General features: G+C 42.6%; 3 protein-coding genes and 1 non-coding gene across 8 annotated transcripts; 2 read left to right on the forward strand and 2 right to left on the reverse strand.

Annotated features, from left to right (window-relative positions):
* Positions 1-33,629: 33,629 nt before the first annotated feature.
* CDS2 (CDP-diacylglycerol synthase 2) lies at positions 33,630-78,827 on the reverse strand. Its single transcript, XM_040247913.1, has 13 exons — positions 78,523-78,827; positions 50,160-50,296; positions 48,812-48,908; positions 47,974-48,071; positions 45,833-45,972; positions 43,979-44,037; positions 43,258-43,340; positions 40,130-40,217; positions 39,579-39,647; positions 38,544-38,696; positions 36,903-37,022; positions 36,366-36,469; positions 33,630-36,126 (listed from the first exon to the last, which is right to left on the reverse strand). The coding sequence occupies exons 1-13, from the start codon at positions 78,577-78,579 to the stop codon at positions 35,994-35,996; spliced, it is 1,338 nt and encodes a 445-aa protein (XP_040103847.1). The 5' UTR covers positions 78,580-78,827; the 3' UTR covers positions 33,630-35,993.
* On the reverse strand, positions 44,352-44,457 carry LOC120869664. Its single transcript, XR_005722628.1, has one exon. It is a non-coding gene; the product is annotated as a small nucleolar RNA U6-53/MBII-28 (small nucleolar RNA).
* Positions 78,828-83,434: 4,607 nt separating the features above from the next.
* PCNA (proliferating cell nuclear antigen) lies at positions 83,435-98,593 on the forward strand. Of its 3 annotated transcripts, none has more exons than XM_040247918.1 (10): positions 83,435-85,018; positions 86,210-86,307; positions 86,445-86,512; positions 87,237-87,431; positions 88,983-89,106; positions 89,197-91,164; positions 93,035-93,148; positions 93,493-93,590; positions 94,573-94,695; positions 97,406-98,479. In XM_040247918.1, exons 1-6 carry the CDS (start codon positions 84,798-84,800, stop codon positions 89,274-89,276), a joined length of 786 nt encoding a protein of 261 aa, XP_040103852.1. In that variant the 5' UTR covers positions 83,435-84,797; the 3' UTR covers positions 89,277-91,164; positions 93,035-93,148; positions 93,493-93,590; positions 94,573-94,695; positions 97,406-98,479. The 3 variants fall into 3 exon arrangements, with proteins under 3 accessions (XP_040103852.1, XP_040103853.1, XP_040103851.1); XM_040247919.1 differs by having other exon boundaries at positions 93,493-93,571; XM_040247917.1 differs by lacking the exon at positions 93,493-93,590 and having other exon boundaries at positions 97,406-98,593.
* Positions 91,017-99,699, forward strand: TMEM230 (transmembrane protein 230). Of its 3 annotated transcripts, none has more exons than XM_040247927.1 (4): positions 91,017-91,164; positions 93,035-93,148; positions 94,573-94,695; positions 97,406-99,699. In XM_040247927.1, the coding sequence occupies exons 2-4, from the start codon at positions 93,050-93,052 to the stop codon at positions 97,544-97,546; spliced, it is 363 nt and encodes a 120-aa protein (XP_040103861.1). In that variant the 5' UTR covers positions 91,017-91,164; positions 93,035-93,049; the 3' UTR covers positions 97,547-99,699. The 3 variants fall into 3 exon arrangements, with proteins under 3 accessions (XP_040103861.1, XP_040103862.1, XP_040103863.1); XM_040247928.1 differs by having other exon boundaries at positions 91,020-91,339; positions 97,406-98,479; XM_040247929.1 differs by having other exon boundaries at positions 91,130-91,208; positions 97,406-98,473.
* Positions 99,700-144,179: the final 44,480 nt, after the last annotated feature.

The raw sequence follows: 144,179 nt of genomic DNA on the forward strand, positions 1-144,179 counted from the left end.
AGTGCCAAAGAATTGATGCTTTTGAACTGGTGGTGTTGGAAAAGACTCTTGAGAGTCCCGGGGACTGCAAGGAGATCCAACCAATCCATCCTAAAGGAAATCAGTCCTGAATATTCATTGGAAGGACCAATGCTGAAGCTGAAGCTTCAATACTTTGACCACCTTATGTGAAGAACTGACTCACTGGAAAAGACCGTGATGCTGGGAAAGATTGAGGGCAGGAGGAGAAGGGGATGACAGGATGAGATGGTTGGATGGCATCACTGACTCAATGGACATGAGTCTTGTTGGAGATTACGAGTGAAATGACCCAAAACAAGACACAGACAAGAGACAGACGACACGCACACTCCGGCCGGAGGAACAGAACTGCGCAAACTATTTGCAGTTTATTATTATAAAGCCCCCCTAGGCAGAATTCCAGACTGCATGAATAAGCCCTTTCAGTACAGCGCAGGTGCATACATGTTATCGTACAGCAAAGGGGAGTGAAATCCCTGTCTACTGCAAAGTCTGTCCAGAGCCCTTATCACAAGAAGGAAAGGTTCCTTCGTTAGCAAGGGACCATTAATCTCAAGGCTGTGTCCATCTCCTTGGCAGAACATCTTGTTTGTAAGCAGCACATCTCCACTTTCCCTATTGTGGCCGCATTAACCCTTCAAGTCTGAGCAAGCTCCAGGAGTTGGTGACAGACAGGGAAGCCTGGTGTGCTGCAGTCTATGGGGTCACAAAGAGTTGGACATGACTGAGCAATTGAACTGATTTTGTCTAATATGAGTTTTGCTACTCCAGCTTTCTTTTGATTTCTATTTTCATGGAACACCTTTTCCCATCCCCTCACTTTCAATCTGTATGTGTCCCTAATCTGAAATGGGTCTCTTGTAGACAGCATATATATGTTTTTTGTTTTTGTATCCATTCAACCAGTCTATGTCTTTTGACTGGAGCATTTAATCGATTAACATTTATGGTAATTATCAATATGCATGTTCCTGTTGCCCTTTTCTTATTTTTTTTAGATTTGTTTTTGTAAGTCTTTTTTCTTCCCTTCCTATTTGTTTCTCTTCTTTTGTGATTTGATGACGAACTTTAGTGTTGTGTTTGGATTCTTTTTTCCTTTCTTGTGTGTATCCATTGTAGATTTTCAGTTTGTGATTACCATGAAGTTTTGATATAGCAAAAAAAAATTGTTTTAAGTTGCTGGTCTTTTCATTTCAAATCCATTTATAATATGATTTGTGCTCTCCTCTTCTCACAGTTATTGACTTTGATATCTTATTTGTGTGCAGGTAATTTCCTACCTTTTGTGTTTGCTTTTTGTGCTTGCTATGAGCTCAGTTGTGTTCAACTCTTTGCAACCCCATGGGCTATAGCCCACCAGACTCTTCTGTCCATGGAATTTCCCAGGCAAGACTACTGAGTGGGTTGCCATTTCCTCTTCCACAAGATCTTCCCAACCAGGGATCAAACTATGTTTCCTGTGTCTTCTGAATTGGCAGGTGGATTCTTTACCTCTGTGCCACTGGAGAAAGCTGTGCTTGCCTTTACCAGTGAGCTTTTCCATTTGCAATTTTCTTGTTTATAGTAGTGGTCGTTTCTTTTCCACTTAAAGAAGCTGTTAGCATTTGTTGCAAGGAAGATCTGGTGTCACTGAGTTATCTTAACTTGCTTGTTTGCAAAGCTTTTGATTTCTCTGTTGAATCTGAATGAGAGCTTTTCTGGGTAGAAGATTCTTGGTTGTAGGTTCTTTTCTTCCATCACTTTAAATACATTATGCCATTCCCTTCTGGCCTGCAGAGTTTTTGCTGAAAAATCAGATGATAATCTTAGGGGCGTTTCTTTGTATGTTATTTGTTGCTTTTTCCCTTGTTGCCTTTAATATTTTTTCTTTGCCTTTATTTTTTATCATTTTGTTTACTGTGGATCTCAGAATGTTCTTCTTTGGGTTTATCCTGCCTGGCACTCTGCACTACCTGGGTTTGGATGACTGTTTCTTTTCCCATGTTGGAAAAGTTTTCATTTATTATGTCTTCAAATATTTTCTCAGGTCCATTCTCTTTCTCTTCTGTTTCTGGGACCCCTATAATGCAAAAGTTTCATGTATTTAATGTTGTCCCAGAGGTCTCTTAGACTGTCTTCTTTTCATGTTTTTTCCTTTATTCTTTTCCATGGCAACGATTTACATCATTTTGTCTTCCAGCTCACTTATGCATTCCTCTCTCTCAGTTACTCTGCTATTGATTTCTTCTAGTGTATTTTTCATTTCAATTATTGTGTAATTCATCTCTTCTTTTTTTGGTTCTTCTAGATCTTTGTTAAACATTTCTTGCATGTTCTCAATCTCTGCCTCCATTCTTTTCTTTTTCTGAGATATTAGATCATCTTCACTATCATTTCTCTGAATTCTTTTTCTGGTAGATTGCCTATCTCTACTTTATTTACTTGTTCTGGGGTTTTATCTTGTTCCTTCACCTGCCACCTCATTCTGTCTGACTTTCTGCAATTGCGGTTTCCATTTCACAGGCTACAGCATTGTAGCTTTTCTTGCTTCTTCTGTCTGCCCTCTGGTGGATGAGACTATCTAAGAGATTTGCAGGCTTCCTGGTGGGAAAGTCTGAATTCTGTTTCCTCGTGGGTGGAGCTGGGCTTTGGCCCTTTGGTGAACACAGCCTTGCTCAGGAAGAATTCAGGCACCCTGTCTGCTGATGGGTGGGCCTGTGCTCCCACTCTGTTGGTGTTGTTTGACCTGAGGCATCACAGACAGCTTTGAAGTCTACAGGCTGTTGAGCGGGGCTAGGTCTTGGGGAGGGATGGCAGCCTCTCAGGGTGGAGCCCACCAAAAAGAGTACTCACGAGAGCTTCGACTGCTAGTGAATCTGTCACCACCATGTGACCGTCACCCCTGCCTCCACAGGAGACCTTCCAATACAGGCATGGAGATCTGGCTCAGTCTCTTATAAGGTCACTACTTTTTTCACCATGTCCTGGTATGCACAGGACCTTGTGTGTGCCTCCCATGAGTGGAGTTCCTACTTCCCCTAGCCTAGGGAATTCCTGCTATCAAACCCTGCTGGCCTTCAAAGCCAGATTCTCTGGGGGCTTCTCCCATTGCCAGACCCCCAAGCTGGAAACCTGATGTGGGGCTCAGGATTTTGACTCCTGTGGGAGAACTTCTGTGGTATAATTATTTCCCAGTTTGTGGGTCACCCACCAAGTAGGTATGGATTTTATTATGATTGTACCCCTCCTATATTGTGGCTTCTTTGTCTTAGGATGTAGGGTGCTTTTTTGGTAGGTCCAACAATTTTTTTTGCCAACGGTTGTTCAACAGTTAGTTGTCATTTTGACATTTTTGTAAGAAGGGGTAAGGTCACATTCTTTTACTCTGCTATCTTGCTGGGCAATATTCAATTAGACTCCATTTTAGTCTAATTTAATTCAAACTAGTCTCCAGTCTAAATTTCAGGGTATTAGGCTGTCTATTAGCTTAACAAGGTAATGCTCAATGCACCAAGCTAGGCTTCAACAGTATGTGAACCGAGAGTTCCAGATGTACAAGCTGGATTTAGAAAAGGCAGAGGAAACAGAGATCAAACTCCAACATCCATTGGATCATAGAAAAAGCAAGAGAATTCCAGAAAGAAAAAAAAACTACTTCTGTTTCATTGACTATGCTAAAGCCTTTCATTGTGGGGATCACAACAGACTGTGGAAAATTCTTAAAGAGATGGGAATGCCAGACCACCTTACCTCCATCCTGAGAAACCTGTATGCAGGTCTAACAAAGTGGACATGGAAAATAAACTGGTTCCAAACCAGGAAAAGAGTACGTTAAGGCTGTATATTGTCACCCTGCTTATTTAATTTCTATGCAGAGTACATCATGCAAAATGCTGGGCTCGATGAAACACAAGCTGGAATCAAGATTGCTGGGAGAAATATCAGTAACCTCATGTATGCAGATGACACCACCCTAATGGCAGAAGGTGAAGAGAAACTAAAGAGCCTCTTGATGAAAGAGGAAAGTGAAAAAGCTGACTTAAAACTCAACATTCAAAACACTAAGATCATGGTATCTTAGTCAGTCTTGGATCTTGGATCATAGTCATGATGTCACAGTTAGTCATAACTTAGTCATAGTTATGATCATGGCATCTTAGTCAGAGTCCCACCACTTTATGGCAAATAATAGATGGGGAAACAACGGAAACAGTGAGAGACTTTATTTTCTTGGGGTCCAAAACCACTGGCTATGGTCTTTTCAGTAGTCACATATGATTGTGAGAGCTGGACCATAAAGAAGGCAGAGCGCTCTAGAACTGATGCTTTCAAACTGTGGTGTTGGAGAAGACTCTTGAGAGTCCCTTGGACAGCAAGACCGAATCAGTCAATGTTAAAGGAAATCAACCTTGAATACTCATTAGAAGGACTGATGCTGAAGCTGAAACTCCAATACTTTGGCCACCTGATGGAACAGCTGACTCATTTGAAAAGACCCTGATGCTGGGAAAGATTGAAGGCAAAAGGAGAAGAGGGTGACAGAGAATGAAGATGGTTAGATGGCATCACTGATGCAATGGACATGAACTTGGGCAAACTCCAGGAGACGGTGAGGAACAGGGAGGCCTAGCATGCTGCAGTCTATGGAGTCCCGAAGAGTCAAACACAACTGGCAACTGAACAACAACATTAGTGTCAATATTCATGGGAATAGGAGGAAAGACAATATTATTTTTCTTGATATATTTTTCTACTTACAAAAAGTATATGTAAAATACTGTAAGAACACACAAATAGCATATTTCCCCGAAAATAGGGATTTTTTTTTGGTCATTCAGTGGTCAAGATTCCCCTCTTCCCCTGCACAGGGCATGGGTTCCATCTGTGGTGAGGGAACTAAGATTCTACATCCCACATAGTATGGCAAAAAAACAAAATAAATAGAGTTTTAAATATATATATGTATATATTTAAATAAACAAATGTATGATTTATAAATACATTACACAGTATAAATTGTATATTGCAAGCATGTGTCATATGTGTGGAGTAAGTTATAAGTGCATTTATAATTTATATCTGCCTATAAAATAGAACAAAATCAGGACACCTGAACATTCTGCTTTGCAGTCTGCAATCTATTGTGAATATTTCCCCTGTAAGTCAATACTCTTAATCATATTGTCACACCTTGATCATGTAGCTTGATCCCAGGGCTGGATGTTTAGGTGCATAGACTTGCAGTTAGTTGAGTTTGGGGATTTCCCTCCCTTATCTTTGAGGCAAAGAATTGGTCTGGGGTGGCTGAATGAAGATGAGGACCAAGAGGAAGGCAAAAATCTCTGTGGCTTGTGCCTTCCTCCTCAAACCTTCTTCTCCCTCGAGCACTCACAGGGGCCCATGCTCTCGTGATTGTGGAAAATTATATTTCTCAAGGCTCCATGGAACATGAGGTTGCATGGGATTGTACCTTGTCTCTAGGCACACAATTCAGCATTTCCACAGTCTGTCTTGCTGTGGGATTAATTAGAACATGGAGACTAATATTTGTATGCTAGTCAAGGAAAATTATAAATGCAAGTTTATGCTCAAGGCTGATTGGCAATTAGAGGCTATATGACAATTTTTTAAACAATAAGAGTAAGAGTCCTCATTCTTTCTCTTTTAGAAAAATTCCAGGAAGAAGGAACATCAGGTTTTTTGTACAATTTGCCTGTATCTCTGCTTGGCATCATTCATATGGCCAATATTTAGTGTGTCTTACCCCAGATGCTCTGAAGAATGAATAGCACTTTCTAGCTATGACTTTAAGACTTCTTAGTACACCTGGAGCTCACTTTTGCTCATTGTGTCAGAGGAAAATACATTTTTAAACTGCTTGCAGTTTGGGCAACAACTCAAATTTAGAAAACTAAGCAAACTGTGCAGGGTGAGATCTATTTTGTTTAACTAGGTGTCTTGATAGGTGAAGTTGGTAGAGAGGGTAAAGATCCCTGAGGGCACAACTTAAGTGAGAAAGGTGAGGATAAGGAACAGCTAAATCACTCTACATAATAATTTTAAGAGTTGCATACTGGGGTCTGAGAGAAAAAAAGAATGGAGATTGTGAGAGGGTGGGGTCAGTACTGCAATCAATCCCAGAGAAAGAGGGACCTGTGGAGGAAATTCATAAGGTATTCAGTTCCCTGGAGGTCACAGGCATAAAGAGTGACTGACCAGAAGACAGGGAGCAGCATCTTAGGTGGGTCCTTCAGAAGCTGATACTGAAACAAGAATCTGAGTGCAAGCAAATAAACTAGATTTACCACTGTGATAATTCTGTAATATATACAAATAATTATTCTATGCTGTACTCCTAAAACTAATATGCCAATTACAATTCAATTTTTTTTTTATAAAAGAAAATCTTTGGGCATAAAGGCACAAGAACTTGCAGTAGAATGCAGTCAGTATGTCTTGGGATGGTGAGTGCCAAGTAGGGCTGGTCACTGATGGTGTCTGCTACAAGCAGCTGAGCCTGGGACTCACCAAAGGAATTCAGTTATTAATTACCCTGATAATATAGTCTTGCTGAAGACTGGTCACATGAAAACAAAAATGGAAAGAGAAAAAAAAACATTAAGATTTAGGAGATTAGGATTTAAAATCCCCAGATCATCCAGTTCAAAAACCACTATTTTATAGGAAACCACAACCCAGAGGCTTTCATGACATCTTTTGTCCATATAGCCAGATTATTATGCGTACAGTAAGAGACTGGAAGGGGAAATCAAAATAGTTAACCTTCCGTGCACCAGGAAATCCACGAGGGAAGTGATTTCAGTGGCCATTTGGGATGATTGCTGATAAATTCATAGAATGAGGCACTGCTCTAGGTGATGAGGACACAACAGTGAGCAAAGCAGGCAAAACCCTTGCTCTCAGCAATCTTAGCTTCCACAGGGAGAGATGGACAATAAACAAAGAATTAAGTAAAATTTGTAGTGTGTTAGATAGTGACAAGAACTAAGGAAGAATTTAATCAGGTGCGCATACTGTTGGATGGGCAGCTTGATGAAACACTGTAAGTAGACATTTGAATAAAGACCAAAAGGAGGTGAGAGAGTGAGTCATGTGGATACAGGGGTAAGGGCAATCCAAGCAGAGGGAACAGCAAACGCAGACCTTGAGGTGGGATGTGCCCAGCGTAGCATGCTATTCTAGGGGCCAGCATAGTGGGTACGTGGTGAATGAAGGGAATGTGGAAAGGAAATGCAGCCAGGTCACACAAGCATTATAAGGATTCTGGCATTTACTGAGTGAAAAGAGAGTCCCTGTAGAGCTCTGAGAAGAAGAGAGACAGGATCTGAAGGAACTGGGTCACTGGCAGCTATGTCAATAATAGAGTGAAGACAGGGAAAGAGAAGGGAGACCAGTTAGGAGAGTGGCTAATCTAGATATGAGACAAGAGGAGCATGCTCCAAAGTAATACCAAGAGATAAGAGATCAGACGAAAAATGCATCATTTTTAAGAGAAAGTGTAAGTAAAGTGTGCATTTGTGCCAGAAGTGATATTCTAGACATGTGAAAGTCTCTCAGTTGTGTCCGACTCTTTGCAACCCCATGGACTGTAGCCCGCCAGGCTCCTCTGTCCATAGAATTCTCCAGGACAGAATACTGGAGTGGGTAGCCGTTCCCTTCTCCAGGGGATCTTCCCAACTCAGGGATGGAACCCATGTCTCTCACATTGCAGGTGAATTCTTTACTGTCTGAGCCACCAGGGAAGCTGGGTATTCTAGATATTCATACCATAATAACGTAATTGGCAAAAAGAGAGCCATCCATGGACACTGCTTGTGTGTGAGGGAGGAAAGGAACAGGCTGAGCTGACTCCATCTTGAAAAAGAAGGAAACTCCATCTTGCACTTTCAGTGACCTTTGACCATGTGCCTGGTAGCAACGGGCATAACATACCTATGGCCGAACTGGCCTGTTGGACTGACTGATAAATACCAAATTCCATACCAAGATTTCCCATCGCCGAAAAGAATGTAATAATCCCCTATGTAGTCAATCACCTTTGTAATCTTTATGGCACCCACTGGTGTAGGCTACAATGTATAACCAGCTGACCCTTCTGATTATGAATCATGGCTGTAACCTGATTGTATCTCCCTTTAACACTTTCCAGGCTAGGTTTAAGGAATTCGGGGATGTGGGCTTGAGCAATACACTTAAGGTATATAGTTAGTTCGTTCAGTTGCTCAGTCGTGTCTGACTCTTTGAGACCCGATGAATTATAGCATGCCAGGCCTCCCTGTCCATCACCAACTCCGGAGTTCACTCAAACTCACATCCATCAAGTCCGTGATGCCATCCAGCCATCTCGTCCTCTGTTGTCCCCTTCTCCTCCTGCCCCCAATCCCTCTCAGCATCAGACTCTTTTCCAATGAGTCAACTCTTCACATGAGGTGGCCAAAGTACTGGAGTTTCAGTTTTAGGATCAGTCCTTCCAAAGAACACCCAGGACCGATCTCCTTTAGAATGGATTGGCTGGATCTCCTTGCAGTCAAAAGGACTCTCAAGAGTCTTCTCCAACACCACAGTTCAAAAGCATCAATTCTTCGGTGCTCAGTTTTCTTCACAGTCCAACTCTCACATCCATACATGACCACTGGAAAAACCATAGCCTTGACTAGACGGACCTTTGTTGGCAAAGTGATGTCTCTGCTTTTGAATATGCTGTCTAGGTTTGGTCATAACTTTCCTTCCAAGGAGTAAGTGTCTTTTAATTTCATGGCTACAATCACCATCTGCAGTGATTTTGGAGCCCAAGAAATAAAGTCTGATACTGTTTCCACTGTTTCCCCATCTATTTCCCATGACATGATGGGACCAGATGTCATGATCTTCGTTTTCTGAATGTTGAGCTTTAAGCCAACTTTTTCACTCTCTTCTTTCACTTTCATCAAGAGGCTTTTGAGTTCCTCTTCACTTTCTGCCATAAGGGTGGTGTCATCTGCATATCTGAGGTGATTGATATTTTTCCCGGCAATCTTGATTCCAGCTTGTGCTTCTTCCAGTCCAGCATTTCTCATGATGTACTCTGCATAGAAGTTAAATAAGCAGGGTGACAATATACAGCCTTGATATACTCCTTTTCCTATTTGGAACCAGTCTGTTGTTCCATGTACAGTTCTAACAGTTGCTTCCTGACCTGCATACAGGTTTCTCAAGAGGCAGGTCAGGCGGTCTGGTATTCCCATCTCTTTCAGAATTTTCCACAGTTTATTGTGATCCACACAAAGGCTTTGGCATAGTCAATAAAGCAGAAATGGATGTTTTTCTGGAACTCTCTTGCTTTTCTGATGATCCAGCAGATGTTGGCAATTTGATCTCTGGTTCCTCTGCCTTTTCTAAAACCAGCTTGAACATCGGGAAGTTCATGGTTCATGTATTGCTGAAGTCTGGCTTGGAGAATTTTGAGCATTACTTTACTAGCATGTGAGATGAGTGCAATTGTGCAGTAGTTTGAGCATTCTTTGGCATTGCCTTTCTTTGGGTTTGAAATGAAAACTGACCTTTTCCAGTCCTGTGGCTACTGCTGAGTTTTCCAAATTTGCTGGCATATTGAGTGCAGCACTTTCACAGCATCATCTTTCAGGATTTGAAATAGTTCAACTGGAATTCCATCACCTCCACTAGCTTTGTTCATAGTGATGTTTTCTAAGGTTTCAACAAAAGTCGGTTGGGGTCCTTGGCTGAGAGGAAACTCTGCCTTGGGCTCACTGGTATAATAAACTGCACTCCACTATCTGCATTGTTCTTCTGAGTGAGTTTGTTTCCCGGAACACGTGGCTACAACATGTGAAGTGTGGGCTTGGAGAGACGAGGAGTAGTGTCAATTCTTTCCTACTAGTTCCTTTTCTCACTGTAAAGACCCTAATGGATTTTCACTGTTTTCTCCACGAAGGGTCCATTCCCTTAAGGTGCCCAAAGTTGGAGTTCAGATTGCAACTTTCCTATTGCACTATTTCAGGAGACCAAATCATTCATGTCACAGGATATTGAATTGCAAGGGGCTTGGTGTTGGCATGATCTTAATGCTTTCACACACCTTCAGAAGCTGGACAGACTTTCTAGAAGGCTCCTGTGTTTCCTTCTGCTTTTATTTGTAGAATGGGGTGACTGGTTATTTAGTACCTGATATTATGTGTTGAAGTAGAAGGTATTCTTTAAGGCAACTGACATGACTTTCCACTTAGTCCCTCCCAAGTTAACAGCTAAATATTCTCAAAAAGGTCAGGGTGTATTTGGACTGATATGGGAAGAAATATGGCAGCTCCTAGAACTAATTATGACTCATCTTCTTGTCCACACTGAACACTAATGCTATGTCTTTATTATTCAATATATGCAACAGTTGCCCTAAAGACATACCATGGTTATAAATGATTGCTTTCCAAACTCACTTTTCCTATTTGGTGCTTCTGAAGGAGGAAACAGACAGAGCTGGACTCCACCTTAGGCCTGCTCATGCTGATCATGCTCGGCCATCTCTCCAATGGACTCTGAACTCTGTGCTTAGTGCCTATGGAAATTACAATAGAAGGATAAGATTCCTCCTCTGGGAATCTTGAAGATCACATCCAGGTTCCTCATCGCCTAAGAGAAAACATACTCTAATCACCCCTGCCTCCAGGCAGGTCATAAATTCTTTCTGTATCTATCGGATGTAACTGCAGGCTTATTGATTATTAACTGCTTGAACACATAACACATGAATGATGGGATTATTGTGATTGTATTTACCCTTCCTTTGTTTTATGTAAGTCTCAAGGAAATTGGGGTGGTGGGTTTGGACACGTACACATGGGGTATAAAAGATTTTCACAAATCCTGGTCAGGGTCCTTGGCTAAGAGGAGACTCTGCCTTGGGCTCACTGGTGTAATAAACTGCATTCCACTATCTACATTGTCCTTCTGAGTGAGTTTGTTTCTTGGAACACGTGGCTATAACACTTCCGTTAACTGATATGGCAATTTGATGCAAATTAGGAAAAGATACATCCTTCAGACTGGCTGTAGACTTCTTGCAACCAGATGTACCCAGATTGGATACATCTCCTTGCTGAATGTAGGACTAGGTGCTTTAAGCTGTTCTGCATGTTGGGCCCCATCACCCTGCAGTCCCTGTGATGTTGACTGGAGCAAGAAACCCACACAACTTAAAAGCTGAGAATTATGTTTTATTTGGCAGACAAAACTGAGGATTTAAGCCTGGGTCACAGCCTTTTAGCTCTGAAAGACTGCTTCAAAGAGGTAAAGGAGGAGCCTTTATATATCCTATAAGGGATATACAGGAGTTTTTGCAACAAAAGCCAGGCAGTCGGAATTTGAAAAGATTACTGTTAAAGAAAATCAGATATCTCAAGTTAAGGAACTTAGCACTTTTCTATGCATGGGAAGATGCAAGAGTTTGGGCTCATTGAAATCATCGCTTTGATATGCATCTTGACTATATGGGGCCAGGATACCACTTCTCTCCATCCTGAATCCCCTTGGGGTGCACAGTTCGGGGTGACTGCAGTGGCTGAGAGCTTGGCTGTGGGCAGCCCCTGTCTCCATCCTGAGTTTCCTCCAGAGCTCACTGTCTGGGATGGCTGTAGTGACTTGAGAGTTACAATACCCTTTGTTCACTGATAGGGCAGGCAACATTTTTCATTTCACAGTAGTTTTCAATCTGCTCCATACCCAGCAAACCGAGCCCAAATGAGCAGGTACTGGAACTGTGTCCCACAGGATTAACAGAAGCTGGTGACTAACAGAAACCCTTGAGTTTGTCTCACAGAAAAGCAGATAAGGGAAGAGCTGGTTTTTTAAAAAAACAAAAACAAAAACAAAAGCCTCTGCTTGTAACCTGTCTTTACTGATTAAGCTCACTTTAGTTTTTCTAGGGAGGTATGGGTTTGGGGGTGTTTTTGTTTTTTTTCCTTTAACTAAATAACTGCATACACTCCAAGCTTCACATAGTTTAGGTGATATATCACAAAACTCCTCAACCACCCATAAAGATAATACCTTTGATGTATGGGTTACTTTAGTAACAAAGGGCATAAGTTGTTTCCCAGAACTTGGAGTCAGTTCCTAATCAGCTCAAGCCAGCTAAGACTGGTTGGGCCCATTGACCCTAAAACTGGGCCTTGCCCAGGTATCCAATGAATGACCTTTCAATATCAGAGGGCCAAAACCTCCAACCTTAGATCATGCTAAGTGCCTCAATTATTGAATATGCAACCCATGAAGAAGCATGTAGCCCAGATAAGCCTGTGTAGAGCACAGATTACCTCACCTCTTCTCTACCTTCAACCACCTTTTCCCACCCTAAGACCACCCTGCTTATCCCATGAATGCTCCAACTCTCTCACTATCAAAGAGGTGAAGCTGAGACTTCTCCAGGCTTGGCTGCCTTACTCTGCTGCAGACCTCAGGATCTAAGTGTTTGCCTTGCTGTGCATCATGAAAAACAACCTGGTTCAGCAACAGTATCAATAAATTAAAGCCAGTCAATTATCCTGATAACTTATACAATGAATTCCTGGAAAAGACCTGCCACCCCCAGCCCATATCTTCTGCAGATCTTGCATGGGCTAGGTACAAACTGACCATTTAAAAGGACAGACTAGTTGGATGAAATATCAGGAATTAATGGAATATTTTGGAGATGGAATCATCATGGAAATTATTTTGCTACTGTTTATAAGCTGTTGTGAGGATCTCAAGCCATGAAACCACCACAGGTAATAGTGGCACCCTTCATGTCGTGCTCAGAAATCTCATCTGCATGCCCTCCCATTCCTTGGGTTCAGCAACCCATATCTTTCCTAAAAGCTGTTGTAGCAGGTGATGTCTTTTCACCACCCGTCTCTCTCCCTGGCCCTCACCATTCCTATGCATACAATGGCTTCCCAGAGTAAGCAATTGTGACTCCTTGCCTGAGAGCTACCTCTGGCTTCAGGAATGTTCACAGCCCACTAGCACAGCTGGTAGGATGTAATGGAAAATTTGTGCTCCCAGAAGCTCTCCTCAGCCAGTGACAAAGCAGGTTGGAGGAACTCCCCCACCTCTTAGTAGTAACAACTCTGATGAATATGCTTTCCATAATCTCCTAAATTTCTGCAGCAGGATTAAACACTAGTAGCCCCCAGCAGCAATCTGCTCATTAATACACACTTTTCTGTCTCACTTCACTATGCCACTAGAGGTTTGTCCTGAGCTCACTTCCCAAAAACTCGTCTCAGGGTCTCCTTTTGGAGAAAACCCAAACTAAAGCAGCAGCTTAATGGATTGGTTTAGTTCATTCTTCCTTTAAGTCTTCAAGTCTAGTTCTTCAGACTCCAAGGCAGACAGGAAGTAATTTTCACAGAAGAACTTAACATCCACAAATGACATTCATATCAGTCCCACTCAGTGGGCAGAATAAGTAGTAGTTATTTCGGCAAAACTAATTATGTTGACACCCACCTAATGCCAGAAAAAGATGCCGTCAAAACAAAGGTAACAGAAACAAATGCTGCAAAGCAATCAGTCCTGGCTAGTGTAAGCAACTTCCAGAAGAGTAAAAGGAGTTCTGATTTCCAAAGTGGGGAGAGGGAAAGCAAGAGCTGTTTCAGATGTCTGCACTCTGAAACATCCTCCACAACCTTCACCCGGTTACGGTCCCACTCCCTCAAATTTCTCTCCATCTCCGTAACAACCTCTGTCCTAAACTAAACAGTGAGATTCTTACAGAGAAATGATGACACCCTGACCACCTATTATTGGGTCTCACAGCTAAGACTCATTCCTATTCCTCTTTCCCTCACCATCTTGCATCCAACTTGTCAGCAAACCCCACTAGTCCTACCTTTAAAATCTACAGCAAGGGTCCCATGCCTCTCACTATCCAGCCCTACCACCCAAGGCCAGGTTGCCATCAGCACTCCCACTTGGATTACTGCATTAGCCTCTTACCTGGCCATGTCTGCCTCAGGAGTCAGTTTTGGTATTTTTTGTCTTTCTAGGAATTTGTCCATTTTATTTATTTAATTTGCTAGCATAAAGTTATTTATAATTTCCTCTTATAGTCCTTTTTATTTCTATAAAGTTGGTAGTTATATTTTCTGTTCATTCCTGATTTTAGTAATCTGGGTCTTCTTTTTCTTGGTCAGTCAAGATAAAATTTTGTCAATTTTGTTGATTTGAGTTTGTTTATTTTCTCCATTGTTCTTTTATTCTCTGTTTCACTCATTTCCTCTCTAATCTTTATTATTTCCTTCCTTTTATCTGTTTTAGCTTTAGTTTGCTCTTCTTTTTCTAGTATCTTAAGGTGGAGTCCTTTTTAAATGTAGGCATTTACAATTATAAATTTTCCTCTTTGTTGTTGTTGTTCTAGTTGACAAGTCATATCCAATTCTTTGCAACCCCATGGACTGCAGCATGCCAGGCTTCCCTGTCCCTCACCATTTCCCAAAGTCTGCCTAAGTTCATGTCCATTGAATTGGTGATGCCATCCTGTCCAAGCTCACTCTGCTTAGCACAAGATAAGTCAATGAATTCAAGATGAGATATTGGGATCAGGAAGGGACTTTATTTGGGAGCTAGCTGACCAAGAAGATGGCAAGCTAGTGCTTCAAAATAACCATCTTGTTGGGGCCTGGATGTCAGATTCTTTCACAGATCAGAGATGGGGGGAGGTGAGGAAACAAAGTAAAAAAGACCATTTAATTCCTGCAAATATCTCCTAGAATGGCAAGCCTCAGGTAGGGGAAAGTGTTATTTTCACAGCTTTACAGTCATTTCATGGGTGGTGAGAAATGGAATGCTGCTGCTGCTTAGTTGCTTCAGTTGTGTTCAACCATATGGACTGTAGCCTGCCAGGCTCCTCTGTTCATGGGCTTCTCCAGGCAAGAGTACTGGAGTGGGTTGCCATGGCCTCCTCCAGGGGATATTCCTGACTCAGGGACTGAACCTGGGTCTCCTGCATTGCAGGTGGATTCTCTACCACTGGGCCAGCAGGGAAGCCCATGAAATGTAATCTCTCCTGTCATATCAACAAACAAAGATGTCACATCCATCTGTGATTCCAGCCTCCCGAAATGTGAATTTCTGGGCCACCTGGTAGAAGAACTAGGGGTGCTGGGTGCTGTGCCATTTGTCACACAAAGAATTACAATCCTTCACAGGTAGTCAGGGTCAAGTTACCTCCCTGAAGCAAGCCAGTATGTTTATAACAACAAAAAGTGTTAAGGTCACAGAAGCAGACCCAGTGTAAATTTAAAATTAACCCTTTCCAGTTACAATCCAACCATCTCATCCTCTGTCATCCCCTTCTTCTTCTGCCTTCAATCTTTCCCAGCATCAGGGTCTTTTCCAAAGAGTCAATTGTTTGCATCAGGTGGCCAAAGTATTGGAGCTTCAGCATCAGTCCTTCCTGGAGAATTCAGGATTGATTTCCTTTAGGATTAACTGGTTTGATCTTGCTGTCCAGGGGACTCTCAAGTCTTTTCCAGCACCACAGTTCAAAAGCATCAACTCTTCAGCACTCTGCCTTCTTCGTGGTCCAGCTCTCACAACCATATGTGACTACCAAAAAGACCATAGCCTTGATAATATGGACCTTTGTTGGCAAAGTGATGTCTTTGCTTTTTAACACACTGTCTAGGCTTGTCATAGCTTTTCTTCCAAGGAGCAAGTGTCTTCTAATTTCATGGCTACAGTCACCATCCACAGTGATTTTAGAGCCCAAGAAGAGGAAATCTGTCATTGCTTCTACCTTTTTCCCTTCTATTTGCCAAGAAGTGATGGGACCAGATACCATGGTCTTAGTTTTTTTAATATTGAGTTTTAAGCCGGCTTTTTCTCTCTCCTCTTTCATCCTCATCTAGAGGCTCTTTAGCTCTAAGTACTGCTTTACCTTCCCTCAATACATTTTAATTTTCATTTTCATTCATCTCAAACTATTTCTTAGTTTCCTTTGTGATTTCATTTCTAAATAATGCACTGGTTATTTAGGAGTGGTTGTTTAATTTCCACATATTTGTGAAATTCCTAAATTTCCACTATATTGTAGTAGTGAAACTGAGCAGGACCTTGTGGGTCTCATGAGCACAAAAGCCTTTCTGTGTCCTCCATTTATTGTTTGCAGGAAATAGGCATCAGCCTCCATGACCTTCCCTGAGTTTCAAAAGGCTGATTCAAACATTTCCTAATTAGGGAAATGAGAGGATGTGAAGAAAGGAGCAGTCAAAAAACAGCAGTGCAGCCTTGGGGTAGGGTCCTGGGTCCTGCTCAAGGGATATACATAACAATATCTTTGAGCTGTTTTCCAAATACTAAAATCCCTACTAGGAGGAAGAAGTTTAACTCTATGATGCCCACAAGCACATGGACCCCAGACTGGGTGGAACCAGAAGGTTGATGGTGCTGTCTCCCAATTATCACCAACCAGTCAGAAGAATGTCCACAAGTTGATCATGCCCTCCTCTTTGGTAAAACTTCTCACTACCCTCTTCAGGTTGGGACAGACAGTTTGAGGGAATTAATTTACTGGGGCCCCCTTTGCCTGGGAAAGCAATAAATCTTTTCTTTTCCACTTCACCCAAAACTGTCTCTAAGAATCAGTTCAGTACTGGTGTGTAAGAGGATGAATTTCAACTACAGCTGGATAACATATTTTGTATGATTTCAGTTGTTTTACATCTATTGAGGCTTGTTTTATCCCTAGTATATAGTCTGTCCTGGAGCATGTTCCATATGTGCTTGAAAGGAGTATGTATTCTGCTATTGCTGGGTGGATTACAGATGTCTGCTCAGTCTAGTTGGTTTACAGTGTTGCTCAAGTCTTCAGTTTCTTTCTTGATCTTCTGTCTAGTTATATCTGTTGCGGAGAAGCCAGTTCTTACCCTGCTGCAGGGAAGAAGTCAATTCTGACTCCATATTAGAAACTGTTTTTCTAATGCATTGGTTATTTAGGAGTGGTTGTTTAATTTCCACATGTTTGTGAACTTCCTAAATTTCCACTATATTGTAGTTGTGAAACTGAGCAGGACCTTGTGGGTCTCATGAGCATCATACATAATGGCTTGCCTCAAAGGACCCTGCCCCTCTGCCTGACTGTAAACTAAAGTGACTTTGTTCAGCTCATAGAAAGACGATCTGACCCTGCCTACCTTTAATAGATGAGATTAACACATCCCTTTCAAAGGCTGGCCATTCCCTTGGAGATGTTTTGCGAGACTGAAGACACTTTCACTTTACTTCCCCACTGCCTCTACCATTCTGTTCTGCCTTTTGACTTTAGTTTCTCATTGCTTCTTTTTCTCTGACTATACAAAGAAGCTGGCATCCAGATCCTGATAAGATGGTTGCTCTGAAACACTAGTCTGCCATCTTCCGGGTCAGCCAGCTTTCCAAATAAAGTTGTATTCTTTGCTTCAGCACCTCATCTCTTGGATTCACTGGCCTGTCATGCATGAGAGTGGGCTTGGACTTGGTCGGTCAGTCAGTTCAGTCACTCAGTCATATCTCACTCTTTGAGACCCCATGGACTGCAGCACGCCAGGCTTCCCTGTCCATCACCAACTCTCTAGGCTTGCTCAAACTCATGTCCATCGAGTCAGTGGATGCCATCCAGACATCTCATCCTCTGTCATACCCTTCTCCTCCCGCTTTCAATCTTTCCCAGCATCAGGGTCTTTTCCAATGAGTCAGTTCTTCACATAAGTAAGCTGGCCAAAGTAATGAAGCTTCAGGTTCAACATCAGTCCTTCCAATGAATATTCAGGACTGATTTCCTTTAGGGTGGACTGGTTGGATCTCCTTGCTGTTCAAGGAACTCTCAAGAGTCTTCTCCAACATCACAGTTCAAAAGCACCAATTCTTCTGCACTCAGCTTTCTTTACGGTCCAACCCTCACATCCATACTTGACCATTGGAAAAACCATAACTTTGACTATATGGACCTTTGTTGGCAAAGAAATGTCTCTGCTTTCTAATATGCTATCTAGGTTTCTCATAGATTTTCTTCCAAGGAGCAAGCAACTTGTCATTTCATGGCTGCAGTTACCATCAGTAGTGATTTTAGAGCCCAAGAAAATGAAGTCTCTCACTGTTTCCACTGTTTCCCCATCTATTTGCCATGAAATGATGGGACAAAGGCCATGATCTTCTCTTTGAATGTTGAGTTTTAAGCCAGCTTTTTCATGCTTCTCTTTCACTTTTATCAATAGGCTCATTAGTTCCTCTTCACTTTCTGCCATTAGGGTGATGTTATCTGCATATCTGAGGTTATTGATATTTCTCCCTGCAATCTTGGTTCCAGCTTGTGCTTCATCCAACCTGGCATTTCTCATGATGTACTCTGCACAGAAGTTAAATAAGCAAGGTGACAATATACAGCCTTGATGTACTACTCCTTTCACAATTTGGAACCAGTCTATTGTTCCATGTCCAGTTCAAACTGTTGCTTCTAGACCTGTATACAGATTTCTCAGGAGGCAGGTAAGGTGCTCTGGTATTCCCATCTCTTTCAGAATTTTCCACAATTTGTGGTGATCCACACAGTCAAAGGCTTTATTATAGTCAATAAAGCAGATGTTTTTCTGGAATTCTCTTGCTTTTTCTATGATCCAATGGATGTCCACAATTTGATCCCTGGTTCCTCTGCCTTTTCTAAATCCAGCTTGAACATCTGGAAGTTCTCGGTTCATATGCTATTGAAGCCTAGCTTGGAGAATTTGCAGCATTACTTTGCTAGCATGTGAGATGAGTGCAGTTGTCCAGGAGCTTGAACATTCTTTGGCATTGCCTTTCTTTGGGACTAGAATGAACACTGACCTTTTCCAGTCCTGTGGCCACTGCTGTTTTCCAAATTCGCTGGCATATTGAATGCAGCACTTTTACAGCATCGTCTTTTAGGATTTGAAATAGCTCAACTGGAATTCCATCACCTCCACTAACTTTGTTTGTAGTGATGCTTCCTAAGGCCCACTTGACTTCACACCCCAGGATGTATGGCTCTAAGTGAGTGATCATACCATCATGGTTATCTAGGTCATGAAGATCTTCTTTGTATAGTTCTTGTGTATTCCTATATGCAGGTCAGGAAGCAACAGTTAGAACTGGACATGGAACACAGACTGGTTCCAAATAGGAAAAGGGGTACGTCAAGGCTGTATATTGTCACCCTGCTTATTTAATTTCTATGCAGAGTACATCATGAGAAATGCTGGGCTGGAAGAAGCACAAGCTGGAATCAAGATTGCCGGGAAAAATATCAATAACCCCAGATATGCAGATGACACCACCCTTATGGCAGAAAGTGAAGAGGAACTAAAAAGCCTCTTGATGAAAGTGAAAGAGGAGAGTGAAAAAGTTGGCTTAAAGCTCAACATTCAGAAAATGAAGATCATGGCATCTGGTCCCATCACTTCATGGCAAATAGATGGGGAAACAGTGGAAACAGTGTCACTTTATTTTTGGGGGCTCCAAAATCACTGCAGATGGTGATTGCAGCCATGAAATTAAAAGACGCTTACTCCTTAGAAGGAAAGTTAGGACCAACCTAGATAGCATATTAAAAAGCAGAGACATGAATCTGCCACAGGTGTACATGAGCTCCCAAACATGAACCCCCCTCCCACCCCACTTCATCCCTCCAGATACAGTATTGTAAAGTAAAATAAAGTAAACATTAAAAAAAAAAAAAAAAGCAGAGACATTACTTTGCCAACAAAGGTCTGTCTAGTCAAGGCTATGGTTTTTCCAGTGGTCATGTATGGATGTGAGAGTTGGACTGTGAAGAAGGCTGAGTGCCGAAGAATTGATGCTTTTGAACTGTGATGTTGGAGAAGACTCTTGAGAGTCCTGTTGACTGCAAGGAGATCCAACCAGTCCATTCTAAAGGAGAGCAGTCCTGGGTGTCCTTTGGAAGGACTGATGCTAAAGCTGAAACTCCAGTACTTTGGCACCTCATGCGAAGAGTTGACTCACTGGAAAAGACTCTGATGCTGGGAGGGATTGGGGCAGTAGAAGAAGGGGATGACAGAGGATGAGATGGCTGGATGTCATCACTGATGACAGTTTGAGTGAACTCCAGGAATTGGTGATGGACAGGGAGGCCTGGTGTGCTGCAATTCATGGGGTCGCAAAGAGTTGGACACTGAGCGACTGAACTGAACAGAACTGTGTATTCTTGCCACCTTTTCTTAATATCTTCTGTTTCTGTTAGGTCCATACTGTTTCTGTCCTTTATTGTGCCCATCTTTGCACGAAATGTTCATTTGGAATCTCTAATTTTCTTGAGATCTCTAGCCTTTCCATTCTATTGTTTCCCTCTTTTTTTGCATTGATCACTTAGGAAAGCTATCTTCTCTCTTTCCTATTCTTTGGAACTCTGCATTCAGATGGATATATCTTTCCTTTTCTCCTTTGCCCTTCACTTCTCTTCTTAGTTATTTGCAAGGCCTCCTCAGACAACCATTTTACCTTTTTGTATTTCTTCTTGGGGATGGTTTTGATCATTGCCTCTTGTACAGTGTTATGAACCTCCATCCATAGTTCTTCAGGCACTCTATCTATCAGATCTAATCTCTTGAATCTATTTATCACTTCCACTGTATAATCATAAGGGATTTGATTTAGATCATACCTGAATGGTCTAGTGGTTTCCCCTACTTTCTTCAATTTAAGTCTGAATTTTGCAATATGGAGTTCATGATCTGAGCCACAGTCAGCTCTCGCTCTTGTTTTTCCTGACTGTACAGAGCTTCTCCATGTTTGGCTGCAAAGAATATAATCAACCTGATTTTAGTATTGACCATCTGGTGATGTCCATGTGTAGAGTCATCTCTTGTGGTCTTGAACTTGGTAACATATCCATTACTGAAAGTGGAGCACTGACATCTTAAGATATTATTGTTCAATTATTTATTTCTCTTTTCAATTCTAAATGTTTTGCTTCATGTATTTCAAGGCTCTGTTGTTAGGTAAATATGTATTATTGACTTAAAGGCACAGCCAGCAGTGTGCTCAGTGGTCCCTCAGATTGCTTCAACAGTGCTTGGGTGGAACAGACCTAGGGATGCCCCTTGCTCCAGGCTCCAACCACCCTCCAACACTTATTCTACTTTCAACCTTCAGAATCAGCCACTCAGCTGTCTGTGATCACCAGGATCATCCACAATTTTTTTAGCTTAACTCATTACCAACCAATCATGCGCTCCCAGATTTGTCAGAATTATTCCATCAAGATGGAGGCCTCCATCAACCAGCTGGTCCACATGCATCTGAGGGCCTCCAACACTTACCTCTCTCTTGGCTTCTATTTCAACCATGATGATGTGGCTCTGGATGGTATGGGCCACTTTTTGCAAGAACTGGCCAAGGAGAAGTGCAAAGGCATGGAGCATCTCTTGAAAATGCAAAACCAGCATGGTGGCCACACCCTCTTCCTGGATGTGCTGAAGCCATCTTGAGTGGGGTAAAACCCAGGAAGTTATGTAAGCCACCCTTCTCATGGAGAACCTGAACCAGGCCCTTTTGGATCTGCATGGCCTGGGTTCTGCCCATGCAGACCCCCACATCTGTGTCTTTTAGCTCATGCCTTGTCTACCCTGGGTTCAGCAAACAGTGCACACAGTGAAATACAGCTAGACAGTTGGTGGTGTTAGCAGGATCAGCAAGACAGCTGGCTGGCTCCAAATAGAGAAAACTTAACAGTTATCTTTCTTCAGTGGTCTGAGCCACAGGGTAAAAACTTGTCTTAGCCACAACTGTTGCACCTGCTGAGACACACCAGGTGGACTGGTGTGTCCTCCCCCCAGTGATTTAAGGGTCCATTTTAAGTGTCTACCTCTCATACTAACAAAGGCAGAGAATTACTTACTTGCCTTCACATTTTTTTTGGTGGATAAATAAAAGGATAATTCCAAGCAACTCCATTTTCTGACTCCTTTAAGTACTAGAGGTCCAGAGCCCACAGGATAAAAAAAGGAAAGGGAGAGGAGGGAGATAAAGAAAAGGAACTATCTCTGAGTCCAGTGAATGATCAGCTCTCGGAGGCTCTGTACAGCAAATCTTCCATTTCCCTAAATGCCTCTGGTTATATTCTGAAAGCTACCACACCTGCCCTCACAGTGTCTTATCACAATCTTAATTATCACCAATTGCCAATTTCACAATCTGAACACTCTGACAACAGTAATCAGCTGTCAGTGATGCAGAGGAGACCTGTTTTCCTCTCCAATCCTATCCCTCAACCACCACACCACCTCTCCAAATCCAGGTGACATAGGCAAGACAAAGGAAAAATATCATTCAGTGAGGAGACAGGCTTTCTGGGAACACTTAGCCGGGCAGATGAGGGAGGTAGCCCACCACACAGGAAGAGCTTGACACAGAGAGAGAGAAAGGAAGGAAGGAAGGAAATGAAGAAAAAGAAAGGAAGGAAAGAAGGGAAGGAGGAAGAAAGAAAGAAAGGAGGGAGGGAAGAGAAACAGAAAGGAAGAGAAAGGGGAGAGGGAGGGAGAAAGAAGGGAAGGAAGGAAAAAGGGAGAAAGAAAGGAAAAGGGCAAGAAAGTAGGGAGAGAGGGAAGAAATGGAGAAAGAAAGGAAGAAAGAAAAGACTATGGACGGGCTTAATCATAAGCTTTAGGACTAGAACTAGGTCTTGCTGTCACTGCCTCCCTCTAGGTACCTAACACAGTAGTCTTTTAGTCTTTTTTTTTTTTTCTCTTTTATAGTTAGCCCTTTCATATTCTGTTCAAGAAATCTTTTTTTTTTTTTTTCAAGAAATCTTTTCTTCTCCAAGTCATGAGGCTGTCTCCTATGTTTTCCTCAACAGCTTTATTATTTTACCTTCACATTTAGACTTAACAACCCATATGGAACTGATCTACAACCCAACTTGAACAGTGTAATGTGAGGTAATTTTTTCACATGGATATCCAATTGATGTAGCCTATTTATTGAAAAACCACCCTTTTCCCACTGTAACTTTGTCATAAATAAAGTGACCATATATGTGTGTCTATTTCCCAGATTTTAATTCTTTAATTGACCAATTTAAAAATTGCTACCTATGTTGCTAGTTGTTTCATCTTCATGCTGCAGGTCCTTGATACCAGTGGTATGGTTTAGTTTTAAAAGGCAGGGTAAATGCTTGGTTTTTCCTCCTTGTTTACTATTCTTAGAAATAGATTGGGCTTATTAGCATCATTCCTCAGAGAAGGCAATGGCACCCCACTCCGGTACTCTTGCCTGGACTCCCATGGATGGAGGAGCCTGGTAGGCTGTAGTCCAAGGGGTCGCGAAGAGTCGGACATGACTGAGCGACTTCACTTTCACTTTTCACTTTCATGCATTGGAGAAGGAAATGGCAACCCACTCCAGTCCTGCCTGGAGAATCTCAGGGACAGGGGAGCCTGGTGGGCTGCCGTCTATGGGGTTGCACAGAGTCGGACACAACTGAAGCGACATAGCAGCAGCAGCAGCAGCAGCATTCAGTGTGATAAGCTGAAGTTTTAAAATATTGTTATGAATTTATATATTTAAAATGTAATTAATGTTTCAATCAACTGGGGTTATCCTCACTGATGTTCAAAATGTCCCATCTTTGGGAGTATCTTTTTGTTGGCTCTGAGGCATTTTGATATGACCCTGTTGTGGGGGACTGGTTTTTTGTTTTGACTGTGCAGTGGGGTCTTCTGGGGACCAGGGATTGCACCTGGGCCACAGTCCTGAAAGCCCAGAATTGTAATCACTAGACCACCAGGGAACTCCCAGACCTGTTCTTTTTCAATAGCTCCCTTGCTCTCTGGTATGTTTGTGGCAATAGATAATGGACAGGTAGTGACCCTTTGGGTAGGTGAAAATTCTACAAGGTAGACTGGTGGCCTTGGAGAGTTCAGTGTGAGCAGCTGCTTGTGTATAACAGATGTGCTCAGAGCAGGTAGCTCCAGGCCTAGAGTAATGTCCCACCCACAATAGGACCATCTCAGGAGTGATCAGGAAGAGGGAGGAAACACTGAAATAGTAACTAATACTTATGAAAATGTACTATTTACCAGAAGCTAATCTTAACTCTCCAGAAGTGCTAACACATTTTATCCTCATAATCCACGGGGTGGGAAGTATTATTATCCCCACATTACAGATGAGGAAACTAAAGTACAGAAAATAATTTGCCCGGAGCCACAACATCAAACAAATAAATGATAGTCACGAGCTGAACTTGGGTGCTCTCCCAGTCAAGACAGCAAACAAGAAAAACCATTCCTCCTTCATAAGATTTGGTAAGGATGGCTGTGAAGGACAGTTCCAGCAACAGGAGAGTCTGGACAATGCCATGAAATGTTTAGACAGAGTTAATTTTCATTCCAACTGGCCTTAGGGTACTGAGGTCAGTAGACCGTTCCCTCCCCTTCCTTCCCAACAGGGTTCCTTTCCCTGTGCCCCTGCCTTCACTGGAGCGTTTGTACCAGTTTCTTCCCCTGCATCCCCCAGAAATTCATTTACCAAGGTGGCAATTTACAAATAAAAGTTTCTGATGAGTGATTAGTATGTGCTGGGTGCTGGTCAAGTGCTTTGTATATTTTCTCAATTATCTCCGTTATATAAAACTAGACAGCATATTAAAAAGCAGAGACATTACTTTACCAACAAAGGTCCGTATAGTCAAAGTTATGGTTTTTCCAGTAGTCATGTATGGATGTGAGAGTTGGACCATAAAGAAAGCTGAGCACCAAAGAATTGATCCTTTTGAACTGTGATGTTGGAGACTCTCTCCTGTTGTACTGCAAGGTCAAACCAGTGAATCCTAAAGGAAATCAGTCCTGAATACACATTGGAAGGACTGACGTTGAAGCTGAAACTCCAATACTCTGGCCACCTGATGCAAAGAACTGGCTCATTGGAAGAGACTCTGATGCTGGGAAAGATCGAAGGCAGGAGGTGAAGAGAATGACAGAGAATGAGATGGTTGGATGGCATCACCAACTCAATGAACATGAGTTTGAGCAAGCTCCGGCAGTCGGTGATGGACAGGAAAGTCTGGCATGCTACAGTCCGTGAGGTTGCAGAGTCAGACATGACTGAGCGACTGAACTGAACTGATAGAGCGGAGCAGGCTGAGTGGTTGAGTGCTTTGTTCAAGGTCACAGTCAGTGACACCTGAGCCAGGATTCCACCCAAATGTGTCTTACTCCAAAGCCGTGTGTCTCTTGTGACCCACTGCTGCCCTCTGCTTGGCCTGGGACAGCACTGCCCTGCTGGGCTGGGTACCAAGTTTTAACTACAGCACACAGCGTGCTGAGCAGGTTCCATCTAATGAAGGGCACATTGGCAGTGGGGAGGGGGGAAGCAGCCTCTACAGAGCCCCTCAAATTGCATCAGCCAAAACTGTATGTATTATTTTGATATGAAGAACACTATTAGGATAACTGGTAAAATTTGAATAAGGTATGTGTTCTTATTCATTCAGTCATGTCTGACTCTTTGTGATCCCATGGACTGTAATCTGCCAGACTCTTTTGTTCATGGGATTTTCTAGGCAAGAATACTGAAATGAGTAGTCATTCCCTTCTCCGAGGGATCTTCCCAACCCAGGAATCAAACCCAGTCTCCTGCATTGCAGGAGGATTTTTTTTACTGTTTGAGCCACCAGAAAGCCCTTGAATAAGGTTGAAGTGAAGTGAAGTCGCTCAGACATGTCCGACTCTGCGACCCCATGGACTGTAGCCTACCAGGCTCCTCTGTCCATGGGATTTTCCAGGCAACAGTACTGGAGTGGATTGCCATAAGGTTACATAATAGTAAAGGCACATGATGTCTGCAACTTTTGATTTTTAAAAGTGCCTGCATGTGTGTGCATGGAGAGAGAAAAGAGACTAATTAAGCAGACATAGTAAAATGTTAACATTTGGCAAATTTGGGGGAAATACATAGGGATTTCTTTATACTGTCTTATAACATCTCTGTGTATGAAATTACTTCAAATAAAAAGATAAATAATTGTACCTTCAGGAAGCCACCCACCATAGCGCCCTAGGTTCCTAGAACTTTCTCTTATAACTGATATAGTCCATGAAAGTGAAGGTCGCTCAGTCGTGTCTTGTGATCCCATGGACTATACAGTCCATAGAATTCTCCAGGCCAGAATACTGGAGTGGGTAGCCTTTCCCTTCTCCAGGGGATCTTCCCAACCCAGGGATCGAACATAGGTCTCCTACCCTACAGGTGGATTCTATACCAGCTGCACCACAAGGGAAACCCTATAGTCCATAGGAGATTGCAAATTTATTATCCACAGGGCTCCCTCCCTGGTTCCTCTTCAGGATGACAATCATGACCTGGGTAGGCAGGGGAAACTAGAGACAGAAGCCCACACATCAGCCCACAATCATTCTCTGGGGCTTTCCACCCAACTGCCTATCCCCTGAATAACCAAATACAGAAGTCACTCTTGCTTTCCCACCCTCAATTTCCCCTGCAATAAATCAAAAAGATAATGATATACTTCCTCCTCTACAACTGCAGCTCCTTCCCCAGGAGGCTGCAGGTCCGCTGTCAGATGGCATTGGAGCCACCTGAAGACAAGCTCTACCCAGGTCCATATCCTGGCCTGAGAGCTGGATTGGAGTTTCTGAGGAAAGAAAATCTCTGTCAGAGATGGAGGGAGTGGCCCTAGCTGCAAAGAATTGGATCCTCAAGTCAAGAAAAGGTGGCAGGGGGTTGGGGGCTCAGCTGTGGACCTCAACTCTTCAATGATTTCATCCAGTATCCTTGCTCTTACAGAATAATATTCACACTGTGACCACGCCCCTGGCCTGGACATCCTCAAGTGGGTATTTCACTACTGCATCCAAAACCAAAATACCGATCTTCCCTCTGGTCCACCTCACACCCCAATTCTGTCTTCCCACCACAGCCTTCTTCAGCTCAGAAAAACAGTAATTCTATTCTTTAAGTTGCCAAGGTCAACAATGTCACAGCCATCCTTGACTCCCCCTCTACTCTCCCCAGCCACGCAGAATCCTTCAGCACATTGGGAGGATCTGACAATTTCGCACAGCATCACCGGAGCGCGGCACCATCCTCTCTTGCCCAGACTGCTGCTGCTCCCTCCTCCCGCCCTTGCCCGTCTGAAATCTAGTCTGAGCACGGTAGCCAAGTGACCCTTCAAAAACAAACATCAGATCAAGTCATTCCTTGTCTCTAACTCTCCAACAGCTTTTCATGTTACTCAGAGTACAAGCCAGTGGCCTTGGCCCCGCGTAATTACACACACTCATTCCTTGCCACCACTCTCTCCCCATTCACCCTGTTTCATCCACCACTGCTGCTCTTGAGGGCAAATGTGTCTGCAATTTGTTCTGCACCTGCCTGAGACACCCTCCCCGCCCTCCCTCAGGCATGTGTCCATTTGCCCAAACATCACCGTGGTACAGCAAGGCCCTTCCTGAGGGCCCTGTTTACAACTGCAGCCTCTTCTCAGCAGCATTTCCTGGTCTCCTCTCCCAGCTAGTTTCTCCATCTACACGCCTTTTTCACATGCTTGCTACCTTCTCCAAAATGAGCCCCATGAGAACAGTGATTGTGTCAGCTTTATTTTTTGCTGCTTCCCCAAGATCCAGCCAGGGTCTAGCACAGGGAAGGCACCCCACAAATGTTTGCTGAATGCGTGGGGGGCATCAAGATCTGGCTGTGGGGGCCCTCGGGAGGCAGGGTACCAGATGCAGACAGTTACAAAGGTGCCCTGGGAGGTGGAGGCTGACAGCACTGACTCAGGACTGAGTAAGCGGACCTCACAGGCCTGGGCGAGCCGAACCTTCAGTCAATGGACTGAAGACCAGGGACCTCCTTGGCTCCAGCACCACAAGAGCCCATGAGAGCAAGGTAGTAAAGGAAGACTGCTAACGCCGGGGATCTCATCATGGAAACTGGTGGCTTGGAGTCAGCTTTAGTTGGATTTAGGAAAGCAAACGCAGTATCTTTTAAACCTGAGTGTTGGGAAGCAATTCATTGCAGAAATCCCACCATTTAGGGTCCCTATAGGTGAGAAAGACAGAGGTCCCTGTCCAAAAGGCAACCCTGTCCTACTGGCCCAAGGCATTAGTCCCAGGACTAAAGACCCAGGGCAGCCCTTACCCTCCCACCAGGGCCAGCGTCACCAGGAAAGCTGTCCTGGGGTGGGGAGCACATAGACCTCCCAGGTCAGGTGCTGCTGCTGATGGGACAGTAAGATGAGCAGGAGTCAGGCAGCCAAGGGGAGCCAGGGAGGGAGAGACAAGGAATCAGGCAGGGGAATCATCATGTGCAAAGGCTAAGAGACAGAGCAACCGGCACAAAGAGGGGACAGCAGGAGCGTGGCTGTGAGAGGTGAGACCTGAGCATGGGTTCAGATGGGGAGGGGGCGGACTCAGCAGCAAGCCTCTGCTAAGGTCACAGGAAGGCACCAAGCAGATAAATCTCACCCCACTATTGTGTAAGGATGGAGCAATGTCTTTCTCACCTATAGGGACCCTAAATGGTGGGATTTCTGCAATGAATTTCTTCCCAACACTCAAGGTTTAAAGGAGCAAAGGCGACTAGGCAGTAGGGAGCCAGCTGGCAGTCAGGATGAATCTGAAGAATACTTAGAAGGCAGAATGGGCAGGCCTTGGTCACTGACAAGATCACTCCCAGAACAGAACTGATGGTGGTCAAGTAATACTGGACTGGGGCAGGTCCTAGGTTTGGCCATGCAAAGTCCACATGAAGAGACCTCACAGACCCATGAGGTTAGGGATGTAGACTTGGGAACCACAGGACTGTGATGACTAGAGCCCTGAGAGTGGGCAAGAACACTCAGGAGAGCATTCAGTGGGGGCGGGGAGAGAGTCTCTGGCAGAATCTACCATCTCAGGGCAGGATTGGTGGGAGGAGAGATGCCCAGAAAAGCAACTGAAGAGCAGCAGCCAAGGCAGGAGGAGGAAAGGCGGAAAGCTGGAGTGCAAGTGGTGAAGGTCAAGGGCAGAGGATGTCTCTAGAAGCAGGGATTGGTTGGCAGCGTTCTGGAAAGTGACACTGGTTCCATACAAACCCCCATATCTCACAGCAAGTCAGCACTCCCCCCATCAGATACCACAAACGATCTAGAATTTAACAGGTGTTTATTTGTGTAATAGGAAGATCCAGATATATAAATACAAATACTATCCAAGGTACAGTTTATCATGATCCAACACTGCACTGAAAGAGAACCAGTTCAATACTGATCAGACAGTGCACAGAGAAAGGTCAGCTGTGGCAAAAAACACACAGAGTTAGTGAAATGCCAGAGGCAGGACCAGGACAAAAAAAAAAGGGAAAGTGTTCGTCACTCAGTCAGATCCAACTCTACGCGACCCGATGGACTGTATCCCACAGGTTCCTCTGTCCATGGAATTCTCCAGGCAAGGATACTGGAGTGGGTAACCATTCCCTTCTCCAGGGGATCTTCTTGACCCAGGGATTGAACCCAGGTCTCATGGACTGCAGGTGGATTCTTTACTGTCTGAGACACTGCAGTGGGCTTCATTTGACTACAAGGCACTTCCCAGTGGGGCCAGGGAGATCATTTCTATGTTTGGGGAAACCTCATTAATCAGACCTTCAGGGTGAACAGAACTGAGAAAGTGCCTGACTCACCCAACACCACTAGGCTTCCCAACAATCTTCAGTAGAGGGGCCTCTTCTCTCTAACACTTTTGTCTTCCCCTCCTGTTTTTAGAAAGTATTAAACATCAATAAAAATTAAAACTTGGTATCATCATCAACTCCAGAAGAGAATCCACAATCCACAAGCAGTCTCCATGGATGGCCTTCTGAGCTCAGTTGCTGGTCCCCACACCCCCAAGACACATAGGGCTGGCCTCTCCACTACCCGTGCTCTTCTTGCCACCACCCTTGGGGCTTCTCAACAGTGCTCTGGCTGGACTACAAACCACTGTACCCTGGCCCGGCCTTTTTCTCTATTGGCTTCAAGTCCTTTGATTATACTGGCCCTGATGCCTGCTCAGCTCTTTGCCTTTGTAATCAGCTCCCAGATACCCAGCCATTGTGACATAAGGCAGCCACACAGAGGTGTGTCTGTGGTTTAAATTTAATAGCACACAAAGGACATCCTTATAAGATGTATGTACATTCTCAACCCCCTTCCTATTCTGGCATTCCCTGGCACAAAGCCAGCAAAACCAGCACATGAACTTAATGGAGGTGAGAAATGGGTACTCCAGCACCTGAGGACAGGGATTGCAGTATGGGTGATGTCAGCAAAGAATTTCACCAGCTGCTAAACCAACTACAGCCTCTGAGCACTACATAAGGGAAGTGCTCAGAAAGTTTCAAAGAGCTCGGCCCTGCCCGATACCTGGGAGACCACAGCAGAAGCAACTTTAGCCCAAGGCTCAGAGGGTCCCTGCCCCCAGTTTGGAGCCATTTTTTTCTCTACAGATAAAAAGCTGCCTGGGTCTATTAGGTTTAATAATGAGTGAGGAAGTGCCAGTGCCAGGCCTTGCAAGCTCGCATCCAGAAGAATGGGAGGGCAGGCCCAGAATAAGTCCATCACAGCAGCTGCTTACCATCCCTCCACAACCATGTTCCTGCTTCCTGTCATAATCATTACTTCATCAATTAACTGAAAGGGAGAGACTATCACTTAAACACAATGGGCCCTTGGGACTGGTCTTCATTCCACACTAACACTCAGGAAGCAGTCCAGTCAAGCCAGTGGGTCTAGGTCATTATTATTCTATCGGCTCAAGAACTTCATGGATCCCTCCTGTCAATGCCATTTCTTCAATGAAGAATGGTCTACTTCACACATATCCTCCCCCACTCCTGTCTGCATGCAGACAACTAAAAAGAAATAGTTTTCGTTCAATATAGTGCCTAGTCTCCATTCATGAATCACCCCTGTGATCCTTTGCTAACCTAGAATCCAAGAGAAACAACCTCCATCATTTATCCCCAAGTGGCCACCTGCCATCTACCCTGTTATCACTCTAAAGAAAACAAGAAACACAAAGCCCCTGACTTGTTACATGTAAGGACTTAAGTGAAAACTTTTAGGCCTTCCCTCTGCACTGTCATCTGCTACAGAGGTCTCTCTCCCACTCCTCTTGGCCCCCAGCACGTCCACTTGCCCAGAGGAGTGCTGCAGGTTCCTAAGCTGTGCAGAGCCAAGGGGAACACCGAGTCAAGTCACAGGGAGGGCGGCACCACTGGGCAAGAGGAAAGGGCCTCCTTCCCCACGGAAATCAGACCAGGGGCAGCAGGAGGTGAGCAAGAGCTCAGGCAAACCATTCCTACTAGGAAGGGAGAATTCAGGAACATGTCTACATCCTCGTTTCATCAGGCTGGCTTTCTAAATGAAGTGGGAAGCACTCAGCTGCTGTAGGCAGGTGTTAAGATTGGACTGCTTCTCTCTGAAGGAGAATGTGGTCACTGTCTAGACTTTGAACAGTCAGGCTATGTATAGGGTAAGGGCAGTGTAGTGCCTGAGAACCAGTCTCCAGAGTTACACAACTCTGGGTTCAAGTTACCAGCAGGATTCAATAAAAACTATGTGCCAGGTACTGTGCTAAATGCTTACACGCATTATCTCAAAATCCTCACAACAATCCTGAAAGGGAGGTGCTATGATCAGAGCCAAGTGAGTTGGAATTGTACCTAGTAACCTGCCCAAACCCAGGGCTATTTGAGCCCAAAGTCTATCTTCATAACCACTGCACTTAGCCTGTCATGATGCCTCATTTTTCTCTTGTATAAAATGGAGATAATACCTGATCAAAGGTGTTTTCTGGATTAAAAGAGAATATATCAACAGCACTGTGCCTGGGACTTTTAAGCACTATTACTGCAATTATTAATAAACACACTGCCAGTAACTTAATGACTCAAGTAAAAAGGAGCCTCAACAGATAGGCATTTGGTAAGAGGGGAAGCAGAGGCAGGGTTTTCAAGAGCCAATGGATGTGAAAGCCACTGGCCATGAAATTCTAGACTTCACCTATTCCGGCATTCTATTCTTATAAATTATTTACATGTCCTGAAACAACAACACTTCAGCACCCAAAGTAGACCTCCCAAGCCGCCCTCCCAGCTGAAACCTCTTTGCCTTGAAAACGTGCTGACACATGTGGACAGGTGAAAGCCTCACTCCGCCCAGAGGCAGTCATGGGCAAGAAGAGCAGCCTCTAGCCCAGCTGAGCGCCCAGGTGAATAAGGCCACTGCCTGAAACAGTTAAGGGACAGTGCTGGGAGGAACAGAAAGATGGAACCACCTTCAGATAGAAATAGGCAGAAAGCAGCTAGGACTACACTCCTTGCTGAGAATGGGCCCATCTTCTGCAGGGAATATGGGTAAGCAGGGTCCAGGACCAAGAGGAGGTAGGCCTGGATGAGCCCTTAAATTAGGCTCATTACCCCAACTTGGTCCAAGTTCAGCACCCTGTGTAGGTTGTGCCACAAGGCCCCCATCCAACAAGGGAAACAAGTCAGGAGGTGGGAGTGGGTAATCTCTTTAATAAGCAAAAGCTGGGTAACTGCATGGAGCGTGATCAAGGGAAAAGGAAATTTGTTTTGACGAAGACAAGGGCAGAATAGTGCCCAAGAGTCAAACTCTCTCTTCAGAGCTGATGGTTTTTTCCAGACACTCTTTCAGAACCCCCGCTGCAGAGAAGCAGAGTAGGTTGGCCCATGGTTTGTTGTCTTGTGATGTGTGTACAAGTCACCTAGACATCCTCCTCGTAGCCTTTTCTTCCCACCTTGACTGTGGAAGAATAGGAACCCTGGGCCTAAGGGAAACTATCCCCTACATACTCCCCCCTTTCCTCAGCACATAATCACAATGCACAAGAAAGGTGGGCACAACTTGATTAACTACCAAAACAAAAGGCAATGGTGCCTAAGGTATCAGCGACCCAAGAAGAAGTTTCAGGTGTGCCACATCTATTAGAATAATGCAAATCGACTTCCTTGGAAACCAACCTTGGGCAGGCTTCTTATGGAGCAAGCCACTGCTTTCCAGTTTTCTAACAATGACGTTCTTTGCCCTGAGACAGTCACACACCCCTGACCCCCCGGCAATGTCAGGGATGCTCCTGAGCCTGGTAGGGTCTCACTGACAGTCTGAGGATCTGAACTTAAGGATCTATTCGAATCGGTCTCCAGCTAACTCAGCAACTAGTTCACTCAAATCAAAGGGTCTGTTTAGTCTCTATTCAAAAGTGTATTTTTGGAATCTTCTTATACAATATAAGTTACAGGATAAAAAGCCCAGTGGGGAAAAAATAAAATACCATAAATTGTTTCTAAGTCTACCTGTGTAAGGTTAAAAATTACATTTTACCCCTTCTGAAAGAGATTAGATTTCAAACCTACTAACTTCAAGTTCCCCCCAAGCTTTCGGCTCCCTCAGCAGCAAAGGTCTCATGCCTTTCACCTGAGATAACTCAGAAAGCTATTGTGAGAATGCATTGTATTCAAATTGGAAAACAAAACAAAAATCTCTAAATAAGGGCTGCACAAAAATCAAGTGGGAAACATAAAACCATACAGGGAAGAAACTGAATTCATGACAAGAGAGGGCATACAATTTGTCACATTTTATTTCTCACACACACAAAAAAATGGATCTAGAGCAAGTTATGCCACTCATTAAGATGTGCACAGCTGTGTGTTACAACAGTCTCTGGAAACTTGTCTGTTCAGTGAAAGATTTTCAATAAATGGAGAAAGAAAATCAGTGTGCTATATAGACACAAGGTGGTGTCTGTCTCCTGGCTACTTCCTACGAAATTCCCCTATTTCACCAGAAAGCATGTGGGGAATCAGAAGGAAACAAAACCCTAGCTGACCCTCGGGCTCTCTGGATGGCAGCTCTATTGAGCTTCCAGCTGCGATTTCCTGGAACCCTCATCAGCAGCCATGTCCACAGGTATGTGCCAGGCTCCCTGATCCCAAAGGTGGCTCTCTGCTGCCAGGTCCCAGCTGAGATTTCCTGTCCCCAAGGACCCACCTATCTGCCCACAGTGGGGCACCATGAGACAAATGAAGCGCCATTCTATCTTTGGTTTGGGGAACCAAGTTCACTCTTCATTCAGAAAACTAGCTTCATTACTCTACTCCACTCGAAGATTTACTGCCGAGGACAAGCATTTTAAGGAAAAGTATTTAGAAAAGGCCTGTAAGCACTTAATTTTTGCGTGCCCAGGACATGACTCAACACCTGCAAGCAGCCTCTGATACGTATACTTGCTCAGCCAGAATCATGGAATATGGGAACTAGAAGACAGCTCAGAAAATGAGAACCCACAGTGATGTGTTCTGCCCAGTGCCACATGGCCAGCACTGAAAACACATTCTGTTTTTAAGGGGGCCTTAGACTTAAAAAAGAAAAGCCATTTACTGAAACGGAAATAAAAGTTCCGAAGAAAGAAGCTGTTGCACGTAGAAGGTCACACAGTGACTGTGAACGCAGACATCAAGAGGGGTCTGGCCTGTGCTGGACACCTCAGTGATTTGGGCTGGCTACGAGCGTCCACAGATACAGTAAGGTTGGGATAAACACAAAGAAAGAAAAGCAGCACCAGCCCAAGGTGCTGAAACAAGCTGTTACACCCCCGTTTGGCAATGAGAACCACCATGGCACAGAATAATGAAACACATTTGGGCACCAATCTCTCTCCCCTCTACCCCCTTGCTTATTATCCTGACAAAGAATGTATATTCCAAAAATCAACCTCACTCTTCTAATTAAAAGAAAAAAATAAATAAATCACAATTTAAAAAGAAAAAGGTCCCGCTGTAAAATACAAACTACATTTAAACTGGTCACATTATACAAGTGCGCATTTAATCTTCAGAAGCTTCAAACCTCTGGGTTGGGTTATGCAGAGTTGTAAGCAGGACTTTGTGATTTCAGTGAAGAAGTCATGGTACAATTGAAATCACTGTAAGAAATAAGTGATTTTTAAAGCACACACACAGATATACACTTGCCTTAACAGTAATATATATATATATATATTAATATATACAACACAGCAGCTACATGGGTGGTCAGCCAGGTCAAGGGCATGGGTGTGTGAACAAGAAGCCCTCTGCTCCCTGCCTAATGAGGAAGCCCCAAGAAAGGATTCAGCAGCAACAAGTCTATAGCACAAATGTGAACAGCATCATCCCTGAAAAGACAGTTAGCCAACTGCCCTATAGGAGCCACTTGAGCCTAAACCCTGTGGGAAAAGACCTAGTTACAGCATCCTACTGCATACACTTGAAATAGAACAGTGTGGCTTTTTTCCAGACTATTATAATTTTTCATGCCTTTTGAAAAAAATTAAAACTGAAACCTTCTTCAGTCTGTGATGAAGTGAGGTGAATCCATATCAAAAAGCAAAGCTCACAGTCCACAGGATTTCGTGAACAGAATGCTTATCTGACTAATAAGCCTTCATCCTCCTTCCCTCAGAAGGCAACCCTCCTGTAGCTCCAAGGCAGGGATTATTGAGAAGCCCAGGAAAAGCACTCCAGTAGTGTACCTCTTCCCCGCTGGGGGTCAGCTACAAAGACAGTCGGTGGTGGGGGGCCTAAACTAGACAAACACAGATGAATGAGTGTCCACTCTGATCAGGCCCAGAAATGGAAGCTTCAGCTTAGGAGCTAGAAGCACCAAGCAGGCACTCCAGAGCTGGGCAACACTGTCTTCCAGGATGTTAAAAGCTTTGGTTTTAAAAACAAAAATTGACTTCTTTCCAACTCAAAGCTATAGGTTACTCACAACCCAAATCATAAGCATATGGACTGTATACACAGATTTTTTTTTCAATCCACAAATAGAAACACTGGTTTAAAAAAAAAAAGTGAGTGGAAGCTTGTCTTTGTCCAGCTAGGCTTGCCTGGGAGCCCTGCCCCTCGCTCGGCCCTGTTTCGGCTCTCCTGGCCCTGGGTGGACCCTACTTGTCCTCTGTGGCAGCTGTCAGCATCCCCTTGTCGGTCAGGTGAGACTTGAGCGTGTTGAAGATATGGAGTTGCTGATCTGGCCTCAAGGTCAGGAACTGCTGAACCAGCTTACTTGGGTTCGGGCCCCTGCAAGAGGATGAAGAAACAACACTGAGCAAAGGAGGAGCCAAGCACTTCCAGGGCCTGATTATTCCAGTGGCTGTTCCCTTCCTGGATCCTCTACTGACGGAGGGCAGGAGGGGACCTCAGAGCATCCAGAATAGCAACTGAAAACTTCATTCATACTTGGGATTTTTTCACTCAAACTGAGAAGCAGATGAAATTCTAAAATCCGCCAACTTGGTTCAGATAGAAAGGTACTATACCTGATAAAACTAGCAATATACACATTGACAAAGGTGGCCATCAGATACTGGCAGTCAAAGCGGTCCATGATGCCTCCATGGCCAGGAATGGTATTGGCAAAGTCCTGTTAGAGGAAGGAAAGGATTGGTAAGCCTGGCTTCATCCAAGTCAAAGCCTTGCCTATAGTCACACCTCAGTGTCCACTACTGTACTCTATAGCTGAGGGCAACAGAAAGTGAAAAGTATTGATTCGGGTGCTGAAGCTACAGTATACAATCTTATTAAATTATAAAACATCTCTTTTGAAGAAAGATTAACATAAAAAATTATCATAAAACTGAAACCCAACCACGGAATTTTCTTAGAAACAAGGTATCTTCCTTTATCCTACTTAAATTCCATGCATGGGTGAAGAGCACATATTAACAGTCAGGGTTCACAGTCTGGTATTTTGAAGGGGGTGGTAGTTGATGAGGTGAGACAGGAGGAGGAAGGCAGAGATGGAGAAGAGGGGCCTGGCTGGGAGACAACAAGAGGAACAAAAAGGGTTTTCCTACTTTGATTTTAAAGGCTCGTTTGAATCCACTAGCGAAGAACCCTCCGAAGGGGCCAATGAGCGAGGCAAAAGTAGAGAGGGCAATGCTGTGAATCTGGAAGGGGTACATCCGCACAGTTTTCTAAAAAGAACAAATGAAATCAGTTCAGATGCCTGCAAGCCCAGGCTTATTACTTGTTACCATAAAAAAAAAAAAAAAAAGAAAAAACCACATCTTTATGAAACTATATCTCCCCCCAAAATTAGAAAAAAGACTGGTTTAGGAGTTCTGTTTCTGCTAAATCTCTAATACACTGCTTAACAGAGGACATTAACATATTATGCGTTCAATCTACAGCAATATGTTTTGTTTGAAGTATGTGAAGAAAATCCAGTCCTACAAGGATACATCATTGAAAAAAGATTATTTTAGCACTGTCTTTCCAGATAATTACAGGAATTCTTTTCTGATACTACACCAAAACTTGACAAGTGATAGGTTTCTAAAAAGTTGGTGCAATGTGGAATCTGAAATCCTATCAATAATTTTTTTGTACTCTCACATTAAAATCCATTGGTCTATACTGCACTTTGAATAGATCATTTTATCCATGTATGACTGTAACACCACGCACTGGCCATTTCAAAAATACTGGTTTAATGAGTTACATAAATCTGCCATATGTAAACACATTTTGCCATACAATGTCAAAATGTCATATGTTAAAATCACCAAAGATCCCATCAGAAAAGCCTTTAAGTATTTAAGAAGTTATCAAACTTATGTGGCAGGTATATACTTCCCAAGATGCTAATTTTTACTTGAAAACCAAATTTTATCATTGGTTATAATTACTGTCAGTTGTTTTCTGGAAGTGACAAATCTCACTTCATTTCTTTTTTAAGAAAAATGCCTGCCAAAAACCTATATGAAAACCTATAGCTTCTCATTTCTTTTCAATTAAAATTTATGTCCCCATAAAAAAGCCGCCAGTACAGCTCAGAATTCAAACAGGGGCACACAAACTCTTCCTTTAGGTAAGCACTGTCCTGCAGCAGTCAGCAGAAGTATTTTATGTATACTTCCCATTTTGGCACCAGAGTATTAGGAGATGTATAGTCAAGGATCAAGATTTAATAAAATTAATAATTTTACTATTTCATCAAAGACACTGTTAAGATAAGCTGGATAGGTCTTCTTGTGAGTGTGTGGCACAATGAATCCGATGACAGTCCAGTTTGGTGCCACTGCCTCCACTCATGCTAAGGTGTCAGCAGGCTTACCCACCACTGCTTTTGCACCACCATGGCAAATGATGACAAAATAAAAAAGCAAATGATGTCAAAATAAAAAAGCAAATGATGTCATTATGTTATGAAGAAAACAACTGTGATCTCACAGATACCCTCAAAGCATCTCAGGGTGCCCCAGGACCCAGAAGCACACTTTCAGAACTCTGGTCTTAACAGTTTGAGGTAGGAGGAAACATCTCCTGTCCTCAGCCTGAATTGATTTAAGCAATTCTCTTCCATCCTGGGTTTACAGCTTTGGGGAGGGAAGAAGCTAGGTTTTTTGAGGGAAGGCAGTGGTGGAGAGGGGGCTCTCTCCTTGTAGTCACTAACCAGCCAAGGATCATTTGTCCCATGTTGGAGTGGCACATACCCAGCCAATGATCGATTGGATCACCCCAGGAATGTTGTACTCCTGCAGCCGAAACAGGCCCGAGGGCTCACAGTCCACAGTGAAGCTGTTGGTATCATTGTTGTACTCCACAGGGCAGACAAAACATCTGTACCCAGACATCACATAGGATAGCTGAGGATGAGAACAGACAGACAAAGGCGACAAGTTCCAGCCATCTTGCCTGGGCAGTAGCCACCTGGTTAGGCCATGCTCCTCACAGTACCTAGCACCCTAATTGCAAGCTATGCACTAAATCAGAGGTTCATGTTTCACCATAGGTGTTATTTACCTGAATTCTGGAAAAAAATGAAAAAGAGACTTACAGCCTGCTGAGGCCTCACATATACTTGCTCAAACAACCAGGTCCTGAATAAATCCAGGAAAGACCTAAAGGAATCTGGGCAAGAACTTATAAGAAGTTTTGTCCTATTTGAAGAACCTATGGTTCATTTTTCTCAGGATCTCTTAATTCAAAATGACAAGTGGTAAGGGGAGCAGTATAGTGAGAGGGCGACAACCAGGAGGAAAGAAGCAGAAGACCACTAAATGGGCGAGTGAGTCTTGAAGGACAGCGAGACAACTCTGAAAAGGGGAGAGACTGACTTGAAGGTCAGAAGCAGGGAATGGTGCTCTAGAAAGGGGTGGTAAGTCACTCCCCTCCAGGCAAGGCACACGCTGGAGAAAATCTGGGTTAGAATGGCATGTCCCACCTCACCTCTTACTCTCAGGGAAAGTGACAAAAGCCTGACCGTGAACGCCATCTCCTGAGTGTCACCAGGCCTCGCCAGTGTGAGCGGAGTACAAGCTGAGCATGGCCTCCGCTCCTCTACTGCCAAGACGCTGCCTGAAGCCTGGCAGACAAAGGGCAGATGCTGCTGCCCTGCCATGCTCGCTCCCTGCTACAGGGCAAGGCTGCCATTCAGCAGGACAGAGTCCTTGGCCTTGGGAGATGGGCTCTGAAGGTGGGCGGGAGGCCTCTCCTCAACCCTCACCCGGCTGGGAGCCACTACCTACCAGAAGGCCAAAGACCACGGTCGCAAAGAAGCCTCCAATGAAGCCTTCCCAGGTTTTCTTCGGGGACAGCTGTGGACAGAGAGCAAGTTCTTAACAAAATGCATTTCGATAACTCTGGCTTTGGGAATCATGATTGTTTAAAGTCTTTCTACTATTAAAAAACCTCATTCAATTAACCACTTCACTTTCTAAAATACCCCATACTGGTTTCCTTGTATAGCCTGAGAACCCTCCGTGTCCTTTCTGTTTCAATTGGTCAAATAATTTAATTATGAAACAGTAAACTAATTAAATGACAACATTCAAATTCAGACCAAAGCCCCAAAAGTGTACCTACACTGTCTATAAAATATTTTCTCTGTCAGCTCTTTATTTTTTTCCACAAAAGTAATTGTTAAGTCTTCCTTTGGCTTTTCTTTATTACTAGCCTTTCCCCAGGATGACATGAAGATGTACACGCCAGGCAGATCTCTTCTGTCTCCCAAGCTGATCTACTTGAAAGCACTGCCCTCACCTCACAGTACTGGTCCATGTTAGGGGGATCCGTTTACCTTGATGAGTGGGGTCCGACCAAAGAAGAAGCCAAACATATAGGCCATAATGTCATTACAGATCACACAAGAAATGGGGACAATGAACCTGGGAAATTAAACCAAAGTAAGAATCAACTCTACCAAGACGATACCTCCAAAGTCCACAAAACAATGCTACTCACAAATTTCAGTACCAAAATAACCACATAGTACTTATTACCCATTAAGGAATAAGTTTAAAAGGAAAAAAAAAAAAACGCCACCAAGTACCTGGCACACCTAGCATTAGAAAGTTTACTGAATGACTACTGAATCAATGGAGGTGTATTCTATATAAAATGTCATGTTCTTTTTTCATTACAAAGTAATATAAAATTTTTAAGTATACAGAAAAGAAAAAATTAAAAGTTGTCTTTCTTTCTCCTATTCCTATCTCCATTCTCCAAAATAACTACTTTTAATCATTTCTGACTCTTCTTCTAGTAGTTACTTCCATTATTCTGTTACATTTATTATCTATTTCATAATTGACTTTTCTTTTTTTTTTTTTTTTTTTACTGTTTATTACTAGCTCTAATAAGCCAAACTTTCCACCAGGACTACACAGACAGCAAGACCAAGATTTGATATGTAAGTGCATATAGCCAGATTTATCCTCTCTCTCCTTCTGCTAGTGGTCTGATCATCCCTACCACAAAAAAAGGGGGGACAGTTTCCACACTTGTACCATCTCTCTCTTCTCACTCTCTATTCTCTGACAGTCACTTTAAAAATTTTTTTTAATTTCCTCTATAGTTGAACATAATATACATAAATCCTAGCCCCTCATCTTGGAGAAGGCAATGGCACCCCACTCCAATACTCTTGCCTAGAAAATCCCATGGATGGAGGAGCCTGGAAGGCTGCAGTCCATGGGGTCACTGAGGGTGGGACATGACTGAGTGACTTCACTTTCACGAATTGGAGAAGGAAATGGCAACCCACTCCAGTGTTCTTGCCTGGAGAATCCCAGGGGGAGCCTGGTGGGCTGCCATCTATGGGGTCGCACAGAGTCGGAAACGACTGAAGTGACTTAGCAGCAGCCCCTCAACTACAGGCTTTATTTTTCTGACTCACTGTTTGTTAAGGGAGAGATTTAAAGCACCTAAATCCACCCAACCACCCATATTATTTACTTTTTTGAGGCTTCCAGCACATATTCTCTGCTCTACAACTGTAATCAAGTCTTGAAGGTTCCATCTAAAAACCAATAATTAGAGATTTTAATATGATTCACTCTAGAACTAAGTAGTATGTCTAGCCCTAAAGATGAGAACTTAGCATGAGCCTCTCTTTGGAATTACTTAAAAGCACTCTGGAAGAGAGGAAGAGTATGCCTTCCCATTGTTTAAAACATAATAATGCCCTAAGGCTCTAAAGAACCTCTTGATGAGGGTGAAGGAGGAGAGTGAAAAAACCGGCTTAAAACTCAATACTAACATTTAGATGAGCTAGTCTTTACATGTTCTAAGCTCTTTATATATTTTTACTAATTTATTCCTCAGGCAGTAGGTATTACAGCATCTTCATTCTGAGAACAAGAAACAAAGGCATGATCTGGGATCTTAACCACAGTACTTCAGTATCTCTGTTGCTGTTGTTCAGTGGCTAAGTCATGACCAACTCTTTGCGACTGCAACATGCTAAGCTTCCCTGTCCTTCACTATCTCCTGGAGTTTGCGCAAACTCATGTCCATTGAGTCGATGATGCCATCCAACCATTTCATTCTCTGTCACCCCCTTCTCCTCCTGTCCTCAATCTATCCCAGCATCAGGGTCTTTTCTAATGAGTTGGCTCTTCGCATCAAGTGGCTTCAGCATCAAGCTTCAGCTTCAGCATCATCCTTCCAATGAATATCAGAGTTAATTTCCTTTAGGAAATCTGGTTTGATCTCCTTGCTATCCAAGGGACTCTCAAGAGTCTTCTCAAGAACCACAGTTCAAAAGTTACTGAATGTGGTCCAACTCTCATATCCATACATGACTCCTGGAAAAACTATAGCTTTGACTAGATAGACCTTTGTTGGCAAAGTGATGTCTCTGCTTTTTAATATGCTGTCTAGGTTTGTCATAGCTTTTCTTCCAACAAACAAGTGTCTTTTAATTTCATGGCTGCAGTCACAGTCTGCAGTGATTTTGGAGCCCAAAAAATAAAGTCTGTCATTGTTTCCATTTTTTTTCTCCATCTATTTGCCATGAAGTGATGAGACTGGATGCCATGATCTTAGTTTTTTGAATACTGAGTTTTAAGCCAGCTTTTTCACCCTCCTTTTACCCTCATCAAGAGGCTCTACACACTAGGATATGTCTTCACATTTTCACTAAAAGCATAGCTTCTTCAGTCAACCTACTGATTTCTATCAAATGGTGATAGATTTCTTGCTGAAATCATCGCATTTGCAGAATAAAACCTAAGTATATTATTCTTTTGACACACTGCCAGATTCTATTTGCTATAGTTTATTTAGAATGGTATAGCTATAATCATGAAAAAAAAAAAAATCAGTTTATCATTCTTGTTTCTCCCTGTGTTTTTATCAGCTTTAATACTAAGGGTTAGATAAGACTCACCAAAACTAGAGAAAGCCTGTGTGTAGTCGTAAGTAAATAAATAAATACTCAGCTGCTATCACTGGTCACTTTTTCCAGGTGTAGATTCTTATGGAATTTTCAAAGCTCTTTTATAATTATTGATCTGTTCAAGTTTTCTTCTTTGTGACTTTTACTCGATGTCCTCTTGCCAGGAAATGATTTTTTTCTTCTAGATTTTCATATTTGTTGCCGTACAGTGGTACTGTCCTGGACTCTTTAAATATCCCTATACCTGTTGGTTTAGAACAGTGGTTCTCAAAGTGTAGGTCCTGACCAGCAGCGTCAGCATCACCGGGGAAGGTGCTAGAAATGGAGTTCTCAGGCTTCACCCCATAGCTCCTGAGGCAGAAAATCAAAAGGAGGGCCCAGCAATCTGTGTTGTAACTAGGCCTGCAGGGGCTGCTGATATGCTCAGGTGAGAACCGCCAACTTAGCAATTGGGGTTTCTCAGTCCTCCTATACATAAGAACACCCACAAAATAATAGGAAAAATGCCCCTCACTAACATCACTCACCAGATCATTCCTTCAAATAGGTTGTGGATAACAAGATGTGACTGTGTTACAACAATCAGTAACGTTACATGGGTCCAGCCAAACTGCAAAAGAAGATAAAGGATAAACTTTACCTATCGATTTGCCTTGAAAGGAACTTCAAATAATAGCTAATACCACACAGAAAATTGTTGAGAAACAGGTAGGAAAGATATCTGCTGCTGTATCTGTCTTACTGGAAACGAAAAGCTACAGAATAGGCCTCGAGAAGAACTATGTTTCCCAGCTACAGTTCCCAACAAAAGGAGGGTGCATGTGGTCCACCAGTTAGTGCTTTTATGCTCCAAAAGCCTGGGTACTTCTTGTTTTCTTAGTAAGTATTTACTGAGAGATTAGTACATTCAGAGAGGGGGTGTTTTTAAGTTGAGGGAGCAATATAGCAGGTAGGATATCTATGTTCAATGTCTAAAGCTTTACCTAGAGCCTTACCTAGCGGCCATACTCAGATCCTGACGAGAGAGACTGCTTAGGGTATATAACAGTGATTAGGCCTAGGTGGGTAAGAAGCCACCAAACTTCACAGAGGATGCCTCTTTCACCCTCCAGGTTTCAGATGCACAAGAAGAGACTATATTCCAAAGTTCTGATTTATCACAGAAAGGATGAGAGGCCTGTGGAATTTCCGCAGAATTTCACTTATATCAAGAGTTTTGACACTGACCCATTTTGACACTACCCTTACCATGTAGAACTGCAATCGATAATGCTTCTTGACCAGACTCAGCACAAACATGCAGAATCCTAGTTTGAGAAGGAAGGAAGAGAAAGGGCAAAATGAATCACATTCTGCACTTATCTTTGTCCTAGTCATTTCCTTTAGCTGTGTCATATGGTCCTTTGCTAATTTCCTGGCAACAGCTAACCAGGGCACAAATCCACTGCCCAAGGGAACAAAATCAGCTATTCAGATGGGCAGTCAGAAGGGAAAAATGACTACTTCAAGACAATCAAAGAAGACAATATTTTAAAATTTTACAGATTACACTCAACTTAGGATACTGTTCACCAGATAGAAATGTTTTGATTCTAGAACAGGGGCTGATAATGGTCAGGCCGGCTGCCAGTATTTTGTTGTTGTTGTTAAACTCACTGGCACCCAAAGCAGGGCAACACTGCCCTAGCTGGTAGCTCAGTTATTAGCATGGCAACTCATCATTGAGGTTAGTTGCCTGTTTTTATAAACAAACTTTTATGAGAACACAGCCATAACTATTTGTTTACAAGTTATCCAGGGTTTCTTTTGTGCTACAATAGCAGAACTAAGGAGCTGGAGTAGAGACTCCACAGCCCCCAAAACCTGTAATATTACTATCTTAAGAAACCAATCTCTATCCTCAAGAATAGGTCTGGCAGAATGGGGATCCACATGGTATAAGGCCAAGGTCATCTTTGCATCTCTCTCCTACTGATCCACATGACTAAAACCTCTAGGAAGAAAATGGATTTTACCCACAAGTGTGCTGGGTCCCTCAAAAGTAGCCCTGCCCAGAAGAGAGCATATCACTGTTCTAGACCTCTGGCCTCCCTTTGTGGGGCTGCTTCCAGGCTCTGAGGCATGCTTTCTGACTATCCTCAACACATCAGACCTCTCAGCAGTAGACTTCATATTCAGTAGCCCGGTGTCATTCAGAGAGCCAAGTATCACTATCAAGTTGATGAAAAAATAGGTCAGACTGAAATTTAGGTCAGAGTCAGAACAAATTTCCCATATGCCTCAAACTGGTTTTCAGAGTAACCATGAAGAACATTATTAGCATTATTTGAACTCATGTATAGTCTCAACTGAGTTTAGATTGATGGAGCAGTTTACCAGTTGTCAAATTTCAATATAGCTTATCAAATCCTCACAGTAACTCTGCCATTTTAATTCTAGGTTACAGGAGAGGTCAAAGAGTAAGCTCCTGGCTCTTCTGAAGTCACAGGTCTTTTAAAACCCAAATCAATAAGATTTCTAATGCACTATAGTGTCCCTTTTTTAAAATTAATTTTTATTGGAATATAGTTGATTTACAACACTGTGTTAGTTTCAGGTGTCTGGCAAAGTGAATCAGTTATATATATATACATATGTCCACCTTTTAGATCCTTTTCCCATATAGGTCATCACAGAGTTCCCTGTGCTATACAGTAAGTTCTTATTAGTTATCTATTTTATATACAATAGTGTGTATATGTCAATGAAAAGTCCTTTTTTAAATACAAGTTTCTGGATGATTTTGTTCTGTCACACTGCAGAATCTCTGCCAACAAGAGAGTCAGGACACAACAATGCTATGGGGTCCTTCAACAGAGGCTGAAACACACGGACAGGTGGCACAAACTACAGCCCCCACAACCACACAAGCCCCTCAGCCTCATTTCTCTTAGTAAAGAGCTACTACAGCTCATGTAAGGCAGAATCTTTAGTTCTGCTTCCCTGTGTGGTCAAAGTTAAGTCATCAAAACTTTACATGAACCAAGAAATGCCCCAACTCCAACTCAGCAGATTTGCAAAAACAAGACATACGCAACAACTGGCAAGCCGCTTAACACATACCTGTTAGATAGAGAGTAAAGGAAATGAATCGGTGGTATTTACTGAGAATCCGCAGAGGCTCCTCTCTCTGGACCAGAGTGAAGAAGTAATCCGTCACTGTTTCGCCATAGAAGAAATAATTTACACACAGCAGAAAGTACCTGTTAAAGAAGATAGATCACTGCCAAAAGGAGCACGTGTGGCCCCTCCTTTACAGCAAGGCTGTTAGGACCAGAGCAGCAGTCCACTCAACCTCTAAGAATCCCCCCAGGCAGCTCACAGCAGGACAAAGAGACCACAGATACCTGTCCTCTGGCAACCCTGTAGGTGAGATATTTATCTAGAAATTTGTGGCTTTCATTCACTCTCCATTTATCACAAACTTGGGACCCAGTTTCTGCCTCTTCTATAGCATTGCCAGGTCTAACACTCAATCTGTAAGACAACCCCCAGAAACGTACCTCACCCTGCCTCCTTGGCCTTACTTCCACTCTTCCTGATAGGAACTCTGCATGCCTATTAAAACGAAATTTCTCTGGCTGGCTGTCTGTCTGCTTGGTTCCTTTCTTCTCCCTGCCCGGAACATCCTCTTCACTTACCCACTTTATCATTCATTGTTCAAATACCATTGTCTTCATAAAACCCTGCATGATCGCATGTGGTATCTGCCTCCCCTGCCTGTATTTCTATAGTGCAAAATACTTGTTCTTTTCACTAAGCCATTAATTATGCTTCATCTCAGACTGTCTTCCTCTCTGATGCCCGGCTCTGACACACAAATCTTTCAGTAGCATTAATTCTTCACTTGTTTATAACCTCTCTCCTCAACTAGAGGGAGAAGCCATGGTCCATATACATGTGCAGCTTCACTAGTGTTTCTGAGTATGAGAATGAGCAACCCAAGTCTGAACACTCAATAAATATCCAGACATCAAAAAAAGGGGAGAGCTTCTCTTATCTCTTCCGTGGAAGTTCAAGAACTCCCAAACAAGCTTTGTTTTCTGTTACTTGAAAAACACTTTCTTTGAACAGTGACCACAGTCAGGGGTCAAACATCCTGAATATGTTAATAAAATTCTTAACATTGCTTGCCAGCTATAGGAGACCCACAAGAGAAACCTAGGGCGCAGGCAGGGGGCAGGCACTGGCCCTGTGGCGACTGCAAGGCAGCTTATGCTGCTGGGTGACAAGGAAGCATCCCTGAGAAGGATGTGTCCAGCCCAAATATGAGCATGTCAGCTCCCTTGGCCATAACCAAGTTGCTGGGGCCCAAAACACTACTCTCTAGACTGGTAAGTTATGAAATCAATGCCCAAGACCCAGCACAGCATAGTGAGAGGAGTCTGTATCTGCCCTAAGTCTTCTTAGTACTACACAATGTTCTGTTCACACATCACCACCTCGGAAGAGTGTGGTCAATACAGCAAAGGGTTTCAGATCAGGAAGGTGTCTTGGACACCATCTGCACTACAGGTTTTGTTCTGGCTTCCAGACAGACAAGCCCAGAATTCTTTGGCAGTCCAATGGTTAGGACTTGCTCTCACTGGCCAGGCCCAGGTTCACTCCCTAAGCAAGGAACTAAGATCCTACATGCCACATAACACAGCCAAAAAAAAAAAAACCTAAGGACATTCAAGCCCTTTCTTAGGAGGAGAAAGCAGAGCTCCTCTGAGGAGCCCAGATCCTCTGCATTCAGGCTCACTCCTGTCCACTGGCACCCAAGGAACCTCAAAGGAACTAGGATTCCAAAACCACAGGTTGAAAAGCACTGACTAGGTCTCTACTATCTATTTTAAGGATGAGGTAGCCAAGTTCCAGAAACAATAACACCAGCATTGACAACTTCCAGATGACTGTTGTTGGATGCTGGGATACCAGAGCACAAAAAATGTACTGATCTAGAAAATGGGGGCCCCTGTGCAGTCTAAGGACTCCAAATATTGATGCAAATATGGTCACTGATGCAGCTGGTCTGGATTCTTCTAAGGAAGAACCACTCTTTCCAAGCCAGCCATTCAGTGTGACCTAGGCAATACTTTGGTCTCAAAGGTGCTGTGAAGGTCCATGGCCGTCAACCCCTCCCTCCAACCACGACTGTAACTACCTACCACAAAACGTTTGTCCAAACCTGTTAAAGGTCTCTGTGGGGCTAGAGAGCTTACCAGCTGAGGGTTCTGAACCAGGGCAGGTCATAGGAGTGGTACACATTGTAGCCAATAGTGATAATTTCATGGAAACACTTAATCTGAACACACATCACCTGCAGGACACAAAAGAATTAAAACACTTGCTGTCTCCTCAGTTCTTATGATCTGTGGAAACAGAAACCAACAGGTCATAGGTTTTCAGGAAAAACCACTATATTTAAGAACAATGTCAGCCCTCCAGTGATTCTGTTCCCCTCCTTTCTCTCACATCACTCAACAGGGTTGGGAGGCCCTTTAAGTCACACAGAGCAGATCCAACTTCTCACAATAAACATATGCTTCTGAAACTCTTATTAACTTTTTATTGTCGAATCCCCCGCCTCCATCTCTTCCACTTTTGACTCTGAATAAAAATACATACTTGAAAAGTCCCAAACTGCTCTGCTCAGTCATCAGTTGTATAGTCATTTGATGTTGTCTATGACAATGGGAAGACTCAGAGAAAAGTACCGTGGACTGGAATCTTATATCAAAAGTCCTAAGCTTATGAGGGAGGCCCCAGGAAAACAAGAAACAAAATCAAGAGTCACACAGAATCATAGCCAGGTTCCCAGTTTGACCAAAGAGCTGAAGTACTAAAATCAAATTTTAAAGTGATCTTTAATCACCTACAACTGGCCCGTGCCAATGGCCCTCTAGTTGGCTGCCGGAAGGTGAGAAATCATAGTTATTCTAAGGCGGATGTGGTCTGAGCAGTGATTCCCAAAACCAACCCAACACCTGGCACTTAAAATGACTAGACATGCAGGGAAAACTGAAGGTAAAACTAAAAAAGCAAGTAAATGGCACTTACAATCATCATTAAAACCATTGGTCCCAAGTAAATGATAATGAAGAAAAATGCAATCATCGCCAAAGTCAGGATGCCTCTCACCCACCAGTTCTTCCATCTAAGTTAGAGAAGAAGGGAAGGAGAAAACATGTTAGGAGCCCAAAAGAACTGAAGCACAAACTCAAAGGGGATGGTTCTTTCTGGGATAAGAGCGCTCTGAGGTGAATGCTTTCCAGGAGTATGTCTTTCACCTTGACAGAGGCAGTAGCTATATTCTGGAAGAAGCAGGTCACCTCACCTCATCAGAGCAAAACTCAGCAAGTGCTCAAGGCTTGCATAAAAATACACCCAACTTGTTTTTTAATGAAGGAATCAGGCAAAAATCCCAAGGGAAAGGTAATGTCTGCCCGCCCCGCTCTTATGTATCTATTTAGATGGCTTCTATGGGCGTCTCGAGAAAAAACTATTAACATTTTTCCTGCAGCAGAATCCTACATTTCTCTGCTCCTGCATCACTACGGTAATAACAGTATCAAACACGGTGGTGATAACAGCTATCACACCTGGCACTTCTACATGGACTGTCATGTGTATTAACTGATTCAACCCTGCATACTACTAGCTTTTACAGATGAGGAAGTGGATGTACAGATGACACCCTGTGACGTGCTTAAGCTGGGAACAGAATCCTGGGAACCAACGTGGCTCCAGAACCCGTGATCTTAATCACTTGCACAATGCAGCCTTTCAAAAGGACAAATGTGTGGGAGGCGTGCCCAGGCACACTTTTACATAATGTTTTGGGGTCTTATAGTTTGTCTGCCCACACAGCTGGTATCAGAAGGCCCAGAATCTCAAGGGACCAAAACTGTAACCCTGAATTCACCAAAGTTGAGATGTTTCTTAATTCCTACAGAAGAATTTAAGGACTGTCCAAAACAGACGTGTGGGGGAGAAGGAAAACTGAACTCTGAACTAGAAATTTAGGCTCCTCAGTGGAAAGCAGCCTGCCCATTAGTCACAAACCCCAAGGACCATTTATCTTCATGTGCTATCAGTGACTACTCCTATGTCCATGTATTCCTGCTCTTTGGACAGTACCTCCCAGCCAGCCTAGGGTACCCTTCAAGGGCCAGATCCACTCAGGTTGTGCTTGCAGTCACTGGTAAGCACTCAATGACTCTCAATGGAGCCTTAAGCAGAGGCAGGGGCGACTGTAACCAATGAAAGTGGACAGGTCTGGGCCTCACACTTTAACAGATGTGGGCTCCTGCTACAAGAGTGTGGGCTCTCTAAGGGCTTCAGGTCTTCTATGACACTCGGAGACCCAGAGCCCTCAGCAAGCACTTGCATGATTAAGCCAAGCTACCTTGAAGACAAGTTGGAAAGGGCCCTGTTGAGAACCTCTGGGGTATCATCTGCAGAGGGTGGTAGGGTGGCAGCTTCCACTCGGCTTTCACTGTCTGATGCAGTCTCTCCATCTGCCTTTGCTTCTGACTCTGACTCCTGCACAGAAGAAAAACAGAAGAGGGAAAGATCTAAAGCACTGAGTAGGATACTGGGTGTCGACATCCAAAAGGACCCATCTACTTTTGAAAAGGCCTCTCCACCAACACTAAGTCACACAGGGAATAGCCCCTGCTCTGCCACAATACCACAATAAGCTGTGGACTCTTGGAGCCACGGGACAACTAGTGGCTCTGGACAGGCTCCCGGGAGAAGCTGGGTATGCAGGCTACTGCCCCCTGCAACAGAGCTCCTGAAAACCCGTGGTGTTACTTCCAGGCTTCACAAGACCACCATGTGAGGAGGCCAGCCCCAGTCAGGTGCGGAAGCCCTAAGGGACCACTAACTCTAGTCAACACTTCACCAGGACTGGTGTGTACCACTGCCCTCTCCCTGCCACCAGGCCTGGGTGTCAGCAGACACTTCGGTGTAACTCACTGAGTTGCCACCAGGTCACAGTCACGTAAGGAAATGCCTACAGGAACTCAGCCTGCTCCCCAGCCTGCATGAAGGGACCAGAGCATGCCAGCAACAGGTCCTCCAGCCAAAGTACCGAGCTTTTATTTCTTAGGGGAATTTAGAATAGATCCTGTGAGAAGAGGTGCAAGAGAAATCAAATCACTTGGAATCAAAGTCATGATACTACACTGCATTTGAGTAGCCCTTCAGAATTTTGAGAGTATTTCCTGTACCTGTGAACATTTGGGCAGTTATGGAAGGAAAGAAAGGCAAACAGCAAGATCACTATTTATAAATGAAGAAACAGGGGCTCTGAGAAATTCAATAGTTGGCCCCAAATCTCCTATAACAGGTCTCTGACTTTAATGTGTTCATTCCACTACATTTCCTTTTATTTAAGCATCTCAGAATCCATTTAATTCTTCAGTTAAGTGATTCAGAACAAAGTAAACTGGTAATGGCAATAGGATGTTTCACCAAATCAAAGATTTCATTACATACACAGACAAAAAGCTGTATCTTTTTTTCAAATTGAACAATTTGAATTTCCTTAGTGACTTAGCAGCAGCAGCAGCAGCAGCAATGACTAATAAATGTATGAAATTGAGCACCATATCACACATTTCTTGGCCATTTTGATGTCTTCTTTTGTGAAGTGCCTGTCAAGTCACTGGTCAGTTTTCTACTGGGCTTCCTTGCTTTTTTTATGTGTAGGAGTTTTTTTAATATGTTCCAAATTTAAGTACTTTGTATCACTAACATGTTCCCCCAGTCTCCTCTAAACCCTAACAACCCACCTCAGTCCTTCTCTCACCTACATTCTCTCACCTACAATCAGACCTTTTCCCTCTCGCTCAGCACTGGCCACAATGGGGAGTTGGTGGGAGATTTTGTAATTGTCTGCTGCCCCAACTGACCACAAGGCCCCTAAAGACAAGATAGGCTCATGCCGGACACACAGATGCTGACAAATACACGGAAGATGGTGGAGAAAGAGAGGAATTTTTCCCAGCTATGGTAAAGCAGCCCCCCTCTCATAGAGACAGCTGTTTCTAAATTAACTTACAACTGAGATAACACCACAAAACAGAAGGCTTAACTACTACAGGATTGCTGATTCAGAAACAGGGGGCTTTGGTAAAGAACTTAGGGAGTCACTCTGCTGTACAGCAGAAATTAACGTAACACTGTAAATCAACTATACTTCAATTAAAACAAAACAAAAAAAACAAAACAACCTTATGGAGGTGTTCTCATCAGTAGCACCTGAGGGAAAGAGCCACAGCTGCCGCTGATGTGGTCAATGCTCCTTCCTCCACCAGGCTGAGCCAGTGGACAAGTCACCCAAGTGCTGTACTCCACTTCCTTACCTAATAAAAGGACAGCAGAAAGGATCCTCCTTATCTGTGTAAGGGTTCTCCAGAAAGATATAACCAGACGCACACCCAGAGCTGTGTCCTATCCCACTGCCCCACAAGGTTCTGAAATGCAGCAATGCCCGTAAGTGTAACTGGGATTCTCTCTCTCCAATCACACTTAGTGAAGACGGAGGCATTCAGAACAGATTTCCATGCTGTAGGCTAACATTATCATCCTTTTTCCACCAGCAACCATCACGGATATGAGGTAACGATGCTGTGGGATTATCTAGATCTGACCCCTAAACCAAGGGATTGCAAAATGCAAGTCCCAGGGCCCCACCAAGGCCTCCCACAGATGTTCTCCAGGAGAATGCAGAAGCCACAGGTACTGAGATGACAACAGCAGGCGGAAGGGTATGTATGTAGGCGCATATGCTTGTGAGCGCACGCCCATGCATGTGCGCACACACACACACACACACACACAGAAGCTCTAGCACCAGCTATTTTTAACTTATCCATCTTGTTGTCAAGGAAACTCACAAAGGCTGCTCATTCCCCAAGCTAGGAAGGGCAGGAAGAAACCCGGGCAGAGCCCCTGCAGGGGAGGGGCAGGGAGCTCTGGCTTGGTACTAAGTCTCTGGACCTTGCAGACCTTTTACAAACATCAGCCCAAATAACTCTGTATCTGATTCCTCTCCTTCCTTACTAGGAAGAGTCACAGTGAAGAGAGGTATCTTGAAGCAGAAAGCAGTAAAAGGACATAGAGAAGCGTCACAAAGACACAGTGACTGTTGTTATTGTCAAGACCTCAGGAGGCCTGGGATGAACAACTAAGAAATGAAGTAAACTAAAGAAATAAGCCTGAAAGAGATTAACTTTCCAGTTGTCACCTGCCTTTAAACAAGTAAGGGGTTCCCTGGTGGCTCAGATGGTAAAGTGTCCATCTACAATGCAGGAGACCCAGGTTCAATCCCTGAGTTGGGAAGATCCCCTAGAGAAGGAAATGGCAACCCACTCCAGTACCCTTGCCTGGAAAATCCCATGGACAGAGGAGTCTGGTAGGTTACAGTCCATGGGGTTGCAAAGAGTCGGACACGACTGAGCAACTTCATTTTTAAAAGCTAGTAAGTAACGCCAGGGTCCTGGGCCTCAGCCCAGGCCACTGAATGAGCATCCTCAGAGCCCTTAACTGGAGGTCTCCTTGGAGAAGGAGACAAACACCTACACAGATACCCTCTCTCCCATAAGCTGAAACAGAGTCGAAAAAGGCAGAAGGGCAAATCCCTGTGCCAGAGGAAAGGGCACAACCTGGGAAGATATGGATCAGAGTGAGGTAAGTCAGCCAACTCTCGGGCTCCAGCTGTGGCTGCCAAGAGAGCAGACGAAGGAAGGGAAACCTTGGAGAACCTGGAAACTCTGAGCTGTTCTGGCTACTCCCTGTGTGGGGCAGGGCCTTCCACTTGGGCTTCTTAGGCCTCAGTGAGGAGGTGAATGCTGGCAGCAGCTTCTGTCGTGGACCCAGGAGGAGTCAAAAACCCGGAGCCCAAGCTTTTGCCCAAGAGAAAGTGGCACATGTAAGGACCAAGAATCGGAGATGTCAAGCGTTTCACTGGTTTGCTCCTCCAGGGGATGGAAAGATGTTCTGCAGGAGACAGAGGCAGCCAGTTAATTCCCAGCTCTGGTATTCATTACACTCAACACAGGCCTCCCGTCCCTGGTCTTCCCCTTGGGGAAAGCGCCCCCTACATCACATGGTTGCTGGAATGATCAAATGCAACACCAGTGAAAGTCTATTAAAACTATAAAGGGACTGAAGAGCAATAGGGACCTGCTGAATTCCATCCTACCCCCATTCTCCAGTAGGCTAACCATGGCACACAGGACAGGGGCCCAAGAACCTTAAACACCCATCCCAGGCAACCTGGGCATCCTTCCCAAGGAGGGTGGAGTGGAGAAAGAACAGTGCTTATCAGGTCTTGCTGGGGCCCATGTGCTAATCAATTCTGTGAACTCAGCATCTGCCTGCCTTGCTTCCTCTTTCCTGTCTTCCATTCTAACAGGTGCCCCAACTCAAAAATGATCCACCTCTCAAAGCTCCCATAAAGGTGGAAGTCTGAAACATAGGCAGCAGTACCTACCAATACTTCCTGACATGGGATGTGTACAGCACAGTTCAGTGAGGTGTGGAAGGAAACATTAGAACTTACTTCTATTTACCTCGTTCATCTTTTCTTTCCTGTGCCTGCTTTATGATGAACCTATCAAAACATGAATATAACTGAGGCTGTGCCAGCTGGGGAACATGGTAAAAACATCACATGCATGTCAGACACAGTGCTGGGTCAGTGACCCTGGGATTCTTGATGCCCACCACACTAAGCACTGCCTGGAACACAGTATGAACCTGAAGATTTATTGGACCAATAAGCTAATTCTTCTTGACCTACCACGGACCACGGTGTCTGGACTGCATTGAGCATATGACAGAATCAGCTCAGATTTCCAGCTCATGTGCCAGGTTTGACAGGCACCTGCCTCAGAAGCAACCCTTGTAACAGAGCCAGACTAATGCCCACTCTCATCCCCTCTCTCTGCTAGCTGAGGGTCTAAGGATCCAGCTCAGGAGCTCTGGGACCCAGCACACAGTAGGGGTAAAGGCTGCCTTGTTGCTGCAAGATCACCTCAGCTCCCAGGCATCCCCTCCTCCTCCCTTTCTTTCCAACCAAGGACCCAGATCAGAGGCTGAATAGAGCAGACCCTATCTCTCAGCTTCTATCTCAATCACCGCCCATCCTCCCACAGTCCTGCAGCCATTTCCCAAGCGGGCTGTGGCGCTGGTGTAAACAGGAAACAAGAGCATTGCTTTAAAAGGAGAAGAAAAAAAAGTTACCTCTGAGGCCTCCTTCCTTCTGGTTCACTTAGACTCTAAGGTAGCAACACTTAGGTGATATGATAGACACATGGAAAGCCTTGGGTACCAAGGGTTCAGATAAGACCTGTCAACATTTTTAGAGGAACTCATGAATAAAAAGCTTCCCCTACCAGCCTTCCAGGTCCCCTCTACCTCCCACAACTGCCCAGACACCACTGAACCAGGGCTCAGATAGAACAGAAGTCTTTCTTCAAAAGAAGCATGAGATGTCATGAAGGAGGGCCAGAGAGCAGTAATAAGGGGACGAGGGAGGTCCCTGTGCCCAAGGTCAGGCTTCCTGGCCTGCGAAGGGACCTGGCTTGGCCCAGTATAGCATCTGTGGGACTCATTTTCACTGCTATAATCTAGGTAGGAAACCCAGGAGAGAACCCTAGCAGTTTCGAGCATACTAGGCTGCATTAAAATTTGTAAGTTTCATTTACTGAGTGTCTTCACACCTTACATAAACTATTTTTCCCACTACTTTAGATGGAAATTATAAATCTTGTGTTGGAGGAAAATCATGAGGCTGAGCCTAATCTTTCTATTACGTATCATGCCAGCCATCTTTTTTGTTTTTTTCGGATGTGCTGGGTCTCCACTGTAGTGCACAGGGGATCGGGCTGCAGCACACCAGCTTAGTTGCTCCACAGCATGTGAGATCTCAGTTCCCCAACCAGCGGTTGAACCTGCATCTCTTACACTTAACTACTGGACCCCAGGGGAAGTCCCACCTGCCATCTTCTTAACCAAGCCGTGTGGCCAGATACCAGGGCAGTCAACTCCCCCACTTACACACACACCTCCAGGAAAGAAATTACCAGAGACAGGTTTATCCCTAATGAGTGTAGGAGACCTCTGTGTCCCTGTCACTGAAAAAAGCCAAGTAAGCTTTCATCTGAGTTCCTATTGCAGGGGGAAAAAAGTGTATGTGTGTGTGTATGGTGTTTAGAACAGCAAAGAAAATATTTCTAGCTTTTTCTAATGCTCACGTCATCTGACAAACTCAGTTGTCTGAACAAAGGATCAAAGGGGAGGAGCCCGGCTCTGAAAGTTTAGAATCATCCCCCAAATATCCACACCCTGCCTTCAAAAGCCTCATATCAATAATGTGATCCACAGAAAATGCATTCAATTACTCCAGATGGACTGCTCCCTTAAAGTACCTCCATGGGTAACTGCTATCCACACCAAAGAGCTCCAGAGAGAGGACATGGAAAGATGCCCGTGCAAAAGGTTCGGCTTTTAAAACCTAACTGCCTCTGAACCATTTTACCTCCAGACAATACTATTTCCAAGGAGCCACAGGGCTCTTTGCAGAGAACCTACCACTGCCAGTCTTGGGCCCAGAAAGGGTTCCTGTGGGAAGATGACTGTTCCCAGGAGAGCCACACGGGAGCAGCCCACATGCTGCCATCCCTCATCCTGCCCCCTCCTCAGCACCTTGCTCCATTGATCTCCCCTCCCTCCCCTCTGTCCTCCAGCCTTCCCCTCACCCCAGGCCCTCATATTACACCACTTAAGCAGGCTCATCCAAAGAAAGCACTTTTTTCTCCACTTCACAGGTGAACCTTTGGGAAGAGTTTTGAACACTCCATCCCTTTCCCTTGACTGACCTTCCCCCTTGACTGACCTTCATTCCTCAAGCCACACCAAGCCACCTTCACCCCTGGGCATTCCCAGTCCTCTGCTGCCAGCACAGCCTTGCAGCAACTTTTGATGTTATTATCGAGAAATATTCTTCCCTTGGCTTCCAAGCAGCACATCCTCCTGGTTTCCCACCTGCCTATCTAGCCAGGCCTTCTTTAGCCAGTTTCTCCTCGGCAGCTTCCTCTTCTGCAGCTTGCCCTTTAATTGAGGGGGCTCCGAGAGGTTCCGTGCTGGGGGCTCCTTTTGTTCTACTACACACTCTCCCTGAGTCTCATTCACTCAGTCTCCCATTCACTCTGATGCCTCCAACAGCCTCCTCTTGAGCTTCAGACCCACATATCCAATCATACTTGATGTCCCCCCTTGGATGTTCCACAGATTCCTAAAACTCTCTAGGTGCTCAAAACCAAATTCATTCCCTTTCCCCTGAATAGTGAAAAGGTGGCCAATCACCCTTCGTGCTTCCTCCCTGTGGAGGAGCTGGAAGGCTTTGAGCAAATACTGAGAATGTATTTGCTCCACTCATGACGAAGGTTGGAAGCTGAGACGAGCATAACAAAGGGTTATGAGCGTTCACCGAGTGCCCAAGGCTGGGAACAGATAATGAAGGGTTATACGCCCGGCCTTGAGGCGTTTGAAGGGTTCCTTCTGACCATCTGTTTCTGAGAGCAAGGACTGTTGTTTCATGATAAGACTCCCTTTAGAGTTTCGCCAAAGCTATGTTATGGCTTGGGTGGTGGGAACTGTATTTTATGCTTGAATGCTTTAATGTTTATCTGGAATGGCTAAGTGCAAGTCAGCCTTATGCTCTATTCCCTGGAAATTATAAAACTACACAATTGGATAATAAACTTTGTCAGTCCACTAGAGGCTGTCCCTGAGTGTCCTTTTCAGAGTGCAGTTCTCCCAGCTCCTATCACCTAGTCTGTGACCACTAACTCTGAAACAGACTCTTGAGAGTCCCTTGGACTGCAAGGAGATCCAACCAGTCCATCCTAAAGGAAATCAGTCCTGAATATTCACTGGAAGGACTGATGCTGAAGCTAAAACTCCAATACTCTGGCCACGTGATGCAAAGAACTGATTCACTTGAAAATACCTTAATGCTGGGAAAGACTGAAGGCAGGAGAAGAAGGGGATAACAGAGGATGAGATGGCTGGATGGCATCACTGACTCAATGGATATGAGTTTGAGTCAACTCTGGGAGTTGGTGATGGACAGGGAGGCCTGGTGTGCTACAGTCCATGGGGTTGCAAAGAGTCAGACACGACTGAGCAACTGAACTGAACCCGTTTTCCACTGCCTCTGGAACTCCTAAGCCAACACTGTCCCCTCCAGGTAACTGCAACAGCCCAACTGGCCACCTTATCTCCAGCCCTGAGTCTATTCTTACCTCCACTCTAGACTCCACATTGCACCAGAAAGGTCTTTCTGGAAAGAAAACCTGACCGCATCACTCCTTGTCCAGTACTCCTCCTGGAGCTCCCTAGGCTAAACAGAGGTGATTCTTCTTCCTCTTGCTATCTAAAGGCTAGATCTCAACATTTTAAATGATCTACAAGCCCCTTTGGGATCAGAGTCTTGTCTACCCTTCCAGCCTACTGTCTCTCAGCCTTTCTGACCTACAGTCAGTTCCTAGAACAGGCTGTACTTTCTTACCTTAGGCTCTTTGCTCCTTCTGTTCCTTCCTAGAACAGTCTATGCAGACTGCCCTCTTTAGAAACTCATCTCTCCTCTGGCCAATTATAATTTACTTCAGATCTCAGCTAACAGATCTCCAAACCTCCCCCAGCTGGCCTGTGTCCCAGTGGCCCCTGCTGTCCCTCAAGAACGCACTCCACACTGTATGGTCTCCTCCTGCAGACACAATCTCGGTGGGGAAAAGGGGCATATGCTGACTTCCTCCCAACATCTGACATACTGGTGGGTACAGAGAAGTCTCATCACATGTGCCTAAGTAGCCACAGTCAATCATTCAGAGAGGATCCTGGGTTTACTAGATTTGCAGAGCTGGGCAACATGTAGCAATTCAACATCGTCCACACTCTTAAAAGTACCATATGAGGCATTATAGGGTTATAGTCCATGGTCCCACTGTTGAGCTCCTCTTCTTTCTTAGAACAGAAGCCCTGATTTTTAGCTGGGCTTAGAACCAAGAGTACATTTTCCAATTCTGGTCAATGAGATATGAGCAGAAGTGTTGTGAGCAATTATACCTTTTTTCCTCCATGCCGATTGAATTGTGGAAAGGCTGGTTGGAGCTTCAGCAACCATCTTGGCCTATGAGGTGAAAACCATCTATTACCAATGTCTAAGCAACAAGATAAAAGGTGGAGATCATCAGGAAAAACTACCTATAGAGGACAACTATGTAATAAGAACAAAGTTGTACAGATCCTGAACTGCTTATTACATGAGAAATAAGGGCAATTCTATCTTGGTAAACTACTGACCAAAAAAAAAACACAGGTATGTCTGAGAAAGAGGTCAGAAAAGTAAGAAGCAGCCTGCCTGAATACAAGGCTTTCTAATCCAGATGGACACTGTTGGTTTAGGTCCCAACCTCCTCAAAACTGCTATTCCCGTACATTAAACCAAGAGTTTGGACGCCACAGAACAAACAGGTATTATCCTTTCTTCACCTTCCCCATTAAAGCCTCCCTCTGGAGTAAACACATCTGTCTACTAAAAGAACAAGCATACAACTCTAATCTAGTGCCAGTCATCATCAGAAGACATTATTTAATTCAGGACAGAGACTCCCAGAGCTTGAAAAATCACCTGTTTCTTGGGAGGCTCTGCCCACAGTTCTGTTCTAACGATACCACTTGTTTTCCCCTGTCCTCCAGAGGCAGACACCAAAAATCAGAAGCCCTGCTGGAATCCAATAGGTCCTCTTATCATCAATTACCTAGTCAGGCATCTCTATTAGTATTTAAGAAAAAAAAATGAGTCCATCCTTACTGGGGGAGAAAGTAATTTTAAGTTTCTTCATTATTAGAACAAGGCTCATGCAAAGAAGAAAGTTTATCAAATATTACCAAGAATTAATAAGAAGGGAAATAAGTTAATAAAAAATAATAAGAGTTAAGTAAGAAATAAAAAGAGTTAAAAAGATGAGAAATATATTTGCAATCTCAAAACTGGGCTCAAATGTACTCCACTCCCCTAGACCTTAGGAGGGCTTCCCTTGTGGCTTGCTGGTAAAAAATCCGCCCACAATGCAGGGTTCGATCCCTGGGTTGGGAAGATCCCCTGGAGAAGGGAAAGGCTATCCACTCCAGTATTCTGGCCTGGAGAATTCCATGGACTGTATAGTCCATGAGGTCACAAAGAGTCGGACCTTAGGAAGAAAATGGAACCAGGATGAGCTGGGTTTCCTGGGTGGTGCTAGTGGTAAAGAACCTGCCTGCCAATGCAGGAGATATAAGAGATGCCTGGGTCGGGAAGATCCCCTGGAGGAGGGATGACAACCCACTCCAGTATTCTTGCCTGGAAAATCTCCTGGGCAGAGGAGCCTGGTAGGCTATGGTCCATAGGGTTGCAGTGAGCTGGACACGACTGAAGCGCCTGAGCACACAAAGCACCCAGGTTTCAGGCTTATGCTGGATACAGACTGTGGTGCCATCAACTGGCTGGCTCGGCACTTGAGGGTCGAGAGTTTTGTGGGCAATGTCAGTAGTTCTGTTTAGATATGTTTGAGATGTCTGCAAGAACTTTCTGGTGGAGATGTCAGTAAGTAGTTGGAAATATAGCAGTTGAGTCTGGAGCTGGAGGAGAGGTTGGGGTTGGTGATATAATCATCAGAGTCACTGGCATGGAATTGCTAATTAAAGCCAAGGTGCTGGATGGTAATACTTAAGGGAATGAATGTTGTGGGTCCAGAATTGAGCCTAAAGCCAATCCAACATTTAGAGGACAGGTAGAGGGAAGATAACACAGGAACTAAGAGCAGTCAGTCAGGTAGAATGAGAACCTGTAAAGTATATATTATGCAAGCCAAGAGAACAATGTTTCAGGAAGGATGTGTTCAACTAGACCTAATATTGCCAAGAGGTACCATAAGATGAAGACTGGAATGTTCATTTGGTTTTGTGTCTTCGAGGCTGTTTTGTTTACTTCATGTTAAGAAATTTTAAATTCATTTTTGTGCTCAGAGCCTGGGACATCACACTGAGGCCACAATGGTTTTTCTCTGCTGGGGTTTGGGGTATCTGAAAGTCACTTGCAGTTCAGCTGACCAGACACTCTTTTTTAAAAAAAAAAAAAAAACAAAACAAAAAACAAAAAACTTTGTATTAACGGAACTTTTCAAACACAAAAAAGAATAGTTTAGTCAGTTTCTTTGTACCCATTGTACAGAAAGTCAAAGTCGCTCAGTTGTGTTCGACTCTTTGCGACCCCATGGACGATAGAGTCCATGGAATTCTCCAGGCCAGAATACTGGAGTGGGTAGCCTTTCCCTTCTCCAGGGGATCTTCCCAACCCAGGGATTGAACCCAGGTCTCCCACACTATAGGCACATTCTTTACCAGCTGAGCCACAAGGGGTGTGAAAAACACACATTTCCTTTTTAAAAAAAATATATTTATCTATTTGTCTGTTGGGTCTTAATTGTGTCATGTAGGATCTTTCATTGTGGTGCACAGACTCCCTAGTTGTGGCGCATTAATTTGCTTAATGCCTCTCTCATCTTTCCCCAGTTACTGGACATGCAGCTGACTCCCTTCTAAAATCCACTCCCCTCCCCTTGCATGTTGTGTAGTAGCCTGTGCAAAATAATTATTTTAATCCCATACGCTTTGCCACAATAACAAGTTCATGAACAGGCATTTTAACCCCAGTATAACTCAATGTGTGTGTGTGGCGGGAGCAGGGGCAGGGGGGCATAACTGTTCTGGAGTAAGCACTTGGCCTAAGATGGTACAATCAAATTAGAAATTCTAGAATCAAATTATATGACTGTGGGACAAGACACTTGAGCTCCATTTCCCCCACAAGCCTGAGGAAAAAGGGAATAGGTAGAGAGGCAGAGAGCCCCAGATGCTAAGGCACTGGCCTGCATCTTCATGGGAGTCTTCAGATGATGCCAACACCTGAAAGGCGCAGCAGTGTGAGGACAGAGGATGGTTTTAAAGCCAATGAACTGCATGAATTCATTCATTCATACAAAATGAATTTGCAGTAAATTTACTTTGATTTGCAGTAAATCAAACTGCAAATGATTCATAGTCAAAAAACAACTCAAGTTTTGTCGGTTCTATGCCCAAAAATATATCTTAAATCTATCCTTTTATCTTCACAGTCACTAGGCTCATAGCAGGCTTCCCAGGTGGTGCAGTGGTAAAGAAGCTGCCTGCCAAAGCAGGAGACGTGGGTTCGATTCCTGGCTTGGGAAGATCCCCTGGAGGATGAAATGGTAACCAACTCCAATATTCTTGCCTGGGAAATCCCATGGACAGAGGAGCCTGGTGAGCTACAGTCCATAGGGTCGCAAAGAGCTGGACACAACTGAGCACACACACATGCACGCTCGCAGGCTCATCCCAGCCCCCATCATCTCTCACCTGCAATGGTCTCCTAATTGCTCCTTTCACCATCCATTCTCTTCACAAATAACCAACGGTATTCCTAATATATATCAGTGCATTCAACTCCCCCATTAAAACCCTTTAATGACCTCTCACTACCTTAGCTTAACTTCCCAGCCTTCCTCTCATATCTCTTTCCTATACCAGTGATTTCCAGGGAGGACAAACTCACAGCCTTTCTGCTGTACCTCTATACACTGAACTAATTCCTGACTCAGAGGCTTCACATTAACTCTGGAATGTTCTCATTGCTTAATCAGCCCACCTTACTCAATCTTCATTTAATCTCCCCAAAGAGGGCTTCCCTGACCACCCTACTTTAAAAATGGCCCACCTCCATCTCCATCATTCTCTATCTCCTTAGAATGCTTTAAAAATATATTTTTTTTTTATTTTGGTCACATGGCATACAGCATCCTAGTTTCTGGAACAGGGATCAAACACCTGTACCCCCTGCAGTGGAAGCACAGAGTTTTAACCACTGGACTGCCAAGAAGACCCAGAATGCTTTCTTTTCTTTATAGCACTTACTAATGCCTCAAATTTATTATCAATATCAACTTTGCAGGCACTAGGGATATGTACCACTTCAACTCTTAATAAAACATTTTTCCTGAAGTAATATATATTCCTTAAAGGTAACCTTTAGAATGCCCAGATTATCAAAATGCTGTGATATATTTCACACTAGTCTTTTTTCTATAAATGCATGTATTTTGGGGGGATAATAGCTGTAATCACATTGAACACCCAATTTCTGTTTTGCTTCCTAGTCACCTCTGTCATTAATGACTTAAATAAAACCACTGATGGTAGACTGATAAAAGCTCAGAAAGACAGATAAACACTTAAAAATATCAATGTGGGACTTCCCTGGTAGTCCAGTGGTTAAGAATCCGCTGGCCAATGCAGGGGACACAAGAATCAATTGATCCCTGGTCCAGAAAGATCCCATGTGCCATGAGGCAACTAAAGCCCACGCGCCACAGCTGCTGAGCCCGAGTGCTCTAGAGCCCATGCTTTGCAGCAAGAGGCACCACTGCAACAAGAAGCCCAGGCACCACAACCAGAGAGTAGCTCCTGCCTGACACAACTACAGAAAAACTGCACTGGCACCACAGTGCCCGGGAACTGCAAAACAAAAATAATTAACTATTAAAAATAAAAAAATCAATGTGCTAGAAAGATGAGCTAAGTATACGAATGCAAAATTAGCAGTTAACACAAGAGTTTAACCACTAGTCTCTCTTCTATGGACCTACCTTCCATAGCACTAGTTACACCCTCTCTCCCTAGCTACAGCTCTACATTTCAACCTGCCAACAAGATACCTCCACGTCCAACCAGCATTTCAAAACTCAGTATGTCCAAAATGAACAACTCCTTTACCACCCACACTAGCTCTTCTGTTTTCCAACAAGAACCCAGTCTACTGGAGGTGTGCTCCATAGGGAACACTGACCTCATTACCATCTCCAAATTCCCCGCATCAGTACTCAAACTGTATGATACTAACATCCCAGGGTCTCTCCTTATTCCATTCTCACCCCTGCTATACTTGCTAATGTCTGCATGTCAACACTTCTCTACTATACTGGCCTCCGAATTGATTTCTCCACTAATTTCTCCCTTTTCAAACACATTCCCCAGATTAATCTTCTGGGAAAGATTAATCTTCATAAAGCACTCCCAGATCAATCTTTATAAAGCACAGCTCTGGTTACACCCCTCTTTCACTCATTTTCACCTAGTCTATTAATGACAAGTAGCCTCCCACTTCACATCCTCCAACATCTGTCCTCTACACCCTGCACAAACCTCATGCCCCAACCAAGCATAGCTACTCATTGACCCCGATGACCTCACCCCTCGCTCTCTTCTCCTACTTTGCTCCCAGCTATTTTCCCTTCCTGCTCATTCATCAAGTCCCAATTCAGGAGCACTAAGATTCCTTAAGGAATGTCGTCTCTGATTTCCATCTACAGTAAACAGGAAAAAAAAAAAAACACACCTCCTCAAAATAAACTGACTTCCTAGAAATCTGTGAATATTACATTGCAAAAGAGTAAATATTACCTTATATGGCAAAAGATGTGTTAAGGATCTTGAAAGAAGGTGTTTATCCTGATTATCCAGTTAGGCCCTAAGTGAAATCACACGTACCTATAAAAGAAAGGCAGGGACTTCCCTGGAGGTCCAGTGGCTAAGACTCAAGTTCCCAATGCAGGGGGCCTGGGTTCAGCTCCTTAGATCCCACATGCTGCAAATAAGACCCAGCACAGCCAAAATAAACATTTTTTAAAAAAATAAGAGAAAAACAGAGGGAGACATGATGCAGAAACAAAAGAGAAGACAACGTGAAGACAGGCTAGAGAGAGAAACGTGGCCACAGGCTGGGAAGGGGCCTAGAATGGATTCTCCCCTGGAGAAATGTGGCCACAGGCCAAGAGATGCCAGGAGTCCCCCAGATGCTGGGAAGGGGCCTAGAATGGATTCTCCCCTGGAGAAATGTGGCCAAAGCCAAGAGGTGCCAGGAGTCCCCCAGATGCTGGGAAGGGGCCTAGAATGGATTCTCCCCTGGAGAAATGTGGCCACAGGCCAAGAGGTGCCAGGAGTCCCCCAGAAGCTGGGAAGGGGCCTAGAGTGGATTCTCCGCTGGAGAAGTGTGGCCACAAGCCGAGAGGTGCCAGGAGTCCCCCAGACACTGGGAAGGGGCCTAGAATGGATTCTCCCCTGGAGAAATGTGGGCACAGGCCAAGAGGTGCCAGGAGTCCCCCAGATGCTGGGAAGGGGCCTAGAATGGATTCTCCCCTGGAGAAATGTGGCCACAGGCCAAGAGGTGCCAGGAGTCCCCCAGACGCTGAGAAGGGGCCTAGAATGGATTCTCCCCTGGAGCCTCTGAAAGGAATGGTCCTCTGAATGGTATGGTCCTGCCAATACCTTGATTTCAGCCTTCCAGTCTCCAAAAACTGTGAGAGAATAATTTCCTACTGTTTTAAGCCTCTGGGTTTATGGCAATGTGTTAGAACAGTTACAGGAAACTAACACCCCACACTTCTCACCGGTTTTCTCTTCCAATAAAGTCCCCACAGCACATTATGCATCCCTCCTCCTACTCTTCACTGCACTTTGTAGCTATGTTACGAGGCACTTTCCATAATCCAATTTAGATTTCAAGCTCATCAAAAGTAAGGACTGCCCTACTCATCTTTCTTTACCTTGAGTGCTCCTTGCCTAGAATATGGTAAAAGCTCAATGAGTGTTTTTAAAGTCACTAAATTTTAATCAAATTCATCAACCTTTATCTACAAAACCGAGAATAATGGCTACCACCATTGGGGTAGGAAAGATAACTCTAGAACTATAGTTACACAATTGTAACTAATGACAAAAAAGGACTACATTTTCAGCCCTTCCCAAAGATTAAAATTATTTGGGGAGGGACACCAATAAAACTCAAGTGATAATGAGCCGTATTCTGGACAGCAACTAATGTGTTGCCAAGGAATAAAGAATAAGCTGGCAAAGTGAAACCTTTTAAACTCAAAATGGTTCAATGCTGCCCCAAAGAATGTATAGGTCTGTGTACATTTCCACTCATTTCCCTTGAATAACAGGAAATATTCCAGGCAGAATCAGAACACATCTATCCTTTAAGCCAACCAGACTGCATAATGGAAGGTCACTTTGAATGCTCAAACTCTGAAATGCTACTTCATATTAAGAAACATCTGTTTTATTCTTCTTTGTAAAATCATTACCACCTGAAATTATTACACATTTGTCTGTCTCCTCCACTAAAACATGAACTCCATGTGGAAGGGACTTTATTTATTGCTACATCCCCTTGGTCTACAATACTGCCTGGTAGAAGTCCTCTATAAATGTCTCTGTTCAAAGGTACGAAGGGAAGAAAAAAGACAGTTTAAGGAATGACTAAGAAATTATCCACTTCTATAGGTTAAAATGACAGGCAAAAATATCACACTGCAATAGCCAACCACTTTGCACGAAATATCCCCATCTCATCGTATTTACGTAGATTTGCAGATTCTATGTGGAAGGAATGTGAAATTCTTGAGAATGACATAAGGATGAGCTATCAAATAAGAGAATGGAGGTCTGTAGTAGAACCGAGAAGACAATTTTAAGCAGCTGCTTACTGTTTTTCCCTCCATGTATTCTTGCAAAAAGAAATAACCTGCCTCCTGCAGCTTGGGCTTCCAGAAATTGAACTCTCCAAGCTAGTTTCTGCTCTAAGCACAGACAGACAGATGAATCAACCAAAAAAGAAATTACTCACCACCTTAACAACCCAGGCAATAGTGTTGGCCACTCAGTCTTCACACTTAACAGTCTGGCTGTCACCTCTACCCAACTCCATCTCAGCTGAGAATTGAGGTTGATGAACAGAAAAAACTAACATTTCTGTTACCTAGTATTAAGGAAAAATCTGCTAGTCCACAGTGAAATTTCTAGATAACAAAATATACCCATTTCATCAATTTAAAAAAATAGCTTTCTTTTAAAGTCATTTAAAAGCAAATCTACCCAAAAATGATTACACACCTCACAACACAGAAGCTTAACCTGATAATTATTCTACATTTCCCTTATTAAAAAAAAAAAAACAAAACTAAATTATACTTCAAAGATCTTTTGGGGTTTCAATCATGATCAAGCAACATCTAACCTAGCAGAAAGAAATGAGTTTCCAGGAGTTGCACAAAATGAAAGACTTTGATACGCAGAAAGGAGTGGGAACAAGGAAATTATACTAGCAAAAAACTAGACTGGGAGATTGCCCTGGCAGTCCAGCAGTTAGGACTCTGCGCTTCTACTGTAGGAGGCACAGGTTCAATCCCTGTTCCAGAACTAAGACCCTGCATGCTACACGCCAAAAAAAAAAAAAAAAAGTAGATTGGTTATTGAAATATTACTTTCCTTCAGGAAATGGCAGGAGTCAGTCAGGCAGATTACCCTAAATAGTGCTGATTAGGTAATTCCTGAGTGAGTGCTCCAAGGTTCAGTTTCTGGAAGAGTAAGTCTTGGTTTGGTGATGTGGAGCTTAGAATAAGTGACTCCATTTGGGATCTGTTGTCTTGTTTGTAACACCTTGAATCTCCACTGCTCTTCCACCTGTGCAGACCTCAGGAGCTAATGAATGAAGAGAGGCTGTCTTCCCCAAAATACAGACCCTGTGCTTTTATGCTCAGGTTAATGTGGTCCACTGGAGAAGGGAATGGCAAACCACTTCAGTATTCTTGCCTTGAGAACCCCATGAACAGTATGAAAAGGCAAAAATATAGGACACTGAAAGATGAACTCCCCAGGTCGGTAGGTGCCCAATATGCTACTGGAGAACAGTGGAAAAATAACTCCAGACAGAATGAAGAGAGGGAGCCAAAGCAAAAACAATACCCAGTTGTGGATGCGACTGGTGCTAGAAGTAAAGTCCAATGCTGTAAAGAGCAATACTGCATAGGAACCTGGAATGTTATGTCCATGAATCAAGGCAAATTGGAAGTGGTCAAACAGGAGACGGCAAGAGTGAATGTCAACATTTTAGGAAACAGCAAACTATAATGGATTGGAATGGGTGAATTTAACTCAGATGACCATCATATCTACTACTGTGGGCAAGAATCCCTTAGAAGAAATGGAGTAGCAAGGATGCAGTATTTGGATGCAATCTCAAAAACGACACTGTTCATTTCCAAGGCAAACCATTCAATATCACAGTAACCCAAGTCTATGCCCCAACCAGTAACGCTGAAGAAACTGAAGTTGAACAGTTCTATGAAGACCTACAAGATCTTTTAGAACGAACATCCAAAAAAGATGTCCTTTCATTATAGGGGACTGGAATGCACAAGTAGGAAGTCAAGAAAACACCAGGAGTAACAGGCAAATTTGGCCTTGGAATACGGAATGAAGCAGGGCACAGGCTAATAGAGTTTTGCCAAGAGAACGTACTGGTCATATCAAACACCCTCTTCCAACAACACAAGAGATGACTCTACACATGGACATCACCAGATGGTCAACACTGAAACGAGACTGATTATATCATTTGCAACCAAAGATGGAGAAGCTCTATACAGTCAGCAAAAACAAGACCAGGAGCTGACTGTGGCTCAGATCATGAACTCCTTATTGCCAAATTCAGACTGGAATTGATGAAAACAGGGAAAACCACTAGACCACTCAGCTATGACCTAAATCAAATCCCTTACGATTATACAGTGGAAGTAAGAAATAGATTCAAGGGACTAGATCTGATAGACAGACTGCCTGATGAACTACAGACAGAGGTTCGTGACACTGTAGAGGAGACAGGGATTAAGACCATCCCCAAGAAAAAGAAATACAAAAAAGCAAAATGGCTGTCTGAGGAGGCCTTACAAATAGCTGAGAAAAGAAGAGAAGCAAAAAGCAAAGGAGAAAAGGAAAGATATACCCATTTGAATGCAGAGTTCCAAAGAATAGCAAGAAGAGATAAGAAAGCCTTCCTCAGGACTGGAAAAGGTCAGTTTTCATTCCAATCCCAAAAGGCAATGCCAAAGAATGCTCCAACTACCACATAATTGCACTCATTTCACACACTAGCAAATTAATGCTCAAAATTCTCCAAGCCAGTCTTCAACAGTTCATGAACCATGAACTTCCAGATGTTCAAGCTGCTTTTAGAAAAGGCAGAGGAACCAGAGATCAAATTGCCAACATCTGCTGGATCATAGAAAAAGCAAGAGAGTTCCAGAAAAACATCTATTTCTGCTTTATTGACTATGCCAAAGCCTTTAACTGTGTGGATCACCACAAACTGTGGAAAATTCTTAGAGATAAGAATACCAGACCATCTGAACTGCCTCTTGAGAAATCTGTATGAAGGTCAGGAAGCAACAGTTAGAACTTGATATGAAACAACAGACTGGTTCCAAATAGGAAAAGGAGTACGTCAAGGCTGTATATTGTCACCCTGCTTATTTAACTTATATGCAGAGTACATCATGAGAAATACTAGGCTGGATGAAGCACAAGCTGGAATCAAGATTGTTGGGAGAAACATCAATAACCTCAGATATGTAGATGACACCACCCTTATGGCAGAAAGTGAAGAACTAAAGAGCCTCTTGATGAAAGTGAAAGAGGAGAGTGAAAAAGTTGGCTTAAAGCTCAACATTCAGAAAACTAGGATCACAGCATCTGGTCCCATCACTTCGTGGCAGATAGATGGGGAAACAATGGAAATAGCGTCAGACTTTATTTTGGGGGACTCCAAAATCACTACAGATGGTGACTGCAGCCATGAAATTAAAAGATGCTTACTCCTTGGAAGAAAAGTTATGACCACCCTAGAAATCATATTAAAAAGCAGAGACATTACTTTGCCAACAAAGTTCCATCTAGTCAAGGCTATGGTTTTTCCTGTGGTCATGTATAGATGTGAGAGTTGGACTATAAAGAAAGCTGAGCACTGAAGAATTGATGCTTTTGAACTGTGGTGATGGATAAGACTCTTGAGAGTCCCTTGGACTGCAAGGAGATCCAACCAATCCATCCTAAAGGAAATCAGTCCTGAATATTCATTGGAAGGACTGATGTTGAAGCTGAAACTCCAATACTTTGGCCACCTGATGCGAAGAAATGACTCATTTGAAAAGACCCTGATGCTGGGAAAGATTGAGAGCAGGAAGAGAAGGGGATGACAGAGGATGAGATGGTCGGATGGCATCACCAACTCAACGGACATGAGTTTGGGTAGGCTCCGGGAGTTGGTGTTGGACAGGGAGGCCTGGCATGCTGCGGTTCACAGGGTCGCAAAGAGTCAGACACAACTGAGCAACTGAACTGGACTGATTCAGCACAGTAACTGTATGACATATGTTGTAATAACCTATAATGGAAAAGAGTAAAAGTAGATTTTATATACACATATATATATATAAACTGAATCACTCCTGTACACCTAAAATGGACATAGCATTATAAATGAACTACGTGCATGGTAAGTCGCTTCAGCTGTGTCTGACTCTGTGCGACCCTATGGACTGCAAGAGACAGCCAAGTTCCTGTACATAGAATTCTCCAGGCAAGAACACTGGAGTAGGTTGCCACACCCTCCTTCAGGGGATCTTCCCAACTCAACTACATTTGAATTAAAAAATAAAAAGGCAAGCTACCAGACCATGAGTGGTAGCATTACAGGCACGTGTAGCAATATGCACAGGAGGAAAAGGCATTTGAACAATGGTTGCTTTCCTGAACGATGAGATTACAGGTGGATTTCATCCTCATTTGCATACATTCCTGTGATTTCTATAATACGTACATGCCTGATGAAGTATTGAGATGTTGTTGTTCAGTCACTTAGTCATGTTCAACTCTTTGTGACCCCATGGACTGCAGCATGCCTGGCTTCCCTGTCCTTCACCATCTCCTGGAGTTTGCTCAAACTCATTGAGTCAGTGATGCCATCCAACCATCTCATTCTCTGTCATCCCCTTTGCCTCCTGCCCTCAATCTTTCCCAGCAGCAGTCTTTTCCAATGAGTTAGCACTTTGCAACAGGTGGCGAAAGTGTTAGAGCTTCATCTTCAGCATCAGTCCTTCCAATAAACATTCAATGTTGATTTCCTTTAGGACTGACTCGTTTGATATCCTTTAGGACTGACTGGTTTGGTTTGCTGTCCAAGGGACTCTCAAGAGTCTTCTCCAACACCACAGTTTGACAGCATCAATTCTTCAGTGCTCAGCCTTTTTTACTGTCCAGCTCTCACATCCGTACATTACTGGAAAAATCATAGCTTTGACTATTCGAACGTTTGTCGGCAAAGTATGCATGCATGCTAAGTCGCTTCAGTCATGTCCAACTCTTTGCAACCCCATGGACTATAGCCCTCCAGGCTCCTCTGTCCACGGGATTATCCAGGAAAGAATACTGGAGTGGGCTGCTATTTCCTTCTCCATGTCGGCAAAGTAATGTCCCTGCTTTTTAATATGCTGTCTAGCTTTGTCACTGATTTTCTTCCATGGAATGTGTTTTAATTTCATGGCTGCAGTCACCATCCATAGCGATTTTGGAGCCCAAGGAAATAAAGTCTGTCACTGTTTCCATTGTTTTTCCATCTACTTGTCATGAAGTGATGGGACCAGATGCCATGATCTTAGTTTTCTGGAGTTGAGTTTTAAGCCGGCTTTCTCACTCTCCTCTTTCACTTTCATCAAGAGGCTCTTTAATTTCTCTTCGCTTTCTGCCATAAGGGTGGTGTCATCTATACATATGTGGTTACTGATATTTCTCCCAGCCATCTTGATTCCAACTTGTGGTTCATCCAGCCTGACATTTCGTATGATGTACTCTGCATAGAAGTTAAATAAGCAGGGTGATAATCTAGAGCCTTGAAGTACTCCTTTCCCAATTTTGAACCAGTCAGTTGTTCCATGTTCAGTTCTAACTGTTGCTTCTTGACCTCCATACAGGTTTCACAGGATGCAGGTCAGGTGGTCTGGTATTCCCATCTCTTGAAGAATTCTTCAGTTTGTTGTGATCTACATAGTCAAAGGCTTTAGCAGAGTCAATGAAGCAGAAGTAGAGGTTTTTCTGGAATTCTCTAGCTTTTTCTATGATCCAACCCATGCTGGCAATTTAATCTGTTTCCTCTGCATCTTCTAAATGCAGCTAGTACATCCAGAAGTTATTGGTTCACATACTGTTGAAGCCTAGTTTGAGAAAGAAAAGAAGTGAAAGGCAAAGGAGAAAAGCAAAGACAAACCCTTATGAATGCAGTTCCAGAGACTAGCAAGGAGCATATTGAGATAAGGGAAGATCTTAAATGGATTTTGAGAAAACAGGACTTCAATAGGCAGAGATGGAAAGAGGGGTGACAGAAAACAAGCATATTTCCTATGGTTGGAAATATCAAGAGGCAAGATGCATGTCACAGAGGCCCCAAGCAGGAAGGGGGTTGGTTAAGAGACAGGGTCATAAAGGACCAAATTTAAGAGATCTGAAAAGAGGGTCATAATTTTTTTCTTCCCTTCTGTAACTCACAGAATAGTTTCAGAGCTGTTCAAAGGTCAGGAGGACTAGAAGAGGCTGAGAGTAAATCCTGAAGGACGGTAACTCAATTAGAAGGATTTACAACTAGTTCAGGCATCCTGAACTATTTTAAATATGCAAAAGCAATAGATAAGGAATCCAGGTATCATCTGATGTGAACATCTGGCCTGGACTAGATGAGGGAGCAGAGACACAGGGACTAATGGATTCCCAACTGGAGCAGAGCAGACAGGAGCAGGAAGGTCCATGTCTAAAAGGAGAAAATTAGATTTGAGACAAAGCAAGTTTGTGCTGCCTGAGGTATACATATACCTAGGGATTTCCTGCAGATCACTAAACTCACAGGACTGGCAGGACAGAGACTGTGGGTAAAGGCTTTGAGAGCCGCCCACTGAGGGATTCAGGTCAGCGACACACATCCTCTCAATGTCAGAGACCCACGAGCAGAAAATGCTGCCAGTAAATCTCAAATCACAAGGGCTCTTTCCAAAATGCAGCCAAGTCTTCACAGAGAAGTCCCAGGCTGGTCCTGGGGTGACTCTAATACAAAAGAGCTGCTGCCAAAGAGAAACAAATTCAAAGGACAGTTCAGGTCTTTCCATGACAGCAGCAGGTGCTCATGGGCACTACTTCCTGGCAGGCGTAGGCTGCTGCCCGGGAGGAGAATCAGGGAGGCAGGCGGGAGATGTTCACAGCGCTACACCATCACCTTTCAGTTCTGATACATGCACACACTGTCTAGTCAAAATAACATAAAGTTTAACCTTCCTTAAAAGGTCACTCTAAATAAATAATAAAAGGTCACTCAACTGAGTGGGCCCTATGCCATCCCCACCGCTGAAGCAAACTTGAGCAGAAGAACAAAGACCAGGCAGTGGCAGGGTGAACTGCCTAATGCGGGCCCTGTCTGCCCTGGCTGGCGCCACACCACCACCCCAACCAGGCAGCTACTGCGCAGCAAGGTTTGGAAGGCAGGAACTCAACCCAACCCCAGGAACAAATCAGTATTCCTCAAAGGAGAGGCTGGCAAAATTAACAGTCAAGAGTCTCTTTTCCAAACCAGACACGGTCTGCTGAGTGAAAAGCTGTGTTTTATTACCCCCACAGCCTCCAGCACCAGGCAGGAAGGCTGGGGAGACTGGCACAGCACAGGGAGCACGTTAAAAAACTTGTGTGCAGGAGAGTTACTTGGCAAGCCCTCTCCAACACTAACAAGTTCAATACACTCCATCTATGTGGATCTTAGAAAAGATAGCAGAGTGCACAAATCACAAATAATGATGCACTACCTTTTTCAAACAGTTTAAAGGGTGATTATGTGCACTGTGAAATTAGGAGAGTCATTTCAAAAGCTTCCCAGAGACATTCAAAATTAGGATTTCTTGAAATCAGTAGAGAAAGAATGGATTATTTGGAGCCAAAAGTGATATAAAATCCTGGACGTTTTCCCCATGAGCACAGACACCAGCCCTTTCTCAGAGCTAGTAAGACTGTATACAGCAGACCTTGGGTTCAGTGAACATTCTAAAAGAAAATGTATAAATACTGAATGACATTGTTTCAGGACAAATAGTTCTAATACTAAGAGCCATCAACCAGAAAGCATTTATTCTGAGCAGCTTCCCATGAAGCTCAGAGTGAGGAGCTGACAACTTGCTAGGAGTTCTCTTCAAGGATACCCAAATGGCTGCTCCCAGGGGTGAACTTAAAATACATAAATCACCATTTTTCCAATAACCAGGAAAATAGGACCTAATCAACTTTTTCTACAAAAAAAAAAGTTTTCTCAGAGTTTCAACATTCACTCAGGAACACACACACACGTTTTTATATATATATATATTTATATTTGGCATTTTGAAGATTTTGCTATTTTTGTGAAAAAATAGATATTGGGGCTTTTTTTTTAAATCAAAGTCAACCAACTCAGAAACTTTTAAAGTCTGTAAATAAGTCTGTATCCTAAAAGGCAACATTATGCAACATAATGAGTAAAAAGGAATCAGAAAACCTTCATACTATTAACAACTCTGCATCTAACCAGCTGTGTGACATTGAGCAAGTAACAAGCTCTCTGGGCTACTCTGCTATAAAATAACTAGCTCTAAAATCCCTTCTAGTTCTAACATCTGATAAGAGCAATTTAATATTTTTTAAAATGTTAAAGGCTAATGAAATAGCACATAAATTTACACAAAACATTTTAAACAAAATGTTTTCTTGAAAAAAACTAATTTTAAGTAGCCGTAAGTTGGAAAATAACTGAGTTTTTAAAATAAAATTATACTGTTTGATCAGCAACTAAAAATACTGAGTCATATGACAAACTAATCTTTCATCTTCTCTTTCTATTTAAGTCTGGGAGCCATAGTTAAGGTTTACTGATTATTCAAAACCTAAATTATTTCTCAATGTAAAAAAAAAAAACGATTGAAAGAATAAAGCATGTCTCCTGCATCTGAAGTAGTCAGAGCTCTGAAAATAAGATTTTATTATTTCAGTAGTTTACTTTTAAAGTCTAACAGAAAACTATGTTTAATTATTTACCACTATTCTAAAATATGCTATGAAAGTCTTTCAGTCATGTCCGACTCTTTGCAACCCCATGGACTATACAGTCCATGAAATTCTCCAGGCCAGAATACTGGAATGGGTAGCCTTTCCCTTCTCCAGGAGATATTCCCAACCCAGGGATTGAACCCAGGTCTCCCACATTGCAGGCAGATTCTTTACCAGCTGAGCCATGAGGGAGGTCTGAAAAAGCTATTAGGGAAAGACAATTGCATGTAGCAATATTCCTTCTACAGCTGAAGTTTGACTGTGATTCTGAGCACTGAAAAATTCAGTAAGAAAATGAACTGAAAAGGTGGGTCATAGAAGGCCAAGCTCTGTCTATAAAATTTTCTTTAAAAGGTGATAAATAGGAAAAGACTACTCTGAACACTTGTAACTTGAAGATTTAATCATCTTCCAAGAGTAGAAGGTGAATATTAGCTTTTTCCTGTAAAAGTATATTTCAACCAGCAACAATAGCTTAACACAGTACAATGTGACAATTTCTGCTCTACATATGTAACATGCATACTCATTTAATCCATATGAATATCCTCCGAAGCACATGCTACTTTTTTATCACCGCTCATTTTAGAGATGGACAAGCTGAGGCTTTTATGCAAGTGATTTCCTCAAAGTTACACAGCTGGTATGGAGTAGGAAAATGGCAACCCACTTCAGTATTTTTGCCTGGAAAATTCCATGGACAGAGGAGCCTCACAGGCTACAGTCCACAGGGTGGCAAAGAGTTGGACACGTCCAAGCAACATGGACTGAGAGACATCACACACACACACACACAGCTGGTAAGCGGCATTGTCCAGGCTGATGATAGCTCTAGCTGTTATGCCCCTGCTCTTAAAACCACCATCTTCAGTTAAAATCTAAACTTCCCTTTCTAAATGATGCCTTTATTTGATCTTTATACTGGTTTCATTGATCTAGAAAGAAAGCCTTGAATGAGTAAAACTCTAGTTTAAGCAGCACTCTATCACTTAAGGACGGTAGAAAAGGACTCCATATCTTTCCTTCTAACCTCCAAAACAAAAGTCTCCTGAAATGCCAACCCAATCATAAATTTTAAGATGCCAATGTTTTGGCCCAAGTTCCATTCTCTCCTTTCCTAAGCTCCAATGGAAAAACATGGAACGATGGGAGGAAGATCATTTCCAAACCTTAAACTCCAAGTTTCTTGGTTTGGCAACAATACTGTGCTTTGGGACTTTAAAATTATAAGCACGGTTCCCAGAGGAAAAATTTCCTTTATTAGCAACTGGCTTGACAATTCGATTCTAGGATGCTAAATATAATACATTCTGACTTTTATAATAATAAACACATTCCCCAGATTATTTTGAAATGACTGTTTATTTAAATTTTGTCATACCAGTTAGGCAACTGTAGCATTTTTTCCTAAATCTTTCAAATCTGTTTCAGTTCCTTTAATGAATTGACCTGACACTGTTTTCTGAATTCTACTATGAAATAAGAAAGCTGGAATTTTGCCATTTGTTTCCCTTAAAAGATACCCTTGTTTTACTATTTTTTATTTTCTTAAATTTTAACCCAAGAATATCAGCAAAGTCAGAAACATGGAAGTAAGTTTTATGAACTATGAAATAAAATAAACCTAATTTTAATACTTTATATACACTCATGTGATGGCTCAGATGGCGGTAAATCCACCTGCAAGGTGGGAGACCTTGGTTTGATCCTTGGGTTTGAAGATCCCCTGGAGGAGGGCATGGCAACCCACTCCAAGAATCCCCATGGATAGTAGAGTCTGGTAGGCTACAGTCCATGGGGTTGCAGAGTCAGACACGACTGAGTGACTAAGCACAGCATACATTCATCAAAGACAAATAAAGTATTTCACAGGTTTTAAAAGGAATCTTTATTATTAAAAATCCCATGCGTGGTAATCCAGAAATATTGGCAATGGTGCAACTGCCTTGTTCTGAGCTAATGGACTAAGTGTGGAGCAACAAGCATTCAGTGAACCTCAAATGAATCCAAGCAGTTGGATGGGGAGGTAGAAATTTTGTTTTACCTCATAACCTCATGGTTTTGGGGGTATGTGGGTTTGCCTGTTTTTACCATTAAGTCTAATTCTTACAAGTAGCTTTTTAACATACAGCCCACTAGGTATCACGCTTTCTTTTTTGACTGCTCTTTTCAAACCTAAAACCACAAAGTCCCATTAACATCAAGACTGATCTCTCATTCTATACAGGGCTATACAGCCTCAAAACATCTGGTAACTTCCCAACAGGCAAATGCATGGTGGCAACAGAGCTCTTCCAGGCCAAACCAGGGTATTTAATGGGAAGATTAGAAACTTCAAAGTACCTTGTCTTTGTAAGCGACTCCTCAACTTGCAACCAAATTTTTCTCCAAAACATATTCTAGAAATCAAGTTCCATTATCTTTCACCCTTTTAGTATAACTGCTGTTGACACCCTAACACCAAACCTTGGCTTTCTTCCTTCCTGATATCTCCCTAACGTTCCTTTCCTCCAGTTTTCTAAAATGGAAAGCTACATAAATGGGTATTGAGGGGCTGGTGTAGGGGGAATAGGGATTGGTGGGAGCAGCTGTTCCTCAGTTCCAGCCAAACATTAATCAGCTGGGAATATGATGGCAGATCTTCCAATGATCCAAAATAGGCAATAGGCAATATAAATTCAAGTGGCTGGGAGAAATATTCTGGTTTTTTAAAGCAACACAGGGACCAAAGAAAGCAACTGCAGGTCACCAGCTGGCAACCCGCGAGTCAGACACTCTCTTTCATTCTGGTCCAGGCTCCCTCAGTCCAGTTTACACATCACTGTCACCAATCCACCAAATAACACTGCTCCTGACCACGACAAACTCCAGGCTTGAAATACTACCACCAAGTTTGTGCTGTCATTTAGCGTCCACAGTAACAAGGCCACTCCTCACCTTCCCTACACAGACCTTTCACTTCAACCAAAGAAGTCTACTCACCTCATCCCTCACCCCCGCAAGATGGCCTCTGTTCTACCCTCCTCTACCCCAACAAAGCCCACATCTGAAGGAGGAAACAAGTCCATCTTTGGGGACTATACCTTTCAACACCTAATGACTGCATGACTTCTCTGCTTAAAGCCAACAGATTTAACTTTCGAGGAGGGGTTTAAATCTCCTAACAGGCAAATCTCATGGCCTTGTCTTGATACACCTTCATCCCTCAACAAATAACGGGAGATCGGAGAGGCTAAATCACGCTCTGAGGAATCTTTGCGGGGTCTCGACGTCTTCACACCCGGGAACGCCTGGGGAGGTGGACTAGAATGGAACCCCCCCCATCCCCCGCCCTAATCAGCCCTGCGAAGCAGGCGGACGTGCGCAACCTCCCGCGCTTTCCTTCCTGCGCCGCGGAGATACCAACCCCAACCGGACCCCAGAGCTGTGTCCTCGGGACTTCGACCTGCTGAACCCTGCCGCGAGCTCCGCGGGACCCCGCACCCAAGGACCCTCCGCCCTACTGAGGCCCGATGCTGCCGGCGGCCGCGCCAGAGTCAAAAGGCGAGACGACCCCTCTTCTGCGCGCCCCCCACGGACTTATGGGGGACGCCGCTTCCGCAGCCGCGCCCACCCGGTGCCGCCGCTACCTTGTCCTCGGGCGGAGCTTCCGGCTCGCGGGCCACCCTCTGCCTCAGCTCCGTCATGCTGGAAACACCAGCGCTTAGTCGCCGCTGCCGCGTAGCGCAGACGCTGGGGCAGGCGCGCGGACTCTGCTCGGCCAGCCCCGAGTCGCCAAAGCAGCGCGCAGGTACGCAGCGCCTCGCTAGCCCCACCGCAGCCCAGCCGCCAGCCCTGGAACTCGGCCCCGCCCGGCTCAGCCGCCGCCCTTTCACCCGGGCGGAGCTTGACCAGCCTTCTCCAACCTCTGCCCGCTTGCTCCTTTTCTGGTAAAGGCCCGGAGGGAGGGCGCAGGCGCACCACCGCCATCACGGCCCGGGAGATCCACCAATGGCGCGAACCCGCTAGGGAGGCGGGGCGAAGGCGGGGCAAGTGAAACGTAGTGGAGAGGCGTGCGTTATTAGATAGTAGCATGAGGGGGCGGGAAAAGGCGTGTTTCGGCAGGAGACTAGCCAATGGGAACTCGAGCACTGGCGCCCCAGGGTCTTAGAGGTTAACAACTTGCTGGGGATAATGGCAACCCACTCCAGTATTCTTGCCTGGAAAATCCCATGGATTTAGGAGCCTGGTAGGCTAGAGTCCACGGGGTCGCAAAGAGTCGGAAACGACTGAGCGACTTCACTTTCTTTCACTTTCCCCAGTCTCCAGCCTGCCTAGTCAGTACTTTCCCTCACACGGATAAGTATCCGCTTATTAGGCCCTGAGCAGAAAGGCCTGGGGAGCCCACCTGTGTAAAAGGAGATTACTGATAAGGAAGTGAAATTCAAACTTCAGTCTGTATCGTCTGCTTTATTTTATGTGCTGGGCACTGAACTATGTAATCTATCTCATTTAAACTGCACAACACTTGGAAGTGGATATGATTTTCATTTTACAGTTAGGGTTTTCCACGGTTATTCAGATTTCTTTTCTGCCTTCTGAACTACTGAAAGACCTTTTAGGTGGGGAGGAATGCTGCCTACTTTGTTCACAGCCGGATCCCCTCTGTACCTGACACATCCCAAGTCCCTAATGAATGAGGTTTCTCCTAAAAGAAAATGATTTAGCCAAGGTCTCACGGCTAAAAAGTGCCCACTAAGAATTAGAACATAAATCTGTTTACCACCAACGCCCGCTCTAACATTCTCCCGGCCTTCTTAAATTTATTGTTAATATCTGTGTTACTCAGCATTGCTTTCAGCAGTTCCTGTTCACTGCCTTGTAAGTGATGTAAAACAAGTATAAAGTGGGGCCCCTTCCCTTAGCATCTTGTAATTTAACAAGGAGAGAAATTTGCACGCATAGGAGATGCAATTTTGTGTTAGCAATTTTGACCTGAACTGTGAGGTTTGGGGAAAATAGAATTCTGAACCAGATGTTTTATTTTCTTGATTTCTGTGAAACTAGATCCCCAAATGCCTGTAACACTGCTTGCAGTCTACAGTAAAGTAAACCTGAGATCCTTGTTAAGTCGCTTCAGTCGTATCCAACTCTGCGACCCAATGGACTGTAGCCCGCCAGGCTCCTCTGTCCACGGGATTCTCCAAACAAGAACACTGGAGTGGGTTGCTATGCCCTCCTCCAGGGGATCTTCCTGACCGAGGGATAGAACCCATGTCTCCCTCCTGCATTGCAGGCGGATTCTTTACCGATGAGCCACCAGGAAAGCCCAAAATCGGTGTGGAGGATCGATGATTTCAGGGTATACTTTGTTCTCTATTAACAACATTGCACAAATACTTGGTTTTGTTTTTTGAGAGAAACAGACCACTCCATTCAGGCCATTATTTATTTAGAGAAAGCCTTGCTTTTGTGTTTGTCTTAATCTTATTTATAAAAGTAAATAACATGCTGATTGTAATTTTTAAACTCTTTTAATCTGTTGGGGACTGTGTGACCACTATTTTGGCTGTTAGTGATCACCTCTTGAACTGAAGACTAAGACACTTCTTGGATAAATTATACAAGGTTTATTAGCTATAGGATGTAAAAGGATGTCAACAGAGAGAGCCACAAGTTCATCCTTAAGACAAGTGGAAGTGTTAGTAACTAGATTCTCACCTTTGGGGAACATGTGAAATGTCACATCCAAGTAAGCATTACATCAGACCTCCTGGAAGCTCGGCTGTTTGCTTTGAAACCCAGCCTAACTGGAGAACCAGTGCACACAGTTTCAGAATGCAAACCATTTTTTCATACATTTACTAAGACTGGACCTTAGACACTGAAAGCCAGAGACCTTTGGTTTTTGTTTAGATACATTGAATTGGATTTCTCTTATGTGGAAACTTCAAATATATTAACCAACACAAGTTTTTAGGCATATAAAGTTTTAAAACTTACATAGTCATTCCTTATGTTTTATGGGGTGTTTTTTCCTTTTATGTTTATAAGTCCACAGCAAGATCTCCTAAATATTTACCAATATATTTTTCCATTTCTTGAGTTTACACGTATTTGAATTTTAATAAACTGTCGAATTTATTTCAGTAAACAATTAGGAAGAGTCTATAGCTTTATTCTTTCCTCAGTTCAGTTCAGTTGCTCACTTGTGTCTGGCTCTTTGCAACCCCATGAATCGCAGCACACTAGGCCTCCCTGTCCATCACCAACTCCCAGAGTCCACTCAAACTCATGTCCATCAAGTCGATGATGCCATCCAGCCATCTCATCCTGTCGTCCCCTTCTCCTCCTGCCCCCAATCCCTCCCAGCATCCTAGAAGTTTAATGAATTTTTTATCATAATTTAATTCATTTTTCTGTTTGGAATAGCACCTTTACTAGATGTTTAAGTAATCCTCTTAAAATAGAAGTCTCATGTCAAAGCTTCCTTTGATAACTTTCTTTTTCACTTATAGAAGGCTTCCCAAGTGCTCTAAGATCTCAGCCCTGCCTCTCTTTGCAACTTCTCTCCCCTTTGTTCAGTGTGTTCCAGACATATCAATCTTTGAGTTCTATTATGTCAATTGTTGTTGTTCAGTCCCTAAGTCGTGTCTAAACCTTTGCGACCCCATGAACCACAGTCCAGCAGGATCCTCTGTGGGCTTTTACACAGATATTTTTCTATGAGATTTTTCCTGGCGAGAATACTGGAGTGGGTGCCATTTCCTTCTCCAGGGGATCTTCCCAGACCAGGGATCAAACTCGTATCTCCTGCACTGGCAGGCTGATTCTTTACTACTGAGCCACTAGGGAAGCCTATATGTCAATTACATCTCAATAAAACTGGAGGAAAATATTTATTAAAAAGCTTTGAATTTTTTCAGATTTACTTACTTATTTTTGGCTGCACTGGGTCTTCGTTGCTTTTCTTGGGCTTTCTCTAGTTGCAGCGAGCAGGGGCCACTGTCCATTGCAAGGCATAGGCTTTCATTGTGGTGGCTTCTCTTGCAGTGTACAGGCTTCTCAATGTGGTGGCTTCCCTTACTGCCCAGCACAGGCTCTAGGCGCTCAGGCTCAGTGGTTGCAGCTCGTGGGCCTCTAGAGTGTGGGCCCAGTAGTTGTGGCATATGGGCTTAGTTGCTCATGGCACTTGGAATCTTCCTTCCTGAACCACAGATCAAACTCGAGTCCCCTGCATTGGCAGGCGAATTCTTATCCACTGTGCCACTAGGGAAGTCCAAAAAGCTCTGAATTTTAAAACAACTATCTGAACACCTTCTAAGCATGCTGTCCTTTTAAACATGTTATTTTTTCAGCCAAGAATACTCTTTCTCCCACTCTCCAAACAGCTAGTTTCTCTGGTAAAATGCTAACTACTCAGAAAGGCCATATCGGACCACAGTTCATAGCCATTCTTAAATCATGAGTGGAGTTTAACTGCCATTTAAAATACCTTCAAATTAATAACACTTTGATTTGGCATTAAACCAAAATGCTATTATGTAAGCAGAAAGCACAGAAACAGAGTAACAGAGTATACATGTTATTAGTGAAGCAAATATTTCTCACTGGAAGAATAAATGCATTCCACATTTTGCAAAGGAACTCAGACACCAAAATGACCTAGAAAGGAAAATACCCACAAAAGATGAAACTGTTGTGTTTTGATATAAAAATACATGCAAAAGGGTAGTTGATCATACATAATGGAAGTCAGTGCTAGCATCAAAATTTACAAATGCATGGCTGAGTCTTGGAATAAATTCCAGAAACAACAGAAACAACACTCTTTTAAAAATAATTTTATTTATTTTTGGCTGTGCCGGATCTTTGTTACTTTGTGCAAGCTTTCTCTAGGTGCGGCTAGTAGGGGCTACTCTTGATTTCAGTTTAAGTGCACTGGCTTATCACTGTGATAGCTTCTCTTGTTTTGGACCATGGGCTATAGAGCAGTCAGGCTTCAGTAATTGCGGTTCCCTGGCTCTAGAGCACAGGCTCAATAGTTGTAATGCAATAGACCCTGTTCCAAGGCATGTGGGATCTTCCAGGATTAGGATCGAACCCAGAGGTCCTACACCAGTAGGTGACCGTGCATCACTGAGCCACCAGGGAAGCCCAGTATCACTCTTACGAATGCTGCACCATTCACAGCCTTGACAACGGTGATATATGGAAAGAACAGCAGTTATCAACAACTGAGAAACTGAATGTTAAGACATATTACGAGTGCTTTTATATATGTGTGTGCTTTTACATATATATCATAGGATAGGTGCATATTTTATTTTCTTGTGCTACATAAAATAATGGACATCTTACAATTGAAGGTATTTTAAAGTCAATTAAAGACACATCTAATAGAAATACTAGAGGGAGAGCATTGAGTAGGGAAAGGGAATTTTTGAAACCATAATGGTTGACAATATTCTAGATTTGATGAAATGCATCAATCTTTCGGCCGAGGAATACAAAAATTCCATGAACAAGATAAATAAAACGACATCCACACTATACATGGTAGAAAGACTAAAGAATTCTACAGACCAAGGTAAAACATTAGAAATAACTAAAAAGAAATGCTGTAAACAAAGGAAAAAAGAAACAAAGGGAGAATATTTATAATAGGGAGATGATTAATATATGAAATGCTTTTAGTCAATAAGAAAAAAGTTTAATAGAAAAAATATAAACATGCAATGGTCAAGAAATGTATGAAAGATATCCAATTTGCACCAGTCTTTTAATATGCAAATTGAAATTTCCACACAAAGGAGCACAGATTTAAAAATTAGATTGCCAGTAACTATAGTTAGAAAAATCAGAGGCAAGGAGCATGCTCATAGTCTTGGCTGGAATGTCAATTACAATCTTTTAGAAGTCAACTTGGTTAATATTTATCAAAAATTTAATGCATATGCTCCTCTATCCAACAATACTACTTCAAAGAGTTGCCCGAATTACAAGAGATTGGCAGTTAGGTTAGGTTACATTTGTAGGATATGATGCCATCTTTTTAAGAGGTGCTGATAAACAAAACATGAACCTGGCATAAAATTAAACATACTTTAGTAAGCACTTTGCTGAATTCTTTATGGCAAGAACTCGTTTTTGTTTTTTAAAAGATATATACTTGTAGAGGAAAAAAAACTTAGAAAGTTACATACAATAAATGATATCAATTTGTATGTAGGTGGCGGAGGAGCTTTAAGAGCTGGTAGTAGGGAGGTAACTGTTTTGTTGTTTTTTTAAATCATAACTGTACCTCCCTTAAAGCAGCTAAAGAAAAGGTGGCTTTTCTTCCTAAAGAGTCAGACAAACCGATGCGACTGAGCACAGAGCCTGGATTTACGTTTCACTTACGGCTGTAAATTTTCTACCCCTCAAGCGGGAGGCTGATGAGGCACCACAGCGTCGCAGCTCATCGACCATTCCCGCCCAGTCTAGGACTGATTTTCACGCTCCCAAGGACTCCTCTAACGGGTGCCGGAACATGACAAAACAGCCAAGACTCCAGCGCACGCCTATCTGCTGGGCCCCTGAAGCGCTGCGCTCCTGCCCCGCCCCCATACCCGCATCCTCCAATGGATGCTCGGGGTGGGGCGGCTTTCGTGGAGTTCAGGGACAGGATTGGCTTTACAGTCTCTCCGCCCAGGCAGCGGGAGGGCAGCGTGATGACGTATCAATAAGGGGCACGGAGACGTAGCGCACGCTAGCAGACGCGGCAGTATTAAACGGCTGCAGGCGCGGCTAGCTGTTAGAGGTTTCCTTCGTCTCAGGCGTTCGTAATCGTGTTTCGCCTCTCGCTCTCATCCTCTGAAGCCTAAGCCGGCTACACATTCCTCACTCCTTCTACCTGTAGCCGTGTCATTGCGACTCCGCCACCATGTTCGAGGCGCGCCTGGTCCAGGGCTCCATCTTGAAGAAAGTGCTGGAGGCGCTTAAGGATCTCATCAACGAGGCCTGCTGGGACATCAGCTCAAGTGGCGTGAACCTACAGAGCATGGACTCGTCTCATGTCTCCTTGGTGCAGCTAACCCTTCGCTCCGAGGGCTTCGACACTTACCGCTGCGACCGTAACTTGGCCATGGGCGTGAACCTCACCAGGTGAGCTCCAAAGCCTCGGACATCCGGGCCATGGTCCACTCCTACCTCTGGCTCTTGGCGCGAGCTCCTACGAGCCGGGCCCTCATTGGCTGGCGTGGGCCATCTGCGTCTTCTCATTGGCCTGCTGCGGAGTTGGGCGGGTGGCGGGACCCAGCAGAGCGCGCGGTTTGGAAAGCCCGCGCTGGCTGCAGCGGGAACAGCGAACCGGCTGTTTTCCGCGCCAAAGTCACAAAGCGTGTGGTGGCGGGAAAATGATGGACTTTGCGGTGCCAGGAAAAGACTGTTGCAGAATGCTTTGGTCGTTAAGTGCTGGCAACTTTGATGAGAAACCTTGGTCCTGGTTGACTTAAAGTGCTTTATAGTGTATCCTAGTTCTGTCACACTATCTAGGGACCAGAGTATTTTATTACTGCAAAGTTGCGGTGAGCACCCTAAGATCCTGGACTTGAAAATTTTCTCCAGGGCAATGGCGTTCAACTTTTGAAATACACGTTTAAATCTTTTTTTTTTTTTTTCAAAAGCATAAAGGGATTTTATTGCTAGCTTGAGTTAGGGCTCCCATCTCATCCAGCGCAGTGGAGTCTTGACGAGAGCCTACACGTTTAAATCTTAACGCTTATGATAAATACCCATAGTACATGCCGTGTACTTTAATAGGTTTATTAGATCATTTTTAAAGATAGTTGGCTCCATAATTTATTTCACCCACTCGAAATTCATAAAATATTGTTCTTTTATTTATATGTAGAAGTGAAATTGCTTTTGGTGTGTTGTGGGCCTTTTGGGTATAAATACTGCCAGATTGCATTCCAAAGTGTCTGGACCGGCTTGCATATCCCCCGTGCAGTACGTTTTCCTAACTCACCAATCTGACAGATGGCATACTGGTTAAGGGTTTCCCTGGTGGCTCACTGGTAAAGCATCACTTTGCCAATGCAGGAGATGGGGGTTCGATCCCTGGGTGGAGAAGATCCCCTGGAGAAAGAAATGGCAACCCACTCCAGTGTTCTTGCCTGGGAAATCTCATGGACAGAGGACCTTGATAGGCTGCAGTCCAGGAGACACCACTTAGGGTCTAAACAACTGCAACTAATGGTTAAAAGTGGTAACTCCTGATTTTAATTCCATTAGAAAACTAACGATCTTGAGAAGATGGTGTTGATTTAAAACCCTTTGTCTTCTCTGTTCTAGCATGTCCAAAATACTAAAATGTGCTGGCAATGAAGACATCATTACCTTAAGGGCTGAAGATAACGCGGACACCTTGGCACTAGTATTTGAAGCTCCAAGTAAGTCCACCCTTCTACTGAGTAATGGTAGAGGAAACAAAAATGCAGTGTCAGTATTTCCCAAGTCTGATGATTGTAAATATACCTCTTAGTTGTAAACTTACATGTTTTTCTTCAAATTTGCTTTCTTTTGGTAGATCAGGAAAAGGTTTCAGACTATGAAATGAAGTTAATGGATTTAGATGTTGAACAACTTGGAATTCCAGTGAGTATCAAAAGTTTCTGATTGAGCATGCTGTACACGGTCATGATAGTTACATAACATATATTTATATAATAATTTAAAGCCTGCTTCCTAATAGAACTTTTCTATATATCTGCTCATGTATATTCCAGAGTAGGGTATTTAGACTGACATATTTGTCATTTTATTAAGTTATGGTGTTCTACATTGGCTTGTTGGTTTGAATTCATTGCTGCCAAGGACATATTTGCATTAACCTTTGCATCTTTTAAAAAAATTATTCCTAGAGTGCTTGATTTTTATTGAGATTTTAAAGCTATTTTAGCAGAAATTCATTATGGTTAGGTTTTATCAACATCAAAAGAAGATGTGTTCAGATGTTTACAGTGACTAACATGCTCTTGTTTTGGAAAGCAAACCTATTTGTGCTGTTACCATTTGTATGCCATATACTAATGTCTTCTTGATTTAGACCTCCTATAGAGTGATTAGCTGGAGGCTCTTGTTCCCTGGATAGTGCATTTACCTTTAAAAGTTTAAGTTCTAATTGGTTTCTTAGTATGATGATTATTATACTTTTTTATATCTGCATTTTTTTTAGTAGAATGTTAATTGCACAATGAGTGATATTTCAGAGTAATCAGAAAATCTTGAATTGTAAGTTCTTGTTTAGATGTTGAATCTTCAGGAAGTGAGGGTGCCAAATCTTTCATTTCCATGACCTTTACATTTCTTTGTTTTATAGGAACAAGAGTATAGCTGTGTAGTAAAGATGCCTTCTGGTGAATTTGCACGTATATGCCGAGATCTCAGTCATATTGGAGATGCTGTTGTAATTTCCTGTGCTAAAGATGGAGTGAAATTTTCTGCAAGTGGAGAACTTGGAAATGGAAATATTAAGTTGTCACAGACGAGTAATGTTGATAAAGAGGAGGAAGCTGTAAGTAGTTTTTAAGTAAACAAAATACTTTGAAGAATTACACCATGTTATGTCCTAGTTTGGTAAGACTACTGTAACAAAATACCATAGACTGGGTCAGATTTGGTGTCTGACAAGGGCCTGCTTCTTCGTTTAAGAAGACAGCAGCCTCCTTAACCTGGTGAAAGGGGTAGGGGAATTCTCTGGGGTCTCTAAAAGGCACTAATCCCATTCATGAGGAGTCTGCCTTCCTAACGTAAGCACCTCCCAAAGTCCCCTCCAATACCATCATTTTGGAAATTTGGTTTTAATGTGAATTTGATGGGGGGGTGAACACATTCAGTCCATAGCAAGGTAATTACTAAGATTAAAGAAAGCTCTAAAGAAAAGCAATTTGTATTTTCAAGTAACTGATTTGTGAGACTTGAAAGACACTTTTGAAATCTGCAACTGATTTATAAATGCCATATAACTTAAATTTGTGAGAAGGGAACACAAATTCAGTGCAACCTTTATAGAACTACAGAACAATGAGTTTGTGTATCAGTCCCACACATACTCTTAAGAATATGATTGGGAGGCTACCCTTGGCTTTCTGGAGGTATTTACTGTGTTTTTACCAAATAATTAAGCAACTCAATAAAAGGATCTGGTGGGGGGGGGGAATCTAGCTCTTATGTAATCCTTATATATTAACTTTTAAATAAAGAGTCTAAGTATATATATATGTAATATATATTAGTAACAAAACTCCAGGAGCTTATTTCTTTTATTCTAAATTACATCTCATTTCCTTGCCAACCTTGAGTTTTGTTTTTCTCTCAGTAGTTCAGTGGTTAGGACTCCATGCTTTCACTGATGAGGGTATGTGTTCAATCCCTGGTCTGGGAACTAAGATCTTGCAAGCTGTGAGGCACAGCCAGAAATTTTAAAAGTTCACACATGAATATCTTACTGTTATTATAGTATAAACATTTTGTGACATCTAAGAAAATTTATGTTAAGGAATTTTGCAGTGTTCTGCTTCCCTTGTTATTTCTGTTTATTTGAATCAAGATTTTTAATAAGGTTCATATATTACAGTTCATTGGGATGTGCTTCTTAGGTTTCTTTTAGTCCATTGTTTCTCCAGTTTCAGTTTCCTTCTCTCCATTACAATTTCATTTGTTGAAGAAACTAAGTCATTTGTTATCAAATTTCCCAAAGTCTGGATTTTGCCCACTGAGTTCCTTATGTCAGTTAATATGTTCTTCAAATCCATTTTCTGATAGATACAGCTCTAGGGGCTTGATTATTTTCAAGGTGTTTTGTTTGGAGATGGGAGAAGGAGAATATTTTATAGATAATGGTGTGTCCCTCTGTAGGAGACAAGAGGTATTTGGATGTCTTTGTGATTTTTATAAGCCATAAAAAGTTTGTCTATAATCATTAAGTCCTTAGGGTTTGCAGAATTGTAATAGATTAATACATTTTATTCCTTTAGTAGCTGATTATTTTTCAACGTATACTATAAATGAATGGATTGCAGTTTTCTTAATGTTGTTCAGTATAATGACTTGTTTTCTCCTTAAGGTTACCATAGAGATGAATGAACCAGTTCAGCTAACTTTTGCACTGAGGTACCTGAACTTTTTTACAAAAGCCACTCCACTGTCTCCTACAGTAACACTCAGTATGTCTGCAGATGTACCCCTTGGTAAGATAATAAACTTGTTGAATGTTGGTTTTGTAGGGAGTGTATGTGGTACTTCTCAATAATTAACTATGTTCTCCTGTTTTCTTTCAGTTGTAGAGTATAAAATTGCTGATATGGGACATTTAAAGTACTATTTGGCTCCCAAGATCGAGGATGAAGAAGGATCTTAGACATTCTTAAAATTCAAAGAAATAAAACTAAGCTCTTTAAGAACTGCTTCTGAGATGCCAGCACACACTTAAGTCTTTTTTGTCTTTGTACCTCTGAGTACATATGTAGATACTGTTTTCTGTAAATAACTATTTTTTCTCCATTCTCTACAACTTGTTTAAAGAAAAGTGCAAAGTCAAATCTGGTCTTGTTAACTGAGTAATACTTCTGCCTTACCCAGGAATAATCCTTATAGTTTTTATAAACAAAAGAGTTTTGACTCTAAATGTGTTTTAAGTATCTTTTTCAATTTAAATAAAAGTCATTTGAATTTAAGAATCGTAGGACAGTGCCTTCATTTGGACTACAATGATTGCAAGTATCCTAAACAAGTTATAATTCCAGCAGCTCTTTCATGTAACTGCTCTATTTTTTCCGTCTAAAGTATTTCAAATACAGCAAGTATTTTGGGGTGATTCATTTGCCAAACTTTGGTATTCTGACTTGAGCTCAACAAATGAAAAGGAGTAGAACACATATAATACTTTGTATTAGCAGAAACACTACAGAAGCTTAATGTTTGCAAAGTTCAATGGCCTTTATAAGGTCACTTACAGCATTGTTGAAGGGCAGTGTTTTTTTAGCCTAGGGAGCCTTGTACAGGAGTCTTGAAAATGTTAGTAGGTCTGTGATAGGTCCCAAGAAGGCTTGTTGCAAAAATAGTTTTTCTAGTGTAAGTAGACTTTTGGGAGGGGCAGGGGGGACTTACTCCCTTAAAGGATGAAAATGGTTTCCATGGGTGTCAGGAGTCAACCAAGAAAGTGGAAAAGGCCCAGCAATAATTGTGCTGCAAAGTCACATATTAAATTCTAGTTATCCGATGGTAGAATTCACTGTATCCAGTAGATAAATTATCTTCCCGGTGTGTTGGGGAAGGAGACTGACAGCAGAGGGGCCTGCTGGAAGTTTTTGGAGTGAAAAAAAGGTTTTATCTACACTGTGGTGATGTCTCCACTGCATTTGTCAAAAAAACTAACCCACTTGTACTTCAGTATATGTAAATTATACTTTAATAAAGCTTGACATTTTAAAGAGCTTTATGTATTGCAAAATGTACCTTGTGTGCAGCCTTCTTAATAGGGCCTGGCCTGAAGATGTGCGGGAAACTGAAGCACGGGAATGTAGGGTGCTACTCCAGAGTAGTGAGTGAGATAGACGGTGGCAGAGACCGCTGCGCAGACCCGGGGAAGGCGGCCTTCCCTGGTCACACGGAGACCTCCAGCTTTCTGGAGCTTCGTCAGCTCAGCTTGTGCGTTTCGCAGCGCCACTGAGCTCCCTACACGGGGGCCGGAAAGAAACACGTGGCCGGGTAGCCCTGGGCCCGACTGTGACCAGGCGGCGCCGTGCCTAGGAACCCACCGGCCCCGGCGGAAATGGTGGACAGCCAGCCCGGACTGCAGAGCCTTAGAAAACCCCATGGGGCGCGCTCCGCTTGCGCAGCGGTAAGACCTGACGACTTGTGCAGGCCGCCGGAAAGGAAACGGGCTTGAAACCGAAGAAACGAGAATGAGAAGGCGTCGGCTCCCCCCTTGACGCCACTTCCGGCCCGCAGCCTCCAAAACACACGCCATTTCCGGCGTCTAGCCGGTCCGAGGCGGGGTGGCAGTTGGGGGAGTCCTCGGGCGCTCCAGCTGCCAACCGTGAGCAAGCTGTCCGTGCTCGGGCCCCGGATAAGGCGTGTGCGCTCGCTGGGCGGGAACGGAAGCGGAAGCGCTCGCCTCACGCTTTCGGCGCGGGCCGGACTGCGTTCTCCGCCGGTCAAGGCTGGCGTCCTCGGTGTGGAGCATTCACCCTCCCGGGGCACGGCTGGCCGCTTTCCTGAAAGCAGGTTTTTCCATCTAAATTCACGTCAGTTCTTATTTTTCTTGTTGGCTGGGTCTGGAAGCGGACAGGGAAGTAGTGTGGAGAGGCGCGTAGTGCGAAGCTGTGTGCTAAGTGCTATGCTTTAAAAATTCTTGCAGCATTCAAGTGCTGAAGAAATTTGGGGATTCCGGTGAGGCTGGTAAAAAAGCCTGTTGGGCAGGTACTCAGTAAACATTGCTTTACATTTTTCCTTTTCCCTCTTTTAGAATTGTTACTCTGCTACCAATAAGCAGTCGTCTGGTGTTCCTCACGCCATGCCTATTTTTATGTTTTGATGCAGTGTATGAATAGTTAATGACAGTATGTAAACTTTTAAAGACATACAAATCACAGGTGATTAAATGCTCTCAAAACCCCCCATTTATTGGTAGTTTGGACTTGAAGTTTTATGGAATTAAATTTAGATTATCGTGTAATCAGGATCACAACACTTAAAAACAATTTTTGACATAATTTGATCTAACCATTTTTGAAAAACATATAAGAAAGCACACTTTTATTTTTTCAGTACTTGATTTCTGTATCATTACAAAATTACTAAAAAGGAACAGGAGCGTCTAGCACCAGTTCCTTTATAATGCTAATTAGGTTGTCTGCAGGCCACTTAAAACAGCTCATTAATATTCAGAATTAAGTATATACAACCCACTCCAGTGTTCTTGCCTGGAGAATCCCAGGGACGGGGGAGCCTGGTTGGCTATGGGGTCGCGCAGAGTCGGACACGATTGAAGCGACTTAGCAGCAGCAAAGCGCATAGATATGTTTCACTTTTAGAAATCAAGTAACTTGATCGAAATAGGTTTACTTGTTTCATTCACATAACTTTGTGATTTTATGGAGGAAAAGTACACAAATTACAAATGTTTTTCAATTTAATCTTATCTACTGTCTTTTAAGCTGGTGACGTAATAGCCACGATTTCATCATAGGAGTCAATTTTGACTAGTTTGAACAAAAACCAAGTATTTATTCAGAGTTTTTTTGTTTTGTTTTTGATGTAGCTGAAGAAGTAACCTGGAAAGTGAAATTGCTGCTTTCAGTGCTTGGGCTGAGGCAGTGCATGCATGAGCAGTCACTCCAGTCATGTTGGACTCTCTGCGACCCCAGGGACTGTAGCCTGCCAGGCTCCTCTGTCCATGAGATTCTCTAGGCAAGAATACTGGAGTGGGTTGCCATGCCCTCTTCCAGGGGAACCTTACCAACCCAGGGACTGAGCTTGGGTCTCCTTTGGACTCTACCCCTGAGCCAAGGAGGAAGCCCTCTGGGGTGGAGCCTAGAGACAGGCAAATCAGAGGACACTGGTATAATACTGGTAGCCAATAGCTTATCCAAATTTACAAGAACTTTTACAGATCTTTTGCGTTAAACGGATGATATCCATCAGAGGGAAATAGGCAAAATGCTGATGTGAATGTATTTCATTTCTCACCCTCTCTCCTGTGTCCTAATCAAATAAGAGAACCACTTGAGTATATGCTCCCCTTTTGCTGGAAGCAGGGATGGGGCGACAGGCAGTACTGTAGCAGAATGGTTGAAATGTCAGATGGATTTAAGTGACCACTGATTCACCTACTCTCTTGTGACTTTGAAAAAATTAGGCAGAGAAATATTAATGGCAAAACAAATATAAAGTCTGGTTCGTGGCAAATGTCTTGATTCTTATTCTACTAGGAGAAACTAGAGTAGAGGCATAATGAGAATGTTTTCATGTCAAAGGAATATCAGGCTCTAAGAGCAATGGAGCTTAAATCGCCAAATGCTAGTATAACACGGCAGCCCAGACCTCCAGTATGTATAATAAACACATTGTTGTAGCCTGCAGACAATAATACTTTTCTTTGTTTTCATACTGTAGCTGTGTCAGCGTGTTATGATGCCGTCTCGTACCAACCTGGCTACTGGAATTCCCAGTAGCAAAGTGAAATACTCAAGACTCTCTAGTACAGATGATGGCTACATTGACCTTCAGGTAAATGCAGAAAGGACCTGATGAGATTAGCTGGCTCTGTTGATGCTGAGTTAGCAGGGAGACCTTCCAGGTTTTGCTGATTGTTCCTAGGGATTAGAGGGAGCAGAAAAGAAACTGCTGAGTCTCTTTCAGCCATAGCCTGCAGAAAGAGGGACTTGGCAGTTTCAAACCAATATAAATATTGTCCATTTCTGAGAAATTTTAGTTGTGATGCCAGAGTCTAATAGTTGCAAATTTTATTTAGTTTATCTGGAAATAATCAGATTATCTTGTTAAGTAGAATTTTTTAAAGACTGTGTTACCAGTTTGTTTACACTTCAGTCAAAACCAGTTCATTTTTTAAGGGAGAAACTCACTGCTAAAGCCAGCAGATTGTGGGAATCTTCCTTCTTTCCTGATGTCATGAGATCCAATTTATTAAAGGTATTCTTTGTGGCAAACAGTAAGTAGAACAGAGAATATTTTTTAAATGTGTGTCCTTCCTGATCATTGTTTATAAAGTACTTAAGGGTGTAGCATCTCCTTTTGCCCACTTCCCTTTAGACTAGACTGTTTTAGGTGGAACTAGGATCAAAGAAGTAGCAAGAACCCTGTCCTTTTAAATAAGTATCAGTATAAAGAAATCAATTATTCTTTGTACTTTTGGGACCCACACTTGAAGGAGAGAGTTTTTTTTTTTAAGCAGGTTGGAAAAGCTTCCAGTCACAGACAAACATGAGCCAAACCTTAGAAGTTTGTCTTTGAGGGGACTTCCCTGGCAGTTCAGTGGTTAAGACTCCATGCTTCCAACGCAGGAGGTGTGGGTTCGATCCCTGGTTGGGGAACTTAGATCCCACATACCACACAGTGCAGCCAAAAAAAAAAAAAGTTTGTCTTTGAGTGTTTTAACCTTGAATTGAACTTGTTAATAAGGCAGGTTACTTGCTCGGTGGATCAGGCAACTAATGCTTCAGAAAAAGTTGTTTTTAAAACCTTTGACCAGATGCCAACTTAACTTTGAATGCCAGAAATCATTTTTCTCTTTCTTACTTTTCCAGAGCTTGATGTTCACTCTTAATCCCTATAGATTAGTACATTCTTCCATGTGCAAAGCCATGTTTATTAAAAACGTGTAACATGAAGTATCTTGTTTTTGTAAGAAAATGATTTTTTTAACAGTATAATGAGTGGTCTGTGGAATGAGACTAGAACTAGAAAAAATAACATTCTGCTGAGATTTCCTTACTCGAGTTATTGTTAGAGCAATAACTGGAGCTTCCTCTCCTGCAGTCCTTTTCCTTTCTCGCCCAGAGATGCAGCGTATGGTAGGACTTACTTCAAGACACGCTAAGATTGATTTTTCTTATCCTCCCTGCTTTAAAGTATCTGAGTCCTATATATTCATAATGCTCTTCTTTGTCTTTTTTTGTTTGTTTCTCTTCCAGTTTAAGAAAAGCCCTCCTAAGATCCCATATAAGGCCATTGCGCTTGCTACAGTGCTGTTTTTGATTGGCGCCTTTCTCATTATCATAGGCTCCCTCCTGCTGGCAGGCTATATCAGCAAAGGGGTAAGCTGAGGGGCTTGTGGGATTTCCAGAAGATGTTTAAAATGTCAGCCACTCTGTTGTCTTCTATCTAGTACAGCATATTTCAGCAGAAAGAAGAAAAGGTGGTTTTTGATTTTTTTTAAGATTTTGTTCTCAGATAACAAGATGTTTCTTCCTTTGAGCCTCAACAAACTTCTCTCACAGTTCCTATGAGGTGGGTATGGCAGGTGGGCAAATTTTCCCTCTGAGATGTGGGCAATTTTCCTACCATCATAGTTTGGAACAGCACAGCTGAGTCTAGCACTGAGGATTCCTGAGTGATAAAGTTTATAACTGGAGTGGGATGCTATTATTGTAACTTTGCAATGCCACAGACATACAACTGTAGTTAGTGTTTGGGCAGAAGCAGTGAGGCTTGTATAGGTCTGGGACCACTGACCAAGCCAAGACTTTTGGCTCATGCACCAGATTTGGTTCTTAAATTGGATTTGGTTGAAGTTCCTATTGAGCTTCAGTATGATACCTTAGAAACCTAAAGTGGTTTTTGGTGGTTCTTTCTCTTGGATTGTAAAGTAGTGGCAGTTAGTTTCTCAGTCTCTCTGTTAGTCTCTCAGTCATGTCCAACTCTTTGTGAACCCATGGACCGTAGCCCACCAGGCTGTTCTGTCTGTGGATTTCTCCAGGCAAGAATACTGGAGGATATTCTTCTCCGGGTGATTTTCCCAACCCAGAGATTGAACGGGGGTCTCCTTCATTGTAGGCAGATTCTCTACCATCTGAACCACCAGGGAAGCCCAATACAGATGCTTATACACAGCATCTAAGCTAATATTGACCATAGTTCACATCTGATCTTCAACACACACCAGACCAGGGGCTGATGGTCACATTGCTTTGTATAGGGAACACAGCAAAGAGCTAAAACTGGGCATTATCCTTGGGAATTAGGAATAGTAGACTGTCCCAATAAAATGGCTGCACATGGCTTTTGAGATATATATATAAATTTGCTTTAGCTGTGTAGCAATTTGTTTTTAGCTATTTTAAAAGTATCATGTGGCTACCAGAGGCTTACTTAGTGCTGTCTAAATCTGAACATTGAACTTCAGGACTGTGCCTTCAGTTAACTTTATTAATGATGTAAAAATTGAGAGTGGAGGTGAGATCACAAATAACACTTCACCTTATATAATTTATAAAAGACTATTTTATAAGTAAGGATAAAGGTGTTAACTAAGAAAATCACTTATTAGATTGTTTTGGTTTTTGGTTTGGTTTGGGGTTTTTTCACTTCTTATTGCAGACATTTCAAACAAAACAGAAGTAGATGAAATAACATAATGAACCCTCAGTATATATCCACAGCTGAACATCAACAGTTAGTGACCTTTTGTTTCATCTATACCCCCAACTTTTTTTCCTATATATACTAAAGCTTATACCAGATTTACAGTTGCTGGTAAATTATTATTTAGTGTGCGTCTTCAGTATGCCTCTCTAACAGTTTTTACATAGATCTAGGGATATTGTCTTAATACAACTTACCTTGTTTTTCTATTCCCCTTTTTCTTGTGTACTGATAGATTTAGGAACTTGCTTAGATTTAGATCTACTTTAGTTTTCTTCATGCCTTATTTGACATTAAATAGTTTAAAAGTAATTAGAGAAGGAAATGGCAACCCACTCCAGTATTCTTGCCTGGAGAATCCCAGGGACAGAGGAGCCTGGTGGGCTGCCGTCTATGGGGTCGCACAGAGTTGGACACGACTGATGCGACTTAGCAGCAGCAGGAGCAACAGTTTAAAAGTAACAGTAGTATTAATGCTAAGTAAAAGAAGGCTGAACGCGCTGTAAGTTTTCTTAGCAACTCTTTTAATCCTTAGGATATATCTCCTTAGGGACGTACAGTCGAAGTCCTGAAAAAAATAAACAGAAAAGTAGAAAATGTAAAATAAGATAATAGAAATAGCACCAACTATGTCAATTGTGAAAGTTGTAGACCATCAATTTTAATGTTTAAATAATCCCCTTCAGAGGTTCTCTCCCTTTGATTTTAAGCTTGCATTTATCGTCATTGTGTGCCAGCTGGGGCTACTTCCTTCACATGTATCAATCCCCTCATTTAATTTCCACCGTAACCATATGAGGTAAATAATCCTATTTCAGTTTTGAATGAAGCAGCCTGTCAGTATCTGTTAAAAGCAGATCTTTACAGATTGTGTTGTGGTGGTTTAGTCACTCAGTCGTGTCCAACTATTGTGAGCCCATGGCAGTAGCCTGCCAGAATCCAAGGGATTCTCCAGGCAAGAATACTGGAGTGGGTTGCCATTTCCTTCTCCAGGGGATCTTCCCAACCCAGGAATCAAACCCAGGTCTCCTACATTGCAGGCAGATTCTTTATCAACTGAACTACGAGGAAAACCCAGATTGTGTTATAATAAGGGACGAAAAAAACAAGGCACAGAGTTTGGTATATTCACAACTAAAAACTTTAAAGGAGTAAAAGCCAAAATATCTGTGGATGAACATGAAAAATTTCTTTATAATTTTAGTACTTTGCAATTTTTCTGCAATTGTTAAAGAGACAAAGAGATGTAAACTTTTTCTCTTAGTAGTGTACTTCCCAAACTCTGAAAAGTATATGATAACTGATTTATGAATTGGACCTATGACTTTATTTTACAATTTAATAACTTGCGTGGTAGTAATGTTTGCTTCCTTCTGCCACCAGGGGGCAGACCGGGCCGTTCCTGTCCTGATCATTGGCATCCTGGTGTTCCTGCCAGGATTTTACCACCTGCGCATCGCCTACTATGCATCCAAAGGCTACCGGGGATACTCCTATGATGACATTCCAGACTTTGATGACTAGCACCCACCCCAGCCCTGAAGAAAAGAGTCACAGGTGGAACTGAGCCCAGCTTTAAGACATTGAACAGAAACTATGACTAAGGGCTAAGGAGTTCTGCAGTTTGCAGATGTTTAACAAAACAGTGGCCAGATTTTATAGGTCCATCCTGAAAGATGTTAACTAAGCCCACAAGTAACTGTCATTCGGGCATTCTCTTATTTTTCATTTTCTGGCCCTGGCAAAAAGCTCCTGACAAAGTTTTTCCAAATGAATATGCATCATGGGAGAGTAGCAGTTAATTGTATGGGAAAGTGGGAGGTTATTCTGTAGTGGAAAGTGTTCTGTCGCACCCTTTTTAGAGTTGAGCGTTCTTTTAACTAGTCCTCATGGTCAGAATGTTCTTATGGAAAATGGAAGAATGCGATATGTCAGATTTCTTATTACTAAGTAATTTATTTTGAAAATAAGTGTCTTCTCCCCATACTCTCTTTAACTCTGTGTTCCAGTGGAAGACCTTGGCACAATCAAATATCAGTGTGGTGCATCTATAATATTTTTTACTTGCTTTCCTATTAACAACAACTAGGAATTAGCAGATTTTCAAAATGTAAACACTTTTCTCTGTACACCAATCCTTGGCCAGCTCTGATCTGGCTCACTGATAGGTTGGCCAGCATATAATTTGGATCATTCTGTCCTATGTAGATCAAAATGTCTCATGTCATACCTTTATGGACTAGACTTTTGGCTGCTTCCTAAGGAAAAAATGTAGACGAATGGTTATTATTTAGAGTTTATAATCCTGTTGTTAGCATCTTGTATTAATGTCATTCTGCTGAAGATTTTAAGAATTGGCCTGGATCTCTAGAGGACTGGACTGCCTTAGCTTGATCTGCCTCCTAGCCTGCAAAAAGTGACTTGTATTCAAAAGAAATTAAAATGTCAAAATCTAAATCCTAGACTTAAAAATTAATTTTAACCTATTTTAGAAAACAGTTTAATGATTATATGTCTTTGATCCCAATCCCCAGGACAACCTTCAGTTTTAGTTAACTAGCATTGTGCTTAGACTGCTTTCTAGTCATTGTTTTATTCTGAAGTCAGAGCTATAGTTTTTCCAGTAGTCATGTATGCATATGAGAGTTGAACTATAAAGAAAGCTGAGTGCTGAAGAATTGATGCTTTTGAGCTGTGGTGTTGAAGAAGACTCTTGAGAATCCCTTGAGGAGATCCAACCAGTCAATCTTAAAGGAAATCAGTCCTGAATATTCATTGGAAGGACTGATGCTGAAGCTCCAATACTCTGGCCACCTGATGCGAAGAACCAACTCATTGGAAAAGACCCTGATGCTGGGAAAGATTGAAGGTGGGAGGAGAAGGGGATGACAGAGGATGAGTTGGTTGGATGGCATCACTGATGCAATGGAGTTTGAGTAGGCCTCAGGAGTTGGTGATGGACAAGGTGGCCTGGCGTGCTACAGTCTAAGGGGTCGCAGAGAGTTGGACACGACTGAACTGAATGAATGGATTTGGATGATTATAAGGCTGGAAGTGCCATTGGCTGAGATTTGAAGGGCGGTAGGTAAAGTGGTGTTATTGGGGAAGATGAGTTCAGCTTCAGATGTATTAAATTTAGATGTCTACTTGACATCCAGGTGGAGATACTGAGTAGGCAATTGCAATATGCAGTTTGGAGTTTGGGAAGGGAGTCAAAACTATAGTTAGAAATTTGGGAGTCAGTGTTGGGGTGGTATCTAAGAGCTGTTACACCCTCACAGTGGGCACAAATGGGGGAAAAAAATCTAGTTTAAGACTCAGGAAATGAGGGATGGTGAGAGGGTGACCTGAAGCGGCCACCAAAGTTAGGTGCATTTGGTAATAGGAGAGTAGGCTGGGGAGCATAGTAGTCTAAAATTCTTGGGCTGTGACAGTGAAAATGTGAGGAGATATATAAAGCTTAGTATCCTTGGTAATGTTTGCAAAGCTAAGAACCGGAAGGTTTTGGCCAAACTAAATTATGTGGCCATTTTTTAAGAGTAATGATAGTGCTAATAAGGGGGGGAAAATTAAAATGGAATGGTGGGGGGAGTAAACAGCCAGTTCCCAAGGTTGTCTAGGTAAGTTTCTTATATCCCTTTCTAGAAATGTTCTAAGCACTATCTGTATCTGTTTTTCAAAAAAAAACTGGCTCCCATTCTATGGTTCTATAATTTTTTTCCCTACATACTCAGTTTTGTGTTCTTTCTATATCCCAGAGATTAACCATATTTCTTTTTAATGCACATCATATGTATAGTTTTCCAAGTTGTGCATGTAGTCGTAGGGTCCTAAGAACAGAGACCATAAAAGTCAGATTCCTGGAGTGGTAGTCATGTCTTCAATGCCCTGAGGAGTGGTCTTTGCTATTGTATGTGAACACTCAGGTTCATCATCTCATGCTGTAGTTGGAATTGTTACAGAAGTACTTTTTATTAAGCCAAACTCAGACTTTATGTAACTATGCAATGACAGTAATGGTATATTCTTGTGCTTTATAGAAAACGTAGAAACCTCCATAATAATAGTCAGTGTTTCTTGAACGCTTTGCCAAATGTGTCAGGCAATTTCATTACATGATTCTACTTTACTTTAATATTTAGGAAAACCCTGAATTGAGAAAGATTCTTAGATAAAAAGTTGATATTTGGGACTCACATTTAAGCAAAATGTGCCCAGATTTATAAGGATTTTCTTATTTGCAACAGCAGTTATGCCTCTCATTAGTCATTTCCAAGGCTAAAAATCCTCCCCAGTTGTATCAGCTGTTCTCTTAATACATATGATGGCAGTTTTAGGCCCATTCTCTCTGGATAAGCTTTACCTGGTCAGTGTGCCAGAAGCATATTGGTTCTTCCTTTCTGCCAAGAATTTTCAGGTGCTGAGTATTATAGGAAAAGATAAGGCTTGGTCAGTGAGGAGCAGAGGTTGGCCAGAATTGTTTTAAAAATGGAAAAGTTCAGCTGAACTTGATTTGGGGCTTTTCTTGGGGGAAAAAAAAAAATCAATAGATTTTTCTTGCCCAGAGGCAACCAATGGGAGCAAAATAGTAAGTGAAGCAGCTTTGAGCAGAATTGTCCAGTTCACTGCAGTCCCCACCATTGCTTGGTTTCTCTTGTATCAAACGTGTTAGTTTTCTTCATTAAGGGCAAAGAGTGTATCCTACAGTTCCACAAAGTCTAATACAGTGCTTGTGGGCATTTAGGTTTATTGAATGACGAACCAGCGCATTTCTGCGCCAGGATGCAGTGTTTTGAGGTACAAACAGATGGGCTGGTATTGTTTCATTCAGTTTCCTAAATGACCCTCTTCAGCTGCCAGGGAGGTCGACTACTCTGTAGACAGATTTGATACTACCTGGTGAGTCAGGTCTGCGTGACACCCTCTGCTCAGGCCAGTGAGCCCAGTTCACAACCACCTCCAAGTCCCCTCTTCCAGGTTGTGCCCAGAGGAGCCTCCATTACTGTGTACAGTGAGGGAGGCAGGTAAAGGGACAAGAATAGCTTTGACTCTGCTGACCTTCACAGGGCCATTAACCAAGTCAGTTCACCTTATTTGCTTTGCTCTGTCATCTAAATTCCTATCCTAAGGCTTCTTTCCTGGATTCAGTCCTACAGGCTCCTAGCCTCACAGTGTGTAGTTCAGTTATGGTTTAATGCCAGCATGGGATGGGTATAGACTGTGTCTCATTTGCCACAAGGTATTGTCCAAATTTCTTCTGGACCCTCAGTTTCCTTATAACGTAGGGATAAACTGGTTCCCCATAAACCAGTTCCTTATAATGTGGGGATAAACCCATTCCTTATAAAGTGGGGATAAACCAGCTCTATAGGGTTCCTACCCCATAGGGTAATTGTGTTGCTGTTGAGTTGCTCAGTCCTGTCCACCTCTTTTGTGACCCCGTGTACAGTAGCCTGCCAGGCTCTTCTGTCCATGGGATTTCCCAGACAATACTGGAGTAGGTTGCCATTTCCTACTCCATGGGATCTTCCCAACCCAGGGATCAAACCTGTGTCTCCTGCATTGGCAGGTGGATTCTTTGTCACTAAACCACCAAAGAAGCCCAGGGTAATTGTGAGGATTAAATAAAACAATGTGGGAGGGTGTTTCACATAGAGCCTGGCACCCAGTAAGTGGAAGCTGCTGTTTGAGAGTGAAGACGTTCACTCCTTTGGCTACAGGGAGTAGTGCTGGGAATGAAATGGAGAGGAGAGAGCCTATCTATTATCCCTGAGGCCAACCTGGGAAAACTGTTTCATGGTGGAGTGAACCCAGAGCCAGGGGGCAGAGCCAGCGTGGCAGTCCTGCCCCCTTCCCTGACAGCTGCCTGTGGGAGGGGGTGAGGAGGTCTCCAGCCCCCACCCTTCTCCAGCATATAGTTGCTTTGGTCCTGCTCTGGTTGAACACAAGGGGAAGGAAAGGACCATGGCATCCCACTGTAACCAACACATGGACCACCAGAGGCCCTGCAAGGAAGACTGTGCAGATGAGGTGATACAGCTGGAGAGCACCATCAAACCACCTCTCCCTAGAGCCTGTGGCCTCTTCCTCCCATGGTCCCTGTTGGACCTCTTTTCTTCCTGCACTTTCACTTCTCAGTCTTGCCCCCTTGTTATTCAAAGTGTGCTCTGTGGACCAGCAGCATCAGCAGTGTCCTAGAGCTTGTTGGGTATGGAGAATCTTGGGCCTGCCCCAGACTTCTAAATCAGAACCTGCATTCCAACAAGACCTCCTGGGAGTCATTGCCTTGTCAGTGCCTGTGGAGCACTGATCTGGGGTGTCCCATGCCTCAGTCCATCCCCTCCCTTTAGGACTGGGCCTCCTCTGGTAGTGCCAATAGTTAGGGATAGAGGGTACCCAAAGGGTAGCCCCTTCTCCATCCACCATTATTCTCTAGCTAAATAGTAACCCCCTGGGTCTTGGGAAAGCTTCACAGAAGTGCCACAGAAACAGTGCAGGAAAGCTTTGTGAAGGTTCGTTTTTGTGAGCAGTGAGAAATCAAAACTGGAAAATTCCCACAGATGGGGAGGGTCCGTGGCAGGAGTGGAAGCACACTTTGGTGCTCTGAAGGCCAGGAGAAAGGACAGCATATACTTTATGATCTAATTAGAGACAGGATGTTTTGTGTTGATCTCTGGGGGAAGCCAACCTGGTCGTTAAGAAATTTACTCTGAGCACTGAGTTGCTGACTTTCCTCCCTGTCTCAATGGGTCTCTGATGCCTCCACTCTTTCATTGCTGTCACTAACTTGGAAAGAGCCAACTATAAAATGCTCCAGTCTGGGAGATAAAAGTTCTTGGCCAAGATGCTAATCCTTCAAAAGGGTTTTCTCTCAGATTAATGTCCACTGAGTTTGCTCTAAGATCATCACTCAGGACCACTGTCCCCAAACAACTGAAAAGATGGCAGCAGCAAACTCACCATCACAGTCTAGGAGGGTTTATGGCCTGGCTGAGTTGAGACAATAACTCATCCTGGCTGGGAGGGATGACCTTGTGGAGCTGGTGGTTAGTTAGATCTCTCTGGACATAGTTCCCTGCTCCGGCCCCTGGACCATGATCTGAACATTTTAGCTGAGAGCTCTAAGTTTCTGCTTGTTGGGGATGTCAGAAAATGACAAGTATTTTCCCTACCTAATGGAGAGTGAAACCACAGTGAGACCAAAAGAGCCTTGGAATGATGCTGGCCCTAGGTCAAGCTCATTCTGAATACTGACTAAAGGTGGTATTCCATTGTGTTGCTCTCCCAGGTGTTTGCATCCTGCCTCCAACAAGGAGCCAGGGAGTCTCCTCTCTCCTCCAGTCTCATCTCATTAATTGGCAATAAAGGAAGTTAACTCGTCAAAATACAGAGATACAGGTTTTGCAATCTAGAAAAACAAGGCAGGCACAAGGTCTGTGAAAGTCACATACAATGTTGGCAGAGTGAAACCACATTTACTAAGTAAGGCTCAGGTCACCAAAACTTGAAACCTAAGAGCACTTTGGAGGCAAAATATGTCATTACTAAAACAACTCGAACATTAACCAGAAAAGTAGACCACAAGCTTTGAAAACAAATCTATCTATTTTTTTTTTTTCTTGGCTGCACCATGCAACTTACAGGATCTTAGTTCCCCAACCAGAGATTGAACCTGGGCCATGGAAGTGAAAGCACTGAGTCTTAACCACTGGACCTCCAGGGAATACCCAAGTCCATCTTGATACAGTTAGGTCTTCCATGAGTCTTATTGGTCTTACCCAAGTAAGGTGGTAGGTGTTGCAAGAGGGCATCAGAGGGCAGACACACTGAAACCATACTCACAGAAAACTAGTCAATCTAATCACACTAGGACCACAGCTTTGTCTAACTCAATGAAACCAAGCCATGCCTGCAGGGCAACTCAAGACGGGTGGGTCATGATGGAGAGATCTGACAGAATGTGGGCCACTGGAGAAAGGAATGGCAAACCACTTCAGTATTCTTGCCTTCAGAACCCCATGAACAGTATGAAAAGGCAAAATGATAGGATACTGAAAGAGGAACTCCCCAGGTCGTTAGGTGCCCAATATGCTACTGGAGATCAGTGGAGAAATAACTCCAGAAAGAATGAAGGGATGGAGCCAAAGCAAAAACAATACCCAGCTGTGGATGTGACTGGTGATAGAAGCAAGATCCGATGCTGTAAAGAGCAGTATTGCATAGGAACCTGGAATGTTAGGTCCATGAATCAAGGCAAATTGGAAGTGGTCAAACAAGAGATGGCAAGGGTGAACGTCAGCATTCTAGCAATCAGTGAACTAAAATGGACTGGAATGGGTGAATTTAACTCAGATGACCATTATATCTACTACTGCAGGCAGGAATCCCTCAGAAGAAATGGAGTAGCCATCATGGTCACCAAAAGAGTCCGAAATGCAATACTTGGATGCAATCTCAAAAATGACAGAATGATCTCTGTTTGTCTCCAAGGCAAACCATTCAGTATCACAGTAATCCAAGTCTATGCCCCAACCAGTAACGCTGAAGAAACTGAAGTTGAACGGTTTTATGAAGACCTACAAGACCTTTTAGAACTAACAGCCAAAAAAGATGTCCTTTTCATTATAGGGGACTGGAATGTAAAAGTAGGAAGTCAAGAAACACCTGGAGTAACAGGCAAATTTGGCCTTGGAATGCGGAATGAAGCAGGGCAAAGACTAATAGAGTTTTGCCAAGAAAACGCACTGGTCATAGCAAACACTCTCTTCCAACAACACAAGAGAAGACTCTACACATGGACATCACCAGATGGTCAACACTGAAATCAGATTGATTACATTCTCTGCAGCAAAAGATGGAGAAGCTCTATACAGTCAACAAAAACAAGACCAGGAGCTGACTGTGGCTCAGATCATGAACTCCTTATTACCAAATTTAGACTCAAATTAAAGAAAATAGGGAAAACCGCTAGACCATTCAGGTATGACCTAAATCAAAGCCCTTATGATTATACAGTGGAAGTGAGAAATAGATTTAAGGGCCTAGATCTGATAGATAGAGTGCCTGATGAACTATGGAATGAGGTTCATGACATTGTACAGGAGACAGGGATCAAGACCATCCCCATGGAAAAGAAATGCAAAAAAGCAAAATGACTGTCTGGGGAGGCCTTACAAATAGCTGTGAAAAGAAGAGAGGCGAAAAGCCATGGAGAAAAGGAAAGATATAAGCATCTGAATGCAGAGTTCCAAAGAATAGCAAGAAGAGATAAGAAAGCCTTCAGCAATCAATGCAAAGAAATAGAGGAAAACAACAGAATGGGAAAGACTAGAGATCTCTTTAAGAAAATTAGAGATACCAAGGGAACATTTCAGGCAAAGATGGGCTCGATAAAGGGCAGAAATGGTATGGACCTAACAGAAGCAGAAGATATTAAGAAGAGTGGCAAGAATACATGGAAGAACTGTACAAAAAAGATCTTCATGACCCAGATAATCATGATGATGTGATCACTAATCTAGAGCTAGACATCTTGGAATGTAAAGTCAAGTGGGCCTTAGAAAGCATCACTACGAACAAAGCTAGTGGAGGTGATGGAATTCCAGTTGAGCTGTTTCAAATCCTGAAAGATGATGCTGTGAAAGTGCTGCACTCAATATGCCAGCAAATTTGGAAAACTCAGCAGTGGCCACAGGACTGGAAAAGGTCAGTTTTCATTCCAATCCCAAAGAAAGGCAATGCCAAAGAATGCTCAAACTACCGCACAATTGCACTCATCTCACATGCTAGTAAAGTAATGCTCAAAATTCTCCAAGCCAGGCTTCAGCGATACATGAACCATGAACTCCCTGATGTTCAAGCTGGTTTTAGAAAAGGCAGAGGAACCAGAGATCAAATTGCCGACATCTGCTGGATCATGGAAAAAGCAAGAGAGTTCCAGAAAAACATCTATTTCTGCTTTCTTGACTATGCCAAAGCCTTTGACTGTGTGGATCACAATCAACTGTGGAAAATTCTGAAAGAGATGGGAATACCAGACCACCTAACCTGCCTCTTGAGAAATCTGTATGCAGGTCAGGAAGCAACAGTTAGAACTGTACATGGAACAACAGACTGGTTCCAAATAGGAAAAGGAGTATGTCAAGGCTGTATATTGTCACCATGCTTATTTAACTTCTATGCAGAGTACATCATGAGAAACGCTGGACTGGAAGAAACACAAACTGGAATCGATTGCCAGGAGAAATATCAATAACCTCAGATATGCAGATGACACCACCCTTATGGCAGAAAGTGAAGAGGAACTAAAAAGCCTCTTGATGAAAGTGAAAGGAGAGTGAAAAAGTTGGCTTAAAGCTCAACATTCAGAAAATGAAGATTATGGCATCTGGTCCCATCACCTCATGGGAAATAGATGGGGAAACAGTGTCAGACTTTATTTTGGGGGGCTCCAAAATCATTGCAGATGGTGACTGCAGCCATGAAATTAAAAGACGCTTTCTCCTTGGAAGGAAAGTTATGACCAACCTAGATAGTATATTCAAAAGCAGAGACATTACTTTGCCAACTAAGGTCCGTCTAGTCAAGGCTGTGGTTTTTTTTCCTGTGGTCATGTATGGACGTGAGAGTTGGACTGTGAAGAAGGCTGAGTGCCGCAGAATTGATGCTTTTGAACTGTGGTGTTGGAGAAGACTCTTGCGAGTCCCTTGGACTGCAAGGAGATCCAACCAGTCCATTCTGAAGGAGATCAACCCTGGGATTTCTTTGGAAGGAATGATGCTGAAGCTGAAGCTCCAGTACTTTGGCCACCTCATGGGAAGAGTTGACTCACTGGAAAAGACTCTGATGCTGGGAGGGATTGAGCGCAGGAGGAGAAGGGGACGACCGAGGATGAGATGGCTGGATGGCATCACTTACTCGATGGACGTGAGTCTGAGTGAACTCCGGGAGATGGTGATGGAGAGGGAGGCTTGGTGTGCTGCGATTCATGGGGTTGCAAAGAGTTGGACACGACTGAGCGACTGAACTGAACTGAACTGAACCTTCATTTTATCTCCAGACTTTGATTTAAATTTGCCTATTAATTCACCATGAATTTTAATTTTAAGTTTATCCATGAAATATTTGGGGACATCTATTATTAACATTTGCCTAGACATCAAATAGGAATGTCTACTTCCTCCTGAAGTTTTCTGCTTACTGAGAGAGAAAGAGACCCATATTGAACTGGCTAAATGCAATAAGTACTACTAATGAGTAAGTTAGAAAATTTTTGCTCTTCTAAGTAGATTGGAGAAGAAAGGAGTCTTAAGTCTCTGAAGAATGTCTGGCTGAGACAAGGCTCAATGGCGGGTGGAAGGGAAATTTCGGCTGGTCCCAAACTGATGATGGGTACTATGGTCTGGGTGCCCAGAATGGGCATTGGGAAAGCTGGGGATTAAGGTTGCCAGAGTGACACAGAACTAGGTTGTGACCAGCTAAGGAATTAGAAACTTTGATAATTTTCTTTTTAAATTTTGTTTTCTTTTTCTCAAAATTAACAGTGCATATATCTGAGAAAGTCATGTGGTCCCATCAGACTGGTCATGAAAATTAGTAGACTTCTGCAAGGGAAGAGGAGCCCTTTTCCCTTGCTCCCCCAGAAATACTCACCTTCAATTCTTTCAGCTGAAACCTTTTGTACTGACTTCAATATCACCACATGAAATATTAAATTACCATTTAACAGTGTTTCAGTATTAGGCCGAGTCAATTGATTTTCTCCAGTGGAAGATGGAGATTTTGCTCTGTTCCCTCATCATCCCCTGTGATACATACTTCCAGGTACTCCATTTTCTCCTTAAAATTGTGTCACTGTGATTGGATCAATATTAAATGTTGACATTACCAAGAATATATAAGCCCTATTTTACAGATAAACCAGGACAGATATTTATGACTTTGCCTTTAAAAAGAAACAACTTGAGTTTTTCCTGGAATTAACAATCTTGTTTTGTTTGTTTGCATAATTTTCCATATCAGTTAGGTTCAGTTCAGCCACTCAATCATGTCCAACTCTTTGCAACCCCATGGACTGCAGTCCTCCAGGCGCCCCTGTCCATCACCAACTCCCGGAGCTTACTCAAACTTCTATCCATTGTGATATCCATGGTGATGATATCCAACCATTTCATCTTCTGTCGTCCCCTTCTCCTCCTGCCTTCAATCTTGCCCAGCATCAGGGTCTTTCCCAGTGAGTCAGCTCTTTGCATCAAGTGGCCAAAGTATCAGAGTTTCAGCTTGAGAATCAGTTCTTCCAATGAATATTCAGGACTGATTTCCTTTAGGATGGACTGGTTGGAGTTCCTTGCAGTCCAAGGGACTCTCAAGAGTCTTCTCAAACACCACAGGTCAAAAACATCAATTCTTAGGTGCTCAGCTTTCTTTATAGTCCAACTCTAACATCTATATGTGACTACTGGAAAAACCATAACTTTGACTAGATGGACCTTTGTTGGCAGAGTAATGTCTCTGCCTTTAAATATGTACTCTAGGTTAGTCATAACTTTTCTTCCAAGGAGCAAGCATCTTTTAATTTCATGGCTGCAGTCACCATCTGTAGTGATTTTGGAGCCCCCCCAAAATAAAGTCTATCACGGTTTCCATTGTTTCTCCATCTATTTGCCATGAAGTGATGGAACCAGATGCCATAATCTTAGTCTTCTGAATGTTGAGCTCGTCTCTTTCACCTTCATCAAGAGGCTTTTTAGTTTTTCTTCGCTTTCTGCCATAACAGTGGTGTCATCTGCATATCTGAGGTTATTGATATTTCTCCCTGCAATCTTGATTCCAGCTTCTGCTTCATCCAACCCAGCTTTTGTCTTGATTTACTCTGCATATAAATTAAATAAGCATGGTGACAATATACAGCCTTGATGTACTCCTTTCCCGATTTGGAACCAGTCTGTTGTTCCGTGTCCAGTTCTAACTCTTGCTTCTTTTTTTTTTAATTAATTTATCTTTTTATTGGAGGATAATTGCTTTATAGAATTTTGCTGTCTTCTGTCAAACCTCCACATGAATCAGCCATAGGTATACATATATCCCCTCCCTTTTGAAACTCCCTCCCAACTCCCTCCCCATCCCATCCCTCTAGGTTGATACAGAACCCCTGTTTGAATTTCTTGGGCCATACAGCAAATTCCCATTGACTATCTATTTTACATATGGTAATATAAATTTCCATGTTACTCTTTCATATATTTCACCCTCTCCCCTCTCCCCATGTCCATAAGTCTATTCTCTATGTCTGTTTCTCCATGCTGACCTCTAAATAAATTCTTCAGTACCATTTTTCTAGATTCCATATATATGTGTTAGAATATGGTATTTATCTTTCTCTTTCTGATTCACTTCACTCTGTATAATAGGTTCTAGGTTCATCCACCTCATCAAAACTGACTCAAATGCATTCCTTTTAATGGCTGGATAATATTCCATTGTGTATATATACCACACTTTATCCATCATCTGTCGATGGACCTCTAGGTTGCTTCTGTGTTCTAGCTGTTGTAAATAGTACTACAACGAACAATGGGATACATGTGTCTCTTTCAATTTTGGTTTCCTCAGGATATATATAGAGGAGTGGGATTGCTGGGTCATATAGTGGTTTTATTCCTAGTTTTTTAACGAATCTCCATACCATCTTCCAGAGTGGCTATATCAATTTACCTTCCCACCAACAGAGCAAGAGCGTTCCCTTTTCTCCATACCCTTTCCAACATTTATTGTCTGTAGACTTTTTCATGAGGGCCATTCTGACTGGTGTGAGGTGATATCTTATTGTAGTTTTGATTTGCATTGCTCTATTAATGAGCAATGTTGAGCATCTTTTCATGTGTGTGTTAGCCTTCTGTATGTCTTCTTTGGAGAAATGTCTGTTTAGGTCTTTTTCCCACTTTTTGATTGGGTTGTTTGTTTTTCTGGCATTGAGCTGTATGTGCTGCTTTTATATTTTGGAAATTAATCCTTTGTTAGTTGTTTCATTTGATATTATTTTCTCTCATTCTGAGGGTTGTCTTTTCACCTTGCTTATACTTCCCTTTGCTGTGCAAAAGCTTTTAAGTTCAATCAGGTCCCACTTGTTTATTTTTGTTTTTATTTCCATTACTCTAGGAGGTGGGTCATGAGGATCTTGCTTTGATTTATATCATTGAGTGTTCTGCCTATGTTTTCCTCTAAGAGTTTTATAGTCTCTAGTGTTACATTTAGGTCTTTAATCCATTTTGAGTTTATCTTTGTATGGTGTTAGGAAGTGTTCTAATTTCATTCTTTTACATGTAGATGTCCAGTTTCCCAGCACCATTTATTGAAGAGGCTGTCTTTGCCCATTGTATATTCTTTCCTCCTTTGTGAAAAATAAGGTACCCATAAGTGCATGGGTCTATTTCTGGGCTTTCTATCTTGTTCCATTGCTCTATATTTCTGTTTTTGTGCCAGTACCATACTATCTTGATGACTGTAGCTTTGTAGTGTAATCTGAAGTCAGGAAGCTTGATTCCTCCAGTTCCATTCTTCTTTCTCAAAACTGCTTTGGCTATTCAGGGTCTTTTTTGTTTCCATATGAATTGTGAAATTTTTTGTTCTAGTTCTGTGAAAAGTACCATTGGTAATTTGATAGGGATTGCATTAAATCTGTAGATTGCTTTTGGTAGTATAGTCATTTTCACAATATTGATTCTTCCTACTTAGGAACATGGAATATCTTTCCATCTGTTTATGTCATCCTTGATTTCTTTCATTAGTGTCTTATAATTTTCCATGTACAATTCTTTTGTCTCCTTAGGTAAGTTTATTCCTAGATATTTAATTCTTTTTGTTGAAGTGGTGAATAGGATTGATTCCTTAATTGCTCTTTCTGATTTTTTATTGTTAGTATATTGAAATGCAAGTGATTTCTGGGATTGATTTTTTTATCCTACAACTTTGCTAAATTCACTGATTAGCTCTAGTAATTTTCTGATACTATCTTTAGGGTTTTCTATATACAGTATCATGTCATCTGCAAAAAGTGAGAGCTTTACTTCTTCCTTTTCTTTTCTTCTCATTGCTGTCGCTAGGACTTCCAGAACTATAGTGAATAATAGTGGTGAAAGTGGACACCTTTGTCTTGTTCCTGATCTTAGGAGGGATGCTTTCAGTTTTTCACCATTGAGAATAATATTTGCTGTAGGCTTATCATATATGGCCTTTACTATGTTGAGGTAGGTTCCTTCTATGCCCATATTTTGAAGAGTTTTAATAATAAATAGGTGCTGAATTTTGTCAAAGGCTTTTTTTGCATCTATTGAAATGACCATATGGTTTTAATCTTTCAATTTGTTAATATAGTATATCACATTGACTGATTTCTGTATATTGAAGAATCCTTCTATCCCTCAAACCCAACTTGATCATGGTGTATGAGCTTTTTGATGTGTTGTTGAATTCTGTTTGCTAAAATTTTGTTGAGGATTTTTGCATCTATGTTCATCAGTGATATTGGCCTGTAGTTTTCTACCACCATGGACCAGTAACAAACAACTCATGGATAAGCTGTGGTCCAGAGGTCATCTTGATTACTTAGTACAAAGGCTTCATCACTTCCACGTCTGTTCTTCTAAATCTGGTAGACATTTCAAATTGCAAGCTCCAAGAATTTGACCTCCTTTCCCTATGTATTCTGCTGTGTCATCCCATTCCCTAGGCGCATAAGTGCAGAACACATTAACTGCTAGAGAGAAATGGTAGAAGAAGTAGCAACTAGGTCACAGAAAACAGTGGAAATAAAACTGCATCGGTTAACTCTCCAAGTTTCACTCTTGATGCAGAAATGAGAAGTATAAAATTGGCTTTTAAAAAGGAAGAGAACGAGACTAATCATAATTTGTAAATAAACGACAACCTACAGGAAAAAAAAGTTTTTTTTTTAATAGTTCGTTAGGATGGATTATTACAAACAGTAGTAAAATCAAGAACCCTTCTACTATACTAGACTAATGATTAGAAACCATAATAAGGGTTCCACTCACACCAACTATGAAACAAAATACCTAGAAATCAAATTAATAGGAAGTCACTGAATATATTTGAAGAAAATAATAAAAGGTTGCTGAGATACTTGAGAGATTAGTTTAGTCGCCAAGTTGTGTCCAACTCTTTGCAACCTCATGGACTATACAGCATGCCAGGCCTCCCTGTCTTTCACCATCTCTCAGAGTTTGCCCAAGCTCATGTCCAAATTAGTAAGTTTATATTGTGAAGAGTTATACATTTTTCTACAAATATAATTCCATCCTAATCAAAATCATGTAGAAGGGGTAAGGAGGACTTGACAAAGTGATTCTCAAATCTATCTAAAAATTGAAGGGATGATACTAACCAGAAAAATATTTCAAGAGAGAAACTTGAGGGAGTACTTATTATCCTTTTTGATATTGTATGACATTGTAAAGCTACAGAAATTAAAACAGAATAATTCTGCACACACATGAAAAGAGAATAAGTGGAACAGAAAGATTATTCAAAAAGAGGCCTAAATATCAATAAAAAATTTAGTATATAACAAATGCACAATTAAAATCATGAGAGGAAGGATGAGTTGTTTAAAAAATGGTGTTAGAACAACTGGTTAACAAATGTGCCCATTCCTGGACTCGTCTTTGTACTTCCTTGTTCCTTCAGGCTGGGTGTCCTCATGTGACTTGTATTGGCCAATGAAATGTGAGTTCGAGTGGTGCGTGTCACTTCTGATAAGCTGTAAGAGCCAGTGCACAGTTGCCCTGGTTTCCACTTCCTCTAGTGAGTCCTGAGTAAGGATGATGCACAGAAGAGCTCCTAAGTGACTCATAATAAATGTGTAGTGTGAGAGAGAAATAAACCTTTGTTTAAAGCCGCTGGAATTTAGAGTTTCTATTATGCATCATAACCCAGCCTACCCTGACTGATACAATTTCTATCTCACACTTCAAACTTGTCATGAGGCAGGAGGCAAATGAGTCCCCCCAGAGTAAAGCAACTGGAGATTCATTCTCTATTGATGGGATTCATTCTCTATTGATGGAAATTCCAAGACAAGAATAGCAGGACAATTAAAGGAGGAGGCTAGATCCTGCACAGACCACATATTTCTCATTCCCAAAGTCAGGAGATCTCCCTGACCACACAAACACAGAAAAGGCTCCTAGGAGGCCAAAGGGGAGTCATGTCAAGGGGTATTCTACCCAGCTGACTTTTCAGTAGGATCCATCTTAGCTAAGAGATGTGTGCACACACAAGGAAGGATCCTGAGATATACCAAATATGGAAAGTGAACCAGGTGAATCATAATGATTGGCCAAAGGAAACGCAGAAGAAATGCCTCATATAAGTGATTTTAAATGTTATGTGGGTGCATCTCAAGCACTCTCCCTCTGCCTGTGTGTCTGTCCACACGTACTATACTCTTTTCTCTCCTACTAAATACTTTACTTGCTTCCACGACTTTGTGGAAATTCTTTGTGCAAAGTCAAAGAGCCAGGGCCCTTGTCACTGACCACTGGTCTAATGGCTAGGATCTGGTGTTTTCACCACTGCAACCTAGACTTAATCGCTGGTTGGGAATCCAAGCCCTGCTCCAAGCCATTGCAGGCCACCCAATATCAGTTAGAAGAAAAACAATTCACACCAATATTTTAGAGATGCACATCATTAATATTCATAGTATTAATGTTTTGTAGTAGTTGTGGTTTTGAGGGGAGTGTTAGGGAGAAGGCATTCAATTCAATTCAGTTCAGTCGCTCAGTCGTGTCTGACTCTTTGCGACCCCATGGACTGCAGCACGCCAGGCCTCCCTGTCCATCACCAACTCCCAGAGTTCACTCAAACTCATGCCCATTGAGCCAGTGATGCCATCCAACCATCTCATCCTCTGTCGTCCCCTTCTCCTCCTGCCTTCCATCTTTCCCAGCATCAGGGTCTTTTCTAATGAGTCAGTTCTTTGCATCAGGTGGCCAAATTATTGGAGTTTCAGCTTCAAAGGCATTGATGAACCCCCAAAATAAAGTGCTATATCCAGGGCCAGCTACATAATAAAGCACAAAATGAAAATGCAGGGTCCCTTGTTTTAAAATTTATATAATTTCAAGATGGTGACCACAGAGCATAAACTATACATTGGGTGCTTCTAAGAGTGGGTCCCTGTAAAATTTCATAGACTACACATCTGTGAAGCTGGCCCTGGCTGTGTACAACTGATGTGACTGCATCCTCCCTTTTCTCCTGGCACAATTTCCTCACTATGCTGCCTCAGATTATACTTCCACAAGGCAGTGAGGTTGATGTTTGTGTTTCATTCATGAAATCTTTACTCCAGTGTTGCGTTCTCATTTAGGCTAACCTCTGTCCTCCGTATTCCTTATTTATTTTTCTCCTGTAATACTTTTCACTATCCATCATGGTATACATTTACACATTTATCTTATTTATGTGTTTCTCCCCTACTAGAATGTAATCCATGAGGGCACATATTTTTGTCTGTTTTGGTCATTATCATATCCTCAACACCTAGGACAGTGCCTATCATATAGTGATTACTCAGTAAATATCTATCAAAAGTGAATAAATTAATTTAAAGATTGTCAATAAGAATATCTAACAGGCATCCACACATTATTGGTCCACCTGCTCAACAATAGTTAATGATTTTGTTTCAAGTCACAGAATCATGTTATCCCCTGTGAATAGGGTAACAAGTGCACCACAGCATTCCTTGTCCAATAACAAAATTGGGTCCTTGGCCCATTGCTGGAAATCCTGACAGTAATTGTGAAATTGCTCATGACACAGGATGTCATGAGGTTGGGACTCTACAGAACAGAGGGTCCCCGCCACCCACGCCTGTTAGGAATTGGGCTGCACAGAAGGAGGTGAGCAGTGGCAAGCGAGCAAAGCTTCATCTGTATTTACAGCTGCTTCCTATCACCGTCTGAGCTCTGCCTCCTGTCAGATCAGCAGCAGCATTAGATTCTCTTAAAAGCACAAACCCCACTGTGAACTGCACATTCCAGGGATATAATATACATTGTGTGCTCCTCATGAGAATCATCCTGAAACCAACCCCCACCCCTGCCCTTATCCCCAGTCCGTGGAAAAAAATCACCTTCCATGAAATTGGTTCCTGGTGCGAAAAAGGTTAGGGACTGCTACTACAGGGAAAGAGTCTTTTTTAAAAAAATAATTTTACTAGGTTGTAATTTACCATAAAATGCACTCATTTGAATGGTATGGCTTGATGCACTTAGATATATGTATATACTTACATTCTATGTTGTTTTATTTGGTAAAAACACACAAAATTAAGTTTACCATAATAACTATTTAAGTGTACAGTTCAGTAATGTTAAGTATATCCACATTGTTGTACAACAAAGATTCTCTAGAATCTTTTTATCTTGCAAAATTGAAACTGTATACCCACTGAACATGAATTCCTCCTCCCCAGGGGAAAAGTTTCATTTTAATTCATCCTTATAATGAAGCATTCAAAATACATAAAGAACTCCTTAAAGTAATCTCAAAATCAGACTACTTCCAGAAAGAGTCAAGGAATAATTTAGTACTCTTAAGTATACAAATAAAAGAAAAATTATCCAACTCAAGTCAACTAATAAATTAATAAAAAGGAATTTAGAGGCTCCTGCAAATAATAGTCTTCTATCTGGGGCTCAAATGATGGGACCAGGACTAGCTTCTCTTGCATTTCAGTTCTGTCTCTAGGTGTTATTTCCCTTCCCAGGGTGGTGGGAGCAGAACCAGCCAACCCTTTCTTCCTGGGCCTTGTGAGGAGGCTCTTCCTTCCCGGCAATCCAAACAGACGACTCCTCAGTCTAATGGTAAGATGACTTCCCATTAGATCAGTCTGGTTTCTTGCCCAAGATGGAACTAATCTCTGTGGGCAGAGGAATGGAGTCTATTGATCGTCTTAAACCAATTAGGACCCATGTGGGAGCTTGGGTAGGAGTCTATCTTCCATGCACTGACTGGCTGAGAATGTGAGAGTGATGATTTTAATTAAGAAAATTGAGTGCAGGTGATAAGGGGGAATGCCTGCTGGAGCAACATCAGAATGCCATCATTGCCATGTACTTTATCAGTCAATTACTTAGTATTCAGTGAGTTCCAGTTACAAAATGAGCATTGATGAACTTTGGAGTTGTGGATCAGGTTGTACCTGAATTTTCATTTAGGGTTTATGAAAGAAGTGTTTCCAGGAGAAACCTGTAAGGTGGTGAGGTGGGGGAAGCAGGACAGGGAAGGAGAGGAAGCCCAGCAAGAATGTCAGCCCTGGCCTGATCATTCCAGAGCTGAGAGTAAATTACACACCCAGGCAAAGGAACTGGGCTATTGTACTCCCACACCAATGTTTGTCTACTGGCCATGGAGAAGGGGGGGAATTCCTGGTACTTCCAGCCCTCCAAGTAATCACGGAGGCATGTATACCCAGGGACACTCTTCTGAAGGTTTCTAGTGGTAGACATTCACAATGAAACTGACCGGAGATAGGTGCACAGAGCTGGTCAAAGGTGGGCTTTCAACAGAAACCACTGCAGAACAGATGTGACCATGATCTTCTGTGAAAGCTGCTGCCAGATGAGCAGGCTCAGGGGCCCAACATCAGGGCAGAGGTCAAGCATTCTACCTTGAGAGGAGTTGTTAGCAAAAGTGCCACACAAAGGAGCAAGGTGCAAGGATGGCACTGGGAACAGCCACCATGGGCCTAGAAGAATGTAGTTGTGGAACAGAGAAGAGTGAAATGCAGGTGTCAAGAGGGATAGTCAAGACCGAGTGGGGGGCTTCCCTAGTGGTCTAATGGTTAAGAATCCACCTGCCAATGCAAGGTGCGGGGGGCGCTCCACAGAAAGAGAGAGGCAGTGGAACTTCCCTCAGCAAAGCCGAGGGGTCCTGAGGAGAGGTGAGTCTGCTGTCCGCCAACCCAGCCCCTTGGCCAGCGAGAGACAATCAGAGGCGACAGGGGTTCTGTCTAAGCAGTTCCGCTTTATTGTTGTAAGCTCTTGGTTTTTAAAGGCAAGCAGGGAGGGGTTTGCAAGGGACTTTCCATAGTTGCACCAATCACATTAAAGGTCAAGTCATCATGTGCCATCATTATAACAGGAGTCTATGGTGATCACACGCTGTCTACGTGCACAGAACTCAAGAGAGCCAATCAAAAGTTTTGACAGACAACTTAGGCCACGCCCTCATCTCTTCCTCCAGGTGCCATCTTAGCTCTAAACCGAAAGCTAGCCCTTCTTTTTTAAGGTTTCCCATTTAGGGCCCCACAGCAAGGGGCACAGTTTTGATCCCAGGTCTGGGAAGATTCCACATTCGTTGTTGTTCAGTCACTCAGTTGCGTGTGATTCTTTGCAGCCCCATGAACTGCAGCATGCCAGGCTTCCCTGTCCTTTACCATCTCCCAGAGTTTGCTCAAATTCATATACATTGAGTCAGTAATATCATCCAACCATCTCATCCTCTGTCACCCCCTTCTCCTCCTGCCTTCAATCTTTCCCAGCATCAAGGTCTTTTCCAGTGAGTCACCTCTTTGCATCAGACGGCCAAAGTATTGGAACTTTATCTTCAGCATCAGCCCTTCCAATGAATATTCAGGGTTGACTTCCTTTAGGATTGACTGGTTTGATCTCCTTGCTGTCCAAGGGATTCTCAAGCATCTTTTCCAGCACCACAGTTCAAAAGCACCAGTTCTTCAATGCTCAGCCATTTTTTATTTTCCAGCTCTTACATCTGAGAGTCCAACTTTGAAGGTCAGCAGGATTTAATTACAGAAGTTCTACAAGACTGGGGAAACAGAGACTCTTGGAGGGTACAAGCAAAACCTTGTGCACACCAGGACCCAGAAGAAAGTAGCAGTAACCTCACAAAAGACTGAGCCAGACTTGGCTGTGTGTGCTTGGGAGTCTGGTGGAGATGTGGGTCAACTTGGCCTACCACAGGGTCAGGCGCACTGACTACAACAATCCTGAGAGGCCCAGCATGCTGCCATAAGTCCCTTTGAAGGAGGTCACCATTGCCCCTACCATTGCCTCAGGTCAAACTACAGGGAGGGAACACAGCCCCACCCATTAGCAGAAAATTGGATTAAAGACTTACTGAGCATGGCCTTGCCCACCAGAACAAGACCCAGTTTTCCTCATGGCCAGGCCCTCCCATCAGGAAGCTTGCACAAAATTCCACATGCCTTGAAGCAAATAAGCCTGTATGCCACAACTACTGAGCCTGTGCTCTAGAGCCTAGGAGCCACAGTAAGAGAAGAAAAAAGTGAAAAGTGAAAGTGTTAGTCGCTCAGTTGTGTCCGACTCTTTGCGACCCTGTGGACTGTAGCCTGCCAGGCTCCTCTGTCCATGGGATTTTCCAGGCAAGAAGAGAAACCCCATCAATGAAAAGTCCATGCACCACAATGAAGAGTAGCCTCCACTCACTGCAGCTAGAGAAAGCCCACATTCAGCAACGAAGACCCAGCTGAGCCAAATAGATAACTATAAATAAATAAATTAAGCAAATCTTTCAAACAAATTTTCCTACTTCTTAACAACATAAAAAAATGTGAGAAGGACAAGATAGCTCTTTTCCTATTTTCTCACCTTGCACCATCAACACTCACCAACCCAAACCTCAGATTGGCCTTGGGTTCACCCATCCCAGAGCTTGTCTGGGCTTGGCAAACTGCTCTTCACCTGGGCTCCAGAGATGCTCTCCCAGTGGTGTCACTGGTGCAAGGCCTCAGTCTGAATCTTCAGCTCTATCCCTCCAGCAGTGCCCTGACAACACCCAAGCCCTCCAAGCTCGCTCCAGCAGTTAACTTTCCAGATAGTAACTTTGGCTGTGCAGCAGTTACTCTCAGTGTGGCATCCAGATCCTCTGGCAGTCCTTTCACTGGTTATGTGTGCCCAGCCCTGGGGTTTCTGTTCTTTTTCAGGTCTGTGACTTTCATGGGAGGACTGTTTTGGAGTTCTTAGAGCTCTAAGCTCTAGGATTCTACATCCCCTGCGTGCTAAGGCATCTCAGTTGTGTCTGAATCTTTGTGACTCTATGGACTATTGCCAACCAGGCTCCTCTGTCCATGAGATTCTCCAGGCAAGAATACTGGAGTGGGTTGCCATGCCCTCCTCCAATGGATCTTCCTGACTTAAGGATCAAACCCATGTCTCTTTTGTCTCTTGCGTTGGCAGGCAGGTTCTTTATCCCTAGTGTCACCTACATTTCCTGGGACAGCCCTTAATCAATGAGTGATAGCATAGGAGAAGGAAAAGTCCAGTTCTCTTGCCTGAGGGCAAGGTAACTCAAGAGCTCAGGTGAGGCTGGACTGCACCTGCAATGCTGCCCTAAATCAGATTTGCTTCCCCGTCTTCTCCCATCTCATTTCCCCTAGGAAGCCTTTCCTCAGGAATCTGTTGCACATAACTCTTTTCAAAGTCTGTTTCCAGGGAATAAGACCTAAGTTACTATGCTGGTTGGCTCCAATTACTTGGGCCATCAGTCTCCATAAGAAGGCTGGAACTGAAACTGTGCAACTTGGATTGGGACTTGAACTCATGGTCTTTTAATTGAGATCACACACGTGGTCTCAGGACTCCATGAAACTCAGGTTCTTGATGTCTCATTGCAGAAAAAATTCAATGAGAGACAAAGTGTTGGGTAAGAAGTGGATTTATTTAGAGAGGAACACAGTGCACAAACAGAGTGTGAGCCACCTCAGAAGGTGAGAGTGGCACTAGAGTACAGGGTTGTCAGTTTTTATAGGGGTGGCTAACTGCGCAGGCTAATAAGTGGGAGTATTTCAGCTATTTAGGGGAAGGGGTGGGGAGTTCCAAGAATCAGGCTATGACCCACTTTTGACATTTTATGGTTGGCCTTGGAACTGTCATGGTGCCTATGGGTGTGTCATTTAGCATACTAATGTGTTACAATTAGTGTATGCTGAGGCTCAAAGTCTAGTGGACGTCTTGTCTTCCATCTTGGACCTAGTTGTTTCTAACCATTTATGTCATGACCTGTGGCTATGGCATTCTTTTAAAGTTTGTACCCTGTCCCCTTCCCTCCTATTTCAGAACTAGATCCTTAGGAAGCTTCAGTTCATGCTCTGATAGCCTCATAACTGGTAAGAAGCCAGCTTCAGGTTGAAAAATCCCAGAAAGCATTCTGTTTGGCCAGAGTGGATCCTGTGTCCATTCCTACAACCATTGCAATGGACAGGAAAATGGGACTCTGCAGACTCCCCAAGAACTACATTGTTAGAAAGTAGGAAAGCATTCCCTAAGTGATAAGGACACTGTTCTGGTTAGACAGAGGAATAAATGGTAACCGCATTTGTGAGAATATAGGCTTGCTGCAAGTGACAGAGATAGAAAATAATACCACCTGAAGAAGATAGAAATGGGCTTTTCAAGTGCACTAGTGGTAAGGAATCTGCTTGTCAATGCAGAAGATGCAAGAGACACAGTTTCGATCCCTGGGTCAGGAAGATCTCCTGGAGTAGGAAATGACATTCCACACCAGCATTCTTGACTGAAAAATTCCATAGACGAAGAAGCCTGGAAGGCTAAATTTCATGGGGCTGCTAAAAGTTGAACATGACTGAGCAACTGAGCACAAACAGATAGAAATAGTTTTTTCTCTCACAAAAAGGTCCAAGGTGGTAGAGCATCTTGACTTTATTCTTGGAAGCCATGTGCCCAACTAAAATTTGTTGTTCTGGAAAAAGGGGAGAAGAAATATTGGGAGACAACTGGTTTCTCAAGACTCTTTCCAAATATTTATATTTATGGGCATTTAGGGAAAAGACTAAGGTGAGGTGAAGTCGCTCAGTCGTGTCTGACTCTTTGCAACCCCGTGGACTGTAACCTACTAGGCTTCTCCATCCATGGGGTTCTCCAGGCAAGAATACTGGAGTGGATTGCCATTTCCTTCTCCAGGGGATCTTCCCGACCCAGAGATCGAACCCAGGTCTCCCGTATTGCAGGCAGACGCTTTAACCTCTGAGCCACCAGGGAAGCCCAGGGAAAAGACTACTGGGATTCAAAAATCCCAGTGAAAAAGGACCAACTTAAAGTAATATTTCTCAGTCATATCCTATAAAATGCTTCTTCTAAGGGATTCTAATAGGTGTGACAGTAAATCAGAGTTCCATAATCAAATACATTTGGGAAATTCTGGGCTAAGTGCTAGGGTTTTTCTTCTTTAATCACATGACTTCCATCATGCCCTTATGGACACTATGACACTCCCAGGAGGACACAGATCGCAATGACATGTACTGATATCTCCAGGAGGAGTGTTTTTAGGAAACTGTTTGGAAAATATTTTCTTCAAAAAGGGTCATCTTCTCCTCCAACTCTCTCATTGGCATTTTTCCATTGTAGCTCCTACATTCACAAAGATAACTACCATACACATGGTCATTTTTCAGTTCATTTCTACTGAAACTTTTGTTATATGCCCCAAGCTGATTCAGTTTTGGAGAGGTGGAGAGACCTGTGCACACACAGTCCCAAAGGTAGGGAGGAACAAGCAAGTATCTCAATGAGATGCTGACTAGGTTGATTTGACCAAAGTCAAGTACCTGTAGGGGCTCAGACAGTGAAGAATCTACCTGCAATGCAGAAGACCTGGGTTCGATCCCTGGGTCAGGAAGATCCCCTAGAGAAGGGAATGGAAACCCACTCCAGCATTCTTGCCTGGAGAATCCCATGGACAGAGGAGCCTGGAGGGCTACAGTCCGTGGGGTCTTAAAGAGTTGGACATGACTGAGTAACACTGTCACTTTCTTTCACGTATCTGCAAAGTTGGTTAATGTCAGATGATGACAGACTAGGAAAATAATTTGACTATCCAGCAGGCACTGAGGAGTCCTTGAAGGTTTTTTTAATGAGAGAAGCAATACACTCAAATTTGTATTTTAGCAGGATTATTTCTTGGATGGCATTACCGATTCAATGAACATGAACTTGGGCCAACTCCAGGATACAGTAAGGGATGGGGAGGCCTGGCGTACTGCAGCCCATGGGTTTGCAAAGAGCTGGACATGACTTCGTGACTGAACAACAACAAGTAGGTGTGACAAGCTGGGGATGAGAAGAAGACATACAAAGTCAATGAAAGTCATTTTTGGAACCATCAAGTTCATGTGGTTCCGTCTCCCAGTTTTGGCAGATTAGGAGGGACTTTGAAGACAGCGCAGTGCAACTCAGCAGGCAGAGCCGCAGCCCTTTAGGAGTGTCCTCAGACAACAAGCTTCTATTTTCTGGAATTGAGGTGGACCCCAGGTCTGCAGTTTGACCCATCTTGGTACTTGTTCTTCCACTGTTGCTTAGCCTTGGCTCCATTCAGAGCTTTGTCTCTGTGGATATCCCTAGATTATTAATATCCCTCGCCCTGATTCCTGGACCTTGGGAGAGGTTAAGTTGCCCTCAAGAGTATCACAAAGGTCCACAAGTTTATGTTGTCCAAAGGCTATTCTGGGTATATAGATGGTCCCAATACAGACCATCTTGGAGAAGGAGGTGGCAATCCACTCCAGTACTATTGCCTGGAAAATCCCATGGACAGAGGAGCCTGGTAGGCTACAGTCCATGGGGTCACAAAGAGTCGGACACGACTGAGCGACTTCACTAATACAGACCACAGAGGGCCAAAGTCTGTTGACTTTGTGCAGCCCAAATATTTACTTGTCAAGCCCCCTAAAATGAGAGAACAAGAGCAGAAATGAGTCAACGCATTGTTGTGTTTATTTTTTGACCTGGTTTGCTACAGAAGGACTCAGAAAACCTCAATGTGGCCACCATCTGCCTATCACCATGCTGAAGTTGCTCCAGTGAACTTAGAGGCCAAAATAAGTGAATTCTGGGTCTTGAGACACATCAAAGCAGACCACTCCTCCTACTTGGGTGAGCCAGAATTTTAAATTTCAGTGTTTAACGTCCTCTCTCCTTTTTCTCCTTTACTTTTTAATTGTTGTTATTGAAAATAATGCAACATTTTAAAATTGTACATAAAAATAATTACCCTCAGGGAATTCCCTGGTAGTCCAGTGGTTAGGACTCAGAACTTTCACTGACGATGACCTGGGTTCGATCCCTGGTCAGGTAACTAAGATTCCACAAGCCTTGTGGTGTGGCCAAAAATTTTTTTTTTTTTTTTTTACCCTCAGCCCTCTCCCTTAACACAATCCCACATATTTCACGTTTGGTTCCAGTTTTTGTCATTTGAAGATATTTTTGTGTGTAATTGTATTCATAGCACACATGCTATTGTGTACCAATTTTTAAACTTGCTGTTGATTAATTCCTAGGTTGTTTGAAAATATAACCATAGTTTTTAAAGATAAGATAACCTAATAGTAGTAAAAAAATGAAAATTAGAAATACTCTTAGTATTACCAGCCCTCTTAACTTTCTATCCCAGTCTTGTCTCAAAAATTTATTTTCTGGAGTCAGTTAATTTGGGGCTCAAATTCTGGGTCTGCCACTTAATACTTTGTGTAAGGTTACAGAAATTACTTGACATCAGATGTAAAGTTGACATAAAGTTATGAGAGCTCAGTTGGTAAAGAATCGCCTGCAATGCAGGAGACTCCAGTTTGATTCCTGGGTCAGGAAGATCCGCTGGAGAAGTGATAGGCTACCCACTCCCATATTCTTGGACTTCCCTTGCGGCTCAGCTGGTAAAGAATCCACCTAAAATGCAGGAGACCTGGGTTTGATCCCCTGAGTTGGAAAGATCCCCTGGAGAAGGGAAAGCCTACCCACTCCAGTATTCTGGCCTGGAGAATTCCATGGACTGTATAGTCCATGGGGTCACAAAGAGTCGGACACGACTACATGACTTTCACTTTCACTATGGTTGTAGTGAAGAATGAATAAGAGAATGTACATGAACTATCTGGCACATTTTTGGTCATGGTAAGCTTTCAAGACATCTGAGTTCCTCTTCTTTGGTTTTACTATACACACATATTTCTGCAGAGTTGCAGTTATGAAATACTTATTAGTTTCCCATTTAAATTGTATTGTAACTAATTTCTGTTACTGCAGCTTTTAGAATTACTATTTAGAAGTGGTGGAGTTAGGATTTGAAGCTAAGCACTTCAAATCCTGCTGTCCTACTCTTGATTTATTTTTTTTCCATCAAATGATTTGGAAGCTATATGTCTCATCTTTATTTTATGTGATTACCTTTGAAATTTAAAGACATCTGAACTTATATTTTTTAGTCAGATGTCATCAATGAAACAGAATCTATTGCTTTCATTTGGTAAGGTAATTTAAATGCAACTTTTCTTCTTTCCTCTTCTCTTGCCTCCTAGTTTCTATTTAAATCATTTAAACTTTTATTATTCATAGTGAAAAAATTTTAATTCTTTTAATAACTATTTTTATATCAGTAATGTTTTTAATAGTAACATAAACAAGAATTACTTAGACTTAGTTCAACGTTTTATTAGTTTCATTGTTCATCATTATTTATTTTATACAATTCTTCTTTCAAAAAACTGTGGTAAAGTACACATAACATAAACTTTGCCATCTTAAACATTTTGGGGCTTCCCTGGTGGCACTAGTGGTAAAGAACATGCCTACCAGTGCAGGTAGACGTAAGAGTCACAGGTTCAGTCCCTGGGTCATGAAGATCCCCTGGAGGAGGGCATGGCAACCCACTCCGGTACTCTTGCCTAGAGAATTCCATGGATGGAAGAGCCTGGCACATAGTGTCACAAAGAGTCGGACATGACTGACTTCACTTAGTAGCATTAAGTACATTCACATTCTTGTGCAACCATCAGCACCATCCATCTCAAGAATTCTTTTCTTTTTGCAAAAAAATTGTGCACCTTTAGTGGTTGCACTAACTCCTCATTTTCCCTCTCGCCAGCACTGCCAACCACCATTCTAATTTCTGTTTCTTTTAATCTGGCTACCCTAGGTACCTCATGTAAGTGGAATCATACATTTGTCCTTTTGTGAATGGCTTATTTCACTTAGTATAATGTCTTCAAGGTTTATCAGTTGTAGCATGTGTCAGAATTTCGTTTCTTTTTAAGGCTGAATAATATCCACTGTATGTGTGTAACACATTTTGTTTATCCACGGGCTTCCTTGTAGCTCAGCTGGTAAAGAATCCATCTGCAATGTGGGAAACCTGGGCTTGATCCCTGGGTTGGGAAGATCCCCTGGAGAAGGGAAAGGCTACCCACTCCAGTATTCTGGCCTGGAGATTCCATGGACTCTATAGTCCATGAGCAAAGAGTTTGACACAACTGAGTGACTTACACTCACTCATTTATCCATATTCAGCTCTTTCTTAAGTTCTTTTTTTTTTAAAAAAAGAAATTTATCTGCTGAACTAATAGCAAACAAACACATTACTTAAAATTATTTTAATTATTTAGAACTTTAATATTACTTAACACTATTTTAATAATTTCTGTATGTGCTGAAAATAGCACTTTGAGTTATTTTTTCAAGTAGGGCATTTGGTTCATCTCAAGTTGAACATTTCATGCCTGGCAGAATTTTAAAGATGGATTCCCTCCACCCCAGATTCTCATCCTCTGGATATCCAACAAACACTAGCCTAGGTACTGCTGGAAGGTGATGTTGCAATTACTAATTAAAGTTCCCAATCCAGAGGAACTTTAAAATACGAGAGGTTATCTGGGTAGTCCTGATCAATTTATGCGAGCCTTTTAAAAAGAAGCAGAAGGCAGAAGTAAAAAATGATGCACAGAATAAGAATGACTTTACATGTCATTCCTGGTTTGAAGACTGCAGGGATCACATGAAAAGGAATGTGACTGGCATTAAGGAACTGAGAGAGAAGTCCCCGGTCATCAGCCAGTGAAGAAAGAGCCCTCAGTTCTCTAAACTTCAAGGAACTGAATTCTGCCCACATCAGAAGGAGTTTGGAAGAACCACAGTAGAAACTCTGGAGAAGAATGTAGCCTACTCCCACCTCAATTTCAACCTTGTGAGACCCTGAGCAGAAAAACAAGCCAAACCTGCCCAGATACCTGAACTATAGAGAAGTGTAAGATAATAAAGAGGTGTGTTTCAAGCTGATTTTTACACAGAAACAGGCAACTAATACAATGCTTCACTGTCTTAGTTCTCCCACATGGTTAGTAATAACTGTTTCTTTTATTTATTTTTTACTTTATTTAGTTTTTTGGCTGTGGTGGGTCTTCATTGCTGCATGGGGGCTTTTCTCGAGTTGCCGCGTGCAGAGCTGCTCTCCACTGTGGTGCTCCAGATTCCCTGGCTGCAGAGCACGAGCTCTAGAGCACTGGCTTAGTAATTGTGGTGCACAGGTTTAGTTGTTCCATGGCTTGTGGGCTCTTTCCATATCAGGGGTCAAACCAGTGTCCCTTCCATTGTAAGGCAGATTCTTAACCACTAGACCAGCAGGAGACACTGGTTAATAATAACTTTTGATGCTTCATATAACAAATCCTTCCTCAGAGGATAAGAATCATTTACAATAAGATGAATCTATTTTATTATGGACCTATTTGTGTATTATCATTAATAAAAGAATGTGCTGCAGGTTCTGAAAATAATGTGCATGTTAAAAAGCCTTTCTGGATCAGAAATACCCACAAAGAAGCACTACTCTGTCCTGGAACAGCTTGGTTTAAAATTGGATATTTATCAAAGATGGTCATTTGTCGATAGTAACTATTTCACAGAAATAAAATATAGTCAGTTATATTATTAACTATTTGGGACCATGGACATAGCTTTAAAGATTTCCCCTTTTTCCTGATGATGGAAGCCCTCTACTTGCCTCGATACCCTAACTAGATGTGAGATAACTGAATGTGTCTGTTAGTCTGAAGCATTTCCTACAAAATGTTTTACACTTTTTCTGTATCTTTAGTCTTGTCTTTTCTTTTTTTTAAAAAAAAGTTTTTCTTTTGCACAAATGATACACAAGTTCATTTTAGGAAAACTACAATGTGTTTGATGAGCAAAAGGGAAAAACTTCTACTTGCAATATCATCATACATAGAGAAATAAACTCTCATGTATAACACTTCTTTACACTTTTCTGTTTATACCTCTCTCTATATATGCACTTATTGGTATCTATATTCACCTCTATACATATTGCTATAATTATAAATCTATACATCCTTATAAGTATATTCATTTCCTAGTCTTTCTCCAGCTCCCCATCTCCACACCTGTTTCTTTATCTGTCCGAATAACTGTGTGTTCTTGACTTGCTCCTGCCCTGGATTATCACACATAGTTTAGTGATCCATACTTTCTGAGCTGAGACATTCCCTAATGACTGGAGTCAAATATATTGCCACTCCCAGTTTTACCATCGAAGTTTTACAGGGCATCTAAGGATATGAACATCTGATTTTTGAGTACATCCTGACAACCACCCCTTTGTGGATCACAGCCTTGTCATGATCAAAGGGCTTGTATAACTCAGTAAAGCTATAAGCTATGCCATGCAGGGCCACCCAAGACAGATGGATCATAGTGAAGAGTTCTGAGAAAATGTGGTCGACAAAATGGAGGAGGAAATGGCAAACCACTCTAGTATTCTTTACTTGGAACCCCAAGAACAGTGAAGAGGCAAAAAAGATGTGACACCAGAAGATGAGCCCCCTAGATCAGAAGGTGTCCCATATGCTCCTGGGGAAGAATGGAGGGCAATTACTAATAGCTCCAGAAAGAATGAAGTGACTGGGCCAAAGGAGAAATGATGCTCAGTTGTGGATGTGTTTGGTGGTGAAAGTAAAGTCTAAAGCTGTAAAGAACACTATTCTAGAATGTTAGGTCCATGAATCAAGGTAAATTGGACATGGTCAAGCAGGAGATGACAAGAGTGAACATTGACATCTTAGGAATCAGTGAACTAAAATGGATGGGAATGGGAGAATTTAATTCAGATGTCCATTATATCTACCATTGTGGGCAAAAATTCCTTAGAAGAAATGAAGCAGTCTTCATAGTCAACAAAAGAGTCCAAAATGCAGTATTTGGGTGCAATCTCAAAAATGACAGAATGACCTTGGTTGGTTTCCAAAGCAAACCGTTCAACATCATAGTAATCCAAGTCTATGCCACAACCAGTAGTGCCAAAGAAGCTGAAGTTGACCTACTACATGACCTACTTCTCTCATGATCTACTTCACTGAAGATCTGCAAGACCTTCTAGAACTAACACCCAAGAAAATAGATGTCCTTTTCATAGAAGATTGGAATGCAAAAGTAGGAAGACACCTGGAGTAACAGGCAAGTTTGACCTTGGAGTACAGAATGAAACAGGGCAAAGCCTAACAGAGTTTTGTCAAGAGAACACACTGGTCATAGCACACACCCTTTTCCAACAAGAGAGGACTCTGTGCATGGACATCACCAATGGTTAATATCAAAATCAGATTGATTATATTCTTTGCAGCCAAAGATGGAAAAGTTCTATACAGGCAGCAAAAACAAGACTTGGACCTGACTTTGGCTCAGATCATGAGCTCCTTATTGCAAAATTCAGGCTTAAATTGAAGAAAGTAGAGAAAACTACTAGGCCATTCAGGTACAACATAAATCAAATCCCTTATGATTATACAGTGGAGGTGATGAATAGACTCAGGGAATTAGATCTGGTAGATAGAGTGTCTGAAGAACTATGGACAGAGTTTCATAACATTGTACAGGAAGTGGTGACCAAAGTCATCCCCAAGAAAAAGAAATGTGAGGCAAATTGGTTGTCTGAGGAGGCTTTACAAATAGCCAGGGAAAGAAGAGAAGTGAAAGGAAAAGGAGAGAGGGAAAGATATACCCATTTGAATGCAGAGTCCCAGAGAATAGCAAGGAAGACAACAAGGCTTTCTTAAATGAATGCTGGAAAGAAATAGAGGAAAACAATAGAATGGTAAAGATTAGAGATTTCTTCAAGAAAACTGGAGATATCAAGGGAACATTTCATGCAAGCATGGGCACAATAAAGGACAGAAACTGTAAGGATCTTACAGAAGTAGAAGATATTAAGAGGTGGCAAGAATATGTAGAAGAACTATACAAAAAAGGCCTTGATGACTGGGATAAGCAAGATGGTGTGGTCAGTCACCTAGAGCCAGACATCCTGGAGTGTGAAGTCAAGTGGGCCTTAGGAAGCATTACTACAAACAAAGCTAGTGGAGGTGATGGAATTCCAGTTGAGCTATTGCAAATCCTAAAAGATGATGCTGTTAAAGTGCCACACTCAATATGTAAGCAAATTTGGAAAACTCACCAGTGGCCACAGGACTGGAAAAGGTCAGTGTTCATTCCAATCCCAAAGATGGCCAATGCCAAAGAATGTTCCAAGTACCATATAATTGCACTCATTTCACATGGTAGTAAGGTTATACTCAAAATCCTTCAAGCTAGGTTTCATCAGTACATGAACTGAGAGCTTCTAGAAGTACAAACTGAGTTTAAAAAGGCAGAAGAACCAGAAATCAAATTACCAACATCCAATGGATCATAGAGAAAGCAAAGAAATTCCAGAAAAACATCTACTTCTGCTTCATTGACTATGCTAAAGCCTCTGATTGTGTGGATCCCTGGGTTGGGAAGATCCCCTGGAGAAAGGAATGGCCAGTATTCCTGCCTGGAGAATCCCATGGACAGAGGAACCTGGTGGGATACAGTCCATGGGGTCCCAAAGAGTTGAACATGATTGAGCAACTATCTCTCTCAGACACTCAGAAGATACCACTCTAATGGGAGAAAGTTAAGAAGAACTGAAGAGCCTCTTGATGAGGATGAAAAAGGAGAGTGAAAAAGCTGACCTAAAACTCAATATTCAAAAAACTAAGATCATGGCATCTGGTCCCAACACTTCATGGCAAAAAGAAGGGGAAAAAGTGGAAAGAGTGACAGATTTTATTTTCTTGGCCTCCAAAATCACTGCGGACAATGACTGCAGCCATGAAATTAAAAGACACTTGCTCCTTGGAAGGAGACTATGACAAACTTAAACTACATATTAAAAAGCAAAGACATCACTTTGCTGCCAAAGGTCTGCATAATTAAAGCTATGGTTTTTCCAATAGTCATGTATGGATATGAAAGTTGGATCATAAAGAAGGTTGAGGGCCAAAGAATTGATGCTTTCAAATTGTGGTATTGGAGAAGACTCTTGAAAGTCCCTTGGACTGCAAGGAGATCAAACCAGTCATTTCTAAAAAATCAACCCTCAATATTCATTGGAAGGACTGATGCTGAAGCTGAAGCTCCAATACTTTGGCCACCTGATGGGAAAAGCCAATTTATTGGAAAAGACTCTGATGCTGGGAAAGGAGGAAAAAGGATAAAGGGGTGGCAATGAATGAGATGGTTAAATAGCCTCACCAACTCAAAGGACATGAATCTGAGCAAACTCTGGGAGCTCATGAAGAAGAGGGGAGCCTGGAGTGCTGCAGTACATGGGGTCTCAGAGTCGGGTACGACTTAGGGATTGAACAACAACTGACAACCACTCCATTGCCATTCACCTGGAAACAGGACTTTGTCAGCTCCTAACCAATAAGAAGGAACAAACAAACAAACAAAATTCCATAGTCTTCTGAGAAGTGTATTTCTTTTCGTCTGCCACACTTGGTTCCAACAACAATAACAACAAAGCTTGCCAGATTGTTTGCCCAAGAGGGACAAAATCCTTCTTTGCAAATAATTTTTAAGTCTTCTCCCACTCAATAATTACCACTTTTCACTTCCACTTGGTGAGTATAACCAATGTGGTGGAAGAGTGCCACCTGTCCCCTGCCACAGCCCTTACTGCACCTGGAAAAGGGGTATGGCAGAGCAGGTGTTGGGCTGTGCTTTCTCACCAGTGAGATTCCTTGTAATCAGGACAACTTCTTCAGGGTTCTCCTCTTTAGATTTCCTTCTTTCCATGTATCACTTCCCCACTTCTTCCTGCAATCATTTCCAAACTACTCATACCTAGATCCTACCTTTTTTGGGATTCACACAAAGACTGGTTGGAGGTCAATGGGTGCACCTAGAAATTTAAAACAAGGGCTTAGATGCATGAGAGTTGGCAGCTGGGGCCCTAGAGGCATGGCCAAGAGATGGAAACAACAAAGTCAGTCAGGAAATGAAGACACTTCTATCCAGGAGGGGTGATGAAAGCCAGCCCAAGTCAGTGATGTTCTGTCTAATCCCAGAAACATTCACAGTAATTTAATGAATCACAGGAGGGTGTAACTCTGGAAGGAGGTTCTTTGGGTATGGTGGGGGTTTTGACATTGCTTCCCAGTCTTGCTTTTCCTGGAATGCTCCAGAACTCTAGGAGGACAAAACACCACTTCACATGCTCCATCAGGGAAAGCAGCATCTTGCAAAGAAGAATGATTCCATCCTGACAGGCCAACAGAGTGGTCCAAGGTCAGTCCAAGCCCAGTCCATAAGAAGGCTTGCCAGGTTGGCAATGATGTGTCAACTACTTGGTTTACTGGCCTGACCATGGCTTAGCAAAGCTAAGTGAACTTTTCCAGTCTAAACCAGAGTGGGTACATGGGCAGAATAGAGCAGGGGGTGAGGGCATAGGCCTGAAAAGAATGCCAGAGCTGGGAAATTTTGTGGATGCCTTCTACTATGCCATAGCTTCTTACTCAGTCTGACTCCTTCTCTGGTCCTCAGGGATGGGGTTTCCAAAGCAGCCCAGCCCACATTATGGTACTGCCATCTCCAGTGCAACTTCAAGCTGACCTACAGTTGTGGTGTCCAGAACAACAGGGGCACCACCTGCACCCCAACAACCAGGGAGTCACAGCCTGTGTGGTCCAGTGTGTGGTCTGATCACTCCGTGTCCTTCATGCTGGAGCCCTGCCCCAGAGTTCAGTCATTAGATATGCCCTGGTTTTAACCCAATTATTTCAGAAATATCCCCACCTGAGTCCAGGGGACCTGAGCAGTTAGAGGTCTCTACTCCAGCTGCCAAGCCTCTTCTAGGCCAGGCAAACAGGTCATACCAACTGCCCCTCTTCTCTGCCTGCTAGTCTCTAGGAGATCATCAGAGCAACTTCGCTGTCCATAAGAATAAGAGCCTGTTGGTAAAAACAACAGACTGCTAAGGGAGGTAGATCAGGGAAATCAAAGAAACAGAAATCTCTGTTTCAGTCCCTCCAAAAGCACCAGCCTAATCTTGTCAGGAGCAGTGTCTGATCCATCTCTCAGGCCACATGTCTGGTTTACCTCTCGGGAACAACTGAGCCTGAAATGTTCCCTTCCTTAGCAACAAAGGTCACAGCATTCATGAATCATTCCAGTTTGTTATGAAGTTATTCCTTACAATGAAACCAAACCTGCTTTCCTATATTTTCCATCATTTCATATGTTTATTGTATATTTGTATTTCATTCACAAAATACTATAACTTTTGTTTAAATTTTAAAATTTATTTCTATAAAGTTGTGCCACTTTTAAAAATCTGTTCATATATCTATAGTTTATTCTCTCTCATCCATCATGAGGGATCTTTTTTCCCTGACCAGGAATCAAACCCACTAGACCACTGGGAAGTCCCAATAATTTTTTCTTATTAACATTGTCACATGTTATTTTTGTTTTCTCCTTTTTGCTTTGATATTAATAATACTTTTCAAACTTGTCTATTTTATTGTTTCCTCCAGTTAATTTTTAGTTTTCTTTGGGGATTTTATTTGTTTTCATTTTATTCATTTAGGGCTTTTACCTTTAGTGATTTCTTCTTATTCTTCCTTTCGATTTATTTTGCTATTCTCTTTCTAACTTCTTAGGTTGAAAACTTAACTCATCTAATGCCAGTCTTTCTTGTTTTGTCCTCAAAGCATCTGTGGGTATACATTTTCCTGACTACTGCTTTGATTACATGCCAAGATGCTGACATGTAGGTTTCTAACTATTGTTTATTTCTGAATAGTTTATAAAAAATTCCTTTTGCAAACAAGAATCATTTAGAAAGCTTTTTCAAAAATTTTGGAAATAAATTTTTCTTACTCTGTAATTTTGTTGCATGGTGGCCAAAGAATATGGCCCATGTGAATTTTCACTTTTCTATAACTCTCATCCACCTCAAATCTGTTCTTTGATCCCCTTCAAAGAAACTTTAATTTCTTTTTCATGGAATGCTCCAGTGAACCTGTGCCAGCAGTTCATGTGGAAGGAGAGGGGGTGTGGTTCTCCCCTGGAAACTTCTTCATGGTAAGCTCTTCCACTGCCCACTTTTCTGCTCTCTACCCCATCACTGTCATGAGTTGACCCAGGAAAGGAAAATCTGCTCTTAGATATTCACAGTAGGACCTGTGTGGTTTGCCTCTGCTGTCCTGGGGTGCATCTCTGGAGAGGTTTCAATCCCTCTTCAATAAACCTAGGAAATCAAGATGGCATTCATTAGTTTTCAGGAAACTGGTGCCTCCTCTCTTTGCCCTGAAAACTATACTTCTCTTAATGTGTTCCAAAAGCAGCTTTCTCTTTTTCATGGCCCAGACCATAAACTAAAACACCAAGCCAGTGTTTCCCACACTGTGTTCCATAATATCAGTCCTGTAGTTATTAATAGGTGATGTACAGAAAGGGTTCTGTTTGGGCACTGTTGAATTAAACAAAGAGGAAATGACCACTTCAGAGCCTCTGTATTTTTTAGTGCATTAATTGACATAATAAAAGGAGAGGAGAGCATGGGTATGTGTCCCAAACTAATCTGGAATGCAACCTTTCTGTGGGACAACAAGGGTAATGTTTCACAGCAGACACTGTATGCCACTGCTATTTTCTTTTTTATTGTTGTTCAATGTTTATTTTTTTTAACTTAAGTGCAGTTAATTTACAATGTTGTGTTAGTTTTAAATGTACAGCAAAATGATTCAATTATGCATACATATGTTTATATGCCACTACTATTTTCAAATATGCTTCTACAAAGTCTTTAGTCTTGGTCAAATTTTATATAGCCCAATGGTTACAGCCAGTCCTTCACTCCACACTCTGAATGTGCTTGTATCTTGATTCTGAAATCCAGTGTTTTTGCTACCCCTCTCGAATTCTTACTGTGGGTGTATCAGATCAGCTTGCCGTCCATGTTCTCGTGCAGTGCACAGATAAGCACTTGGGAAGGACAGGACCAAGGACAGAGCCTTGCAGTGTGTTTCTGGAATAGGGAGGATGCACACATTTCATTGATATTTTTCAGATAATGCCTAAGCTATCCCAGGGACGGGGGAGCCTGGTTGGCTGCTGTCTATGGCGTCACACAGAGTCGGACACGACTGAAGTGACTTAGCAGGAGTAGCAGCAAGCCCTCACTTCTCATACTTACTTGTGCAGGTGATCATCTGGGAATATTATTAAATGCAGAATCTGGAAGATTAGACAAGAGTCTGGTATTCTGCATTTCCAACAAGCTGCTAGGAGACACTAACGCTGCATACCCCAAGACTACATTTTGAGTAGTAAGAGCACTGAGTTGTAAGGCTACATTTGTACTCAGTGAGAAAGAATACCATGATCAATTAGTAATGCTTGCCATGGACAGAGGAATGAGTTGATAATACATGTCATCTTTGTCCTATAACTCTATCTCTGTTTTGAAAATGATGTATTATTCAAGAGAGTAGAGAAAGAAAAGTCATAACATCCTGGGATGTGAAGTCAAGTGGGCCTTAGGAAGCATCACTATGAACAAAGCTAGTGGAGGTGATGGAATTCCAGTTGAGCTATTGCAAATCCTAAAAGATGATGCTGTGAAAGTGCTGCACTCAATATGCCAGCAACCTTGGAAAACTCAGCAGTTGCCACAGGACTGGAAAAGGTCAGTTTTCATTCCAATCCCAAAGAAAGGCAATGCCAAAGAATGTTCAAACTACTGCACAATTGTACTCATCTCACATGCGAGCAAATTAATGCTCAAAATTCTCCAAGCCAGGCTTCAGTAATACATGAATCGTGAAATTCCAGACGTTCAAGCTGGATTTAGAAAAGGCAGGGGAACCAGAGATCAAATTGTCAACATCCTTTGGATCATGGAAAAAGCAAGAGAGTTCCAGGAAAACATCTACTTCTGCTTTATTGACTACGCCAAAGCCTTTGACTGTGTGGATTACCACAAACTGTGGAAAATTCATAAAGGGATGGGAAAAACAGACCACTTGACCTGCCTCCTGAGAAATCTGTATGCAGGTCAAAAAGCAACACTTAGAACTGAACATGGAACAACAGACTGGTTCCAAATTGGGAAAGGAGTACATAAAGGCCATATATTGTCACCCTGTTTATTTAACTTATATGTAGAGTACATCATGAGGAATGCTGGACTAGATGAAGAACAAGCTGGAATCAAGATTTCCAGGAGAAATACCAATAACCTCAGATATACATATGACACCACCCTTATGGCAGGAAGTGAAGAAGAACTAAAGAGCCTCTTGGTGAAAGTGAAGGACGAGAGTGAAAAAGTTGGCTTAAAACTCAGCATTCAGAAAATTAAGATCATGGCATCCGGTCCCATCACTTCATGGCAAATAGATGGGGAAACAGTGAAAATAGTGCAGACTTTATTTTGGAGGGCTCCAAAATCACTGCAGATGGTGACTGCAGCCATGAAATTAAAAGAAGCTTGCTCCTTGAAAGAAAAGTTATGACCAAACTACACAGCATATTAAAAAACAGAGATATTACTTTGCCAACAAAGGTCTGTCTAGTCAAAACTGTGGTTTTTCCGGTAGTCATGTATGATGTGAGAGTTGGACTCTAAAGAAAGCTGAACGCCAAAGAATTGATGCTTTTGAACTGTGGTGTTGGAGAAGATTCTTGAGAGTCCCTTGGACTGCAAGGAGATCCAACCAGTCCATCCTAAAGGAAATCAGCCCTGAATATTCATTAGAGGGACTGATGTTGAAGCTGAAACTCCAATTCTTGGGCCACCCCATGCGAAGAACTGACTCATTGGAAAAGACCCTGATGCTGGGAAAGATTGAAGGCTGGAGGAGAAGGCGACGACAGAGGATGAGATGGTTGGATGGCATCACCAACTCAATGGACATGAGTTTGAGTAAACTCCGGGAGTTGGTGATGGACAAGGTGGCCTGGCGTGCTGCAGTCCATGGTGTCGGAAAGAGTCGGACACGACTGAGTGTCTGAACTGAACTGAACATGAATTCTCTAGTTGCTTTGCCCGGGCTTATTTCTCCCAGGCATATAGTATCTTAGCTATCAACCACAGATGAAACTTGTGTCCTCTGCATTGCAAAGTGGATTCTTAACCACTGGTCCACCATGGAAGTCCCCTATCATAAGGATTTTTATCAATTGTTGATATCCAATTAAAGAATTCAAAATAAAATGACACTGTTATATTACCCTAAAAAGGGCAAGATTGGGGAATGAACTTTCTATGACTTTCCTATTTCTGTAATATAATAATATATTCTGACAATACCAAGAACTAATAAAGCTATTGAGATTTCTTACACTGCTGGTGAGACTATAAACAGTTACAAACACTTTGGAGAACTGTCTGACAGTATTATTAAAGTTGAAGGTATTTGTGCTCAAAATCCTTCAAGCTAGGCTTCAGCAGTATGTGAACTGAGAACATTCAGATGTACAAGCTGGGATTAGAAAAGGCAGAGGAAACAGACATCAAGTTGCCAATGCTCACTGGATCATAGAGAAAGCAAGGGAAGTCCAGAAAAATATCTACTCCTGCTTCATTGACTACACTAAAGTCTGCGACTGTGTGGATCACAATAAACTGTAAAATTCTTAAAGAGATAGGAGTACTGACCACCTTTTATCTGTCGCCTGAGAAATCTGTATATGGGTCAAGAAGCAACAGTTAGAACTGAACTTGGAACAACTGACTGGTTCAAAATTGGGAAAGGAGTATGTCAAGGCTGTATGTTGTCACCCTGTTGATTTAACTTCTATGCAGAGTACATCATGTGAAATGCCTAGCTGGATGAATCACAGGCAGGAATCAAGACTGTCAGGAGAAATATCAACAACCTCAGATAAGCAGATGATACCACTTTAATGGCAGAAAGTGAAGAGGAACTAAAGAGCCTCTTGGTGAAGGTGAAAGAGGAGAGTGAAGAGTGGGCTTAAAACTCAATATTTAAAAAACTAACATCATGGCATCTGGTTCCATCACTTCATGACAAATAGAAAGGGAAAAGTGGCATCAGGGACAGATTTTATTTTCTTGGGCTCCAAAATCACTGCAGACAATGACTGCAGCCATGAAATTAAAAGATGCTTGCTCTGCAGAAGGAAAGCTATGACAAAGTTAGACAGCATATTAAAAAGCAGAGACATCACTTTGCCAACAAAGGTCCATATAGTCAAAGCTGTGGTTTTATCAATAGTCATGTATGGATGTGAGGAGTTGGACCATAAAGAAGGCTGAGCACCAAAGAATGGGCACTTTCAAATTGTGCTGGAGAAGACTCTTGAGAGTCCCTCGGACAGCAAGGAGATCAAACTTGTCAATCCTAAAGGAAATCAACTGAATATTTATTGGAAGGACTGATGCTGGATAAAGCACAAGCTGGAATCAAGATTGCTGGGAGAAATATCAATAACCTCAGATATGCAGATAACACCACCCTTATGGCAGAAAGCATAGAGGAACTAAAAAGCCTTTTGATGAAGGTGAAAGAGGAAAGTGCAAAAGCTGGCTTAAAACTTAACATTCAGAAAACTAAGATCATGGCACCCAGTCCCAACACTTCATGGCAAATAGATGGGGAAACAATGGAAACAGTGACAGACTTTATTTTGGCTGGCTCCAAAATCACTGCAAATGGTGACTGCAGCCATAAAATTGAAAGATACTTGCTCCTTGGAAGAAAAGCTACGACAACCTAGATAGTATATTAAAAAGCAGAGACATTACTTTACCAACAAAGGTCCATACTGTCAACGCTATGGTTTTTCCAGGAGTCATGTATGGAAGTGAGAGTCAGACCATAAAGAAGGCTGAGCACTGAAGAATTGATAACTTTAGAACTGTGGTGCTGGAGAAGACTCTTGAGAGTGCCTTGGACTACAAGGAGATCAAACCAGTCAGTCCTAAAGGAAATCAGTCCTGAATATTTATTGGAAGGCTTCTGCTAAGTCACTTCAGTCTTGTCCGACTCTGTGCGACCCCATAGACGGCAGCCTACCAGGCTCCCTTGTCCTTGGGATTCTCCAGGCAAGAACATTGGAGTGGGTTGCCATTTCCTTCTCCAATGCATGAAAGTGAAAAGTGAAAGTGAAGTCACTCAGTCGTGTCCGACTCTGTGTGACCCCATGGACTGCAGCCCACCAGGCTCCGCCGTCCATGGGATTTTCCAGGCAAGAGTACTGGAGTGGGGTGCCATTGCCTTCTCCGTTACTGGAAGGACTGATGCTAAAACTGAAACTCCAATATTTTGGCCACCAGATGTGAAGAGCTGACTCATTAGTAAAAATCCTGATGCTGGGAAAGATTGAAGGCAAAAGGAGAAGGGGGCAGCAGAGGATAAGATGGTTAGATAGCATCACTGACTCAAAGGACATAAATCTGAGCAAACTTGAGAAATAGTGAGAGACAGGAGAACCTGTCTCTGCATGGCGTGCTACAGTCCATGGAGTTGCAAAGAATTGAACATGACTTTTTGAAATTTTGAAATTTCCTTGACTTTTTGATTTTTTAATCTCTTTAAGAATTTTCCACAGTTTGTTGTGATCCACACAGTCAAAGGCTTTGATGTAGTCTATAAAGCAGAAGTAGATGTTTTCTGAAACTCTCTTGCTTTTCCGATGATCCAACAGATATTGGAAACTTGATCTCTGGTTCCTCTGCCTTTTCTAAACTCAGTTGTACTTCTATAAGCTCTCAGTTCATGTATTGATGAAACCTAGCTTGAAGGATTTTGAGTATAACCTTACTACCATGTGAAATGAGTGCAATTATATGGTACTTGGAACATTCTTTGGCAGGCCATCTTTGGGATTGGAATGAACACTGAACTTTTCCAGTCCTGTGGCCACTGCTGAGTTTTCCAAATTTGCTGGCATATTGAGTGCAGCACTTTCACAGCATCATCTTTTAGGATTTGCAGTAGCTCAACTGGAATTCCATCACCTCCACTAGCTTTGTTCATAGTGATGCTTCCTAAGGCCCACTTGACTTCGCATTCCAGGATGTCTGGCTTTAGGTGAGTGATCACATAATTGTGGTTGTCTGGGTCATGATCTTTTTTGTATAGTTCTTCTGTGTATTCTTGCCACCTCTTCTTAATATCTTCTGCTTCTGTTAGATCCATACCATTTCTGTCCTTTATACAAACACTTATATCTTTTTACCTATTCCCTCTAGGAAAAGATTAATGACTATAGTGATCCTGGTGGTTTTTCAGGTGTTCAAAAGATTGAAATAAGATCCTCTGAAGTTTAAAGAAAAATCCAAATGGATGGTCATGATGCAAAGGACTGTCTTACACATTTCTACATAGGTGGACTTTTAGTTGAGGGATAGTATGGTTCCCTGTGGGGAGGAAGAGAATGAAGGTTAGAAGAGGGAAAAAGGATGCTGATGAGGCCTACTCAGTGATGAAAGAATTTTCCCTACTTAGTCCTTCTGCATCTCTTTCTCCATAACCCTAAAGACCCTCCTAGTCTGGCCCTTTTGAGAAGATGCAGGACCTGGAGAAGGGTCTACATTTCAGAATGGACTGTCAGAAACAGGGAAGAGGGAACATTTACTAACAGTGACTGAGCCATGCATGCTTTCCTTTTTTAAATGATTTTATGTATCTATTTAATTTATTACTGTTTGGCTGTACCAGGTCTTTGTTGCTGCAGAGGCTTTTCTCTAGTTGTGGCGAGTGGGGCTACTGTCTAGCTGCCACGCACAGGCTTCTCCTCACAGCGGCTTCTCTTGTTGCAGAGCACAGGCTCCAGGATGTGTGGACTTCAGTAGTTGGGGTATGTGGGCTCATTAGTTGTGGCTCCCAGGCTCTAGAGCACAGGCTCAGTAGTTGTGGCACACTGGCTTAGCTGCTTCGTGGCATGTAGCGTCTTCCCAGATCAGGGAGTGAATCTGTGTCTCCTGTATTGCAGACAGACTCCTTACCACTAAGCCTTATGCATGCTTTCTAATGCAAGGAACATGTGAGTTGAAGACTTAGAAGACTAAGTGGGTCTGAATATAGGCCTAACCCATTGGAATTGCCCTAAAACCTTGTGTTTTCAGAGCTGGGCCAGGGGTCGAGAGGAGCCTTGGGCTTCCCGGTTGGCACTAGTAGTAAAGAACCCACCTGCCAATGCAGGAGAGGCTCAGGTTGGATCCTGGGTAGAGAAGATCCCCTGGAGGAGGGTATAGCAATCCACTCCAGTATTCTTGCCTGGAGAATCCCCAAGGACAGAGCAGCCTGGCAGGCTGCAGTCCATAGGGTCGCAAAGAGTCAGACACAACTGAAGTGACTTAGCACACTGGTGTTATCTGATGTACTAACTGTTCCTTCAACCTTTGAGTCATTTACAATTTGATAAACATTTCTTCCATTTTTCATTTCAAATCACTGATTAATACGTTAAACAGGCATGAACTGTACAGGCTTCCATTTAAAGAGTATGAAAGTAAGCCTCCATTAATAAAGAAAGTGAAAGTGAAGTCGCTCAGTCGTTTCCGACTTTTTGCGACCCCATGGACACCAGGATCCTCAATCCATGGAATTTTCTAGGAAGAGTACTGGAGTGGGTTGCCATTTCCTTCTCCATTAATAAAAGATCCACACAATTCCTTGATTATGTTCACAAGGGTATCTCAAATTCAGATAGCTTATTATCAGGAAATGTTGGGATTTGGCTCACATCAGAGGATACTATGTAAGGCTATGGGCTTCTATCTTTGAGATCCATGAGTATATTGAAATATTGTTTAGTAAATGATAATATTATTGATCAAGCTTCCTTTGTGACTCAGATGGTAAAGAGTCTGCCTGCAATGCAGGAGACCTGGGTTTTGATCCCTGGTTGGAAAGATCCTCTGGAGGAGGGCATGGAAATCCACTCAAGTATTCATGCCTGGAGAATCCCATGGACAGAGAAACCTGGTGGGTTACTGTCCATGGGGTCCCATAGAGTTGGACATGACTGAGTGGCTAACACACACACACACAATGCTGCTGCTGAGCCAAACTCTCTCCTCCTTCTGGGCATGAATACAATTATTTCCAGCCCTCAGGATTATAGGAGCAACCTTTGGAAGGTAACACATAAGGTCTACTAATCATTTGGTTGTGTTCTTTTGTTTCTCTTATCATGTAGTTATATAAAAAGATGCATCGTATCTCTCAGTCTAATTGTAGTCATGAGCCTTGAAGAGGGTCTTCATGATAATCACCTCGTGGTATTCATGCCCTTGTGTAATCTCCTCCCAAACTGAAGCAAGCCTGGCCTGTGTGATCAATAGAATATGGCAGAAGTAATGGTAATGGTGGATGTCTTCCAAGGCCAGATAAGAAAAGGCAACACTGCTTCTGCCTTGGTCTCTTACTTTGCTTTTTCTGGGAGAAGCCAGCCTCCATGCCATGAGGCCATTCAGCAATTTCACAGAGAAACCCATATGGAGAGGAACCAGCTTGCCAACCATGAGAGAGCCTTGGCCAACCTTCTAGGTCACTGCAGTCCTGGCTGACTGTGACCTCAAAAGAGATCCTGAGCCAGAAACACCCGATGAAGCAACTCCCAAATCTCTATATGGCAGAAACCATGGGAGATGCCATTAAATTTAGAATATTTTTCACACAGCAATAGTAACTAGTATACAAGTCCTTGAGCTCATGACATTAATCAATATCATAAAAGATGAAGATTTTGAAGGGAATAGTGTAGCAAAAAGATAGAAAGGTAGGTCAGGGACAAGCCCTGCTTACCAGCCTTACCAAAAAAAAATTCTCCCAGCAGTTCCCGGGGGGAAGTCAGGTTCTTTCTGCCCCTAAAACATGTTCAGTTCAATTCATGAGAAATTTAGTGAGCAATTGCTATGTGGCAGGTCCTGCATGAGATTCTGGGGTTTCAAGGACACAACAAACTGCTTTTCTTCCAAGACCCCACATTTGAGCTGGAAAGGCAGCCTCATATACAGCTAGTAAGTGGGTAGTGAAAGAGCGATTCCTAGCATTCTATGATAATGAGGTTGCGGGGCTCAGGCAAGAATGGGGCACACAGGTGGTGAGGCTTTGGGGAAAGCAACATCTTCCCAGATGAAATGGAATGCAAGGGCATGAAATAAGCATTCATTCTAGTTAGAGAGGGCAGGCAACATGAGTTAACACGCTGTGATGAGTCTGGGGGAAGGTTGAGGTAGAGCCAGTCTAGGAAGGGCCTTGAAGCCCTTGCAAAGGAATATGGACTATCTCCTGTAAGCAAAGAAAGGTAAGTGATGAAGGATGGTATTAGGAGCAAGCTGAGTGGTGGGTATTAAACAGTTTTAAGCTGGACTAAAGTTTTATTCCTAACAGTTTTATGAAAAGGCACCATGCACCTCTGTACTTTAGTTGAAGTTAAAAAGAATAAAAGAAAAAGTTATTCAAATGCTGAGTTAAAAAAATTAATACCAACAAGACATATGAACAGTAAGCTTTGCTGTTATAAACAAGCACTTCATATACTGTATAGTGTTTTGGGTCAAATACATTTAGGAACATTTATACTTTGGGTAGCTAGATCATTAATATTGATATAAATATATAATCTTTGTCATTGCATTATAATAAAAATATATACAATTGAGCTCATGAACACCAAATATTAATTTAGTTAATATTTATAATTTATTAATATTAATTTGGTTTAATATCTTAAACTGGTTCAGGTTCAGCAAATTGTTACTATTAAGTAGCAAAGTGAAAAAAAAAATTTTAAGGAAATATTTATTATAAGGATATGAGGTATGTTTTTATAATGCAGAAATGCACTAGGCTGCAGAAAGGAATTGGAACCAGAAAGACAGACAAGTCAGGAATCCAGGCTATAGTTCCTCTTTCATCTTGGCCTGTCTTTGCATTATAGCCTTCTTCTCCTTCTCTTTTACTTTGTCCTCTCTCCCTTCCTCCCCGTCCTCCTCCCCCTCCTACTTCTTTTTCTCTGTCCCTGCAAATTGGCTTTCTCTGCTTCTTGGGCCTTGCAGCTGCAGTGGTATGTTAGAGTTAGCATCTTTATAGATTCTTGAAAGCTAATTGCTATTTTCAGGAATTTTGTAGGCTAGTACTTAAACATGCTTATTAAAAAATGTTATATAAATTATAGACATTTTATTAAAGATAAAAGTAATAAATACTTGAAAGTATCAACTCTTAATTATGTATTTTACTACATTTTCTATTGCCTATGCTCTGGAGGCTATTTGTATGTTTTATTTGTATGTTGAAAATACAACATAATGGTATAGCATTGTGCATCTCTTTCCAACTCTGCATTTGGTTACCTTCATGTCTGTAGGCTGAAATCGGCTATGATAGGAATTTTTACACCACAGAAATTGGCAAAAAATATAATTGATTCATTGTTTTGTTGATTGTCAAAACTTAAGAAATTAATGATAAAATGCTAATAATGCAGAGAAGACCATGTGAAAGGATCACCCATTCAAAAATTAAGCTTAAAATAGTATTTTTTAAAAAATTATTTGGCTATGCCAGGTTTCACTGTGGCACGCAGGATCCGCTATCTTCCCTGTGGCACATGGCATCTTTTGGTTGAGGTCGGGGGGAATCTTTGTTGCAGCATGTGAACTCTTAGTTGCTCATGGGGGATCTAGTTCCCTTACCAGGGATCAAACCTGGGCCTCCTGCATAGGGAGCTCAGATTCTTAGTCACTGAACCACCATGAAAGTTCCAAAATAGTATATTATGAACTACAAAAATAGTATACAATTAACATATTGTATATATGTAACTTTGCACTGAGAATAGCACAAAAATTTGAGGAAATATTTTTCCAGTGTTCAAAAACCATTGCCTTTTTTAGTAAAGAAGTTTTGGGTTTTTTTTTTTTTTTGCCACTTTATATTTTTAATTGAAGGATATTTGCTTTATAGAATTTTGTGGTTTTCTGTCATACATCAACAAGA

Source organism: Oryx dammah, unplaced genomic scaffold (genome assembly GCF_014754425.2).
Source record: "Oryx dammah isolate SB20612 unplaced genomic scaffold, SCBI_Odam_1.1 HiC_scaffold_10, whole genome shotgun sequence".
Classification (NCBI taxonomy): Eukaryota; Metazoa; Chordata; class Mammalia; order Artiodactyla; family Bovidae; genus Oryx; species Oryx dammah.

Excerpts from the sequence above, each read along its gene's own strand:
- TMEM230 (XM_040247927.1), top strand. The coding sequence starts at position 93,050 with ATGATGCCGTCTCGTACCAACCTGGCTACTGGAATTCCCAGTAGCAAA. Across the intron at positions 93,149-94,572 it reads ATGGCTACATTGACCTTCAG|TTTAAGAAAAGCCCTCCTAA; the intron begins GTAAATGCAGAA and ends TTTCTCTTCCAG. Across the intron at positions 94,696-97,405 it reads CAGGCTATATCAGCAAAGGG|GGGGCAGACCGGGCCGTTCC; the intron begins GTAAGCTGAGGG and ends TTCTGCCACCAG.
- CDS2 (XM_040247913.1), bottom strand. The coding sequence starts at position 78,579 with ATGACGGAGCTGAGGCAGAGGGTGGCCCGCGAGCCGGAAGCTCCGCCC. Across the intron at positions 50,297-78,522 it reads AAGCTCCGCCCGAGGACAAG|GAGTCAGAGTCAGAAGCAAA; the intron begins GTAGCGGCGGCA and ends TCTTCTGTGCAG. Across the intron at positions 40,218-43,257 it reads CTATTTGAAGGAATGATCTG|GTTCATTGTCCCCATTTCTT; the intron begins GTGAGTGATGTT and ends TTAATTTCCCAG.
- PCNA (XM_040247917.1), top strand. The coding sequence starts at position 84,798 with ATGTTCGAGGCGCGCCTGGTCCAGGGCTCCATCTTGAAGAAAGTGCTG. Across the intron at positions 85,019-86,209 it reads ATGGGCGTGAACCTCACCAG|CATGTCCAAAATACTAAAAT; the intron begins GTGAGCTCCAAA and ends TCTCTGTTCTAG. Across the intron at positions 87,432-88,982 it reads TTGATAAAGAGGAGGAAGCT|GTTACCATAGAGATGAATGA; the intron begins GTAAGTAGTTTT and ends TTTCTCCTTAAG.